The following is a 144,179-nucleotide window of genomic DNA, read 5'->3' as shown; positions in this document are numbered from 1 at the left end:
CAAGTAAAGATGTGTGGGCTAAAGAGTATATTGTGTCTCTCGCTATAGCTTCCATGACAAGATTTTTCCTTTCATTTTTTTTCTTTTCTCTTAAATTTTATGTTATTAGTGTAGGGTAGAGGAGGTTGCAAGGGCAAAGGGCAGATATAAAAGGATGGGAGATGAATGAGATGCATGATGTGAAATATCACAAAGGATAAGTAAAACGTTCAAAAAAGAAAAAGAAAAAAAGGCAGGAATAAAAAGTAAACACTATATGAACACATGTATATGGAATCTTAAGGTGAAAATAGAACATAAAATACAGGATCTAGCTGGGCAGTGGTGCTGCATGCCTTTAATCCTAGCAACTGAGAGGCAGAGGCAAGTGAATCTCTGTGAGTTCAAGGCAAGCCTGGTCTACAAAGCAATTTCCAAGACAGCCAGAGCTTCTACACAGAGAAATCCTTCTCAAAAAGGAAAACCAAAACAAATAAACAACAACAAAAACAGTCTATATCTCTGTATTTATGTGTATAAATAATTTTGCATATATATGTATATGTACATATATATACATATGCATAATTATACATATATGCATTGTATATGCATATGTATATATACATATACATGGGGGTTACATATAGATACACATCAGCATTTATGAAAAGATTTTATTTTCAAATTTTTATGTTTGTGTGTGAGATAGACTTTAGATAGAGAGATGGATAGATACAGAGATAGATGATAGATAGATAGATAGATAGATAGATAGATAGATAGATAGATACTATTCCACAAGTGTGTAGGTGCCTATGGAGGTCGGACTAGGGCACTGGATCCCATGGAGCAGGAATTACAGGCAGTTGTGAGATGCCCATTATGGATTCTGGGAACTGAACTCAGGGTTTCTGGAAGAGCAGCCAGTGCTCTTAACTGCAGAGGATCTCTCCAGTCCACTATTCTGCTTTTAAATATAAGATATCTTATAAAATTTGTCACCACATAAATAAACTCAAAGCAGGTAAGTCAGGAAGAGAGAGGGAATGTAGACAGAAGTTTCTGTACCACTGTACCACAGTTGTTGAGTCCCAAATAAATACACAGAGGCTTATATTAAATATAAACTATTTGGCCAATGACTCAGGCTTCTTACTGGCTAGCTCTTTCTTAATTGTTAACCCATGTCCATTCATCTGTGTATCTCCATGTGTGTTGGCTTACTGGTGATGCCTGGGTTTCTTGCTTCCTGAGAAGCTAAATGGTGTCTCCCTGACTTTGCCTACCACCTTTCTCTGTCCCTTTTGGATTTCCCACCTGGCTAAATCCTGTCTGTCCATTGACCAAAACAGCTTTATTCATCAACCAATAAGAGAAACATATATTCACAGCATACAAAAGGATATACCTCATCAATGTTCAGTTACATGTAGAATCCTATGAATAAAAACTCAAATGCACCAGGTGGTGGTGGCACAAACCTTTAATCCCAGCACTCAGGAAGCAGAGGCAGGCAGATCTTTATGAGTTCAAGACCAGCCTGGTCTACAAGAGCTAGTTCCAGGACAGCCTCCAAAGCCACAAAGAAACCTTGTCTCAGAAAAAAATTAAAAATAAATAAATAAAACTCAAATGCACAGAGGAAAAAATACATAAAACAGTAGTTTCCAGGCAGAGGTGGGAAAGGAGAGGAAATAGAAAGATGAAGGTCAAAGGGCATGGTCATCTATAAATGGCGTAAAGAAGTCTAGAGACCTAACAAACTTGAAGAACAGACTTAATGTTTTGTACCTGGAGATTTCACTAAAAGAATATGTGTTAGGGGAAGGGGAGATGATGGTTGTGCAAAGCACTCCTGCACAAGCATGAGGACCAGACTTCAGATCCCCAACTTCCACACAAAAAACAGTGCCCATGGTGGTTGTCTGACAATAGTGCTCAAGAGGAGGGGAGCAGTTCCACAGAGCTAATTGGGTGGCTGGACAAACCAAACTGGTTAATTGAAGGTTTACCAGTAGACCTTGCCTCCATTAATACAGTGGAGACTGATTTAGGACAACTGATGTCCACCTGTGGCTTATGCGTGTGTGTGTGTGTGTGTGTGTGTGTGTGTGTGTGTGTGTGCGCGCACACACACACACACACACACATATGCATGTTCACACACACTCAAAAGAATACAGTGAGGCACTCTTACCATACACACTTCTAGGGGTGGATAAACTCACCTGATTGGCTGTGATCACCATGTCACTATATGCAGATTAAAAAGACTATGATATATACATTAAGAATGTGCAGAAAGGGGTCAAAGAAAAATAAACAGAACACTCTGGGCAGTTGATATAACTGAACTTAGTTGCTCCAGCATGTCAAAAGTGCTTAGAGGAATACCAGGGAGAAATCCCCAGGGGCTGTTATCTAATGTGCTTGTTAGGTTTCAGGTGTGTGATGATGGATTCTGGGAAATACAGCTAGGATTTTAAACTTGAACTGTTGTCTTCTGCACTTGGTAGTCAGACTAAACAGAGAAACTCTTTTACAAAATAACCATCAAAGCTTGTCCACTTGGATGTTGTTGTTTTGTTTTCCTACATTATGATTACATGCATGTCTTCTTGTCTTAGGGCCTTGATCACAGAGACATGAGTTAATTAAGATTTGGCCTAAGAACAACTTAATTGCTTGTAATTAGAATGTGAGGATCCAGAGACGACATGTAAATGACCAAGTGATTCATGCCTAATACAGTCCTCACACCCCTGGCCATCACAATGAGGGACCAATGGGTGCTATTTAGTCATTTTCTTCTTCATTTTTTTAAAAACCAGTGCCTGGTGCCAAGAATATGGCATTTCAAATACTCATTAGTGCTATCCTTTGGGGTTTACGATAGTAGTTATTAAAGAATGAAGTCTCAGGAGACAGAATGATACCATGGTCGCTAACAATGACAGAAGTTCAGGTGTATCAACCCTCGTCACTTACAGAGGAATTGAATGGCTAAATTAGCTTTCAAAGTCTTAAACTGTACATGGTAAAGCCCACAAATGTCATGTGGTATATTCTCTGCAGGTTAAATTTAGGTTTTCCCTGCTCCTGCTGCCAATTTGAAAGGAAGGAAAATGTCAGCGGGCATGAGTTGAAGCGGAGGGTAGGAGGCTGCCGGCGTGGGACCCACCAACGTTGACATTCAACTGCCAAGGCTTGGAGCAGTGCAGGCTGTCTCCAGATCTTCCTGGGTTGCTCGTTAAGTCTCCAGTTTGCTCCAGCGCAGGATCATTTGCTCCAGGTGACTTGCCTGGCTGGGTGTTTCTAACCACCCATTTGCTTCCATGCTAATTGAGTGTGTTTAGATGCAGCCAGCAGCCTGCAAGGTTGGAATTAGAAAAAGCAAGATGAGTTTGAAATGTTCCTAAGTCTTCCATCTATAAGGGTGGTGTAAAGGAATGTGGGAAGTAACTGACTCCCTGAGGAGAATGGAGGAGAAGAACACACAGAGAGAACATGCTACCTACCAATTACGAAGCCTATGAAATCATTCTCAATAGCAAACTGAGGGGATACCTGAATCTGAGTGATTGATGAAAGAGTATCCCATCTTTCCCATGTCTAGGAATTGGGGGTCTTAGCTGTAGTCCCTACATCAAAAAGAACGGAGTGGTAGATTTTGGCCAATTATTACTATACCTGGTTATATTTAAAAGACAAACAAGAAGTTGGGGATCTTAAAGTTAGGGCCACCCTTCATTTGCCTTTCACATTAGTTCAGTGAACTGCCATGTGTCAGTGGGGAAAATGTTTGCTACCCAAGCATGAGGACCCGAATTCAGATCTCCAGCACCTACAAAAAAGGTGAATGTGGTAGCATACATCTGTAACCTTAGTGCTGGGGAGAAGGGGACAGGTGGGTCCCTGGTGCTCTCACAAGGCAGTCTAGCACACACTGAACTCTAGGTTCAATGAGAGTGCATCTCAAAAAGTAAGGTGGTGAGTGATTAAGGAAGAAAACTGAAGCCAACCTCTGGCCTCCCACGTGCACACACAGATGAACTGTCCTGGGTTAGGAAAGCAAACAATCCGTGTGATGCTGGTTAATACATTTGAGTTCTCTATGGCTCTATTTCCTCAGCTACGAAATTATTCTCTCTGCCTGTCACTACAGGGAAGGGTCTGCCATATAACAAATGTAGAAGCAGAATGTCGGTGAGTAGCCAAGTAGATGCCAGGAACTTATTGACATGTTCACAATTAACACAGGCACTTGTATTCATGTGTTCAATTTATTTGGTGTAAGCATGCATGTGTGTGCATGTGTACATTTGTGTGCTCGTGTGTGTGTGTGTGTGTGTGTGTGTGTGTGTGTGTGTGTGCGCGCGCGCGCGCGCGCGCATGCGCGCGCGCACTTATATGGAGATCAACATCAAGTGTTTTTCACTAGGCACTATCTACCTTACTTACTTTAAAAATATTTTTTAATTTCTATTTTATTTTGTTATCTGTATGATGTTCTGCCTGCTTGCATGTCTGTGCACCATGTGCCTGCAGTGCCCACAGAGGCCAGAAGAAGGTGTCAGATCCCCAGCAACTAGAGGCACAGATTTGTTAGATTCTGTGTGGGTATTGAGAAACAAACCGATGTCCTAATGCAAGGAAAACAAGTGCCCTTAACCACTGAACCATCTCTCCAGCCCACTACCTTAGGTTTAGAGACAGAAATTATCACTGGGACATGGGGCTTATTGATGCAGCTAGCTTCAGGGGCCTGCCTTTCTCTACTCTCCCCAACCCACTCCTACACAGTGCTAGGATTACAAGCCCACACCAGCAAGTTCAGTTATATTTTAGACATTTTTTTTTTGGTTTTTTTTTGTTGTTGTTGTTGTTGTTGTTTGTTTTGTTTTTGGTTTTTTTTTTTTTTTTTTTTTTTTTTTTTTGGTTTTTCGAGACAGGGTTTCTCTGTGTAGCTTTTGGAGCCTATCCTAGCACTCTCTCTGGAGACCAGGCTGGCCTTGAACTCACAGAGATCCGCCTGCCTCTACCTCCTGAGTGCTGGGATTAAAGGCATGCACCACCAACGCCCAGCCAGATGTTTTTTGTTTTTTGTTTTTTGTTTTTGTTTTAAATTACGTGTATATGGGCAGGAGAAATGTGCACCTGAGTTCAGGTGGCTGATGATGGTAGCAGAGGGTGTTAGAGTCTATGGAGCTGGAGTTACAAGAGGTTGGTTTTCACCTAACATGGGCACCGGGAACCGAACTCACTGCTCTTAACTGCTGAGCCATCGCTCTAGCCCCACCAGTCAGGCTTTTTGTATTTTGTTTTTATTTGTTGTTGCTGTTGTTGTTGTTACTGTTGGTTTCTGTGTGGGTGTTAGGGACTGAAGTGAAGTCCTCACGTTTGCACAGCGAGCACTTTATCAGCTGAGCTAACTTCCCAGCCCTGTCGCTCGTATTCTTAAAAACACAAGTTCAAAAACCCTTTGCTACTCAGACAACTATTATTTATATGGTTATTTGTTATGGTGTTAGCTCCTCCCATGTATACAATACTTTAGAACACGTAAATCAGTTTTATGTATAGATTCCAAAGCATCCCAACACTCCCTGGGAGCAACAGTGAGGAGGAGTTGCCATTCTCCCAAATTTACTGGTAATAAAACCGAAGCAGAACAGCTAAGTGGCCATCCAAGCTCACACAAACATGTGACAGTAGCTTCAATATCAGAACCTGTCAGTGGATTTTTTTTTTAATGTAATGAGGAGACAGGGTAGGGGGCTCAGTCAGTAAAGCAATTGCTGTACAAGCTATGGAGACTGGGTTAATTCTCCAGAACTCATGTGTAGCCTATTGTAGATGTTGTCACACCTGTTTGTGATCTCCATGCTGGAGGGAAAGAGGCAGGCAGATCAGATGGCTAACCAGTCAAGCCTATCTGGAGGACTCTAGGCCAGTGAAAGACCCTATCTCATTGAGCAAGATGACAGTGCCTCAGGAAGGACACTCTGTCCTACACACACACACACACACACACACACACACACACACACACACACACACACACACACGTGAACACACATAGGCCAAAATTAAGAAATAAAATGAAAATGATGCTTGCCTGAATGTGGTCTTGAGGTGGGTGGCTGTAGCCTGTAGACTTGACATCAGGACCTGCAGACCCACAGACCTCTGAATCTAGGCCCAACCAAGGTGAAGTCTATTTTATTCCCCATATCTTCGACTGGGATTCCCACCTTGACAGGTATACCACCTTCAGTCTCAGCTAAGCCAGATACCCAGAAGTTAGTCTGATAACCCAGAACCTTTACATGCAGGCCCCACCTACACACATAGTAGTTTTTTGGTTTTTTTTTTTTTTTTTTTTGCTGGTTCTGGGTCTTTACAAAACTCAAAATGTTATAGCCTCAACTTGGCTTTGTGTGATTTTTTAAAAAAATTTTTTTCCTCATTTCAAAATACCATATAATGATCAAGTACGAATTTAATTTTCTCATTCTTCTTGGTGGCTCAAAACTGGTGGAAGCTTTCTGGTGTGACCTCTGCTTGCTGCAGTAGCCCCACCTCTCTTTCTGTCTGCACCCCTGCAATCATTCCAAGGAAAGGTTTGTGTATATATTCTTACACAGTCTTCCTGTGTAAGAAGGAACCTACATTTAAAAACTCCTGTACCTTCCCAGTGGTGCACACATTTCTAATTCCAGCCCTCAGGAGGAAGAGGCAGGCAGATCTCAGTGAGCTCGAGGCCAGCCTGATCTATATAACTAGTTACAGCTAGGGCTGTAACACAGAGAAACCCCACTTAGAAAAACAGAAAAGCAAAACAAAACAAGAAAGTATGTATGTGGATGGGGCTGGATGGCTGTGCACAGGTACCAGGGATGATGGGTTCATGGTTGTACATGGGTACCATGAAAGATGGGTGGATGACTGTGCACAAGTACCATGGATACTAGGTGAATGGCTTTGCATGAGTACCATGGGTGGTGGGTGGATGTAAATAACCTGTGATGTTTGGAAGGGTTTATGGGACCCCTTAGGACAACAACTCAACAAGAGGTAACCAATTGCTAACACTGGAGGTTTTACTTGGTAGCATAAGATGTCTAGTTAGGGTGTTGTCTTCTGATATGGTTATAAATAAAATTATTTTCTTAATTTCATTTTCATTTTGTGTGGTGTTTGTGTGTTGAAATACAACTGATTATTATATATTTTATAGATAAATGTAGTCAGAACAATTTCTGAACTTATTATATCTAGTAGTTTATATTTGTGGTTCTAGGGTACAGATTCATTAGTAATTCCTTTACAAAAGATCAATTCATGTCAGTGAGTGACAGCTCTACTTTTTCTTTTTCTTCCCTAGATGCTTTCTTGGTGTTTCTTGACTTTTGTCCACTAAATAGGTGCTTCATAGAACTGTAATTTGTGAGGGTGTTCTTTGCATGGCAGATGAAGAATTTTTAATCTGGCAAGATGCTGGTAATAGTTACACTTTAGAAAGGTTGTCATTCTTGAGTGAAGAGCAAAGGGGTCCAGACCAGGCTGGTGAAACCCACAGAAACAGCTGAACTGAACATCGGGGAGCTCTTGGTCCCCAGACTGATAGCTGGGAAACCAGCATGGGACTGATCCAGACCTCAGGAACATGGGTTTCAGTGAGGACACCTCAGAAATCTACAGGACCTCCTGTAGTAGTTCAATACTTATCCCTAGCATAGGTGTGGACTTTGGGAGCCCATTCCAAATAGAGGAATACTCCCTGAGCCAAGACACACAGGGGTGGGCCTAGGCCATATCCCAAAGGATACGATAGACTCTGATGACACCATATTAAAGGCTTCACCATCTAGGGGTATCAGAAGTGATAGGTAGGGTTTTAGTTGGTGCGGGGTAGTAGGGGAGGACAGGAGGGAGAGGGAACTGGGATTGTCATGTAAAACAATCTTGTTTCTAATTCAAATAAAACAATCTGAAGAAGAAAAAACAAAACAAAAAAAGGAAGGTTGTCATTCTCTTGGGCTAGAGAGATGATTTAGCTATTAAAGGCAAAGTCTCACAAGTGAAAAGGAGGATTATCATTCCAGTCAGAGATAGTGAAAACTGTGAGGAGGAAACCATGTAATTTGGGAGGAATGTTATGAGGAGGAAAGAAACTTAGTGCCTAGTGACTGAAGTGTAAGACCAGAGAAGAAAAATGGGAGACAGTGGTGACTTTCTTACTTCCTGCACCTCCTGGTGCCATTTGGTGAGATTCCAGTTGGAGACATGGGTTGGGAAGAGGGAACATGATGTCTAGACATGTCACTGTTCAGATGGATAGACTGGTTCCAGGTGAGGTCATCTAAGACAGGCATGCGCAAAGATGAGTCAGGGCAGCTGGCCTGGGGCTTTTCATCTCTAACCAAGCAGCCTTCTCAAGACCCTCTCCTAAGGAGGTCATTGAACTTCAGTGGTCATCAACACAGGGAAACTTTCAAATATGCTCTGTTAATATTTAGGCTCCTGCCAGTCACACTTCAAATATCCACTGGCCTTCTTGCTCTGGCCAGTTGAATATGAGCAAATGTCTGTCAGCCAAGTGCTAAAGCTTCAAATGAAGTAAGTGTGTGTGTGTGTGTGTGTGTGTGTGTGTGTGTGTGTGTGTGTGTGTGTGTGTTACCAGACATCCCTTGCTTCTTTTGATAATCTTTCTCAGTTCTCCAGACAGAAATTGTTATGATACAAGATATTAGCCTAGTTATGAAGTATGAGGTCACCTGTCACACCAGCAATATATAATCTATACTGACTGATGAACATTGTGAGTTAATGAGGAGTCAACGAATTGACATAATGACTATAAAGTAATCTAGCACACAGTAGGTCCTCATAAGTAATTAATTAGCTTCTGGAAGTCAATATCCTCTTTGCTTTTGTTTTCTTATAAAAATATAAAGATCAGGGCATACACATCACACATATATTAAGATATTCTCCAACACACAGTAGGAGCACTACCAACATCAGATGCATGTTCACTTAGCTACCTCAAGAAAACTCCTCTCAGAAAATAATATCTTCCAAGAAAGCACATCTCTCTCCTTTTTTCCAGCTATATATTCCTCTTTTCAGTTGTGAATCACAGTATGTTTCCAGGCCTACTTTATCTCCACTTTCCTGCATAAATAATCACCCCAGATTCAAGGGGCACTGCGTCCCAGGGCTGGTACAGCACTTAGCTCGGTCTTTAACATGCAATGTGGTGAAAGGGAGTGTCAGATTGGGATGGAAACCTCATCTAACACAGTGCAGGCTACTTATATTCATCTGAGGAGAGGAGGGATGCATTTGGACTGTAATTCTGCACCTTATAAATAGACATATATAGCTCTGCATACATTATTAATATGGGCTTTATTGCTACCTTTATTGAATCCATGATGGCACTTCTCTCGGGAAGCCACAAAACACAGGAAGATTGCATAGATGCCTGCATTAACCAGGACCACGATAGACCAGGCAAGTAAGTCTGTGCAAACAGCAATGTTCATGTGAGCTGCAGCCTACAACTCAAACAACATAATAACAAATAATGTGCTCACGAAGGCCCACGGCTGCTATTGAAGTGTTTTCTGTATTTCCTCTCCATGTTGCTTGTGCTAGTATGAGAGCAGTCAGAGAAAATGTGTTTTGAAGAAGATGCTCTGCAGGATTCACAAGAGCCCTTCAGGAAAGCCCCAGCCACAGCCACAGCCACAGTCCACAGCTGTAGCCACAGCCACAGCTGTGCCCTGGAGCCTCACCCCACAGCCATAGCCCTACCTCTGTCCTCTGTCCTCACCTTGTACTTGAGCTATTTTTCGTATTCATTATCATTTATAACCCACTCCATTTAAATGAAAACAAACATTTATAAACACTATTTGGGAATATGGGCATCGTTCTTTCTAAACTGCTTCCTGCTGATTGGGGACGATGTTCATATACCATAGGGATCATGATAAAACATAGAAACCTGATCAAGTCCTTGTTTTTGTAGTCTGTAAGGCTGTATCGTCTCAGCTTCAGGGGGTCTTGCTTGATCAAACCATATTAGTCTGGAAGGAATCAACAGCTTTTGATTTTCTGTGGAAATACAAGCAAAACCTTTATTTCTAAGTAGCCTTTCCTTAGACTTAAATTTTGAAGTCAAAGCATTTTTAAAATGTATAAGTTGGATTAATTTAGCAGCATTTATAATCAAATGTATTTTAGCAGCAGTAATTCTTTCCTTGCAATCAAACAATTTAAAGACAACAATATGGCATAAAGTATCCAGGTTCTCTGTGTGTTTTTCATCTCTAGGTGGCTTTTTTACTATTCTACTTTTACTTCCTTTTGTTTCTTTTTTTTCTGAGACAGGGTTTCTCTGTGGAAATCTTCCTGTCTCTGCTTCCTTCAGCAAATCCTACCAGCGTTGGCCACCACAACAGACTACTCTATTTCCTCCTGTTACTTTTTCTCTCACAAGCCTACATATATTTTTAAATGCAATGTATACCTTTAGAGGTTTCTCTTTATCTGGATCTGTCTTTATCATCTTGGGAGTGCCTGAGTCTAAACTCCAGAAGCATCGGGACGGTGCGAGCATATGGAAGCTGCTCCGATGCCTCTCAGTGGCCCCACAGGGCAGGCTGTGGTGGCAGGTTTACCTCTTTCTCTGGAAACCTTGGGGTATGGAGTCATCCCGCTCACTGACACCAGTACTCTGCTTTAAACAATACAGGCATGTTATGAGTGAGAAATTACTTTCTATCTATAATGCTTTTTTAAAAGAATTTTTTGAGGCAATGACCTCTGTGCAGCCCAGGCTTTCCTGGCACTTAATCCTTCTGCCACCACCTTCTGGAGTTAGGGGCTGTGTCATGACACCCAGCTCTTAGATCAAATGCTACCTCCTCACAAAACCCCTTCGGCCCTCCATCCAAAAGTAACTGTCCTGTCTACCTAACGTTCACCACTTGCTCTGTTCTTAATGACATCTATCTTTATATATTATTTTCTTAATTATGCCTTTGTACTATTACCCTTTGATTGTTCCTATCATCTGCCATTCATTTGGGCCTCCAGTGCAGAGTAGAGCGGTCATAGACTGAACTCATTGTATATGTATTTGCTGAATCATGAATCTCAGAATGCCAGATTCGATGGCCATCCAGCTGCTTCAGGCAAGGAAATATTTTGTCCTGTTTTGGAAAAAAACCAGAAGTGTCTTCAATAAGTGGATCAAGCTTGAACTGAGGAGAGCTCAGATTTGTCCTGGAGATATCATCTAGTCCCAAAATAACAGTGGAAGGCTCCTTAGACAGTTCATCCTATCCTATCTATGTCTTTAAACTCCATCAGCTGTGATGAGGGTGGGAACACATGGAGCTTTGGATGGTGTAGCTTTCTCCATTTTCCTCTAATTCATTAACCTCATCCCATGTGAAAGTAAGCCAAGAAACCCTTCATGTTTTATTGATAACAGTGACTCTCCATTTAAATCCCACATTCCCACCCACTGACACCAAGGTGCTAGAATGAAAAGACAGTGTGGGCTAAGACTGCCACTATTTGAAAATACCCATTAAGGGTACCCACTGTCCTCAACTCTGCTGAAAAATAACCACTATTACACACCAATCAGTATCAAAGGGTTCCCTTCTTCCAGAGACTGGCTGAGCAGAGAGCATGTTATCCAATTCTGGCTAATAAGAAGTGAAAAAAATATCAGTGGAGGCATGCTTCCAGTAACCAGATCCCAGTAGAACAAGAAAAACTACATTTGCAGAAAATTTTCTAGGCCTCCATGCATCCCTCTTGACCCTTCACCAGAAGTAAGTCCAGATCGAGATAGTGTCTTCAATATAGAAATACAGTTCCTTTGTACAGTTGGAAAAGGACATAGGTAGAGAGGTCTGAGCCCTGGACCACATGATGGACAAGTACACAGACATGGGACCAACCCTCTCCTGACCTTCCACTGAAAGAAACAGCAATTCTTTTCTTCTTGGCAATGATACAGAGTTTTTTGTAGTCAAAGGCACCCCCCCTGAAAATTATAAACATTCTAGACCAAATAGTGGGCTAATCTAGGAGGTAGAACATGAATAAGAATCTCCATCCTAAAATGGTCCCAATCCAGCAACATTGGAGTAGATTCACATCACACACCAGACATCTTCTTGATTTCATTCTGCTGTAGAACTGGTGTGGAAAGGTGCAATGGGTACAAAAAACAAAACAAAAACAAAGAAACAAAAAAAGTTGGTGCCTGAGGAAGGCAAAGAACTCTTAGTAGAGGGTTTTATTTTGTTATTTTATTTTTTATTATTAACTATTTTACTTTTTAAGATTATAATATCATTACATCACCATTTCCTTTCTCTTTACTTCCTTGTACTCTCCCATATATCACTCTTTGCTCTCTTTGAAATTCATGGCTTCTTTTACCAACATGAGCTGAGCAAAGACAACAATAGACACACCAAAATGGAGAGGGAAAAGCCCAAGAGGCCTCAACCCTACACAAAAAAGTAAAGGCAACTATAGACTTACCTGGGGAAGAGCACAACAATTGTTCACTCACATAGTTTTCAGACAGTTTGAGGAGTTAGAGAAGCAGGAGAAATTTCATTAAAAATGTAACCTTGCAGATACAGAAGCTGAATAAGACTCCATAGTCTGGGGGATATTAGTTTTGCTGTTGTGTTGACCACATAGCCATCACGTTCCCTTCTCAACAGCTCACCAACTTGACTTGTCAAATTTACCTGAGTGCAATTCTGGTGAGAGCACAGAGAAAGAGGGGATAACTCCTTCCTTTTGGATTCTGTGAAATTTGGAAATGCAGAATAAAAGCTACCCCAACTTTCCTATTAGTGAAAAAGGCTGTTATATGACTTTTCTTTGGGAAATGTGAACAAGTACCCATTCACCCAAGAAAGGACAATAATGACAGACCAAAAGAATGGTGCTACCAATGCCCAGTGAATTTATTGACATTATTTACACAGCACAAATGGTTCAAAGCTGCCACTGAAAAAGTCCTGCCCCAGCATGAGTGACAACTCAGCAGAGCCTGGAGTACCTACACCATTTACAAGAATCTTGGCTACTCAGAGAGAAGTCCTTCACTATTGTCACTGCTTGTATTACCTTGCCAGTGGGGCCTTGTAACCCTACACATTTTGAAGCCACGTGACTTTTTTGCAGATTTTTTTTATTTGAATTAGAAACAAGATTGTTTTACATGACAACCTCAGTTCCCTTCTCCCTCCTGTCCTCTCCCTAACCCCCCCAACTAAAACACTACCTATCACATACCCTTTCTGCTCCCCCTAGATGGTGAGGCCTTCCATAGGGGGTCATCAGGATCTATCATATCCTTTGGGATAGGGCCTAGGCCCACCCCCATGTGTCTTGGCTCAGGGAGTATTTCTCTATTTGGAATGGGCTCCCAAAGTCCACACCTATGCTAGGGATAAGTACTGAACTACTACAGGAGATCCCATAGATTTCCAAGGTTTCCTCACTGAAACCCATGTTCCTGGGGTCTGGATCAGTCCCATGCTGGTATCCAAGCTATCAGACTGGGACCAAGAGTTCCCCGATGTTCAGTTCAGCTGTTCCTGTGGGTTTCACCAGCCTGGTCTGGACCCCTTTACTCTTCACTCATCCTTCTCTGTATCTGGATTCCAGTTCAGCTCAGTGATCAGTTATGGGTGTCTGCTTCTACTTCCACCAGCTGCTGGATGAGGGCTATTGGGTGGCATATAAGTCAGTCATCAATCTCATTATCAGGGTAGGGCATTTAAGGTAGCCTCTCCTCTGTTGTTTAGATTGTTAGCTGGTATCATCTTTGTAGATCTCCAGACATTTCCCTAGTGCCTGATTTCTCTGTAAACCTAAAATGTCCCCCTCTATTATGGTATCTCCATTCTTGTTATCTTCTATTCTTCACCTGACTCAACCTTTCTGCTCCCTCATGTCCTCTGCATCCCTCCTCTTCTCCTCCTCTCATTCTCCTAGCTCCCTCCCCCGCTTCCCATGCTCCCAATTTGCTCAGGGGATCTTGACCCTTTCCCCTCCTCCAGGGGACCATGTATGTCTCTCTTATGGTCCTCCTTGTTTACTAGCTTCTCTGGCAGTGTGGATTGTAGGATGGTAATCCTTTACTCTATGTCTAAAATCCACATATGAGTGAGTACATACCATGTTTCTCTTTTTGTGATTGGGTTACCTCGATCAGAATGGTTTTTTCTAGTTCCATCCATTTTCCTGCCAATTTCAAGATTCCATTGTTTTTTTGTTGTTTTTGTTTTGTTTTTTCTGATGAGTAGTACTCCATTGTGTAAATGTACCACATTTTCTCTATCCATTCTTCGGTTGAGGGGCATCTAGGCTGCATCCAGTTTGCGACTATTACAAATAGTGCTGCTATGAACATTGTTGAACAGATGTCCTTGTTGGAAGCCACGTGACTTTTAAGTTGTGTTTACTTCCTGTGACAATGAATTTTTTCTTCAGAGGAAACAACTATATGACCAGCAGAGAGAACAGACTGTAGAAGGTAGGTTAGGCAGAGCTTTGCTGGGCTCCAGTTTGAGCACAAAGCCAACATGGATGGCTGAAGAATTCCCACCAGCATCTTTCCTCTTCTGAGCCAAAACAAACATCACCTTTTGGATCTCAACTTGTTCTTGGTTCAATTAGACATCAGGACCCAGTTCCCACAAAGAATCTCTTTTAAACATAATGACTGCAAGGAGTAATAAGATCTTTAGATTGAGTCAGTTGGAGCTTCCTATGAAAGTCTCTGTTGCAACAATTTAACATTGTCTTTACAGCACCAAACTAGATGCAGGAAGTACAACTATGGAAATACATATGGGTGTGTGCTAATAAAACTTTATTTACAAACATAAATTGGTTTCAGAGTTGGAGCATTAAATTTAATGAACTGATATGTTTATCAAGATTCTTTACAGGCAAATGGGTGATTCAAACCCAGATCAATGTAGAGCCTGGTGCAACTTGCATATCCTTTTGAGGAGTCTCCTCCATAATCAACCTTTCACCTCCTCTATTCTAATGTTTCTCAAGACCACACATAATAGACTTCTGTTTTCAAATCATACTGCAACTAAACTGTGTACCCTTGGGAGGATTGCTTACCTCCCTGGGCCTCTATTCCTCTTCTGAAACCCACATGGAAAAAACCCATTGTGCAGTCCTGTTGTGGGCAAACAATAAAAGGAATGTTTATAGAACACATCATGCTTCACAGGTGAGGAGTTCAGTTGTTTTTCTGTGCCTGTTCTTATAGCTTTCATTACCTTTATCAAACGAAATGAAAAACAAACCTCACTGAAAATCCAGTAGCACAGATGAGGAAAATGCTCAATGGATATTACTCAAGAAGTGTGATTCTCTGTCTCTCAGTGTCTCTGCCTCTGTCTGTCTCTGTGTCTTGTGTCTGTCTGTCTCTCCCTTCCTATCTCCTCTCTCCTCGCCTCTCTCTCTCTCTCTCTCTCTCTCTCTCTCTCTCTCTCTCTCTCTCCCTCTGTTTCTTTAGCTGTGGCTAAGGCTGCTTCAAATTCCTAAAGGACCTGGTCCATTTAAGTGGATTTGATTGGCATTAATTATTTAAAAATGATCATTTATTAATAAATAAGAACTCTATGAATGCCTTGCACTTATTTGGTGTTTTATAGTTTTCTTTTCTTTTTACTTTATTCTTTTCAAAGGACTTTTAAACTAGGGCACACAGTGTACCAGGAGGCATATGAATATATGTAGGGGGGAGCATCTTTCAATTTGGGGAGGGCAGCATTATTTCATACTAAAGACAACTTGAATATATAATACAGCAGATACAGAATGCATGTGATTTTTTTAAGAGTTAAGTTTGTGACTTCAGAGATATTTCAAGTCAGAGAGTCACCACTTTGGGCTGTGTCCCAGATGGCCATGACAGGAGGCTTGCTTGTGTCTTTTCCCACAGCCCCCTGCAAAGTACTTAAGGAAAGACATTTTTTTAGGAATGCTGCAGATGACAAAATTTTGTAGGAATATGTATGGGTTTGCACAAGGTTGGCTCTACACTGCTAGAGTTGCCTTCAGACCTGGATTTTTAGCTTCCAGGTCTTCCACATGCACATAGGGGAGGAGACTCACCATGAGGCTGAGAAACAGGAAACCTGGGCTGCTAAGTACTGAGAGGATAGGAGGTTATTTAGACAGGGTCCAGAAAAGCATAAAATCCCTTAATCTCAACATGTCTTGACTCCAGAGCCAACTGCATCCCTTCATAACCCAGTCACATCTCCTGTCAGCATTCCCTTCCCCAGAACCAGTCCATGTGACAACATGAAGACACAGCTGTGCTTCGTACAATAAAAGGGATCTGAGCGTACATTTTTATCAACAGCTTAGTGAGCACACACTGTTCATGGTTAGTTTGTTCTGAACTAACACCGCCTCCCCCAGCCCAGATGCCCCTGGAGAAGTACATGGTTGATAGTAGAAGAAACAAACCAAACAGGGTGTTTTAAGGAGTATCTGGGCCCAGACACCAACAGAACAAAAGAATCATGCAAGGGAAAAAAAGAAGAATGACACAGACATGGCAGGACTTACAAATGTGCCTGACCACCTGACCTGAAGATAAGCCTGAGCCCAGAACACTGACTGCTTTTGTCCCCACCTCACTTATCCCTATAAAATTCACTTGCTGGAAATGAGAATGAAGACAGAGTCCCCAGGATATTGGTCCATTGTCTTCCCATATTGTCAGCACTGAATAAGGCACATAGTAAAGATCTGAATCCTTCTCTACATGTTGGCTTTTGTAAGTGACAGGCAGCATGAGCATAATTCCAGTTTCACACATATCTTACTTCCTGCCTCAGTTTCCCCACAGGAAATCAATCTCCCCCATTGGATTTGAACTCTATTAGGACAACTTGCTTCCTTCCTGTATGACTCCTTGAATAAAGAAACAGTGTACAACACAAATCCGGGGAGCCCCATCCTGCCTTTGCTGCCTAGGTCTTTGATTTGTGTCTGTACTCCAGTGGAGTCCGCAACTGTCCTTTTACTACTCTTGATTCTACTGTCATTATTCTCTTTGTAAGACTACTGGTGGTGGCTAATATTGATTGTCAACCTGACGGAGTCTAGAATTACCTAGGGAACAAAGCTTTGGGAGATTTCTAGACAGGCAAAATTGAATTGGGAAGAGACACACTAAATGGGCTGAGGCTCTGTGTCTGAAGAAAAACAAAAACTGAGCTGAACACCAGCATTTCTGTCTCTGCTTCCTATCTGTGGATATACTGTGAGCAGCTGCCCTGGCTTTCCCACTGGGAAAAGTCCATCTCCCCAAACTGTTTGCCAATGTGATACAGTCCTGTCTCCCCAAACTGTGAGCCAATGAGATACAGTCCCACTGTGAAACAGTCCTATCTGCCAAAACTGTGAGCCAATGAGATACAGTCCCACAGTGAAACAGTCCTATCTCCCCAAACTGTGAGCCAAAATAAGCTCTCCCTTATGTTGTTTATTGACAGTTTTTGGATTGTGTCAACATGAATTGTGACAAATACAACCACCAGTAGCAGTATGACCCCCCCCCCTACACTCCCAGATACCACTAGATCCTTTCCAGGTACCTACTAGAGAGCAGACCATTTGAAATCCAAATCCTGGGTGCTAGCTGCATCTGCATGAACTTGGGGATTTCCTCTGCCTTTTGTAGGTATCAGCTGTACCACCAGCAAAGCAGAAATAGGTGCCTTTAAAGGGAGAGCAAAGAGCCGGGCGTTGGTGGCGCATGCCTTTAATCCCAGCACTCAGGAGGCAGTGGCAGGCGGATCTTTGTGAGTTCGAGGTCAGCCTGGTCTCCAGAGCCAGGATAGGCTCCAAAGCTACACAGAGAAACCCTGTCTCAAAAAACCAAAAAAAAAAAGGGGGGGGAGAGCAAAGTAACTTGTGCAAGCTGCCAAGTGAATGGGTCAGCATATAATGGGTTCACTACCTGCCTTACTTCTCCCAAGCCCACTCACTCATTTCAAGTTACCCTCACCAGACATCCTAAAGGATAACAAATTTGACTTCTTGAAAGAGCCAGCACCAGTGGGAAACCCTATCAGTCTTGTGCTTTGGTGACTGGAAGCACTGTTGCCTTTCATTTTTCTTCCAAATAAAACACTACATTGTGTACCTTTGGCCCTGATTTCTGGTTCCAGAGCTTTCTTATGTCTTGCTCTTAAAAGACTACCTATGGTATTCTGCCCTAGTCCTCCGAACACATCTATTTATAGCAGCCATCATTAGTTCTGCAGACCAAGTCAGGGCTGCCTCACCTGTTCCTCCCCATGTCCTCCTGCTGAAGTTTACTTCAAGGGTTTTCTGGGAGTTCTTTGTAATATTAGTTAACATGTACAGGAAAGCCCCAAGGTCATGTTCCACTCTTGGCACCCTTCACTTTAGATTTGAGAAATCCCTTAAAACTCTCATTAGCGCAGGCTGCCTCACACCCATGAAACTTTAAAAATATCCAGCTAATCAGCCACTTTGCACACCTCCGTGCAGGCAGAAAGTGTGTCTGCTCTCTCCACTTCCACTCCTTTGCTTGACATCACATTTGTGCAGATGAGAGCTGTCAAAAATCTGACTTCCTACAGTATTTAAAATATAAGGAAGAGAACTTCTCGTCTGAAACCAGCATTACCACTTAAAGAGAAACTGAAAACCAGGAGGGAGACACAGAAAGTGGAGGCAGGAGGGGAAAGAGTGGAGAATACATCCCTGTTCTGATTCAATTTTACTAAGTCCGATCACTGAAATTTAAAGGGATATTAACCATAATAATAGGAACTTAATTGCCACTTATTGAGATTGAGGCTTGCTATATATGATCTTTCTCTCTGTCTCTCTCCATAGCTACTCAATTATATTTTCTCTGAGTTCCTAAACCTCACCCACAAAATACATACAAGTTTATATCTCAGAGAGTAGATTCCACAAAAGGCCTAAGTGCTCAACTCAAACTATCAGGACAATTTCCTGGTTGAGGCAGCTTCTCTTACCAGTGTGTATCCATTCTCTAAATCTGTGTCTATGCCAGAATGCATGCATGGCACCTCCTGAGTGGTAAATTTCCCAGGTGGATTTTGCACCAATGTAATTATATGGAGCTACTATTGGGAGGGTTAGCTTGCCCATCATCTGTTGAGATAAAGCAATCACTATTGTACACTGACTGACATATGTGAGCTAGTGAGCTACTCAACATCGATGTCGGAATGATCTGAGATTATCCTGGATATTCGCTGTTAAAGTTTCAATGTGAAATGATTGCTTAGAAGGCTCTTGTGTTTGGAGGCTTGGTCACCAGCAGGAGGTGCTATTGAGAGGTGATTAGCTCATGAGGGCTCTAACTTAATCTGCTGATGACTTAAAAGCGGAGTGGGCTGTTAGAAGATGGGGTCTAGGTTAAGGACATGAGTTACTGGGGATGTGCCCTTGAAGGGTATGCCTTGCTCCCTGCCTCTTCCTCCCTCTCATTCTCAGATTACTAGCTTTCATGAGGTGAGAAGCTTTCAACACTCCATTCTCTGCACCTCAATATTTCTGCCTTTCTATAGACCCAGATACCAGTAACCATGGGCTGAGTCCTTCAACACTGTGAGCATTTTCTTCTTGAATCTGACGTGGTCTTTTATTTTGTCACAGTATTTCAAATGATATCATTTTCCCTAACAAGTACTGGATCAGAACCTCTGAGGGTAATAGAGGGCGCCTTCTCATGTGGGGAACCACCCTGACATCTGGGATCCTCTGTAATGGACATAAACTTTTTTTCAGCTTTCCACATACATGGATGATCCCACCACAGGGACCTGAGGGTCCCTTCTCAAATGGTTTACCAAACTGAGGCAGCATCAAGGCAAAGGAAAAGCAAGTTGTCTGTCAGTGAGCAGTCCAACAGTCTGCTCCTAAAGTACTGGATTGCAGACACAAAGGTAAGTCCATCTGATGAGTGGCAAATTTTTAAGACTCACACATTATATGGAGGGCCAGTAACATTAGACACATAGATTCAACATGTCCCAAACAGACCTGCTGAGCATCAACACCCTAGAGCTGATTTGGATATAGAAGACACCATAAAAAGGTTCTTTAACACATCCATTTTGTCTTTCTCTTTCACCAGGACACTCAAAGGTGGTAACTTTCATAAATGTTTATGGTAACTTACATAAACACTTAGTGTAATCCACTCTGCCATTTTTATTAAAAATAGGGAATGGACATTCAGATGGCCATCACTGTTCAAACTTTAACAGAATTTTCCATGAGGTATGAGCTATTTGAAAATTATGGTGGTTTGAAAGAAAATGGCCCCCAAAGGTAGTGGCATTATTAGGAGATGTGGCCTTGTCGGGAGAAGTCTGTCACTGTGAGGTTGGGCTCTGAGGTCTCCTATGCTCAAGCAGTACTCAGTGACACCAACCACTTCCTATTGCCTGAAATCAAGATGTAGGACTCTTCCTCAGCTCCTTCTCCAGCACCATGTCTGCTTGCACAACACCATGCTGCACCATGGTAGTAATGGACTAAATCTCTGAAAATGTAAGCCACCCTAATTAAATGTTTTTTTTTTCTTCATGAGAGTTGCCATGGCCATAGTGTCACTTCACAGCAATAGAAATCCTAACTAAGACAAAGAATATGTAGGAAGAGTTCTTAATCCACCGACACCTAGAAGTCCAGGACCCCACAGCACCTCACAGTATTTGGCATTCATATACATACATGATTTTTCCCTTGGGAAATGAATGCCCTGATTTAAAATTTTGTGTGTCCATGTGTTGGATGTCCATGCCCTTGTGAGTGTTTGCACATGGGTGTGGATCAGACGCATGTGAATGTGTGTGCATGCGTGTACATGCTAAAAGACCAGAAATTAGCATCCAGCTGTCTTTCTCGATGTCTCTCAATGAACTTGGAACTCAGATTCAGCTAGGCTGGCTCCCCAGTGAGCTCCTCAAAACTGGGATTACAAACTGTAACACCTGGCTTTTTTACACAGGTTCTTGGGATCCATCTTAGGTTCCCATGTTTGTACAACAGGCACTTTGACAACTGGTCTATCTCCCCAGTCCCAAGAATATTTTTGATAATATAAATCACATACATCAATATGTATTTACTACCCACACTCACACAAAACATAAAGTCATGAATTTAGGAAGTTGGATTGGAGCAAGATATTTGATGTTGACAGTCAGACAAAGCCTAGATGTGGTTCCTGTTCAATATGAATTATTTCCTTCAGTGCCATGTCTTAAAGGCACCTTATTTGAATCTGGTTTTTTTTTTTCAGTTCTTTTGGGGTTTGTTGGATCTGATGATGAATTATGATGAAGATGAGTACTGGTTAGTATCATGCTATATCCAACTTTCACAGCAACAGATCAGTTTGATAATTGCCCCATAGGGAAGAGGTTGACCAGACAGTGACTATTTGGCAGAATGGCCTAATGGAGCTCCTTCTGTGTAAGAAATAGAATTAAGTTGACATGAATTGCAATGCAAATGTTTGATTTGCATTGGATGGAATAGAAAGGAACCTTTATGTGCACTTAATACCCATGTCCAAGTCGGGGTGGATGGCAGAGACATTTGGCATTTGCCCACTTGATGTTTGGGAAAATGGAGGCATTCCCGTTTTGCAAACAGCCCACAGATACATTAAATAACCCATTTCATGATGGACATCTGGACTACTCAAACCTGCCAAAAGTGGATAGGCTGACGGCTGCCTTCCAACTTTATGGCGGGGAACAGCTCCCTTCAAATGTAAAAACAATCACTCTCCAGCATCCTGGCAGGTTGGAGGCTCATCTGTCCAAGCACGGCACACATTCATTTTGATTTTAGGTGTGTCTTAGCAACTGGCTGCATATTCAATAACCCGAACACCTGAACAGAAAGAGAATATTTGTTAATTAAAAAGGGTGTTCCATAAGGTGGCTTGGCACCTGATTCTTCCATGGTAGCCACTTGAAGAGTGAGTAAATCCATTTGTAAGACACATAGGTAGATAGTATTATCTGGAAAGAGTATTTAATTTAGTAATTTGTACCAAAATAAAAAATAAAAAGGCAGAAAAAGTTTAGCTAAGATAATGAAACTCACACAGTGCAAAGAAAAGAAAAACTAACTTGAATGTAATATAGCTCAGGCATCATTCCTTGCTTTCCCCAAGGAGTCATTGGTCAGACACAGTCAAAATAACTCACCCCAAATGCTTGAGTCTGCACCTAATTTCTTGTTGACCACTTTCTGTATGTGCTTTATAATCCTAGATAGTGTGCTGGCAATAAAAGCCTGGGAGAGTTTGTGTTCGCCACCTACTGGTCAGATAGACAGCTAGTCACAATCTCATTTTGTTGCAGCCAAAACTGGAAGTCAATATGCAAACTTCATACAAGAATCATTATAATAACAAGCTTTCAGTGTCAGTGTCCACTTCAAAAAATTGGCTAAAATGGGAAGATTTAAATATATAAACACATTAAATATATATCCTAGTATATCTATCAGAGACAATCAACGTTGCCTCCTGGGATTCATACAATACCAATAAAAGCAAAATGTGGGCCAGAAAAGGAAAGAAAAATGTTGTTCGCAGAGGTCCTTGCTACAAAGAAAATATAAACATGCATGCATGTATGCATTCAGACTTTTGCAGGTGGGAAACAAATATCAGAAAGGCAAAGACTTGCAATTTGATCTAGGCTCCCCATTTTTCTACCATGAAAATATGTTCTTCAAACTTCTGTGCACAAATTACCTACCACTGTGGTATATACTGCAATAATCATGCCATTATGGTGTGGTACTTTGAATGCTATTGGCCCCAATAAGCTCAGAGGGAGTAGCACTACTGGAAGGTGTGGCTTTGTTAAAGTAGGTGTGACCTTGTTGAAGGAAATGTGTCACTGTGGCAATGGGCTTTGAGGTCTCATATGCTCAAGCCACACCCATTGCCTCAGTTCACCTTATGTTGCCTGCCAATCAAGTAGGACCCTCAGCTCCAGAACCATGTCTGCCTGCATGCTGCCATGCCCCACTGTGATGGTAATGGACTAACCCTCTGAAACTTTAAGCCTCCCCATTAAATGTTTTCTTTTATAAAATTGCCATGGTCATGGTGTCTCTTCACAGCAATCAAAACCCTATCTAATACATATGATAACAAAGATTTTTAAATTATTTTTATTTACTAATATTATAATATAAAAGAAAAACATTGAACATTTAGTATATACCTGGAACTATACTAGGCAATTTTCTGTTACTCACTCAGATGGGTATAACTCAGCCTTTACTAGGGCCTTTGATTTAACCAACTCTTCCTGTCTAAATGATTTGTTAAGATCCAAATAGTAACAGACTTTTTTTAGATTTTTTTTGCACCCATTGACCAAGATGCTTACTATTAAAAGTAATTTGCTATAAAAATGAAATTAAATATCAAACTCACAAGCTCAAAATATTCTAATTATTTTGGTTCAACAAATACAAAATTGTTTATTGGAAAACTTTATACATTTTTGTATTCTTTTTCTTTGCATTCATTGCAAAACTTTGGCCTAATTGCCATGTAAGTGCACAGACTATGTCAAATTAATTTATGGAATCCTTACCAAAGCTTCCCATTGTAGATATTATCTCCTTTGCAAGCAGTCCAGCCATTGTTATACTAGCCTGTATAGCATGTTCTACCACATCTGGTTTATGCAGTGCTGGGGTATGAACCCAGGGCTTCAGGCATGCCAAGCAATGCACCCTGCAAACTGAGCTACAACCTGAACAGATCAAGTGTCTTCTTGTCTCTCCATTTATTTTTCCCAGAGACAGAAACCTAAATCTGTGTTTCTATCTTCAGTGGCCACTGTTCTGCTTCTGAACACTTCAACATGACTCACTTCTCATTTCTACCACAGCCTCTCAGACCTGGGAAGGCAATTGCTTAGTAGTCAAGTTCTAATTTATGCTACTCTGACCTCATATGTTTGGGGTTGTACAATAGCCCACTTAAAGTGGGTTTAGGGCTAGTGTGTCAAGAGATAATTGTGGAAGCTTCCACACCAGTGATTTGCTTTTCAGTCACCTAAGTTTTAATTTATTTGGAAGAGGAAAGAATGATCAGATAGTTCAGGATGCAGAAAATGTTTGGTAGTGTTTGTGGTGTACTGGGTCTTTGTAAAGTTCAATGTTATTCCCACAGAAGTCACTGTTTTGTTGTCAGAAAAATGTTCACCGAGTATTGAAGATGCTTACTCTTTTCTTGCACCAACCCACAGATGGCTGTTTAAGCTCCTCTTCATATGACCGAGCAGATCCATCATCTCAAATTCACATTTGAAGAAATAGATTAAGAACTTGAACTTGCTTAAGCTACAAGTTGAAGCTAGAAGCTCTAACATAGCTCCCCTATAGCAATTTCATGGAAATTTTAGTTATGAATCTTTAGAATTGTAAGTTGATACCTGCATTTTCATTTGCTGCTTCTTGCTATAAGATACTACTCTAGCACTCAATATCCCTGAACCTTGTTTTCTGTGGTGGCTTGAAAGAAAATCGCCACCAGAGAGAGTGGTACTATGAGGAAGTGTGGCCTTTTACAGTAGGTGTAGCCTTGTTGGAAGAAGTGTGTCACTGTGAGGCAGGCTTTGAGGTCTCATATGATCAAGCCACATCCAGTGTCTCAGTTCACTTCCTGTTGCCTACTAATCAAGATGTAGGACCCTGAGCTCCAGAATCATGTCTATCTAAATGTCTCTGTGCACCACCAAGATGATTATGGACTAAACCCCTGAAACTTTAAACTACATCATTAAATGTTTTCCTTTATAAGAGTTGCTGTGGTCATGGTGTCTCTTCACAGCAATAGAAACCCTAAGAAAGAAGTTGATCAGAGGGACTGGGGTATTGCTGTGATAGGGCTGACCATGTTTTGTTTAGAATAATATGGACTTTGGGAGTTTGGGTTAGAAAAGCAGTGGAATGCTTTAAGTGCTGTTTAATGGACCATTTTGGTAGGATCATGGACAACAGTGGTGCTAAGAGTTATTTGAACTGTTGAGGCTCAGTTAAAAGATTTCAGAAGATAAGAATATTAATATGTGAGCTAAAGATAGTTCTTGTGATATTTTGGTGAAGAATATGCTTTTTACCCTTGTCCAAAGAGTTTGATTGAGTCTAAAGGAGAGTTGTCAATTAATTCCATTGGCAAATGAAATCTCAAAACAGCCTCATATAGACTCAGTTGTATCATTATTATTGGCAAATCTAATGTAGATTTAAAATGAAAAGGAACAATCTGAACAAGGTAAATTACAAACTACAAAATTTGAAGACATGAACATAACACCAGTAGCACAGACACTGAGAACGACAATTAATAAATGGGACCTCATGAAACTGAGAAGCTTCTGTCAACAAGACACATGTGGGAGGGCCAAGGCTCTGCTCCAAATGATATGACAGACTTTGAAGGTACCCCATGAAAGGCCTCACCCTCCGTGGGGAGTAGAAAGGGGATGGGATAGGGGGTCAGTGTAGGTTAGGAGAGGAGAGGAGGGAGAAGGAACTGAGATTGACATGTAAAACTAGCTTGTTTCTAATTTAAATTTAAAAAGACAAAAATGCAGTTAACAATAAACACATATAGAATAAAAAAATTGAAGAGAAAAGAGTATCAGAAAGTAGAATGGTGCTAAATACTGTGCTCAGGGAAACAAACAGGTTAAGAAATGGAATAAATGGAGTGGTGACCTCAGGGAAAAATCCCACCCAGCTAAGTTTACAACATGTGAAAAGGAATTAAAGAAAAACTTAGAGCTGGGTATAATGGTACAAACCTTTATTCCTAACACTCCAAAGACAGGCTGGCAGATCTCTGAGTTTGAAGCCAGCATAGTCTACAAGGCAAGTTCCAGGACAGCCAAGCTTAGGCAGTGAAGGAAATCATGAAAAACAGAAAGTTGGTAAAGATACAATTGAACCCTAAGAGGTCATGTTCCAGCCCCATCAAGCAGCAGAACTTGGCAGCTTCAGCCACATGGTTGTGGCTTTAAGGATAGAAAAGGGTGTTATGGAATATTCCTCTCAACTAAAGAATGCCCAGATTATGTTGAAAACCCCAAGGTGTTGGAGATGCTAGAGCTGTGGGATGCCTGCCGAGGAAAACTGCTAACAGAGAGTAGAAACAGCCCAAGAGAGAAAAGTGTGTTGGAGTCAACAAAGCTGAAAGAGTAGGAGATCTGAAGAGTATTTTGATATCAGACATGAAGATACAGAGTTTGGAGTTTGCCCATCTGGTTTTCAGTCTTACTTTGGTCCAATATTTCCTCATTGTGCCCCCTTCCCTATGCTTCAGAACAATAATGTATATCCTGTGCCATTATATGTTGCAAATATGTAATCTGCTTTTTATTTTGATTTTATAGGGGCTTACACTTAAGAGATTACCTGAATCTCAGAAGAAACTGTGAACTTTTAAACATTGTTGATAATGTGATAGATTATGGGAATTTTTGAAGTTTTTTTTTTTTTTTGCATTGTGATATGGCTAAAATTTGTGGGCCATGTAGTGGGATGTGTTTGTTTGGAAGGAAATGGGCCCCAAAGGGAGTGACACTATTAGAAGAAATGGCTTTGTTGGAGTAGGTATGGCCTTATTGGAAGAAGTAAGTGTATCATTGTGGAGGTAGGCTTTGTGATTGCATATATGCTCAAGCCAAACCCAGTGCCTCAGTTTACTTCCTTTTGCCTTCAGGTTAAGATGTAAGTCTCTCAGCTCCTTCTCTATCACCATGTCTGCCACCATGCTGCCATGTCCTACCATGATGATAATGGACTAAACCTCTGAAAGGGTAAGCCACCCAATTAAATGTTTTCCTTTAAGAGTTGCTGTGGTCATGGTGCCTCTTCACAGCAATGGAAACTCTAATTAAGATAGTTTCTTTCTCTGGGGAAAATTAAGCTATGAGAAGATACTTGGCAGGACCAGAGATGCACTTCAGTCAGTAGGTTTCATTATCTGACATGCATGAAGCCTCGCTTTCAAAATCTAGCACCACATAATTCAGATGTGGTAGCTCATGCCTGGAAATCCAGGGTGGGGAGTGAGAGTATGACAAGGACAGGTCCAAGACCAGATCTGGGTTAATAGTGAGGTAGAGGCCAGACTGACAAGAGACCTTGTCTTGGAGGAGAATAAGGTAGAGGAAAAGCAGGAGGAGATGAAGTAAGAAGAATGGTAGGGAGAGGGGATGTAGTAACCTGTCTCTGTGGGGCTTCAGTGGGATCCAACCAACTTGCCCAGTTTATACCTAAGATGGGAGTGTGGATTGAGAAACAGCAGGTAAAGATACTAAGTAAAAGAAAGTGACACAGAATAGAACCAAGAGGGCACTCCAGTGAATAATGAACTCCCCAAGTTTATTCTTCAACATTCTTATATACCCCAACCAAAAGGGGAAGACTTCTTTATCATGATACAAAGAACAAACAGACTTTCCTTAATTCTCCAAACATTTAGTAACCACCATACCTTAGACTAAATCTCTCGTTGTCTGGCCTTGAGGGTTAAGAGTAACCACACCTTAGACCAAGTTTCTTGTTATTTAAATAAGACATCCACACCTAAGAACAAACATTCTATAGTAGCCACCACACCTTAGTCCTTAACCTTGGAAGAGTAAAGATAGTTTTGAACTCCCTGACCTGAAGTCAAGATGAAGCAAAGCCATTTTTATGGACCATAATAAGGGAGAAGAAGGGTAAAGAAGATGAAGAAAGAAGAGGAGAAGGATAAGAATATCTGCTAAGGAGATTACAAAGCATGAATGGCATTTAACAAGATCATGCATGCACACAGAATAGTTCTTCAAACCTTGTAAATAAATGTTGGTCATGATTTTGATATGTGCCTGTTGGCTTATAACATTCTAGGAAGCTTTAAGCTGGGTTCCTGAGTGGGAAGAATTTGGAAATTTGTGGGGTTCCCAATTAAAGACCATGAAAAATCATTACTGCGACACAGGCCTGGAACATCAGAGTATGTAAAGCACAGTTCAGGTATTGTCAGGAGTCAGAGAGGGAAATCCACATTCCCTTTATTCTTGGAAGTCCTTTCCCTTAATTCACACTTGAAATACCATAGTGGTGCCTAGCCTCCTGGTAATTGGTCATTGCTTTGGTGTGTTATCTCATGATAGCATTGTAGCCTGAATTCATTCTTGGTCTTTTCCCCAGACAAAACACCTAAACTACTTTCATTTCTGTTTTACTAAGAACATCCACTCATGATATACTTAGATAATTTTCTTTGGCGAGCTTGGACTAGAAATATATTCCTATTCTACTTTATTTCACATTTGGACTGCTTCTTCCAAATATCATAATTGGTCTCAGGTGGAACTGTCAAAGAATCCAGTGTTTTACACTCCTGATTTTTAAGCACTAAAACTCATTGTTCAACTCTTATTGTATGTGAAATCCTAGAAATTACAGAGGTGGAAGAAGTCATGGCAATAGAAGGTCCTGCTACAGAACATACCCAGAAGCCACTGAAATATATATAGTCCACTACCTGAGAAGCAACAGTATAAACATACTGCTCTAGCCCAATTGTCATTCCAACACAGAATGAGCGTAAGAGCATCTAAGAGCTACCCAAAGTGATACCACCAACCAGTGGCATGGCTGGAGTCTGCTTCATCAATATTAGGAACAATGGAAACTAAAATACTATCTTTGCTTGACCCCAACTCTTAAATGCAGGGATTCATCAGCTTTGCAGATTTATCTTTGAACATGGGGTCAACACAGGACTCTGAAAGGTTAAGCCTTTAATCAAATCATGGAATTGATCCCTTGCAGGTCAAGTGGATTCCTATAAAATGTGCTCACGCATCATTAACCATCTATCCAATTCTGTATATGAGGAACACCAGTCATTTAAATGGGATTTCATGGGGGAAAGCTTCCTGCAAAGCAGAATAGGTTGGTGGAGAACTCAGTGTTTCTTTGTGTTTTATTTCTTATTCATGGAGTTCTTCAGGATTTAGATATTCTACTTTGACACAGTACACCTACTGTTTATCAATGTATTTATCATTACATACTGAAGGCAAGCAACATGAGCTGAGGAGGGTCTGACATTTAGAAACTTAATAGGTTCCAAGCAACTGCCATAAGAGTTTTACGTTAATTCATACAACTCTGACAACCTATCTAGACACCTAAGTAACAATATCTTAACCATTTTATATATTTCATATATACCATATATATGTATACAGAGATCTATTGTTAGCAAGTTATATACACACAACTTATCTATCTGTCCCAGTATAACATTACGTAGGACTCACAAAAACATTTAGAATCTATTTTCATTAACTTTAAAAACATAATAATCAAACTTAGGTTAAAGAAAATATTTAATGGCAAAAGATCAACAGCTATATATGTGTCTATCTATGTCTGTTCACAGGACCAGTCTACTGAGTACAATAGGTATGGTACTTAGGGCTTGTGTTAGTTTTCAAGGCCCATGAAGATAATTTTTTAAAGAAAAAAAAAAAAAAACAAATGGCCATTCATGATGGTTCTTGTCTGAAATCTTAGCATTCAAGTGGCTGAAGCAGAAGAACTACTGAGAACAGAAAGTTATTTCCCAGTGTAGGCTACAGACTCTTTAGACTCTGTCAAACAAGAGGGGGGGAATAGAAAGATTAGATAAATGATAGATAGATAGATAGATACATAGATAGATAGATAGATAGATAGATAGATAGATAGATAGATAGATAGATAGATAGATACATAGATAGATACATAGATAGATACATAGATAGATACATAGATAGATACATAGATAGATACATAGATAGATACATAGATACACAGATACATAGATACATAGATACATAGATAGATACAAAGATAGATACATAGATAGACAGATAGATAGGTATACAGTCAGAACAAATGAACTCTACATAAAAGAAGATCCCTTGAGCTGGGCAGTGGTGTCATACACCTTTAATACCAGCACTGGGAAGGCATAGGCAGGCAGATCTCTGTGAGTTCAAGGCCAGCAAGTTCCAGGAAAGGCTCCAAAGCTACACAGAGAAACCCTGTACAAAAACAAAAAAGAAAGAAAATACCTTAATATAAATACCAATAATACCTTGTCTTATTAAAAAGCAGAATTTAGTATTTATTTCTTATGCAGAGTAGGTATGTGGAAGATGGATATGGTCAATGGTGAAGCTGTTGGCTGCCATATTGCAGAACACTAAGCTGAGGCTAAGAGAAGTGAGTCCACACATTGCAGCCACTTAAGAATGTACCAGACAGTCTGTGTGAACATAGAACTTTGTCTAGCTCCAAAGACAATGGGCACTGCAAAAACCCGTTATTTCTGGATCTCTGTTTTGGGGAGCACAAATAAGCATGCTCACTATAGTTCAAAAACAAAGAATTGTAGGAACCATCTGCATGTGAAATATTGGGGCAAAGAATCAAGTATCCACAGCTATACCTTGACTTCTATAGCACAGGAGAGCAGAAAGAAAATTGTAATCTGGGGAGGCTGTAGTTAGTAAGAATCTTGGAGCTGAGCAAGCATTAACCGTCTTCAGGGTCTTTGTTTTTCTCAAGGAAGAAGGGGAAAAAAGTATTCTCTGCCCACACTCTAGCCCAGCTGTCTACAGTGATAAATGATGGGTCTTTCTTTAAATTTCCTTTCTGCTCAGCGTGAGGACTGGCCGAGCTGGATATGTACTCGACACAGATAAATGGCTTTGGCAAGCCCACCAGATTGTCCACGTGGCAACAGATGGTCTGGCTTGGAGCTTTTGTTGTGCTAATGCTGGAACTTGCTGCTACCTGATGCAACTATCATTTCATAAACAATGATGCTGCTGCCACTGCTCTGTGCATTAATTGTCCTTTATCCTTTACAGGGCCCACCATGGGTACTGACAGCCTCAGGATGGTAAGAAGAGAACTCCAGGCACCCAAGTGTTGTGGCATCTAAGCAGAATGGGCAGAATGTAATAGAAAAAGGGAAAATGGGGACTACCTCATTTGGCTACTATCATGTAATAATATATTATCTTCAAAGGTTTACTTTGGTTGATGAGAAGAGGAATAACTTTCCATTTTATTAAAGGACCAAAAATGAGGCATGAGTGGCTGGAGAGATAATTCCCCAGCTAAGAGTGTTGCTGCTCTTCCAGAGGACCTGAGTTTGGCTCCCAAAGCCCATGCTTGGTGGCTTGCAACTACCTGTAACTACAACTCCAGGGAATCCAGGTGCCATCTTAGAGTCTCCAGGAGCAGCTGCACTCACTTACATATATCCCACCTCCCCTAGACACATACACATAATTTTAAAAATAAAAGTCCTTTAAAGTAAAACGAGACTTGAGGATAACCTATGCCCTTGTAACCCTCACTTTTTCATTGATGCACCTATATTTTCTACAATAATGAATAGATAAGGAAGAAATTAAGATTTTTTTCAAGTACTTACTATGTTCTGGGGCTCCTAATAATGGTCTTCTTATTTACTTATTGTTGTCAGTCACAGGAGTAATTCTGTAGAAGCGCCTGTCCTTTTAAAAGGACTTTCCTCCATACCTGGCTGTTTGCTGAGAAGTTGCATAAATTATCTGATTGTGGCTCTTTAAAGAGACTTAGGAAGAACAGGAGTGTGCTGATAAATGGGCTGGGGATGAAGCCTTGTTTTAGAATGTTTCCTGGTTTCTCTGTTGTCAATATACATAGTAGGGTCAACTTTAAGCTGCCAACAATTTAAGAATAGGCAAAAAAAAGATTCCCCCATATTTCTCATCACCCCTGGTGAACGAGTGCAAGCTTGCTTTAGCACATGACTGAACTCAGGTACAACATGGTTGATTTTCAGGATCATCCTGCTTTCAGGGTAAGGCTGAGATGTCTGCACCCTCCCTTCTTTTACCTGTTCCATGCTACTTCTTTGAGTCGACACACACATGAACTCTTCCCAACCCACAGATGTCTACAAAGCCAGACCACTAATCTTAAAGATCCAACATCAGGTACTTGCTAAGTAATAGAACCAGAATTCAGGCTTGGCCCACCTGGGTCAAGCTTGTTCTGCCTCTCCTTTAGTTCCATTCAACAACAAAATTAATAGTTTTCATATCTTTGTTTTCCATTCATTGAAGAACCTGACAAAGAAAGGCAATGCAAATTCCCAAGAAACACATTTTATTTCTAAATTTCAGGCATTGGTCACTATGGATAACATGTAGCAGAGAAGCCTTACTGGGCTCCTCAAACTAGAACACAGCAACAACAGTAAAGAGAGTCCACCTCCTATTGGATTAGGAATCATCCCACCCTATGCTGATGAGTTTTTTGAAATGCCCAAAGTGCTTCAAAGGAGACTACTAGACAGGAAAGGGTATTTGTAGTAGACCTTAGTAGACTACTGTAGTAGGCAACATATCTGCTCAAGAAAGCTTCAGTAACATCACTAGTGTGTATAATCAGAAAGCTGAGATCCAAAGACATATCCACAGCCCAATCCCAGCCTAGATAGAAGGAATGAAAACTCAGATTGATGAACCCAGGAGGTGTAAAACCTGTCCCCTTGTTAACCTGGTTAATACTGGAGAGATATTGAATAAAAGAAGTAACGAAGCAACTTGTTGTTGCTCAAGCCTGAAATTCTGGCATTTTATGTAGGAAGGTTGACATGAGGTCATGCCAAAAATGGGCAAGCTAGGGATATGGACAGAGACACTGCCTCAAAAAGGAAAAAAGAGAAAGAGACAGACAGACAGACAGACAGACAGACAGACAGACAGACAGACAGACAGAGGGAAATAAGGAAGGGAAGGAGGGAGGAAGGGAGGGAGGAAGGAAAGAAGATAAGAAGGAAAGAAAGAAAGAAAGAGAGAGAGAGAGAGAGAGAGAGAAGGAAAGAAGAAACCCTCTGTGAGAAGGCTTAGTGGGTAAAGATGCTTGATACTGAGCCCAATGACCTGAATTCAATCCCCAGGACCCACGTGACATGGAGGGAGACCACCAAACCCCAAGAGCAATCTTTTGGCCTCCCCAAGCATGCCACAGCATTAGTATGCACACATACATACGTGTTCATACATAATAATTTTTTTGAAAAATGTTACTACAAAATAAGAAAATCACAAGAATGAATGCAGAAAATGGGGTCAATAAAACGCAGGTCAGAAACTGAAGAGCCCAATGCGTTGTCGCATAAGAGGCAAATGCAAGAAATGATTCTCACCTTTTTAGTGAGGGGAGGGAGGGAGGAGAGCAGCACCCATTTCATTATCCATGTCTTGATTTCTTTTCTTACAGTACTAGGGATCAAACCCAGGCCTCGAACAAGCTAATCAACTGCTCTACCTCTGAGCTCTATTGCCATTTCTAATTGTTTCAAGCTGCATATATAACAAAATCCTTTGGCTTATGCTAACCCAATTATGCTGGCACTGGAACAAGATTGCATTTCTTTCTGCCTCTAAAAGACAAATAATTGTATCTGTTTGGTACTCTGTGATCCATTCATAATTTGGATATCTTTGATAAAGGGCTTTAAAAATACTTTTGTTTCATTTATTTACTCAGTGGGGTGTGCACATCAGAGGACAATGGTAGGAGATGGTTCTGTCTTTTGTCCATGTGGGTCCTGGGGATAGAACTTGGGTAATAAGGCTTGCAAGAGCACCTTTCCCCAGTGAGCCCTCTCAAAGGCTCAGACAAAAAGCCTTTAAAGTACTTTTAAAAATACAATTGTTTTCAAAGACAGCACTGACTCTTTATGGGTATTCTAACCTTAAAACTGTAATTTTTTTTCTTTCAAAGCAGAATGAAGCATTTACTCAAACATGGGGTTGACAGTTCGGGTTGTTTTTTGTTCTGTTTCTTCCCTTCCCATTCTAGTCACTACCATGAGAGAGGATTCATCTGCCCATGCCTTACAAGATATGCAGGGGAATACCACCCCCGGGTCCCTGGGCCACAGAGAGAAGAAGGGTGTTAGAAGTGAGGTCGTGCTCAGATACAACTGGGCATGATGTGTGACCACATGGTGCAGGGACTATCAGCAACTCACAGGCTATGTGGCCAGCTGGTGAGCTATTGCTCTGGTCCCCATATCTCTTTTCTGTAGCCTCCTGCGTGCGTAGGTGATAAATCTTAAGGACCCAAAGGAACAGTCCGGCCTCTGACCCCTGCATTGTTGTTTGTTTGTATTTTTCCTGCATCATGTTTGTTTGTTTTTTGTTTTGTTTTGAATTTTAGAACTTGGATGTTTACCTCAGCTCCACACTGTGTTTCCTTCCTCACATTCAATTTTCATAACTGAGTATGCTTTTAAAGCCCATCTCAATGGAAAATGAGAGTACAGAAACTTTCAGCAGGAGGCAAGAGAAATGAGCCAATACAGGCACTCACTCTCTGCAAATAGCCTCATGGAAATCCAGGGGAATCACAAATGGAAGAAGCAAAGAGGAGTGGAACCATGTCTGCAAGAAAATACCACAGGGCTGGGGGCATGGCGAGGTGAGCTGAGTGCTTGCCTGTGCTGGAAGCCCCAGAGCTCCAGCCTCAGTAGTTCATGAGCCCTGTGTGGTAGTAAATGCCTATAATCCAGCACTGGTGAAATGGAAGCAGGGCAATTGAAGTTCATCTATATTCTCAGCTACATAATGAGTTGGAGGACAGTCTAGACTAGAGATAGTACCTAAAAGAAAGGGGCAGGGGAGGGAAGAAGGAAAGACAGACCTGGTGTGTCTGTCTGTACTTAAACTTTTTAAGCTCTGCCAAACTTCCCCCATGTTGTAGAAATACATAGAGATTTCTTTTTCTTTTCCATTGTTCAGGGCCAAATAAGGCCATTTTCATGAAAGTACATAATATACTTGGAACACACTCCCCCATAACGTGCTACTCCCCCTAACCCTCCTCTCCCTCCCATTAATTCCCTTCTGCTCACATCTGCTTTCTGAGACCTAGTTTGCTCATTATGTTGATCTCTAGTTGCATCTATTTTCCTAGCAAACAATATAATGCCATTCTTCCTTATGGCTGAAAAACATTCCATTGTGTCTATACACCACAGCTTCTTTATCTGTTCCTCTGTTTTTGAACAACTAGGTTGTTCTAGAACTTAGCTGCTGTGAATAGCTCTGTGGTAAACATGGATGCATGAGTGCCTCTGGAATATGCCTACTTGGCCTATTTTGAGTAAATACTGAGAATCAGTATAACTAGATAATATGATGGGTCTACTTCTAGTTTTTTGAGGAGCCACTGTACTAATTTCCGTAGAGGCTGAATTAGTTTATGTTCCCACCTGTGAGACAGAAGGGTTTGGTTTCATCCACATCCTCACCAGTATATGCTTTTATTTTTTTTTCTTGACTGCCAATGACATATAAATAACTTAGAATAAGTAGAGATCTTGGAACATGCTAGCAAACAATATTAGTTATTGTGAATTAAATTCACTAAGTAGATAGCACTACAGTGCTGGCTTCCAGCCTCAGTTTCTTCCCTATGTAGGAACTCACAGTCAGAGCATGAAGGTAACATGGGTGTGCCTAGAGGCTTTGCTACAAGAGAACATGCCCAGAGAGAATGCTTTGTTTTCATACCTAGACACATATCCACCACCAACCACTCAGTGCTGACTCAAGAACTGAATGTGTTGTCTGTTTAAAATTAATAATCTTGTTTATAAGGTCCCCTTAAAGATTCATTGAAGAAATTTGGGGAAATGTGACAAGCTTGAACAGAATTGTGACTTATGCACTCTTGTTTTGCACTTCCTTTCTTTTGTTTATGAAATGAAAATAACACTCCATGTCTCATTTTGCAGCCTGAGATATTCCACTTAGCATTCCATCAGTATGAAACTCTGTGCTTCCAAGAGCCTTCAAAACTTGATTCCTATACACTGTATGGGGCTTCATTGTGTACTGATAGCACACAGTAGGTATTTTCCCATAGATAAATATTTCACCAACAGTCTATCACTAGCAGGATAATAGGTATAGCTTTAGAATACAGAATTTATATAGGTCAACATAAATTGGATCCAAATGGAATTGTTTCATGAAAGTTTTGTGTGTGATACGTGTGTATTCATATGTGTGCATGTGCATATGTATACGCATAAATGTGAATGCTGGAAACTGACATTGTATGTCTTCATCCACTCTCTGCTTAATTTTTTGTGACAGACTCTGCAGTTTCCTGTGTTGGCTAGACTTTGTGACCAGTGTGCTCCAGAAACCAGCCTCCCTCCTCCCTGCTCTATCTCATGTGCTAGGATTAAGATTGCACACTGCCTGGCTTTTACATAGGCATCAGGAATCTAAACTCAGACGCACTTCCGTACACAGCAAGGACTTTACCAAGTCAACTGGGAAGCCAAAGGTGGCTTGTTTTGTTTTGTTTTTAATAGTCTTTTACAAAGTACTACTTTATCAAGTGAGCTGCTGCCACTGCTGCTATATGTGTGCATATGTGTACATGCAAGTGTGAGCATGAGTATATGTGTGCTAAGTGCATGAATGTGTGTAAGTTGTGTATTTGTGTGTGTTGTATGTATATATTTCATATTTGTTTTGCTTTTGTGTTTACATGCTTGAGAATTTTTATTAATTTTTATTTAAGTTAAAACAATCTTATTTTACATAACAACCCTAGTTCCCTCTCCCTCATTCCCCCCACCATCTCCCCATCCCAACCCCCATCCACTCCTCAGAGAGGGTGAGGCCTCCCATGGCGGAATCATCAAACTCTGTCACATCATTTGGGGCAGGACTGAAACCCACCCCCATATCTACTCTGAGAGAGTATCCCTCCATGTCCTAAACATGCTTGAGAATTTTACTTAACCCAGTGTAGCACAGGTTTCTGGTTATATTCATCTTTAACACGAGCTTTGTGTTCATCACAAGTCTTACCTCTGTTTACCCTTCTGCATTCACTGGTAAAATTGTTTCATTAATGTTTCTCCTCTCACTCCATAAAGGTGAGAATTGCACCAATTCATTTTTATGGATTCTAGCATGCAACCATAGGCTAGCTACATAAGCGCTCAGATCTCTCTAAAAGCATGAGCAAATAAGTGTCACCACCAGGTTTAAACCGTGCTCACTCCCCCATCAGAACATAAAAGTCTATGTTTATTTCTCAGCCTTTAACCTTCATCAGCCCAACTTGCTCCATTATGTGTACATCAATGTGCCCAGAAAAATACTTGTTGCTTTGAACTGTGAAAATTACAGCCCTGTTATTTCATTCGACATTTATATTTTCCAAAGTGATAGAAGAATTCAACTTTTCTTTCCTTATTAATATTTGTACTGGATATTAACTTTTTTTGGTAAACACTAACTCAGATTCTTTGAATTGTTTCCATTCTTTGCAAGTTTGTCCCACAGTGACCAAGCATCAGTTTTTGATCCCCAAGCCTTTTCTGATGCCTTTATTGGCCTCTAATAAAATTCTCTCTGGAGCCCCTCTCCTCACCAGGCATGGAATAGAGACACATGACTGACTATTCATGCTGTTACCATGGGGAAAATTGTCAATTTTTTTAAATGTGCTGTCCATTTCTTGGTGATGGAGAATCTGGAGAAGACCCTTAGGTGGTGTCTTGTAAGCTTGTGTTTGTTTAGCTCTTAGAATGAAGACAGATAAAAGAATTCTGGGAAAAGCAGGTTAGCTAAATCTAGCTGTGTGGGCTTCAGATCCCAACTACCCACAATCAAGAATCTTAGTCAACCTAGCATTTATTATCTTCATGTGAAAGTGAGGATTTATTGTGGGGATTTAGTGAGACAAGGTAGGAAAGGGGGAAGGGTAGAGAGGAACAGGGGAAGGAAGAAAGGAAAAAGAAAAAGGAGAAAAGAATTGAAAAGAGGGGAAGAAAAGATGGGATAAGAAAAAGGAGGGGAGAGAACAAGAAAGGAGAGGATGGAAGAGGAGAGGAGAGGAAGAAACGTGGAAAGGAAAGAAAGACAAGAACAAAGAATAAAGGAACGATTACTTGGCCATCGTCCATGGTACTTCCGCACTGCTTGTTCACCACACTGCTCCATCCTCCCTTCCAAGACAGTCTATAATCCATCACTGTTGTCTTCCTTTGGAAGCTGTTATGAAGAGTTTTAGCAGTTTGGCTCTCTGTTTGATGGAAGCAGATGGAAGAATTCTCTTTATCTCCAATATTAGAACTTGTAGAAAATCAATACAAGGGTCTAACATCCTTCACCATCATACTTGATAATAACACCTAACCAGAAAATGCACAGAGACTTTCCACTACCAGTGCAACTGGCCTGAATGAGAAGCGATTCCCCCATTGATCCAGACAGATAAAGGAGAAAGTGTACATATCTGCCCTCATTAAAAATGGAAGGCTTGTCTGAAGCTTCTAACTTGAAAAACTAACCATACAGGGGGTGAGAGTACAGCATATGCCTGAATCTTGTGTCTGGTTTTCCTTGCTTCTCATATCTTCAAGAAACCCCTATAAAGACAGCCCTCTTAATGTCAATAGAAGGCTGTACAGTTCTGAGCCTTTTATAAATGACATTTGTCCAATACTGCGATTTACTAAGCATGATTGAAAACAACAATCAGGCCACAAGTGATACCCAGGAAAAAAATTCAACAACAAAAGCATTAAGAAACGAGACAGCTTTCCAAGGCCATGAAAACTTATCCAAAAGGAAATATATCACTCAGATATTTACAAAATTGCTGGTGCAATTCAGGCTTTCTCAGTAGCAACGAGTTTTATGTCCTAAAGAGAGTTTGTATCTAGAGGTAATTGTGTTCTGCAGCAGTTCGTAAGCCTGGGCATTTACACTGGCAATTCCAGATTTATAGGAATAGAAGAAATTTCCGTGCATGATATACTGTACAAATTGTATGTAATAACCACAATAAAAAATTTCATTAGGCCTGCTATCACCAACCACCAATTCCCTCGGGAGAATTTATGTGCAAACTTCAGTTCCGTTTACCATCTGGGATATTCTTTGGAGGATGAGTAGCCCCGGGTTCCTTAGAAAAGGCAAAGGGATATATAGACATATACATTCTTTAGGACTAGAATTCCACAAACAGAAAGGCTTTGTGCCTGAAGAGCAAGAATCCACACATGTTCCTCAGCGGTTTGGCCTCCATCTCACACCTACCCTGTGATCACTTCAGCAGCTGTCCTCAAATTTTGCAGCTCTCAAATCAGAACTCCAAGTCCGTTGCATATTTTATGCAACCCATCACTGCGATATGGATGCAGATTTCCATAGTTATAGGAAAGGAAGCAGGAACGAGAAAGACAAATTGGGTCATCTTACAGTTTGCAGCTGTGAAATCCATTTCAAAATTGCAGCCTTGCAGGCCTGAGAGGTTTCCCTGGACTCAATGGAGATATTATCATGACGTCGCCAAGGAATAGCATTCAGGCCAGGCTGTGCTTCCAGGCGAGCAACATATGTCCCCATAAAAAAGCCTCTTTATGACCAGAGTTTCTGTGCATATGTTATAAACAGTGACAACCTGCAACTCATCTTTGGTGAGGAACCAAGAAATTAAAACCCCTCAGCATCATTTCCCTGAATGGAAGGTGGGATTTAATAGGAAGGATAACACTTTAACCCTACAGCATCCTTCCCCATGCCCCTGTCACCACCCCTGTGGATGGCACATGTCTGTGACTGACATTGTCTCAATGCTGCTGTTCCCACAGAGTGGAGCAGAAATATCTCCAGCTTCATGCTTGATAGATTAAAAAGTGCAAGATTAAGAGTGAGGAAGTCAGGATGTGAGGAGCATTGGGGGCCCTTCTTTTAGACTGTGTTGTTGCTCATTGCTTCAATCTAATTTGTTAAAATTTATTCACCATATGTGAGCCCTTGCACTTACCACTGCTCACATAAACCTTCATTTCTCCCCAAGAACCCCCAAATCAACTCACTTTGGAAATAATAATTACCAAGTTTAAGAAGCTAAAAACATTTTCTATTAATTGCTGAATGTGGGGGCAGGGTATAACTCAGGTAGAGTGCTTGGTCTGCCCTGTGCACACAAAGCTATGAGTATAATTTGCAGCACAGTATAGAATGGGTGTGGTGGTGCATGTCTATAATCCCAGAACTCAGGAGAGGTGAAAGACAGTTGATCAGAAGTTCAAGGTCATCCTCAACTACACAGTGAATTTAAGAGCAGCTTGTTATACATGAGACTCTATTTTCAAAATAACTAATGAGCATATACCAGGCACTATGCTACAAGAGTGTTAAAAAAAGATGAGACAGGGTCCCTAATGCATACCAGCTATGACTGGTGGTATAGATACAGCATCCCTAAGATTATAAAGTATTCATTACTACTCATAGCTCCTGTTTACAGGGCAGGTTGCTCCTGGCAGTGTATGGGAAGCTTTCCACCCATCTTCATTTCTAATCCTCACAACTCTATGCAGTGGTTCTTGTATTTTGTTCTCCATTTTGTAAATGAACAGCTGGGACTGTGCATGCTCCTGAGGCTTCACAAAGGTCACATTGCTACAACGGGACAATGGCACAATTCAAGGCTCATTTCTGCAGAGGGCCAGCTCCTCCTGGAACACATCATGTCACTTTCTTGCCTTAGCATTTCAAGCTTCACTATTGATCAAGATGGATCAAAAATATTTCAGAACTGTGTAAATACAATCTCTTTATATAGAGAAACATCAATTCTTCCATGTTGAAGACATGTGAGGCAAACACAGCCAAAGTTCCAAAATCAAATGGTCTGAGTTTGTATCTGAGTCCCACTGGGTGACAGTCACAGAAACTTCTCTGGGTTTTATTTTATGTTTGTAAAATGAAGCAAAGTGTCTGTGACTGCAGCCAGTATTCACTGAACACTTCAAACAGCACAGTATACATTTTACTATTTCTTAGAGCATTGAGTGTGCATATATGTGCATTTATATGTGTGTGTGTGTGTGTGTGTGTGTGTGTGTGTATTTATGTGCAAACCTGTGTCTCTGTGTCTCTGTGTGTGATGTGCATGCATGTGGAAGCTAGAGTCAGCATCAAGTGTCTTTCTTAATCCCTCTCCACCTTATTTTTTGACAAAGGCATGTCAGTGAACCTGGGGCACAACAGTTTGGATAGACTGACTAACCAGTAAGTTCCAGAGATCCCCCTGTTACCATCTTCCCAATGATGGGGATACAGGTGTGCATTGCCATGCCCTGATTGTTTTATGTGAATCTGGGGAATTGAACTCAGGTCTTTGTATTTGGGTGGCACTCACTTTACCAACTGAGCCATCTCTTAAGCTCCTGATGAAAGCTCATCTAATTTTAGTTATTCAAGAATATTTTGCCTCCTGGAAAGGGAGCCAGTATTTTTAAACATCATATTTGTATTGATTCTTTGGGAATTTCACTTCTTGCACCCCAATCCTGCTCATTTCCCAGTCTCTCTATATTTACCACTTACCCTTGTAGTTTCCCCCACAAAAGAAAATTTTAAAATATTAATTGGAAACAAACCAAAAGACCACTTTTCTCCTCCACCTCTCCAACACATCTTCATTTGTCTTAGTAGCACTGGAAGCTACAGTGTGTCAAGTAGTATACCCTTTTGTCCACTAAGCTTTACTTGCAAATGTTCATTGCAATGAGTTGTTGCACTGGTTCAAGGCCTCTGGTTACTGGTGCACCATCAATACCGGATTCTAACCAAACTCCTCTCCAATATCCTGCTATTGTCCCAAGTCATAGAAATCCTGCAGCTGTGGTTCCAAAGGACAGTTCCATCACATACTCTGGCAGATGATAGATGGGGTAGATGTTGAGGTATACCAATTCAAAGCCCTGGATGTGGATCTGGGTGATAGCTGATTTGGTCAGTCTGGGCCATGGGGACCAACCACCTTCATCAGGCAAGGAGTGGAACCAGCTCTCCCACACCTACAGTGAAGGGTGGGGCCATCTCTCCAAAGTGTGGGCCCAGGTCTCCTATGAGAAGCTGGACCAGCTCTTTTGATAGAGTGGCCAGCAAAGGGCAACGCCAGATCTCCCAAGACCAGCTCAGCACAGCCCTCAGATTTCAACAGGCATGGTTCCTCTGCCCCCCCTTGGTAACGTGGGGCATGGAGATCAACATGGACTCCAGCTACAAGTGATGGGGGAATGTCCTTTTGTATATATATTTCTCTTATTCGTTGATAAATAAAACATCGATTGTCCAGTAGAGGCAGAAAGATAGGCAAGACTAGGAGATGAGGAGAATTCTGGGGATTGGAGGCAGAGAGAAACTGCCAGGAAGGGATGCCATGAAGATAGGATGTACCAGGCATTCTCTGGTAAGATAAGGCCATGTAGAAATACATAGATTAGTAGTTATGGGTTAATAATTAAGACAGTTAGCCACTAAGAAACCCTAGCCATCAACCAACAGTTTATAAATTAATATGTCTTTGTGTTTATTTGGGCTAATTAGCTGCAGACCAGCCTGTAAAGAAATTCCAGCTACAACCAAGGACCCAGACATGACCCTAAGCAGCAACTCAAGCCCAGACATCACCATGGCCCCAGTGGCAGCACAGAACACTTAGCTCAGCATGGCCCTGGTGGCAGCACAGTCCTGAGACACCAACATGGCCAGGGTTAGTGGCCCAGACTCCAGGGCATCCATGTGGTCTTTGGTGGCAATAAGGGCCATGGTCATCAACCCAGACATCACCAAGGCCCATGCAGCAGCACAGACCACTCAGATCATTATATCATGTCTTCAGTCAGCACAGGCCGTGAGGACCCAGGCAGGCCTGTGGATGTCTTCCATCAGGCTGAGCCATTGGAAACCAGTATTTGAAGTTCTAAGCTAAACAAAAAAAAAAAAAAAAAAAAAAACACATTTTCAGTAGAATATGATAAGAGACCTAGAGTCAAAGTAGCTTTCAAACCAGGGATCTCAGCATGTACAGTGTATGCATAATGAACATTTCTCAGAAGGCAGAATTTGCTTGGTTCTACAATTGTTTACTTAGTACAAACTGTACAAGAATCAGTGTTGGGCACTATGAGAAAAGTGAAACAAGATACCAAATTCACAGTCAACTGCAGAGGACTGATACAAGAATGAGTCGTCAGAGACCCAGGCAGTGTGCATGTGGCTGAAGGAAGATCCAAGCTTTCCTTAAAGAAAAGTGAATTATGTCACAAATAATTATGTAATACAGATGGAAATAAACTGAGGAACTGAAGGCATTTTGGGATTGAGAGAAAGTGGAGGGTGCAGAGAATGACTATGATCAAGGCCATGAAATGTGTGAAAGTATCTTTATGGAACCAATTGTTATGTACAATGGATATACAACAACAGGAATATAAAAACCAAACATATGAGTGTTTTAAGAAAGAGGAGCATGTAACTGAAGGTATCAATGGAATACAGAGAAGGGGAGAAGTAGAGGAAGTTACTCAGGGGTAAAGTAGAGAATGCATATTGAATAGAATCCAAGAGACACTGAAGGCCATGCTGACAGATCTCAGCTTTAATCTGTGGATAGATACAAATGAAGATCTGACTGTGTACAGGAGGTGTGTTATTTAAGCTTTCTCTATTACAAATAATGAGAAACTTGGAAATAAAGAAGGTGGTAGATGAAGAGGTGAAGAAAAGGAGAAAGAAGGGTGCAGAGAAAGGAGAAGAAAAAGAAGTATAGCAGAAGGGGGAGGAAGAAATGCTGTTATTTGTTGATATCAATGGAAGCAAGCATGTTCTAAATTATTAATTATTGATCCTTACCCCTCTATACTGGTTAACTTTAACTATCAACTTGACACAACTGATAATCATCTGGATAGAGGGCCTTATTGTTTATATCAGGTTAGACTGTGACCCTGACTGTGGGTAATTGTCTTGGTTGTTCATTGTAGGAAGGCCCAGTCCATTTTGTAGGCAGCACTATACTCTAGGCAGGAGGTCCTGAATATAACAAGAAAGGAGAAAACAAGTTGAGAGCAAGAAAGAAAGCTAACAAGCAGGCATGCATTTGTTTCTTTCCTCTCTTGACTGTGTACGCAATGTCACCTGCTTCAGGTTCCTCTTTTGACTCCCCACAATGATAGGCTGTAACCTGAAGACTTAAACAAAATAAAGCCCTTTCACCTTTAGGTTTCTTGTTTTCAGAGTATCTTATCACAGCAATGGAAATGAAATTAGAATACTCACCATATGCCTGCTCTTGTTTCCATAGTAGCTTTATTCCCTGAGGCGATGTTTCCAAGAAGAGATAAAAACGGACACCAGAACTTCTAGATAAAAATGGTCACCAGTACTTTGAGGCTTATATGCTACCTACTTAAATAGTATTTCAAGAGAGGTGTTGTTTCTTAACTAGGTACCAGTTCTCTTTCCCTGGATTTTGCTGACTTTTGAACTAGGAGGAGAAGATGAGAATATGTGATAGTTGGGTCAGCATACAGCCAGGTAGTCACTTTTGAAATGAATAAAAAAAACACAGCATGACTTGCTGTTTACCAGACCACATGGAGAACAGAGAATTTCTGGTCTGTTGATGGAGAATACTAGACATATATTAATCAGATAATGGGTTATGTGTCAAACAGTTAACCTCCGAAGCCAAGTGATTAGAAAGCACACAGGTCTATTTCTCCTCATACTCCACATATGACTGTGGTTAGGAGGGACATAGGATGGGTTCCTTCCATCACCTTTTCTCAAGTTGTCTGGGAAAATGGAACATGGTTGCTGACCTAGGAAAAGTAAGTATGATGAATTTCTCACACCGACAATTAAAAGTTTCTATTTAGAAGCTCTGCATGCTTCTTGTCAGCTGGACTTCACCATAAGACCTGTAGATACACCTAACATTGTAGGGTAGCAAATTTCATCATATGATGCTCCTGAAAGTGAGGAAGACTGGGAATATTTTTAACACCATCAAAATGAACATAGGTAAAAATAAATCACACTTATCCTCTGAAAGAAGATTGATGGGCTATATCCACATGAACCTTGGACTTCTAAAAGTAATTAATGCCATATACATATTTATGTTAGAGACAGATGTATCATGATAGTCCTAGATATTCAAATTTGTGTTGCTGTGAATCATTCCTCATTGAGATAATTCTGTCTTCCCTGTCAGTTATTTGTGTTCCAACAGTGTGCTTTTATCAACAGTGTACAAGTCTGTCAAGCAATTAGAACTTTTTTGACAAACTTTATTTCAGAGACACAATATTGTAGCAATGTCTTATTACAACAAAGCAATTAGTGAGAAAAATAATAACATGAATAACAGCAACAATGACTCATTCAACTTTTTAAAAATAATGTAACTTACCAGAATAAATGAAAAGAACAAAAGTCATTTGACATTTGACTTGTTTTGAAAAAAAGCTCTTCTCATTCCACTTCAAACCAATTAAGTCCCAGAACTGCCTGCTGCTCTTATCCCACCAAACATGGTCAAGGCAAGAGGTGTTACTAACCTCCCTTTGAAGGTTAGTAAGTTCTATTACATAACAAACCTTATTTGTTTTGTTTGGATTTTAATGTGTGTGTGTGTGTGTGTGAGAGAGAGAGAGAGAGAGAGAGAGAGACAGAGACAGAGACAGAGACAGAGACAGAGACAGAGACAGACAGACAGAGAGACAGAGAGAGAGAGACAGAGACAGAGACAGAGAGAGCGAGAGAGAATATGTATGCTATAGTATGCATATCAAAAGACAGCCTAGTCTTTTGAGTGCTGGTCTTTCCTTCCACTTTGAGATAGGGCATCATTTTTGTTATCCCCTGCTACATCCACCAGGATAGATGGCCTATGAGGTTGCATTCTTCAAATCCCAGCTTATGTCAATGCTAAGGATTTTAAGTTAGGTCTCCATGCTTGTTTTGAAAGCACTTAATTCACTGTCATGGTTTCATTTTTATTGTTGTGATAAAATACCCTGGCCAAAAGTAACTCATGGGAGGAAAGAGTTTGTTTAATTGTTTGTTTGTTTGTTTGTTTGTTCATTTTATAATTCCAAAATATTTTGGAGAAGTTAAAATAAGAGCTCAAGGAAGCTGGCCATACCACACCCTCTGTCAAGAACAAAAAGTAAGTAAATACATTCCTGTCAGTTTTCTACATTCTTATACAGTTCAGGACCGAACCTAGGGAATAGTGCCACTCACAATGGACTGGTTCTCCCTACATCAATTAACAATCAAGAAAATATCCCATCATCCAACCTTCTCGGAGGATTCTAGGTTGTTCTAAAATGACATTTAAAACTAACCATCGCAGTTGCCGAGTCAATAAGGGTCCTCATTTAACTTACTAGGGACTCATTTAACTAATCATTATCCTTATTCTCAATACCTTAGCCGGATGCATCAGGGCTCACCCAGGCAGGCTCTTTTTCCTGTCCAAGTCTGGCTACTTCCTATAGGATGCTGCACTAGTCTTGGAAGAGTCCTCAAGAGGTCCTGTGGCCTCCTGCAAAATTCAAAATGGTGCCTCCATCCATAGACTACTTACTAGCAACACCTGGAAATTCACTATGATAACCATACAACTATATTTAAGGATTCCAACCAGAAACATGTTGTCTTAGGGCCACCTTGAGTCATTTCTAGTGGAATAGGCAAGGTGGCTTCCCAATTATTCCATGGAGAGAACTGTGTTTCTATTGTGCTATAGCACAGCCATCAAGAGCTACAGGCCATCTGATACCACATCATTGATGTCTAACTCATCACCCAATGTTGACTTTGATGTCAAAGCCTATTGCTCTGTGGAGTCTCCTCAGATTTGAAGTCCCAGAAGATGTTTACTCTGTCCTTGTTACTGATGGAATGAGTAATTTAGACAGTGGATGCTATATTGAGTAAGGGAATGAACTGGATGGAGAGTATGTGGATATGGGGTGAGTGAGCAGACATGCTGGTTGAACAAATCCAAAACTCCTCAAACATTCCAGATTCATTTTCTGGCCATTTGCTTCTGCCTCAGTTCTGTTATTTCTATCTTGGCATCCACTTCCTATAAACCCATTTCTATGATTCCTTAACTAGCTCTTTTGAGGGCAAAGTATGCTCCCTGAACTCCTGAGCTGTCTCAGATTGCATACTGCCAATCTCTGGAAGAAGCCGGCACTTTAGGGTCTCTCCAACTTTACCTATTAATGTTGATCACTGCTTAGGAGTAAAGAGTCCTCAAGTGTCTCTGGTACAGGTGACCAAGACTTTCAAGATGAAAACAATGCTTAGGAAAACAAAGTAGCTGTGTATCCCTGAGGAACTGCATACAGGAAATGAATAAAAACCATAAAAGCAAGCACTTATTGACCTCAAGGCCTTTCAACAAGCCAAGAAACAATTATTGTTCCTTATCCAAGTGGAAGTATAGCAAAATAAATAATCTAAACAAGTTATCTGACTCATGCCTTTAAAAGCTGACAACATTGGATCTGGGCTCCACAACTCTGTATCTTGATTGTCGAGGGTTTTCTATAATGGTCTCTGTCTGTTACAAAGAAAGGTTTCCTTAATGCAGGGTGAGGTCTATATTTATCTGTGTGTAAAGGACAAATGTTTAAAATGCAATCTACAAATTCAATTTAATGATTGTTCTGGCTTATTGAAGTGTAGGCTATATAGTACCAGGCATGATTTCCCTCTTGTAGAGCAGGTCTTCTAAGAACCAGAAGGACAAGAGTATGCTGTGGGATTGTGTTTCCTAGCAATGTCAGAAGCCACACCCATAAAGTTCCACCAAGATGACTGCCTAAACATGAGCTGAACAAGACAACACAATAAATGTGCTAATATGGAAGTGGAAAAGCCATGAGGCCTCAATCCTACACAAAGAACTACAGGCAACTAAGGATGCTGAGAGTGAGAGAAATAGTCTTCCCCAGGGAAGAGCATACCAATTGGTCATCCAATACCAAGTGGTCAGTCCTGAAACTATATATATCATAAACATATCATTATATAGACTGAAGTATATAAATGTGTGCACAATTAATGGGGTAAAGGGCTATGAGTTTGAAAAAGAGCCAAGAGGGTTTACTGGGAAGAAAGGGATGAGGGAAATGATGTAATTATGTTACAATCTCAAAAATTTTATAAAACTTATTCTCAAACTTAAACCAGCTTTATCTGTCCCAAAACTTAGTCTCAATGACATAGTTATGGAAAGTGAGACATTTAAAGGGATATGAAGTCACATGGTACCACCCATGTATTTTTTTTAAACTTGTATTGAAAATAGGATTAACCACTTTAAAAGTTCTATTGTCCTAGCATTAAAAAGACTAAAACACTGTATTTCCACCCACAAAGATAAGCTGTATATTTGCACATAAAGAAGCTATCTGGTGAAAACTGAAGTTAAGGGTAAACCTGTAAGCCCTCTGATTAAGGACACTGTGCTTAGAAATCCCACTTTCTAGAGGGCACTAAGTCTCTATTCCTTTGTTGCTGAAGAAGAGGTAAACTCCTTGCTTCCTAATAACATGAATAAAAGTTATGTTTTAAATTATTATTTTAAAAAAGTTATTCTTTGAGAATTGTATACTTATATGCAATAGAACATGACCATTTCCACCCTTCATTTCTCCTCCAACAATCCCTGCATCTCCCTGCTTGCCTCAGCCCAATTTTATGCCCTTTTCTTTTTTAAAAAAAATAACACAGCACTAAGTCCAGACAGTGCTGTCCATGTGTGCATTGCTATGGGGCATGGGGCAGGGAAAAACTACCAGTGGCCACATCCTTATAAAAAATAATAATAATTCTTCCTCCCTTAGCAGCTAGCAACTGGCAACAATTGAGGTTAAGGTCTTGAGAACTTAAGTTAATGGTGGGGTCTTGAGAGGTCTTCTCCCCTTTTGTCATCTTCCAAACTGGAAAACATCTTTCTATAATAGAGCCCCAAATGATTACCTTCATAAAACAGAAGTGATGTCTACATTCATGGTATCAAGCAAGCATCTTCTATGGCATGGAGACCTGGGCCAGATTCTTCTGAGTTCTAAGGATCTGGCTTTAGGCAAGACAAGGGAAAAGAAGTAGGAAATCTGCAAAATAAACTGGAATTTGGTCTTGCTATATAACAAGTGAATACTTAGGGGGCAGTAGCTGGGCCAACACATGCTGAGGAGGTGCAATTGTGATTAGATAGTGAGCATCTTTTTACTGAGTCGAGTCCAGTTTGGCTTCCTGTTCCAGCATGAGTCTGGCCAACTTAAGGCTCTGGTTTTAAGAACCTGTGCAGTGACCTTCTCTGCCTGTGTATTTTAATAGGAAATGTAAAAAGTGATGAGCAGATGATTTATAGCCCAGGACTTATGTGTCTGGGGTGTTTTGGATCCTCTTCCACTATCTCCAAACACTATGTCCCTTTTTATAGGCTGCCCTGATAGATGGTCCATTGATTCACTACCCTGGACTACCCCTGATTGTTACTCATTTGGGACTTGTTTCTTATCATGAGCATCCAATATAGAGACCACCTAGGAAATTAAAGACAGAAATCACGGGGCCTTCTGGTCTTGTTTCATTTGTTCTTGGTGATGGACCCAGATTTGCAGGCATGTGAGAAGTGATCAGAATGCAAGCAAAGCCCCTACATTCCAGCATCTCAGAAAGATTCAAAAGGAGGTTGTCTGACCCAATTAGATGGCCCTTTGCCTTTGGCCGGGGGTGAGGAGTAAGGGGTGGGGGCGGATAGGTGCTTGCTTTTGGTTTGTTTACAGAGATACTAGACTTCAATTGCACCCAGGCCTTTACTGTCCCTGTCAAGAGGGGCGAACAAGACACTTGCTGGATTTCTTTCCTAAACAAAATTCACAACAGATTTGGGACTTCCCATTTTCTGGATCTAATTCTTTGAAAAATCTGTCTTTCTTCTATTATATTGAATGAAGAGGGGAAAGAAGAGAAAGAAGAAATCAGAGAACGAGAAAAATATTATTCCTTATATCCAGTTGTCCCCCATGGAAGAAACAAACACAATCCCTATCCACTCTGCCTAAGACTCAGTTCCAGTCTTACTCCATTCCTTAGCTTTTTCTCTTCCCTACTCTAAGTGTCTTTGGTACCGTAAACAATGAAAACAAATGGACAAACAAAATCCTTGCTCAGTACTTTGTAAATGGCTTAAATTTTACTTACTTATTTTCATTAAAATATCAAATTCAAATTTTAGCTTTTCCATTTACAAACTGTGAGTCTTTGGACAAAATGAAAAACATCTTTGAATTTTCCTCTAAACCTGGGATAAACTGCAGTGCTGTGAGCATTGAAACCCCAGATGTTGCAAAGTATCCAGACTTATGCTACATCAATAATTGGTAGCTAAATTAGTCAAGCTTGGCTAACTGCCGTTACAAAACAATCCTAAAATGTCAGTGGCTTAACACAATTAAAGTCTAATGCTTCTCTGCATAGCAGCCCAACTGCTTCTGACCAGGCAGACCCCTCCATGTAGGGACTCAGGCTCTTAGGCTCCCTCTGTCTCTTTATTCCACAGTCCTTTAGGTCACTAGTTTCCTTCATTAGATTTTCAAATACAAAAAGAAGATCAAACACATAAGGTTGGAAGCACATATGGAGCATCAGAGTGACTACGTGACTTCCATTCTTGCTGTATTGGTCAGGATGTCCTGACCTGAGGTCTTACCCGCTTACACTTGAGACTAGAAAAAAGTGTCTGCTGTGTATCCATGACACAAGATGTGGCTGGTTCTTGATAAGGGGCTGTCTCTTGAGCTTAGTCCCCTGTGTTTAACTAAGTCCTTGCCTTATCCAATATAGATACCCCACCCTGTCTTCACTAAACCAACTCACAAAAGGATGGAATGACCCTTATAAGAGCTTATAAGAGCCATTCCTATCCATATGAACTTTATATATGTCAGCTCCTGTAGGCACCTGATGCATGGTGGACTCATGACAAGGCTAGGACAAGATTTGATTCCTGATTAATTTAAAAGGGGAACAAGGCCATTCACCCCAAACTGTTGCCTGAGGATGAGGATGAGTTATAGCTATGGTTGCTATACTCAGAGAAAGAATGGTGTGAGGAGATAGTTATAGTTAAAACAAAATAAAAGCTCACAGTGATTTCTCTGGCTGCAGATGCTCTTTATTACATAATGGCGATCATAAAATGACTTAATAGGCATGATTCTCAGTTTCTACTCCCACTCAGCAGCAAGGGTGGGGAGGTCTTTGCATGCCAATTAGCAGGTAATTGGAGCCACGGGGAAGGAATGAGGTACAGTGACTCCTGGCTCAACTCTCAGAAAGGGAGAAACAAACCCAGAGCATGTTCTAGAAATGTCTAGAACCCTTTTGGCTGAAAAATGTAAGTCCACAAAAGTAGAGAATAAAAAAAAAAACAGGATTTTATGAGCCTATGCATTATCTCTTTATCACCAACCAGCCATTCTTTCCATATGTTCATTCAGTTACTAATTCAACAACCTCCATGGGTCTCTGCAGTGTTATTGGTGCTGATGCATAAGACAAATGAGATGGAATTGACACTACTCTCTTCCTACTGCTTTCTGCCCTACTCTTTTTTTTCTAGAAATCGTGATAAAAGTACCAACTTTACTGGGCAAGTATCAGAATTGGATGAAGTCATCTACACAGATCATGTAGTGGGCGTTTCACCATGCTTGCTACTGTGATTATGATCATTATGATTATTTAGTCATATCCATAGTAGAGGCAGGGTACACCATAATATCCTAGCTAGAACTTCAATGCATGGGTCTCTGGGATTTTCTAGGTAAAACTGTCATTTATTGAGCAACTGTTATCTGTCTGTCTACCTGGGAAGGAGAGACTTTGGAATCCCCCTAGGTAGCATCTTACTATTACACTCATTTAATAAATGAGGAGACTGAGGCACAATTTGGTTGCAACTTGGACCTAGGAGGTCCACTGTTTTCTTTCCACTGAAGTGTAAAAAGAAGATTCATTGGTGAAGTTTGCCTGACTCTACATTTGTGTGCTTTCTCCCTCTACTTAGCATATTTTTTCGCCTTTTCTACTTGAGATGAGATGTCCTCTCTGCCTCTACCCTTTCAAATATAGCCCTGTAGTCTATGAATATGTATATACTTTCTTTTTTGTTTAATGATAACAATTGTGTAAATTCTGTACTAACTGTATGTTTACATTAGGAAGGTCAAGAGAGATGTCTCCTTGAAGTAGACATTTAATATCTTTAGATTAGTAGCAATCCCCTAACATAAACTACAAGTAGTATCCAAGTTCCAGAAGGGGCTTTTAGGCTTTTACACTTAGAAAAGCTAAACAGTATCTCCAAAGGTTAGAGTGTGCTACTTGCTGTAGAGGTCAAGCTGCAAGCCATGGCTGACTTTGAGGATGCTGGGCTCCTGACCACATTCACTCCAATAGAACTTCCACTTGGTGTTCGATGGAGACACATAATGGCTCAGAAAACCCCTTCTCTTTGTAATTTTTATTTATTGTTCTCTCATAAAATACAACCTGACCACAGTTTCCCCTTCTTCCACTCCTCCTAGCTCTCCTTCCCAATCTCACCTCGATCCACTCTTCACCCCATTTGGTCTCCCCGCAGAAAACAGCAGGCCTCCCAGGGACATCAGTCTTCACATCAAGGCTGAGCGAGGCAACCCAGTAGGAGGAAAAGGGTCCTAAGAGCAGGCAAAAGAGTCAGAGACACGGCTATTCCCACTGTCAGGAGCACTCCCCCAAACACTGAGCCAATAACCATTACATGTATGCAGAGACATAGCACAGACCCATGCAGGCTCTGTGATTGAGGCTTCCGTCTCCGTGAGACCCCATGAACCCTTTTTTGTTGATTCTGTGCCTGTGCTCTCCTGGTGTCCTCCACCCATCTGGCTACCTCAATTCCCCTTCCCTCTCTTCCATGGGGTTCCTCAACCTCTGAGCCCTAAGGGGAAGGACCAGATGGAGACCTTCCAACTTGGAGGTCTTCTCTCCACCTAATGTTTGGCTGTGGGTTTCAGAATATGTTTCCAACAGCTTCCAGAGACAGCCTCGCCTCTCTGATGACTAATGGGCTAGGCACAAATCTGTGAGTATAGCAGAACATCATTGGAATCATTTCATTGTTTTTTTTGCCAGTCATAATTGGTTTTATCCTAGGTCTCTGGGCTAGCCAACCTCTGGTTCCCAGTCAAGCAGGCAGTGTCAGGCATGGGCCCGCTCTTGTGGCATAGGCCTCAAATTAGACCAGTCACTGGTTGACCACTCCCACAAGTTCTGCACCACTATTGCCCCAGCACATCTTGCAGGCAGGGCAGATTGTAGGTAGAAGGTTTGTGGCTGGATTGCTGTTCTACTACTGATAGTCTTGCCTGGTTACAGAAGATGGATGGTTCAGGCTCCATATCTTCTATTACTAGAAGTCTTCACTAGAGTCACTCTCATAGATTCCAGGGAGTTTCCACTGCACTAGGTTTTCTGATCACAGTCTAAATGCCCTCCAATTACAGTCATCTCTCCCCATACTCTCCCTTTCTTCACCCCCCAAAACACACTTGATCCCTCCTATTTCTATCTCCAATCACCTCCAGCCCTTCCTCAAAATTTGTTCTATTGTCCCTTTCCAAGGAGTTGCAGCATCCTGCCTAGAGCCCTTCTTGTTACTTAGCCTTTCTGAAGACCCCCTTCTTTATCTGTCATCTTGTAGTCTGTAGTATGACATAATATCTGAGATCTGAGTAACGTCATATCGTAATAGTAAGTAGAACTGGATTTTTTGTTTTTAGGTTTTTGGTGTTGTTTATTTTTGAGGCAGGGTTTCACTATGTAGCCTTGGATGTCCTGGAACTTGCTATGTAAATCAGACTGGCCTAAAACTCAAAGAAATCTACCTACCTCTGCATCTGGAGTTCTGGAACTAAAGGCATCCACCACCATACACAACTCATTTGGATTTTAATAAGAGGTGACTCGCCTAACATGAGCAGAATGGAACTAACAATAGGCAAAAATGTTCCCTTCACTCTAGCTCATAATGCCCATGGCTTGAGGGCTATTCTCACATGAATATCACCCAGATAAATCAAACTTGTCCCATACCACATATCTGGCTGTCACTTCAACCTCCTGTACTCTTTCTTCCACAAAGGCTTACAACATCTGTCCTGAATCCTTGAGTGAAGATCTGGATAAACTGTCTCAGTTACTGTTGCTCTATTGCTGAGTAGACACCATAGAGAAAAGCATTGAACTTGTGGGCTTTCTTATATCTTGATCCAAATGCAGTAGGCAGAAAGAGAGGAAGAGATATTGGGCTTGGCATGGGCTTTTGGAACCCCAAACCCAACCCAGTGACACACTTCCTTCAACAAAGCCCTAACTCCTAATCCTTACCAAACAGTTCCATTAACTGGGGACCAAACATTCAAACATATAAGCCTATGGGCGGGGGCAGGTATTCTCATTCAAATTACTACATTCCACTTACTAGCATCCATAGGATTATAACCATATCATAAAGCAAAATTAATTCAGCCCAATTTCAAAAGTCCCCAAACTCTTTTACAGTCACACTATTTAATAGTCCAAAGTCTCTTCTGAGACTCATGGCAATCTCTTAATATATCTCCATGTAAAGTCAAATTTGTAAAAAGAATGGATCACATACTTCCAACATACAAAGGCACAGAATATATATTGCCATTACCAAAGGGAAGGAATGGGGTATAGTTAGGAGATACTGAACCAAAGCAAGAGCAAAAGCCAGGTCAAACTCCAAATCTCATATCTCTACATCCAACAGCAATGGATTAAATGGCTCTTCACTTCCAACTTTGCTGACTGCAACACTTCTCTCTCTCTCTCTCTCTCTCTCTCTCTCTCTCTCTCTCTCTCTCTCTCTCTCTCTCTCCTCCCTCCCTTCCTCCCTCCATCCCTCCCTTCCTCCCTCCCTCTCTCCCTCTTCCCCATCTCTCTGACTCCATTCCTTGTCTACAGCTCTTCTTCACAGGTATCCCAGGGTTCTGGCATCTCCAACATCTTGGGTTCTCCAATGCAACCCAAGCTTTACTTCTACAGTATCAAGCAATGGCCTCTCTGGGGCTCGAAGGAGAGAGTCCCTGCCACATGTCTGGCCTAGGTGGGTTTTTAACAGTTGAGGAAGATTCCAGTGCCCTTCTTAACTCTACATCCACAACCACATGGCCAAAGCTGCCAGGTCCTTCTGCTGTCTGGAACATGGCCCCTCTTTGAATTATATTTGCACAAATTGTGCAATATTGTTGAAGCCTAGGAGATCCTTCAGTCATACCTTTCACAGATCCCAGGATTAGCTGTGTGGGGTTTTGCCCTGAGGTCATCACTTCCTTTATTGCATTTAGAATTGTCTTTTTCTTTAAACTTCTCATCTCCCTGAGCACAAGATTGACTCCAGCATAATATTTCCCAGTGCTCCTTTCTCCTCAAATTGCACATTTTGAATTCCTTTAATTACATTTGCATCTTCTCTCTGTTATTGATGGTTTCCTTCACTGCTTAAGCTTTTCTTTAATTCCTCTTTGCAGGTTGGAAGATTAGCTGGGTGGAATCTTGCCCTGAGTCACCACCCCCTTTATTTCATCTGCATCTACCTATTCTTTAAATGTTTTGTCTCCTTGAACACCAGACTTAGCTCCATTATACTTCCTAGTGCTCCTTTTCTCTTCAAACTGTATATTTTTTTTTGTTCAGCTTGCTCATTTTCATTATAGATCTGTATGAAAGTAATTACTAGTAACCACACAACACAGTCAGTTCTAGGTAGTCTTGAAATCTCCTCTGCCAATGCCATTAATCTGACTCTTCAGTTTAGACTCAGGAAGATTTTTTAGCACAAGGGCAGAAAGCAGCCATATTTTTTCCCAAAATATTGCAAGAATGGGCTCCACACCACTTACTAATATTCTTACTCTCTGAAACTCCTTGAGCCCATCCTCTGTAATTCAATGCCCTACAGTACTACTCTCTTTATTGCTTCTACTAGGATGACCTGTTAATCCTGGCTGAATGCATTCCTAATCCAAAGTATACATTCCTCTAAACAACAGCATGGTCAGACCTGTTACAGCAATATCCCAATCCTTGGTACCAACTTCTGTTTTAGTTACTGCTCTACAGCTGTGAGGCAACACCATTACTAAGACAGCATCACCTAATGTGATTAAAAGAAAATCACTTAATGTGACTTATTTATAGTTCCAGAGTGGTGGTTCCATGACCATTATGTGTGGGAGCATGGCTGCAGGCAGGCATGATTCTGGAGAAGTAGCTGAAAGTTTACATCCTTATCCAAAGGCAACAGGCAGAGGGAAACACTGGGTATGACCTAGACTTTTAGAACCTCAAAGCCCACTACAGTGACACACTTCCTAATCCTTCCCAAACAGTTCCATTAACTAAGGACCAAGCATTCAAATATACCTGACCATGGGGCCCATTCTAACACAAACCACCACAACATCTATTTCTTCCTCTGCTTAGTCACCCCAAACCCTGGTCCACACAAATTTCATAATGAATAATTGCTAAGACCTAGTATATATGTTTAAGATCCTGGGGAGTGTAAATGAACAAGAAAGTTGCCAAGTTCAAAACTCAGCCATGAGAACAGTTTCTCTTTCCCAATGTACCACTCTCATGAAAGACTCAAAGAGTAGTGCTGCTGAAGTTTGGACAGCAACTTCCTGTGAGCCAAGCAACCATTTTCTCTTTGCAAGGGAATTGCCTCAGATATTCCATGACAGTACTATGAATCTGGCTAGGACACCAGTCCTTAAAAATGTGGTGTTACATGATAGTGTGTGTGTGTGTGGCGGGGGTCAGACATATCTTATGTGGCATGGCATGTGTAGTGACCATAAATTTTTGGCTTTAGGCATCAATGGAAATGCCATAGTTTGATCTAGAACATTCTTCTGCATTCCCACAGTCCAGGGGCTTGTCCTGTACAGAACTCTTAAATGGTAGGGAATTTTAAGTATCATCTGGCTTTCTCAGAGTGACTAAAAAATGGGAGCTGAACCTCATGTCTCCCTGCATCAGGCAGTTGCAGCACAACTTTGAATGCTTACTCACTTAATGGGTACATTCATGTCTCATTGCTGCCATATTAAATTGCTGTATACTGGAAAGCTTAACACATGGAAAGTTATTCTTTCTCAGCCCCAGAGGCTATTGTTTGAAATCAAGACATTCTCTGGGCCATGTTTTTTCAGAATTATACAGTGAAGACCCCTTCCTTTCTTCTCCCAGCATTTGGTGGCTCTTCACATTCTTTAGCTATGGGTTCATCTTGTCAGTCTGTCTTCCCATGGCATTCTTCCATTTAGGCTTTCATGTATGTCTACAGCCTCTTCTAAGAAAACCATCTGTTGCCATTGATTGATTTTGAGCCCACCATAAATCTAGTACCTCTTAAGGTCTCTAAGTAGCTACATCTGGAGAAACCTTATTTCCAATTAAGATTACACTCCTCTGGGGTGTGAACAAATTGTGGAGGATGCTAGCAAACACGCGCACAGTAAGTGTACAAGGAATAGCAGCTAGCATAATCACTCCAAGTCTAGACATACTCTTTCATCATCTATTCCCATTGTTCCCTGATCCTTTCTTTGGGAGCATTTATTTTGATATGTAATCAGTATTAACAACTTGCCAATCCTCAGATGTCTCTATTAGACCACAATAAGTTTCGTGTGAGTAAGAACCATGCTAGACTTCAATCATCATTTTATCTTGAGCACTTATCACAGTTCCTCTTATATGGGACTAAATGAACAACTGTTGAATTAATAGAGAAATGACTGAATTAACAAGTGCATCAAGAAACAATACATGACAGAAACATGCTGGCCTTCCTGCCCAAAGCCTGGAGGTCAGACCCACAGACAAACCAGCTTTGTCTGCAGAGATAGGCTCCACCCTTGGTTTTGCTGGCTCTCTTAAATCGGGCTGAGTTTGTATAATCACATTATACAGTGTGCATGTTTTACATGATCAGTATATGTCACCCTAAGTGAACATGTCACCTTGCCTAATGGCTTCTATGGGCATCATTTATTAGAGTTGGCATTCTTCTTTTAGATGCTTGCTCCAATGAGGGTGACAACCCTGGGCCCAGGACCCTCAATGCCATTTTCCTCCCACCTGCACTTTTTGCAGAATTAAATATGACAAGAGAGTAGCTTTTGGAAATTGTAATAATTGGCAGTAGAAAGTCTATGATTATGTCATTAACTCCTTCTGGGTAGCACTTATGATTGTGACCATATTTTTCTGCTTTGGAGACCATTAGAATTGCATGGCAAGAAGAAATAATATACAAGCATTTCTCAATCTATGTCTCCCCATCATACAATACCTTTTCTCCTCCCCACAATATGTTTAAAAAGTAGATCCTTCAGGAAAAAGACCTGGTTGTTTGTCCTAACATGACCATTCCACAGTGTGCAGCCATTGGTAAAGATCTCTGGCCATCAGATCTTGAAATGGAATGACTGAAGGAATTGTTAGAATCCATTTACTGGGATTTGAGTATGCTGCTGTGTGAATTAATACTATCACAGCATTTATAGTATTTAAGGTAGCTATGCTCAAAGGAATGAGAGCCTAATATTTACAATGAGCCTATCTGGAAATTACCCAATTATTACATTCTTAGATACTTATAAGAAACAGAAAAGATAACATGGTCAAAGGATGATAAAATGGGCCTGAGAATTCCTTTTACTGGAGAGATACAGTCATAATGGCAACCTTTTGGCTCCCATAGGCTCATATATTTGAATGCTTAGTCATTAGGGAGTAACACTACTTGAGAAGGATTAGGAAGTGTGTCTTTGTTGGGGCTTCAAAAACCCTTGCTTGGCCCAGTCTCTCTCTCTCTCTCCCTCTCTCTCTCTCTCTCTCTCTCTCTCTCTCTCTCTCTCTCTGCATGTATGTGTGTCTTTCTGTGTCTATATCACTGTCTTTCTATTTCTCGCTCTCTCTCTGTCTCTGTCTCTGTCTCTCTCTCTCCCCCTGTCTGTCTCTGGAGTCTGCAGGTACTGTTACAGTGCCATGCTTGCCACCATGCTCCCTGCCATGATAATAAATAATTAAATCTCTGAAACTACAAGAAAGCCCCCAATTAAATTCTAGTGTCTCTTCACAGCAATAGACCCACTGACTAAGACACCTACTCAAGCAAGATGTTCTCTAAAGCATGTAAACTCTGAATACCAGTGCAGGGAAGAGGACAGGCATCAGCTAAGAAGGGAGAGTGGCTGTGCATCACTAGTCATTCCCATGTCTCCCCACACTGGGACTTTTGTAGGCATGGGAGTGATCTCCTCTTCCTTTCCAATGGGGATCTGCATTGGTTTATGCCACAGGAAATGTGTGGCATTCCTCTCATAGTAGAGATAAGGGGGAGCACTGGGTTACAAACATCCACAGGACAAATGTCCCATCGTGGCTGACAATGAGTAACCATATGGTGTCATTGAATGCATAATCAGGAAGCAGAAGTGTACTGACTCTCAGAAGCATCTGAGAACCACCTGCCCACACCACATATGATCTCCCATCAGGAGTCCAGGGATCCACAGCCAAGCTTGAAAAACAGACTCTAAAACACAAACCTTTTTGCTCTTAATTTAATGTTCTAATTTTACAGATCAATAAACATAATTCCAGAGGAGAAATGGAAAAGATAGAAAACCATACCAAACATCAGAAAGTTAGAACTCTGGTGTGCAGCATTCTGGGTCTGATCTGTTCAGTGTCTCTCCAGAGGCTACATGGGAAGGCCATGTGAATCTGCAGTTGTTCAGACAAAGGAAGACAGCACTGCTGACAGATGCCCAACATTTCTTCATGAGTTTAATATTAACACAACTTTCTGGGGCTGTACTATTATCACACCATAAGAAATTAGAGAAGAAAACAAAGGTTTTTCATATAAGACTTTGCATAGCTTTCCTGAGGTTACAAGGGAACATTTACTTCAAAACTCAGACTCTTGTTAGTTTTTAAAAATTTATTTATTATGTATACAGTGTTCTTCATGCATGTATGCCTTCATGCCACAAGAGGGCAACAGATCTCATTATAGATGGTTGTGGGCTATGAGGTGGTTGCTAGAAATTGAACTCAGGACCTCTGGAAGAACAGCCAGTACTCTAAGAACTCTGAGCCATCTCTCCAGCCTCCCCCCCCCCAACTTAGACTTTTAACTATATACTATCACCAGCTCTTATATGTTCTCTCATGATTCCTACCTCCCTGTAGCTATGATGTGGATGATGAGTGATACCCAAGCATACGTATTTAAAACTTGGTCCTCCAGCATGAAAGGAGGAGGCAGAAGCTAATGGGAGATGTGTGCCTTTCAAAGGTAATGCTTGTGGGACTGCTTGGTAGTTTGGATGAAAGGATTGACATGACAAACCACAACTTGTCCCTTCCCATGATCTACATCCAGATGTGTCAGTTTGTTCCTAAACATGTTCCTGCCATGAAATGCTACCCTCTGCTTCTCTCCCCAGAACAGAGCCCAGGACCATCTCCACTCTTAGGTAACACTTTGTCACTTTATCTTTGGTGCTATGCTGGTTAGTTTATGTCAAACTGACACAATCACAGGAAGAGGGAACCTCAACTGTGAAATTGCCTACATCAAATTGATCTATAAGCGTATGTATGGGGCATTTTCTTGTTTAATGTATGATGCAGGAAGAACCACTTCCTTGTGAGCATTGTCACCCCTGGGTGGGTGGTCCTGATTTGTATAAGAAAGCAGGTTGAGCTATCCATAAGGAAAAGCAAGCCAGTAAGCATCATTCTTCTATGGCCTCTACTTCAGTTCTTGCCTCCAGGTTCCCAACTTGAGCTACTGCCTGGCTTTCCTTGATGATAAACTTCAATATGGAAGTGTAAGCCAAATAAACCCTTTCCTCCTCAAGCTGCTATGGGTCAAGGTATTTTTATCACAGCAACATAAAGCAAACTAGAACAGATTCCTTAAATACCACAGAAAGACAACAAATGTGATGTACACAACTGTCTTGTGCAATCTCTTCCTCTTAAATATAGAATGAATTAAATACCTAAGTAGAGCATGACAGAGATGCTGAGATGGCATCTCTATATTTAAGTCATTAAAGACTGGTTTTATTTTGCCTGTGTCCTCTCCTGTCTTTTCCCTTGATTATTCTAGTAAAGGCAGCCACCATGATTCCAGACTATCTATGAAGTAGTCTCATGGCCAGAAACTGAGAGAGATTTTTGGCCAGCACTCTTGAGGACATTGGAGCTTAATCCAATATCCAAAAGGAACTGACTGCCAGTAACTTTGTTAATTAGATAAGAGTAAATTGTCTCCACTCTGATGAATGCAGATTCAGTCAATCCTTGGATTCCAGCCTTAGCATAACTAAAACCATTAGATAAGATGACAAATGGTACTGTTCAAGTTGCTATATATCAAGGTAATCTGTTAGCTAAAACTAGAAAAAAATTAGAGTAGTTGACTCAAGAGGTTGACCTGGGTCATCAAGTGTCTTTACTACACTAAAACTGATCCTTTTTTTTTTTTTATTTAAAACTCTGTGGAACCTGCTGTGTAGGTGCAGCATCATTGGGAACCAGGATGACTTAATGCAAAGATAGAAAACAAACACATCAAAAATAGGTCTGTATCTTCTGTTCTATACTATTGATCTGTAGGTCTGTCTCTGGGCAAACAGTTTGCTTTTTTTGTTATTATGGCTCTGGATGATTTGATCACTTGAAGTCAGATAAAGCCATATCCCTAGTATTGTTCTCTTGTTCAGGATTGCTCTGACTTTGTCTTTTGTGCTTCTATATGCATCTTTTATTTTATTATTTCTTTGAGAATTTCACTCGAGTTTTGACCATATTCACTCCTTCCAGATCTAAATCCTCTTTACTACCCACCCAACATCATCTTCTCTTTTATATTTTTCACACATCAAGTACAATTTGTGATGCTCAAATATTCATGGATATGTGGTCTTCCAGAGGAGTGTGTTCAACCTACCAAGGGCAATGCTCTTAAACAAAAATGAAATTCCCTCTTCCAGCAGTTATGAACTCTTAAGAGTTCCTCAGCTGTGGATCATATTTTATGTCCATTTCCCTTATCCATGATAGAATTGTTCTGCCTTGAGTTTTGGTGGGGGCTCACCAATGCTGTCATTTCTGCTATGAGTTCATACACACAGTCTCCATGTTGTGTCCAATGGATAGTGTTTCTTGTATTTGTTCACTTCTCTGACTCTTACAATTTGTCTGTCCCCTCTTTCATGATGATCCCTGAGCCTTTGGAGAATACAATGCAGTATAGATACTCCATTTAGAGCTGAGACTCTCACACTCTCTTGTTCTCTGCATCTTGGCCAGCTACAGGCTTCTGTGTTATCACCATCTACTGCAAACAGAAGATCCTCTTAAAACAATAAGCCTTACAAGTTGGTTTAATATTACATGCATTTGGTAGAATAATAGTAGAGGGTTATTTCTAGGGCCCATGATTTGTCTTGACACAGGTTCTTGACCTAGCAATGGTGCTAGATTCAGTGTGAATCTAAATATTTGTTTTTGTTGTTGCTTGTTTGTTTGTTTGTTTACTTCTGGAATTTTAAAGTCCATTTCATGCACTGTGGCTACTCTTAGTATTATAACCATTTTTTGAAAACTTAATTCTCTTGTTCCATGAACATGAGAATTCACAGTACTATTCACAATGCTAAGTTAAGGAACCAGATTAATTGTCTGTCCACAGAGAAACAAATAAAGAAAACATGGTACATGTATGCATTGGAATAATATTCATCCTTGAAGAACAAAATTATGTTCTAAGTGAATTGAGCAAAACTCACAAAGACAAATATTGTATGTTTTCCCCACTTATGGATCCTAGATATTACACAGAGCTAGAAAAATCATGTACATGAAAGTAGAACCAAAATATCTGAGGAAAAAAAGGTAATTTGTGGAAGGGGAGAAGGTAAGAAAGAGTGTGCAGTGAAAAAGATAGAAGTACATTATATATTTCTATAAAATGTCCTTATGAAACCATGTAAGGTGAATATATACAAAGAAAAACTATTCCTAGAAACCAACTTTGTCTAATCCCAAACCTTTGGATTTTTTAACTCCATTGTAGTATATAAACAGGACAGAAAAGTTAGAGTAGACATGAGGGAAGAAGAGCCAGGAGATGAGTAGACGGCTGACAGGATTTAAACCAGAGTCCCAACTCTCCTTTGTGTGAAGCCATCAGAAGGATATATGGTTTATCCACAATGCCTTCAAAGACAGTCATGTTTACTCAGCACAAAAATCTCAGCAGACTGTGTGCCACTCCTTGGAAAATAAAACTAGATGACAAGTGGATATAACTATACATCCTACATAACCATGGGGTATAATTACTGGCCACATTCATTCCCCAATCACAGAAAGCATGAGAATTTTATCCAATGATGTTTGTATGAAAGTTCAATTGCTCGTGTGTGTGTGTGTGTGTGTGTGTGTGTGTGTGTGTGTGTGTGTGTGTGTGTGTAGGCAGTCTGGCCAAAGATCCCCAAAAATCTGCCTTTCTCTGACCTACTGGCACAGGAATTGCAAGAGAGTATCAACCATGAGTGAAGATGGGTTAAAGGAAGTCCACGAACGCCTGAATAAAGAATTAACAGATATTTATTTGGGGAGCACTCACATAATGATGGTAAATAATTGCCATTGTCTTCTGCTCCTAGAGGCACAGCATATGTCCTGCAGGATGCTCTGCCCACAACCTAAGAAATCTCGAGCAAGCCAACACACCGAAGCCATACCGTGAGGCTATTACCTCGTCTATTAGCAGAACAAGATGCCACTACACATGTCTTAATTTTTTGTAGGTTCTGGGGTACAAACTGAGGTCTTCATTGTTGCAAGGCAAGTAATTTATTAGTTGAGCCAGGCACAAAAACCAAGCTACCTGAGGTCAAAGGACAGTTTCAGGGGTTGGTCCTACTACTTTGTGTGATCTAGGGATTGTACCCTAGGTGGTCAGGTAAGTATGCAAGTGTCTCTAACCACTGAATACCTTTCCATGGCACACCTCTCATTTTTGTTTGCTAATGATTGGCAACTTAACTTGGAAAATACCTAGAAATACAGACATCACTTAATCAATATATCTCAGCTGAAACAAAATCAAAATAACTGATATATTCAAAGGAGAAAATAAGGTTTGTCCACAGATCTCTTGTTTCCGAGAATGCAACAGTGAATGAACTTGAGAGTGGGCTGAGTTTAAACTTGCACGTAAAGCTTACAACTGATGTGTCCCTGGACAAATAACTCAAACTGTTCAGGCCCTAGGCTGTCTATCTGAACAAAAAGCTATAACCTTCCCTAACTTTGCAGTGGTTTTGAAAATAACATGAGTTCATGTATGCAAGGTGTTTAGAACACGGAATGGCACCCAGCAGGGTGCTCAATGAGTGATCCTTCTGTTGCATCTCTTTATTATTTTAACAAAATGAAAAACATGGAAAAAAACTCTTAAGGTCAATGTCTCAATATTCTGTGCTTTACAGAAAAAAAATTAACTGACATTAAACAAGATGGAGAGAAACAAAGGAGCGGGGCTGTATAATGAATTGTTTAGAAGGAGATGACAATTTAGTAGAAAGTTTTAATTTTTTATTTATTTAAGAATTTCAAACATATTTACAATGTATATGCCCCCATTTCCCTCCCAACTCCTACTAGTACATCCTTCCCTCAATCCCCTCTCTTTTGTTTTTTGCTTCATATCTCACTGTGTCAAATTAGTTCTGCATGTATGCATGAGCATAAAGTCATCAACTGCAGTGTAGGCACACCCTTGAATGACACTGACTCTCCCTTTCCCAGCAGCCATCAACCTCTGGGTGGGGTCTCAGGAGAACTCTCCCCAACTCTTACTGGAATTTTGACTGGTTTAATCATATGCAGGCAACCACAGCTGTTGTCTGCTCATGCAGTGAATGGCCCCATCAAGTGCAGAAGACCCTGTTTCACAGAGGTCCTCCTTGAGGTTTGGCTCTTACTATCCATTTTCCCATCTTCTGCTTTGTTCCCTGAGCCTTGTGAGAAGAGGACATGGCATAGATGTCACATGTAGGGTTAATCACTCTGCCATTTTCTTCTCATAGTAGACAGAAGTTAGTATATAGGAACAAATTGTTTAAATACTACATTCCACTAAAAGACTTTTTAGTTCTTTTAACATACAAACGTGCATGATTTTGTAAGGAAAGAGAATGCATGGGAATTCCTCCATAATTTTTTTTCATCACAGAAACTGCTTTAGGGGACTTATATATTTGAGACCATTGCTGTGGAGTTGTCACAGACCTCTCAGACATTTTTCTCCAGAAATTTTGCTCACCTGGGACAATATTTCGCAATTGGAGTTGTAAGTGGCACTTACTCTGTGCTTTGTTAAGTCTCTTTCTCTGCTCCTTTCAGTCCTGACAAACCATCTAAAATTTTAAAACCCCACATAGCCTATTTTTACTATATGTTCCCCAAGATCTATTGTAGAAAACGAATTTTTCACTTTGATCTTTGGATTATTTTTGTCTATGGTCTTTCAGCCACTCCCCACCTCTGCACACTGCCTCACACCCTACCAAGGTTGTTGGTGTTAAATGGGAACTTTGCTGTGGATTATGTGTTAACTATTTGGAATGTTTGCCTTCCTTGTCTCTATTTTTGTGTAGTGCAAAGAAATTTTAGACTGCTGAGTCCACAAGACTTTGTTCTTGCTGGACATCAATGCAGAAGAGTCTCCAGTTCAGCACCCTGAATAGCAGCATTTGCTGCATTGTGGTGTAAGACCCTCAGAAAGCTGAGGCTTCCAGAATCTTAGCCCAGGACGGCGGCCACCCCAAACACAGAATGGAGGCGAAAGCTTGATGCAAACTGCATGAGGCTTTATTGTAATTTAACGAGCTAACCCCATGTTAGCTCGGGTCTTTCACCCACCCGCCATGGCGGACGGCTAGAAAAGACGGCTTGAAGCTGCTGCGCATAGATCTTTATAGGGCAGCATAAGGGGAGTATCTAGGGGTACGCACAGGCTCATGATTGGTGTGCCTCCAGGCTTGGAGGGCTTGCCCTGTGTTGATTGGTCAACTGGTTGTTATGGCCCATAGGCCCTCCCAGGGTGGTTGCTGTACTCTCTACGTCATTGTTGTGCGCTTGTCTGTAAAGCACACCCAGGGTCGTAAAGCATAGCGCCACCAGCTAACTTCTGATTGGTTCCTTGTCACAAGACAGGCATCTGACCTCTAAGTGACTAAGGTTCCTTGTCACGAGACAGGCATCTGACCTCTAAGTGACCAAGGCAGGTTTATGGCAAGCATGTGTTCGGCTGTTAGGGCTGCCAAAAGGGAAGCCGGTTCCTTCAGTGGTAATTTTTGCTTGAAGATGGGGACCATTCACTCTCTGGTTCTAGATATGTGCCTCACCCCCTATATACCTAGACTTTCCAATAAGTCAACCACCAAAATAACAGCTGGTGAGAGCTAAAACTAACCCTGTGTGGAACTGAGCCATAGCTGACCCAGGAAATGTCCCTGCCTAAGCCTTGGATTCTCTTTTATTTCATTCAAAGCTTTCATCTCCCTGCATTCTCAGTTAAACTGAGCTATTTCCTCATGTCTTTTCTCTGGTGACTGTCAGTGGCTAATCCCCGAAAGTGTTAAGCTGCTCACTTGAGTGTAAACTGATTTGAAAAAAAAAAAAAAAGATGCCAGCTAAACAGACAAAACATTATCAGTGAATTGTGTGCTTTAGATAGGGCACTCTAAGACTGATAAGCCATAAACCTCCAAATAAAGCCATAATTGTGGCATAGAAGAAAGAGAGGGAAGAGCTGAGAGCTGAAATAGTGGTTCTGCCAATTTATTCATTCTTGTGTGCACTTGCTAACCAAATATGAACTGAGTGCCCGCAGCACCAGGCTCTGTGCTGGGTGAATAGAGTAGTGAATAAAACATGCAGCCAATAATCCTGAAAGGTGGACATTATCAAGCTAAGGAATTATAGTGAGGTTATAAATTATAATAAAGCTATGATTTTAGAAAGGGAACAGGACAGTATAATTGAGAATATGAAGACTGTCCTAGTGCAGATGGGAGGGTCAGGACATTTCCTCTGAGGAACATTGAAGCTGAGGCTTCAAAAAATGAGAAATGGGGCTGGGGGTGCTGCTCAGTCGGCAGAGTGCTTGCTTAGCATGCACGGAGCCTTGAGTTTGATCCTCAACACATAAACCAGAAATAATGGCATCAGTCTGAAATTTCACAGACCAGAAATCCCAGGTTATCCTCAGCTATAAACATAGTCAAGACTAACCTGGGCTACAGTAGGCCTTGTGTCAAAATAAAATAAAGATAAGAAATTAAGATCCATGAAGTGAGAAGAGCCCATTCCAGGAAAAGAGATGTTCTAAATAGAGAAATAGCTTGGCTTTTTAAACAACGAAGTAAAATATGTGTGGACATGGCACACTTAGTGAGGGAGAAGTACCACAAGATGAATTTAGTGTATTAACTAGCACTATCATGCTGTATAACAAACAAGACAGATAATGGCATATGACACTGTGCTTTCTGTCCATGTATGTGGTCAACTTGGAATCCATTCTTAGTTGAGTCCCTCTCAGCTCCTAACAGCAAGCTAGTCCACTGATGCTGTCAAAGCAGTACCAAAGGCACAAAACACGCAATGTTCCGTGCGATTTGGGCACAGAAGTACAATGCCATCATTCTGTCAGTCAAAGCAAGTAACACACTGAGCTAAGAGTCCATGGGAAGGTGCTGTGTACTCACAAGCCAAAAATCTCCATACCAATCAGGAATGAAAACCTGATACTCATCCTTTTGAACGTGTGTATCCTCATCTATGCAGCATGTGTGTACTAGAGACTAGAGAGAGCTTGATTTTGTATGAGAAACTAACTCCTTGGCTTGGGGAAATGGCTCCATGAGGAAGGTGATTGACACACGAGAATGAGAACTGAGTTTGACTCTTTAGAACTCATGTTTTTAGAAAGCAAGGTATGGTAACACATGACTAGAATCCTAGCATTGTGGAAGCAGAGACCGGATGATTCCTGAGACTTGCTGGTCCCAGTCTAGCCAAATTGATAAGCTCCAGCTTTGGTGAGAGACTTAAAAAAACAAGGAAGGGAATGACTGAGCAAGTCACTTGACATCATCTTCTGGCCTCCACATGTACACATATGTTCACACACACAAACATTCATGCATTGCCACAAAAAAATGAACTCTTAGAATCTAGTGCCATTTTGTACAAAAAATAAATGCATTATGTATATGAATATACATGATGCTACATTTATACATGATTGGGTCATTGTGAGAATTCACTGAAGAAGAACATGAAAATGTTTTCTAAATTGTGAAATGCTGGAGAGCATCATTTTTAGGGAAATTCTGCAGTGTTGATTAGCAGGATTATTATTTCATAAACTGAAAAGCTGGAATGTGGAGATATTAAATAGTGTTTTATAACACAGTGAAGAAAGAGAGGAGGAGCTAGGGTTGAGAACCTCATCCATCTGATGCCAGGGCTCGAGCCTTCAATTAACTATAAATTAAATAAGTTGCTTCCCCAGATGAGGAATTGGTGGTGGTAGTGCTTTTAACAGAGATTACTGGCTTTGATAGGAAGTGATGGGTGTGATTTAGACCTTCTCCAGCTGCTGCTGAGTTAGCAATCGTTCCTTATCCTAGGCAGGCCAGTGGCCAGCAGCTAATTCACCAGGGGCCATCCCCACTGATTTGTTCATCAATAACCCATTATCTCTGCCATTGTAAATATCTCAGAAAGAATGTGACTTTCTGGAAAGAATACCGAAGCACACCCAGACAGTTTCCTGACCATGCCCTGGATTTCTAAAGAAGAAGAGAACATATCCTTGCTGGCATCCCATGACAAAAGGTCACAGACATCTATTTCCCACAGTCCTTGGCAGGGGGTACACAGTGGGATGGTTAGAAGATAGGGTCTTTCTATAAGGTCATGTCACAGCTAGCATTCATATGGCACTGGGGAAAAGCATAGTGTAAATGATGCGTCTGCCTCCAGGAACACAGATCAGTACAGGATGCACACACACACACACACACACACACACACACACACACACACACACACACACACCAACAGTAAGCTTGTCTGCAGATTCCGGTCTCAGAACCAGGAGTCTGGTTTAATAGATTTGGATTCAAGCCTAGAAATGTGGGTTTCATTTTAACCCAGCGGTTCTGGAGTTCTGATGAGAGCTGAGAATGGGGAACATTGATGAATGAGATGTTTTCATTTAAGAATCAAAGGTGAACCACAGCCTCATGTAGAATGCTAAGATATGGCAAAAAGGCACACAGCCTCTGACCTCAAGGTTCTCACAGATTAGTTGTGAAACAAATACAGTGACACATGAGAACTTGTGACAAGAAGTCACCTGAGCTGCATCAGGTTTTTTTTAATCCAGCAAGATGCTCCTGGCTGTAAGAGAAGCCTTGGGAGTTAGTTTCACCCACATAATCTCCAATCCATTCACACTGCAAAGGCATTATTTGTTCCCTCCTTTACAACTTCACCCCCCACTCCCAACCCCAACTTCTGTGGTTCTGACAACAGGTTTTTGTTTGTTTGTTTTTTGTTTTATATTCTTTTATTTTAAAGCAAGCAGAAATTTCTACTCTGGCCTTACTCTGAATAGCTGAGATAGACACTGTGCTCAGCCACAATAGATATAGTGGAGTGTTCCTGACTGCTATCTCTGCTGAGTATGTCCCAGGATACCCTGGTATGGGAATAAATGTCACAGAAGCACCATAAAGGAGGTGACTTATTCTGCCTGTATAGTGTTCTTAGAAATTCCCTCAACAAACAGGAGCTTGATGACCAGAGCAAAATTACACCAACAAGGCTGAAAGGGGTGGGGACGAGTCCTTTTATTAAGTACAAAGAACCTCTTCTATGTCTCAACTAAAGAAGAATTTGGGAGATAGGGTTCATTTTTTAAATTGTTCTTTATTTTTGAGAATATCATACATGTACATAATAAAATATGATCACATATGCCTCTAATTTCCCCTTACTCACCACAGCCTATGCCCCCTCCCAATTGCATGTCTTTTCTTTGACAATTCCCTAGTTCAATCAGTCCTGCCATATGTGCATGAGTGTGGGACCATCCACTGGAGCAAAGAAAACGTACTAGTGGTCACATGCTCAATAAGGAATGGCTGTCCCTCCTGAGCAGCTATCTATTGCCACTAGCTCCCCAGTAAGAGGTGTGTCTTGGAGAGGTCTACCTACCTATGCAGAGATCTTTCTGACCATATCTTGTGAAAGGCTTGTGCAAGTAGTCACAGCTATTGCAAATTTGTGAGTGAAACGGTCATGTCATGTCCAGAAGATAGCATCTCACACCATTCCTTCACACCCTCTAGATTATCTTCTTTGGAATGAAATGAACTTCCATTCAGGGCTTTCGGGATTCTCAGAACCATATATCTTTTCAATTAAATACAGAAGCTGCCCACAAGGATCACCAGACATTAGAAGGAAATCTTTAATGTGAAAGAATAAAACCTTAAAAGGAGAGAGAGAGAGAGAGAGAGAGAGAGAGAGAGAGAGAGAGAGAGAAACTATTTGGGGAGAAGAATATTACAAATAAATAATTTCTTTTTTGCTTTTCTAGGTTTTTTTGTTGTTTTGTTTGTTTTGTTTTGTTTTTTGAGCCAGGGTTTCTCTGTGGCTTTGGAGACTATCCTGCAACTAGCTCTTGAAGACCAGGCTGGTCTCAGACTCACAGAGATCCGCCTGCCTCTGCCTCCTGAGTGCTGGGATTAAAGGCGTGGGCCACCAATGCCCAGCCAAATAAATAATTTCTAAGAGTTGAGTAGAAAAATAGAGAAAAATAAAAGAAAAATGGAGAAGCAAAATTGAAGGAAAAAGCTGAAAATACCTTACTATGTGAAAATTATATAGAAATCAAGAGTACTTAGAAAACAAATTTAAACAAATTCTCAGAATATAAAGCAAAATGACAGATAAATTAAAAGTCTGAGTTAAGTATATTTAAAAAGTAAGTATCTACCGGGCGTTGGTGGTGCACGCCTTTAATCCCAGCACTCGGGAGGCAGAGGCAGGTGGATCTCTGTGAGTTCGAGACCAGCCTGGTCTACAAGAGCTAGTTCCAGGACAGCCTCCAAAGCCACAGAGAAACCCTGTCTCAAAAAACCAAATAAATAAATAAATAAATAAACAAACAAACAAACAAATAAATAAATAAATAAATAAAATGAAAAGTAAGTATCAAAATAACATGTTTTAAAAATAAGGAAAAGAAAATAAAAATGAGAAGAAATTATCCAAAAATAATAAAAGTCATTCTATAATTGAAAGATGTGTTTGGTATTGATTGTCCATGTTAAGCTACTAGACAAAAGAAGGAAAGGGAGAAGGAGGTGGGTGCAAAGAGAGGGAAAAGGCAGGATTCTACCCAGGTGTCACCACCATGCAAGTCCACAACTTTTAAGTCACAGGGCAACTAGGATGCATCATAAGAAGAGGCTAAAAGTGGGCCAGAAACAGCATGTAGCACACAAGGGAATGGGGTTACATTATTATCAAACATCTCAGCCTCGCATAGGAGGAAATTGTAGCCATGCCAACATTAAAAAAAAAAAAAAGAGTTAAAACTTAGCTTTCTATCTCTAGTCAGTCAATCAAGTGAAAAGGCTTTTTTTTTTTTTAATTCAGGCATGTAGGATTTTAACAGCAAAACAAACAAACAAACAAACAAAATGCTTCTATGCACCTTTATTGAGAAAACTATCCCAAACTGAGTTTTAATAAAATGGAATTGTGAATCAAGTGAGAGAAATCTATGCTGTGCACCTTAAACCTCAGTGCTGTAGAGGACGGGGCAGTGGGACCTGGAGTTCAAGCTCAACTGAACTACACGGCATGAAACACACATGAGGGAGAAAAGGATCCAGAAGAGAGTAGAGGGCAAGAACCTGGAAAGATGTGAGGAAACGAGACTCAACACAAGACTGGAGAAGAGAAATGATGAAGATGAATGACATATCTAGACCTAGAAGCCAAACACATGGAGAAAGCAGTTAATAGACTGATCCTTTAGGTGTTTTTTATTTGTAATTGTTGTTACCTTACCAGAGGAAAATGTTTGGATGGTTTATTTTTTTAATCACATTTTAAAGATGGAGCATAAATGCAAAGTACTAAGTCAACATGAACTTTGTGTTGAAAGCCAGGACTAAGGTAACAGCTGAGGATGGTTCACCAACAGGAGCTTGTCATGAATGACAGAGGAGAGAAATTGACTTCTTTTTTTTTTAACTTAGAGGCACTCATATTGAGAAATTGACTTCTAATGTGGCTCTCCAATCAAACACCATTGACTCAATCCTAGAAATGGATCCAATAGCTGTACTAGGCAGCTCTGCCCACGTTCTGGAAAAACTGCAGTGACTAATTGTGTAGTAAAGGCTCAATTGCTGGTGCTCCCCAGCAAAACTAGATGACTCTGTCCAGCAGGAACTCACATGACAGGGACAAACGCACCAACCAAAATAGAAGACCCACAACAGCAGAATGGAAGTAGCATGTAACCTTTTAAAAAAATGAAACTTTCTTGGTTTTGGTTTTGTTTTCATCTATCTGTGGTGGTTTGAATGAGATGCCCCCACCCCATAGTCTCAGGCACTTGAATACTACCCTATTCAGTTATGTTGAGTACATTTATGAGATCTGGCCTTGCTAGAAGAAGTATGTCCCTGGATGTCCTTTTTGGTTTCAAAAGTCAAATACCATTCCCAGTTTGCGCTCCTTGCTTCCTGCTTGTGGTTTGAGATGTGAGCTCTCATCTCTTAGCTTCCAGCTCCAGCCACTGTGTCTGCTATCTGTTGTTATGCTGTCCCTGTCATTATGAGACCCTCACCCTCTGGAAACATAAGGGCAAATAAACACTTTCTTCTATAAGTTGCCTGATCATGATATTTTCATCACAGCAATAGAAAAGTAACTAATACAATATTCAGTCAAATCTTGCAAGATTTTTCACAAGCTTATCATGAGAAAACATCTATAATAGAAACCAATTGCTGTAATATACACTTATACAAATTCCTTTTCCTTGTGTGCTCACAATTCGGGCTTCATCAGGTGAGAAACACTACATAAAATGAGAGCGAATTGTATTGTTATTATATTTAGACTTGTTTGCACTACAAGTATGCTAACCTGGATTTGATCCTCAACACCTACATTAAAAGGCCAAATGTATAGCCGGGCGTTGGTGGCGAATGCCTTTAATCCTAGCACTTGGGAGGCAGAGGCAGGCAGATCTCTGTGAGTTCAAGGCCAACCTGGTCTCCAGAGCAAATGCCAGGATAGGCACCAAAGCTACACAGAGAAACCCTGTCTCGAAAAACCAAAACTAAATAAACAAATAAACAAACAAACAAACAAATAAATAAATAAAAGGCCAAGTATACTGATGTACATTTAATTCCAGTGCTGCAGAGGCAGGCCAGGAATGTCCCTGGGGGCTTCCTGGCCAGCCAGCCTGCCCTACATGGTAAGGTTCAGGCCAGTGAGAGACCCAGTCTAATAATAATAGTAATAAATAGTAATAATAATAATAACAATAAGGTTAAAAGGACCTAAACAACAAAAACTTAGTTTGACTCTGGCACTTATGAACACACCCCTACATACACACACACACACACACACACACAACCCCACATGCACGAATACCTGTACACATAAAAGGTGCATTGACAGGACAGGGCAAGGAAGAGAGGGGATGACATTTGTTGGCAGATTGGAAACTATCCTGACTTCCCAGGTTTCCCAAAGGCAGTTGCTGATGTTTGCTCCAATGTTACAAAGTAGCAGTCACTATACTGAGGTCCTGAATTATTTTCTTCAATGCTCACTCAAACTTGAGTATTTAGGACCTCCTTACAGATGAGAAGCCATGTGCAAAGACAACAAATACATATTCTGTAAGGGATATGGTGGGAAGAGCAGTCCCTGTGTGCAGGACATGACTCTGGAGAGCCATACATACCTGCAGTTTGGAAATGGTGTTTGAGATGGGTGAATTTAGCCCTGCCACCACTCTTAGAAGCAGAAAGCAGGCATGCGCTGTCCTGCATGGCATTTCACAAGCCTGGTACTTGTTAATTAGTGTGTAAGTTAATGTCATCTTATTCCCTGACACAGGGGAAAGATGGGAAACAGACATGGCTCTCAGTTTCACAAGCATCAACTGGATCTGGGCTTTCCAGCAGTCTGTATGCTGGGAGAAGCAGAGTGGATAGATTGACTTTCTGAGCTGTGAAAACTGGAGAAAGTTCAATACGTCAGCTGTCAGCATAGGGCCCCTTGCAGGCTCGGGAATTTCAATTTCAAAGTACAAGAGACTGAGATCTGGAAACACAAGATCATCAAACGCTAATGATTCCTGAAGCCTGCTAGGGGCGTGGAAGCAGGTGGGGAGTGATGGCTTGGGGAAGATGTGCCTGGGCTAAGAGTGCTTCTTGCACTGGATTAATTCTGTGGGCGTTTGAAGGAGAGGAGGCAGCCTGAATGGGAAGGAGTGGCCCCCTGAGATATTTCAAAGGCCTAGGAAGGGTTGCTTATTCATGCCTGCTCTGGTCTCTGCTGCTCCCTGGTGAATAGATGAAGTTCCAGGAAGGCAGAATTTCTGAAAAAAAAAAAAAAAAAAAAGGCTGGTGACCTTCAATGGACAGACATAAAGCTCAAGTCATCTGTTAGAGAACAAAAACCAGCTTCATCAAATGGGTTTTACATACACATTGTGCATCTGTATTGTTGAGGGTTTTGTTTGTTTTTGGTGTGTGTGTGTGTGTGTGTGTGTGTGTGTGTGTGTGTGTGTGTGTGTGTGTGTGCTCATGCACATATGTGTGTGTACATTATGTACTTGTGTGTAGATCAGAAGACAACTTCAGATGTTACAGGGCTCCTAGGTGTCCAAATTCTGTTCCCTGGGTTTATGTGGCAAGTGCCTTGCTTGATAGAGCCATCCATCCCCAGCCAGGTTACTTTTATTAAAGTAAAAGTTCTATAGGGCAGAAGCAGAGATTGCAATTGCACATTCTGTGCATGTGGCCACTGATGTAACTTTCCCCCTTCTGTTCTTGGCCTAGGACTTCACTTAGGGTTAAGTGAAGAAAGCTGTCAAGTAAGCTCCAGTATCTGCTTGTCTCTGCCTCTCATCTCACTAGAGCTGGGGTTACAAACGCATGCCCCATGCTCGCCTTTTACCTGGGCATCTGACTCAGGCCATGCCTCCAAGTTGAATGCTTTATCAGCTTAGCCATCTCCCCAGTCTATGGTTGAGTTTTTAATTCTCCAAAGGAAATATGAGCATTCATCCTGATTCTGGAACATTCCCCTTTTAAACCAGCTGTGCCCGCAGATGTCAGTTCTATGCCTTTTGTTCTCAAATGGACTCTAGTTTGTTTTGCTAATTATGTTTTATCTCAAATTCTTGGGTATTGTTGAAAGTAGCTCATCTTGCTATTTTGGAATTGACAGCCAAAAGCACACATTGCAAGATTTCATTTAGGAGAAAGTCATGAGCAGGCAGCATTGTTATAGAGTGACAGAAATCAGAAAAGTGTTTCCATCCATAGGGCCAGGGACTGTGGCTGGTGACCAGAAAGGGCTGTGACAGGAGAACTGACAACTGTTTCTGCATTGATCTTGATGGAAGTTACATCAGTGGTCACATGCCCAAAGATGCATCAAGATACCCTACAGACATTGTACCTAATAAAGATTACCCTGGTTGGGGATGGCTCTGCCACCAAAGGGCTTGCCACATGAGCATCCGAATTTGGATTCCTAGAATCTGCATAACAATTCAGGAATGGTGGCACACCTGCAGCACCAGTGTTAGGGAGTAGGAGACAAGAAGATTGGCCAATCAGCCTAGCTAGTCAGTGAGCTCTAGTTTCATTGACAGACTCTGTCTCAAAAATAATGTGAAGAGCAACTGAGGAAGATATAAACACTAACCTATGGCACACATGTATGTATGCACAAACACTGTGTGTCTTGGTTTGCATGATAACACAACACTTTATTTAATGGGAACTCTTTTTCATCAGAAACCTGTGCAGGCATGTGCTTCCTACCTGTTTCTTTAGCCTCCTTTATAATTTATGCACTACATAGGGCTTCCAGAGTCTCTACACAGGGACTTCAGTTCCAGTTTGGCAGAAGAACATTCCCTGACTTTGTAATCTCTCACCTACACATGAGACCTACTGATTGACAAAATCTTGTAGATAAGATTTTTATTACTTTCTCTAGAACAAAGCATCAGGTGACATAACCCTATTCATTTGAATATCCTAATCTCAAATTCTAAGAAGATTCTACCCAGAGCCAAGTGAACCCAGGGTTCTGGGCTGACCATGGAAGACCATCAGGGTTCCACACTGAGATTAACTGTGTCAAAAATGCCATCAAATATCCATTACTAGGAAGAGATAATATCCAAGATTATCATCAGAGCTGGCTGTGGAAGTGGGCAGAGCAATGAGTTTTAGTGGATATTGAAGTCACTTCAGGGTTAAACAAAAATGCCAGTCTTTCCATTTTTCCATCAGACTTTATGCAAATGGCAAATGGCATCCTCCCTACAAGTCTGGAAAATGCAGAGACTTAGATGCATGCCCACCCACACCATCAGTGAGGGAGAGGGACCCCTGGATCCCAGGGTGCTGAAACTTTTTGCTCCTGAGCAGCCAGAAAAGGGAAGAGATGGGGGACTTTTCAATTCACAACAAAGGAGGTGGATAAGAACCACAGAAGAAAGTCAGGAATGGTGGGGGCAGAGGAGGGAAGGGCAGAAGAGAAGCTTGTCAAACAGGAGGGAGGCTGGGTGAGAACAGGAGATTCAAAGCCAGCCAGGATGTCTGCATCCATTCAAGGGCCGGGAGTGTGCTAAGTTAGTTAAAGAAAGCCGTCCTCGGGCATTGGAAAATTCAATTTTCATCACAGCCCTGATGACATTTCCTTTAAGCACAAGATTGAGCAGAGAGATACACCTTCAGGGGAAGTTTTTTCTCTCTACAGTCAGAAGGCCAGATAAGGAAACCAGTTAAATGTTCTCTTTTCTGCTATGCAAATGTCCTTCCACAACACTAACAAGATAAATATATTTCTGTGAGATACCAAGTTTTCAGAGTCATGAGTTTATTTGTGAAGGCTTCTAGCCATGCTTTGCCTTGTAGCTAAAAAAATTTTAAATAACTTTTATTTATTCTTTGACAATTTCATACATATACAGTGTATCTTCATCATATCCACCCCCAGCTCCCACCTTTCACTCAAGTCCCCCAGATACTCCCCACAAGATGCCCCTTCCCTTTATTTCTGCTGTGTGTGTGTGTGTGTGTGTGTGTGTGTGTGTGTGTGTGTGTGTGTGTGTCCCACAGAGCTGAATTAGCACTATCTGCTGGAATGCTGGCTGATCTCACTGGCTTGAGCCTGTGTGCTCTTGATTGAGTAGGTGACCAGGTGACCACAGCTTTAGTGAGTCATGAGTACAATGGCCAGAACATGTCCAGAAGACAGAATTTCGCAGCTTTCCCACCATCCTCTGGCTCCTGTATCTTTCTGTCCTCTCTTCCACAATGTCCCCTGAGCCTTGGAGGGGTGCTGATATAAGTGTCCCATTTAGGGCTCAGGACACGAGAGTCACTTAAGTCTCAGCACTTTGGCCAGTTATGAGTATCTGCATTGTTAAAATTTTAAACCATATTTCCAATGAAAGTTCTATGCTCAATGCACAAGGCTTAGAGATGGAGACGTGGCTAGGTACTTAGCCATAGGCACTAGAAATACCGTAGAGATGGCTAATAAAGGTGCCTGGGTGAATAAACATCACTTTGACTGCCCCTTCTGCTCAGGCAGAGAAAGTGGCTAGAGCAACAGCTGTAAAGAACTAGTCAAAGGTCACTTGGTTGGGGACTATATCTATCTACATCTGAGTACTTCTGCTATGCCTTGAATCAGTGTCTAACTAAGGAAATACTAGGAGAGCACCCTGAACAAATGTCAAACTAATCAGGATGAGGCATGCTATTACAATGCAGCCTTGTAAAAACTTAAACTCTGGAGCTGGGGAGTAGCTCAGCTGGTAACACATTTACAATAGAAGCATGGGTTCAAATCCCCAGAACCATGTACATAAGCCAGGCACGGTAGCATGTAGTTATAATCTTAGCACTAGGCAGGGGAAGGCAGGCACATCCTGGGGCTTGCTGGCCTAGTGAGCTGAGGCTAAGAAGAGTTCTCTCTTTTCAAAACCTGGTGGATGTTATCTAAGAATGACAGCTGATGCTGTCTTCTGGTCTCCACAGACAAGTGTGTACACATATATATCTGCACACACACACACACACACACACACACACACACACACACACACACACACTCACACACACACAAGAATATAAACTCTGGAGTCAAACAGACCCAGGTAGAACCCCAAATCTTCATAAATCTTCATTTTACTCCGAGCATAAAGAGGAGAGAGAGTGTGTGACCCCATCCTCTTCATGTGACTGTGCAGAAATCATATGCTGCAGATGCAGAACTTAGCACAGCATGGGAAAGAAGAGAAGAGCTTGTTTTGTTTCCTGTTATATGACCTTCCTATAGCTGCTGTAACAAATCACAAGAAGTTTGGAGGTTTAAAACAGCACAGATTCAGCATCTGACAGATCTGGAATTCAAAAGTGTGCAGTGGTTCCAATTGGCTATAATCAAAGCACCACCAGCAGGGCTGTGCTGCTGAGATAGGCTTCAGGGGAGAGTCCATTAGTTTGCTTTTTACTGGAGCCACCTGAATTCCTTGGTTCAAGCCCTCACTTCTCTCCATTTTCAGAACAATTGCACAGGAACATAGCATTTTAACACACAAATTCTCTCTCTCTCTCTCTCTCTCTCTCTCTCTCTCTCTCTCTCTCACACACACACACACACACACACACACACACACACACACACACAAATAAAACCTCTTTTACCATGTCTCTATCCCTCTTACTTCCTTCAATAAGGCTTGATAATCCAACTCATCTCACCATTTTATTTATGTATATATAGGGGGGGGAAAGACAGTCCATGATGCCCCTGTGGAGACCCAAGGACAACTTACAGGAGTCTATCCTCCCACCGTGTTGATCGCAGAGATCCAATTCAGGTTGTCAGTCTTGATAGCAAGTTCTTTACCCACTAAGCCATCTCATTGGCCTAGGAGCTAATTATTCAGTGATATTGACTCTACCCAAGTAGTGCTACTCAAGAAGTCTATATCAAATATGCAAGAATCCTTTTCCAAACTTCTTTGATTGTTAGATTTTGTCTCTATTTACTTATCTATTATTTTTAGTGTATTTTTAGTATACCACCCATTCCAGAAGCTCTCTATGCATGCTGTAGTGGCAACTGTCCATATTAGCTGTTAATAGTCACAGCAGAAGGATACATCTACAGCCCAGAACCCTCCACATTCTGACTTTGTCTTATAGGAGTTAGTGGAATTTAACAAAGCCCTTGTGAAAAAATGGAAATAAAATAGATCAAGGCAGAAAGAGCAACCGAGAAAGGGGACCAGCTATCACACATCCAAGAGAGAATTCTTGTCAAAAGCCAGTAATTTGGTCACAAATTCTATAAGGGGTGCCCCTTCACCTAACTGCATAGTTGTCTTTCCAAAGTTCCCACCAGACGGTCACGATTGCCCTCACTGCCCCCTTCTCAGCAGTGAGCTGAGGGAGAGAGGGAAATCAGCTCGGCCAGCACACTGAAATGCTCCCTGCTCTACCATGAACCGCGGTCTCTTCCACAGGTAATTTCTCCAGGACAGGTTCAGATTAGGAGAAAGTGATTGCATTTGCTGGAGTCTGTTTCCCCTTGTGGATATGCACTCGCTCTCTCTTATTCATACTTGTGTGCAGAGCCATCCAGCTCTTCAGCGAGAAAAATAACCCCTATAGCATGAACAAAATCAAACTAGAAGGCATGGCTAAGTGTTGGAGTGGGTGAGCAAATGGGTTTTGTTCCAAAAGTATTTGTTACATTTACTCAGTACATGCCTATGTGGCATGTGTGAATGTGGAGGACAGAGGTCAACTTTCAAAGTCAGATCTCTCCTTCCAACACAGGGTCTCAGGGATCAAAGTCAGCTCTTCAGGCAAGAGCCTTTACAAGCACAGGTAATATAGAGATTTGACCTAATCATGCCTACTTTCAATTTGGTCTTTTCTCTTCTCCTCTATTATTTAGAAGTGGGAAATGGAAGCAGAGAAGAGGGGGAAAGCAAGCTAATGAGAACTCATAAAGGAATCTCTGAAGAGCTATGGAAAGTGAATAGAGACTGAAGATACCCTCCATTCTTTGCTTCCACACTCGGGGCAGGCCCTGGGGAGTCAGGTAGAGCAAGAACATGCCTCCTGCAATAGCTCAGCTCCCTGCCTCACACTGTACATCCAGAGACCCTTGGAACGGAGTAAAGACTTGTATTCATTTCCACTTCAAGGTACCACTGGGCCATAGTATGGCCATCTCAAGGAATGAAGGCCTCAATTCTCAAAATCACTTTCATGAGCAACTGGAGTATACCATGGGAGAAGATGAGACAGAAAGGGGATGAAGGACCCTCAGAATGTAGCTGCTTACACTACCACATAACCCATTCCTTCAACAAGAGACCCCAGTTATACCACCAACTCAGGCCTAATCATGTTTCTTAATCATGACTCATTTCTCCAAATAACTATTCCATAAAATCAATGCAGCTAGTTAGTTAGTGCAAGACAAGCTCTCACTCTTAAATTCAAACTCATCTGAACCTCACTGCATAGCCCAAACTGGCTTCAAAATTAAAATCTTACCTCAGCTTCCAGATTGCTGGACTCACATAAATGTGCAACCCCACCTGGCTACTCATTGCAATCCCAGCTATGACACACAGAGAAAGAGTGTGCAAAGCCAGAGACTCAATTGCTAGTAACAGAAAAATAAATAGTAAGTCAATAACAAAACAAATTTTAAATGGTTCAGTAGGAAATGGAATTTGCTGCCAAAGCTGATGACCTGAGTTCAATTCCTGGGACCCACATAGTGGGAAGAGAACAGACTCCCATAAGTTGTCCTCTGCCCTCTACATGCACATAGTGACACAGTTGTGCCCCAACTCACACAGAGACACTGTTAATAAAGACTGTAAAATAAATTATCTGAAAAATGAAAAACTGAGTCACTCTAACTTTGATACTTAAGGAAGTAACAATGAAGCACACTAAAACAAAATCATCAGAGTAAGAGAAGCAGGAGTCCATCCCACTGGGCAATTAGGGAGGGCTGGGGATGCTCAGCAGCACGAGTCCATGTCACTGGGTACCAACGTGCAGGAAGTGCCCATCTTGTTGCTTGTTGCACAAGTAAGTGCTTGTTACACAAATAAGGGGACTAGAGTTCAGATTCCTAGAATACAAGGACAAGCCAGTGGGTGTTGTGGCTTGCCTGTAACGCAGAAATGGGATCCAGAGCAAGCTGGGTAGCTGAACTACCCAAAACAGAAGGTTCAGGGCCAGCAACAGATGCTGTCCGAGGTGCTGAGCAATCCAGGGTGGTATCCCACGTCAACCTCTGGATGCATATGCATGTATATATGTGCACACGCACACACACACAGTTCCACATTCATGGAAATGCATGCATACATACATGCATACATACATACTTACATACATACATACATACTGAAAACAAGAAGGAAAAAAATGAATTAATATTATCTCAGACTATTACTATTTTTCTTAAATCTAAGATTCTACTAATTACAAGACTCATGTGATTTTACAGACCATAGCAAGAGAAAAATATCATGATAGTACATGGCCAATAACCTGCATTCTGGTTTCAGAGATGGGAAAATGTGGGGACATAAAGTACAATTTAAAATCAATGACTTAGAGTAAAAGTGATGTGAAAGGCAAATAAAATTAGATCCCTAATTCCCACCCTATAAAAAATTATATTCTGAATGGATTAAAGGCCTTTCCGCAGAAAAGAAAAATCTTTAAAATATTTTGTATGACAAAAAAAAATAATAAAATACCAGAGAAAAGTCAAAAGGCAAACCACAGCTGGGAGAAGAAATTTGCAACATAAAACAAAGAATGGATTCGTCCTCAGAATATAAAGGAATCTTACAGATCAATAAGAAAAGAGGAACAGCCCAGTGTGAGGAGGCAATGCAGAGGAAGGCCAGAAAGGGCCTGCAAATGTGTGGAAAGAAGCAGGCCCTGCTTTGTAAGCAGAAAGGTGCAAACTGAAGCAGTATCCTTGCACCCACCAGAATGACCTGCAAAAGAGCATCAAGAAAGAACGTGTGGGGATCCAACCTGCAGGTTATGGGAACAAAAACCACAATGCCTTTACACAGGACTATGGTGATTCCTGGAATATTTGAAGATAGTCATTTCTTCCGTGCCTATGTGTCTGTATATGTGTGGCACACAAGTGAATGTTGGTGTGTAGACACGTGTGCATGTGGTATAAATTGAGAATCCCTGCACATGTTCATGAGGAGGTCAAGGTCAGTGTCGGAGAGCCTTCCTAGTCAGGGTTTCTCACTCAACCTGGAGCTCACTGTCTCAGCATGTAGAGCCTCTCTGGAGGAAGAAGGTTACTGAGGGGGCCTTGAGGTTTGTAGCTTGGCCTCACTTTCTGCCCACTCTGCTTCCTGTTCTACTATGGTATAAGGAAGTGAGAAGGCACAGCTACTCATGCAAACCATGATGGATCTGCCTGCTGCCATGCCTTCCTCTCCATGAAGGACTGTGTCCCATAAACTGTGAGCTGAATTAAACGGTTCTTTCCAAATGCTGTTTCTTTTCATGTAAATGGCCAAAGCTATGGGAAAAGTAACTAATACATACTGACATTGGTTTATTGGTTTTGTTTGTATTTTTAATTCATTTTAACAATACATCACAGTAATTAGGGTCTTAACCCTGTGGAGGCTCCATGAAGACTTCGTGTATTATCTTCTCAACTTTCCTGCAAATTCAAAACAGAAAGTTACTTTAATTTAAAAGACATGAACAGGCCTGGAAGGGAGTTTAGCAATAGTTCACTTGCCTAGCATACACAAAGGCCAGGGTTCAATTCCCAGTACCTACCCCATTACTCATAGAAATGAGATAATGAGATAATAGAAATGAGATAAACATGAATTAAGATGATTATCTCCACACCTTCCAAAATTCCTGAAAGGACTTAAGGATAACCTGAAGTCATTTGGGCAGCTAAGGAGAGTGTTTGTTCTTGCAGAGGAGCCAGTTTCAGTTTCCAGCATCCACACCAAGTATCTCACAACCACCTGCAATCCACTCCAGGGGTTCTGGCACCCTCTCCTGGCTTCTCTGGCCATCTGTATATAGGTGGCATACATTCACAGCTGCAGATACGTGCACATAAATAAAAATAAATCCAAAAGTATGATAGAAATGAGCTGAAGAGGAATGCATACATAATGAGCCCATGTGTGCAAACAACTCAAAAGAAATACCCTTCGTTGTTAATGATACATGGTCAAATATGAAGAGTATAAAGGTAGGAAAAGCAGGCAAGGAAACAGCAGCAAAGTGACTCCAGGACATTGGCCATCTCTACAGCTGAGGGAATTAAAATGGGGATGTGTCGTGGTTTCCTTTTTGTTGCTCTGATAAAATACTCTGATCAAAAGAAACTGGGGAAAGAAAAGGTTTATTTGGCTCACAATTCCAGGTTGTAGTCCATAATAGCAGGGCAGTCACTGAGACAGGAGCTTGACACAACTGGTCACATCACATGCACAGCTAAGAGCCAGAGAAACAGATGTACACATGCTCACTTGGCTGTTTGTTTTTCTCGGCTCCATTTCCTTGCTCATACAGTTCAGGGTTCCCTGCCTAGGGAATGGGGCTGCCGATAGTGGTTTGTGTCCTCTCACATAAATTAATTTAATAAGGCAGTTCCCACGGTCCAGCCCAATATAGATGATCCCTCATTGAGACTTTCTTCCCAGGTAAATGGAGTTGACAATCAAGGCTAAGCATCACAGGATATAGAAGTACCTTTTCTTAAGTGTGATGACACTTGTCAAATTAGTTTGGTGACTGTGGTTGTTAGTCATGGTTGTCAACTTGACTGGATCTAGAATTAACTAAGTGATAAGCTGCTGGGCAAAATTGCAAGGGAATTTCTTGGTCAAGTTAAATCAGGTGGAAAACACCCTCCCTAGATGTGGGTGACACTGTCCGGTGGTCAGATTTTAAAGTCTGTTTGCCTTCCAATCTCCCTGCCATATTCATCTGTCCTCTTCTCCAGCTCATCTATGCTGCTGCTGCTGCTGCTGATGATGATGATGATGATGATGCCACCATGGCCACCAATGTCGCTACATTTCCTCATTGACATCAGAATCCAGCTTCTTCAGGCTTCCAACACACATATAAGAGTTTCTTCAGAAATCCTCCAGTCTTCAGTATCAGTAGGACTGGTGAGGCATCCAGCCTCATGGGCTAATCAGCTACCAGATTCCCAGGCTCTCCTGAATGCATACAGTCCACCATTGTTGTGCTATCCAGACAGTGTTTAGAAGCCAACCTAACAAATTCTTTTGGTTCTGTTCTTTTAGAGAACCCTGGCTGATACAGTGAGTGTATAGACATGTGTGATTCACTATATGTGTCTAACTATACTATATCCCAAATTAAAAATACCTTGAAAAAGCCAAAGGAGCATAAGAATGGAACTTTAGGACTAGATTGAGTGGCTTGAATTTGAACCTGTTACACTGTCACTTATTGAGCATCTGTTCCTCATCAGCTAAAAGGAGGAGGCAATAGTTGTCACATGGAAGTATACCTACAGGGACTCAATAATGTGGGGCAGGTGATAATAATATAGGCAGAGCATAATAATACCAATGTGTAAACATGATCCTTTTAATCTCCAACCTTTTCTCCCTTCTCCTTTGCAATATTCATCCTTCACATGCCTACACGTGCGCGCGCGCGCGCACACACACACACACACACACACACACACACACACACACACACATATCAGTCTCTGTGGCTGCATTTATATATATATATATATATATATATATATATATATATATATAGTATCTATGAACTATATATAAATAAACATATAATGCAATTTTATAAATTTACCAGTTGCTTCTAAGTGAAAGACAATGTTCTGGGTTTAGTGGGTACACAGATATCACAACAAAGCCATGATAATATGAATATATTCACTGTGAAGTAGAGAATATGGAGCTTGATGGAACCACAGGGGAGGTTCACACAAACTTGCTACTGCACAAGACAGTGGCCCCACTGTCCACCAATGTTCCACCAATGAGAAGTAGAAAGTATCTGCTGAAAAGAACAACTGGCTATGGTTTTGTCATTGCTGAACTGTTGAATGCCACAATGAGGAATGGAAGGTGTCACAGGAATCATAGGGAATAAAAATGGAATTTAAACTAAAGCCACATCAAAAGAAATTGAAAGATCAGTGATGGGGGAAGTACTTCTGTGTATGTTTATCTTTTTCATTGTTAAATAAAATACTGTCTGGCCAATGAGACAGCAAGTAGACGGGACTAGGAGTCAAAGAGGATTCTGGGAAATGTAGTAGAGAAGTGCTGATCCAGGCAGGAAGTGACATAGCAAGGAGACTCATATTTAAGCTAAGGAGAAACAGGAAGGGCCCTCTTTTCCCCTCCACTCCTGCTCCAGCAGCACAATGTGATCCACAGCAAGGAGGGGTGCCAATAAGGCATCCGATAAGATAAGCTTATAACATATATAGATTTATGATAATTAAGACTGAGCTAGCAGATGAGAATCCTAGTCATTGGCCAAGCAGCTTTGCACCTAATACAAGTTTCTGTGTATTCATTTGGGCCCTAGCTCGGGCAGGCGGCTGTCATAAAGCATACACCTGGCGGTGGGGCAAGGCAGCTTTTGGCAGAAAGATTTATCATAACAGATGAGTCTAAAACACATCCTATCTTAATCCTAAGGGAAGGGGAGGTTCTGAGGAATGGAAATGAAAGACAGACCAGGACAGAGTGGGAATGGTTTGGAGTGTGGCAACGATGCTTAGGGCACCAAGGGGTTATTTTGATAGATTCACAATAAGGAACAAATGAATGAAATGTTTTGTTTTGTTCTTTTCTGTTTGCCTAGTATCCCTTCCCCATACCACTCCCAGGGCAGGAGAACTTTGGCAGCTGGGTATTGATATTAACCTTAACAACTCTGTATTGACCACTGCACAAGAGTTCAAATCTCAGTGGTTAAACAGGACTAGAGAGACGGCTCAGCAGTTAAGACACTGGCTGTTCTTCCAGTGGAACCACGTTCAATTGCCAGGACACACATGGCAGCTCATCATCATATATCTTCAGTTCCAAGAGATCAATGCCCCCTTCGGATTCTGGGGGGTACATACACAAGATGCACAGACATACATGCAGGCAAACCATCCATACACAGAAAAGTAGTAATTTACATCTTTTAATCTCAATAATAAAGTTAAAGCATGAGATTTGTGGTGATATATTATTTATGGTTTATTAAAGCTTGCCTGAGGATTCAGAAAACAAAGTCAGCCACAAGCAATAGAGGTCAGATGGTAGTGACAAACACCTTTAATCCTAGAACTCTGGATTAAGAGGTACACATATCTTTGTAAGTTCAAGGCCACCCAGATCTACACAAGATTGATCCACTCCCAAAGAAAAACAGCTCAAACAAAGATGATCTCAGCACCTGGGATCACACACCTTTCATTCCAGCACTAGAGGAATACTTCAGTAGTCAGTATCAGGGATTCATTCTCCAGCCACATTGAGGACAGGAAGACATTGAAGTCTCAGGATTCTCCAGCCACTCTGAGGAGAGGCAGCACTCTGAAGTTTGGTGGAGCCAGGATTGCCTTTCAGTCTGAGGTAGAGCTAAGAGCTAGTGACAGGCTCCTTTGCTTTTCTGACCGTCAGCTTGAATTTTGAACCCCAATATCAATCTCTGGTTCTTTTATTTTTTGTGATACACATGAGGCTGCTGTTCCAACTACAACTACTTTGTCATACTCTCCCTGGCCTCAAGGACTCAGGAAAAAGGAAATATAATATAGTATGGAAGCCATCCCCATAGACTGGACACTGTAGCATGGAAGGGGAGAGGCTGCTGCCTAGACACATGGACACTAATGGAATGGAATTGTTCAGATTCCTGTAATTTAACCAAACTTCCTTCCTTCCTTCCTTCCTTCCTTCCTTCCTTCCTTCCTTCCTTCCTTCCTTCCTTTCCTTCTCTTTCTTCCTTTCTTTCTTTCTTTCTTTCTTTCTTTCTTTCTTTCTTTCTTTCTTTCTTGACTCAAAAGTATGAGCAGAGACAGCAGGGCTAGACAAATGTAGGATTGTTGTGTAGGGAAGTGCTTCCATTCCTGGTCCTATTAAATAAAACTGACTGTAGAAGTGCTAAGGTTGGGAAACATGAAGGCTGCTTCTTACTGAGACCAAAGACTTTCCCTGACTCCTACTCACCCAATTCCCACAGTCCTACAGAACTCGTGTGTAGGCATGAATACCAGAAACCAGCAAGAGGAAGAGCCGGACAAGAGGCAGGACAGGGCTCACAGCTTCCATGAGCAATGCAAAAATCATCTGTTTTCAGTCAAATGGGGGTGGATGTCACAACAGAAAGCCCCCAGTATAGGAAGAGATTTCCAAGTGAAATATTGCTGCACCCTCCCTGATCGAAGACTCTCTGCCATTTCACCAAATACGACCCACCTGCTTTTTCCTACAGCCAGCACTAGACCCACTTGGTTCTCCCCAAGCCCACTCCGCACCTTTGTTTTTACATCTTTTTTAAACTACTCTTTGATTATGGTTATTTTATCTGGGGTCAGTGCTCAGTCAACTGTTAAATAAATTGCAAATTCTACAAAACACAGCCAGCAGAGCCATTTCTAACTGTAATGCCACAACTTCGAGCAAAATTACATCTGGCTACAATACCATTCATATGCATAAATTATACCGCCTCTGATTATCTTAAGGAAAATTCAGCCATTAAACTTATTTTATAGGCACAGAACCAGGGGGAGTGCCAGAAAGAATGTGTATATTCTTTAAAAAAAAAAATCATGGGGAAGCAGAAAGAAACAAAACATAATTGGCAAACCTTATCCTCCTGCAGTTCTGTCTAATGGGCTCTGTCTCTCCTGATTTTCCATGGCCACCCACCACTGACATACACACCACAGCAGGGGAAAAGGGGGCTAGGGAGCTGGCTGCATGTGGTTAGGACAGATTGAGGATATATCCTCACTCTGCACGTGTCCCCAGAGGGGAAAGCTCTCTGGGTGCACATCAATAGAAACTCAGATTTAGCACAGGCATAAATCCAAACTCTGCCCAGGAGGACAGGCAGGATGGTTTCTGAGGCTGGTGTATCATCTCTTTGCAAGTAGAGCTCAAAATGTTTCGAAGCTTAGTCCACAGACCTGCCTCTCTTGGGTGTATGGGTCCAATACAAATGGAGAAAATACAAGGAATAATGAATTGCTTTTTTATATATACTGAGTAGCTATCATTTCTCTCCCATTTAACCAAGTAGGAATTTCTGCATGCCTTATACATGAGGAGAATTGGAACAGGAAGCTGGACAGGCTGCTTGGAAAGCTTGTGAACTTCACCTGCCATTGTCCAGAGCTGCACCATGGCTCCTAAAGTGTCAAAACTCTGAGTCAGCACCAGAAACCACAAACCTCCATCTTCACTATTTTTCTGGAATCTGAGATCAGCTTAGAGGTAGACCACCTCCTAAGTCAATGAGATTGCTACTCCTTGCGATGCAGAATAAGACAACTTGACCTAATTAGTAAGCAATGGGTACAGCTTTGGAAGGAGTATAATGGGTTACAGCATGGGAGCAGAAATGGAAACGGTTTATCTTCAAAGAAAGGAAAATAAAGCAAAACATTATGTAAAATAATGATTGAGATGGGGAGAAGCAGAGAGAAGGGGGTGGAGGGAGGGAGGAAGGGACAAGCCTGAGGGAGGGATGATACATGGTAAAATATGGGAGCACTTCCCAGTCTTCTAATCTGTCCATGGAAGACCCCTGCGCCTAACACTTTGTAAGAATGCTTTGTGTAATGAGGTCCATCCAGTGGCTGCTGTTTGTTGTTGCTGTTGTTGTTTACAACCAGACCAAGGCGAAATTAATACCACTGAACTGTGAAGCACTGTGCTGTATAGTTGATGGCATTAGTCCACGAGCAACCTTCAGACACCCCACAAAGGTCTGCCCACTCATTGTCCCCATTTCCAAGGTGAAGAAGTTCAGAGAGATGAAGCAACTCCCATAAAAACATGTGGCAGTGAAGCCTGCATTTAAACCCAAACAAGCAGGCAGAGAAGCCTGAACCTAGGACTCTGCTTCTCTATAGTGACCCCTTTCCTCCTCCCTGGCCTCTGTGGTGCAGAAAGAAGGGCAGTCCTTATCTCACACCTGTCAGTCGTCCTTACTCACTGCTCGCCTCTGCCCCTGCCATGCACCTCTCTTGCACTGTCTCTCTCCCATTCTCCAACAATATTAAAGATGATAAATCTAAGTTGAAAACGTGCACTGTTTTTTTCTGAGAGACAGTAGACTTTATGCGTTTTTGTAGAGACAGACACGACAATGTATGAGCCCTGACGGAGCTCTGATGGAATAGAATGAGGACTTTTCAACCTACCTTCTGGTGGACAGCTTATCACCCCTTCTTCTGACCTCTGGTATGTGATTTACCAGGAAATTGGGTCAGGAGGGGGAACCCTCTGGTGGGTGATTAGAAAAAAACTCTCTCAAACTCTGTAAGCAGAGGATTAGATTGTATCAGCCTTCATCCCCCCTCCCCATACTTCACACCAGGGAGTGCGTCCTGGGTGAGGGAAGGCAAAGACTGTCAATTTGTTAGTTGAAAACAGTTTTAAAATCCATTTCTCCCTGTGAAATGTGTCAGCCACAGAGAAGTTTCTCTCTGATTTGACTCTGTTGTGTGTATGTGATTTAGGATAACAATGAAAGATGCTCCTGAAGTGGGGATTGGGGATTCTTCCAAAGGGCTGATGCAAATGGTAAGAGCTAACTGCTTCCTGCTTTCCACTTTACTGCCCTCCCTATCTGGCAACAGAACTTGCTTTGCAGAATGTGTTTCTAAAAATAATCTGTCCTGTCTATTTGCTTTCCTGTAAGCAACCCTAATGCCCTTCTTCAGGAAGTGTGGATCTCTAAAGTTACCCTATGGTGGCTGCTGTGGTTTACTAACACTCATGTTGATGCTCAGTCCCCAGGAGGGTTAGCTTTAATTGTCAACTTGACACAAGCTAGACTCACCTGTAGAGTGAGTCTCAATGGGGGATTGCCTACATTGGGTTGGCTAATAGACATGTCTGTGTGGGGCTGTCTTACATTGACGGATGTGAGAAGATCAAGCCTGCAGTGGGTGGAACCTAGGGAAGGGGGTCCTGTATTGAATGAGAGTGGAAAAATGGAACTGAGCACAAGCAAGCAAGCATGCACTATAGATATGATATGGCCAGATGTCTCAAACTCTTGCCACTGTGGCTTCCCTGAAATAATGGGCTGTAACATGGAATTGTGAGCTAAAATGAACCCTTTCTCCACTAAATTGCTTTCTGTCATGGTGTTTTTTTTTTTTTTTTTTCCCCACAGTAATAGAAACTAAGCTAGGACAGTCCTCAATGGTGTAGTGTTGGGAGGTGTTGAGAGACACTGTGGGCCTTTAAGGGGGCGTGAAGATAGCTAGGGAGAAGTCTCAGTAAGTAAAGTGATTGTCTTACAAGTAGGAGCACCTGAGTTTGATTCCCTGAACCCAAGTGAAATAGCTGGGCTTGGTGATACACATTTATAATTCCAGCACTGGGAGACAGGTGGAGACATGGAGCACACTAGTAAGCCAGCCAGGTCTACTCAGGGACCTCTATACCAGTGAGAGAACCTTTTCAAAAAGCAAGGTGCATAGCTCCTGAGGAACAACCCCTAAGACTTGACTCCGTGCCTCACCATGGTACTTACATACACACACACACACACACACACACACACACACACACACACACACACACAGAGAGAGAGAGAGAGAGAGAGAGAGAGAGAGAGAGAGAGAGAGAGAGCTAATAATTTTCTCAGAAAGTCACTTCTTGTTCTCAAGAGACTGGGTTGGTGTGGTAGTTTGAAAGAAAATGGTCCCCAATAGGGGCACTATTAGGAGGTGTGGTCTTGTTGGAGGAAGTGTGTCATAGTGGAGGTAGGCTTTGAGGTCTCTTTTGTGACTGTTGCCTGCAAGATGTAGCCTTCTCAGCTCCAGCACCATATCTGCACACAGCAATGCTCTCCACCATGATGATAATGAACTGAAATTCTGAAACTGTAAACCAGTCCCAATTAAATGTGTTCTTTATGAGAGTTGCAGTGGTCAACTCTTCACAGCAATAAAAACCCTAAGACAATTGGTTATCTCAAAAGTAGTTTGTGATAAAAGAAGTCTCCCTCCCTTTACTCTCTTTTGCACAACCACCTCTGCTGTAATTTGTCTGCCATGTTGTGACCTAAACCTTTATTTATTTTATGAGGGATGGGACATAGGACTACTGAACCTCTCATGTATGGCCAGTGCCAAGCTGTCTCTTCTGTGTTCTCAGTGCATCTCAAACACATTTCTGTTCTGGAATTCATTTGCTCACTATTCACTCAAAAGATACTCAAGATCAATGTTCTGTGGCTGCCTGATCCTTCTAGTAGCTGTGATGATTAGGAATTTTCTAAAGTATTCATTGTCTTCCTGATTGTAGGTACAGCATGTATGGTGAGTAAGCAGGCCTGCAACTAGGGTGCTGCACTATGGGTTACAGTGGTGGGTTCCAATACTCCCCCTGTTTCTGTGTGTTTTTGTGTGAGAGTGCTTCTACATGTGTGCACAATACACACGTGTGCTTGGCTATGTAGGTGCATGTGGAGTGCAGAGATTTGAGTTGGGATATCTTCTTCAATCACTTCTATGCTTAATTTTCTTTTCATTTTAGACGAAGATGCAGGGATAATCATTAAACTTGGGCCTCACCATTTTAACAGATCACTGGGCCAGTGAGCCAGACCCTAGTTATAGGTATGCTTGAAGCCATGTCCAGCTTTTTGCATGGATGCTAAAGATCCAAGTCAGGTCCTCATGCCTATACAGTAAGCACTTCACCCACTGGGCCTTCTCCCCTTCTCCCCATTGATGGGGAATGCACTGTGTATGTTTATCTTATTGATAGTTAAATAAAATACTGTTTGGCCAATGAGACAGGAAGTTAGACAGGACTAGGAGTCAAAGAGGATTCTGGGAAATGTAGTAGAGAAATGCTGATCCAGACAGGAAGTGACATAGCAAGGAGACTCATATTTAAACAAAGGAAAAACAGAAAGGGCTCTCTTTTCCCCTCCACTCCTGCTCCAGCGGCACAATATGATCCACCAGCAAGGAGGGACACCAATAAGGCCTCCGATAAGATAAGTCTTATAAAATATATAGATTTATGATAATTAAGACTGAGCTAACAGATGAGAAGTCCTAGTCATTGACCAAGCAACATTGTACCTAATACAAGTTTCTGTGTATTCATTTGGGCCCTAACTTGGGTGGGCGGCTGGCGTAAAGCACACACGTGGTGGTGGGGCTCAGGCTGCTTTTGGCAGAAAGATTTATCATAACACCCCATCCTCCTGCTATTCATTTTAACTCCAGTACCTTAAACAACATCTATAAGCAATTTGGGCCTCAGTTTTCTCACCTACAGAAGAGGGGGATACAGACAGACTTTCTCATAAACAATAAAAAGGATCTGTAATTCTTTGAGGAAAGAAAAGGAAAAGGCAAGATTATTATCAGGCTAATCATAGCAACATTAATGTGCTAAGCAGAGTTCTTGAGCACTGTGAGGAAGAGTGAGACACTGGAGCCTGAGCTAACAGCACAGGTAAGGATGGCCTCATTGACAACAGGTGGAGCCCATGCTGATCAATGTCTGGATATAGGCAGTGGGGGGAAGTTGGGCCTCATGATATGCTGATTCCACTAGCCTCCCCTACTGTTGTAGCCCGGATGAGTGACCAGGAGCTCAGAATCCTGCTGTCCTCCCAGGCTCAAATATCTTCTTTCCGCCTGCATTATTTACTTTGTTTTACTGTGCCAAATATGCAAAAGAAGCAACTTAAAGATGAGAGGATTTGCCTTGACTTACAGTTTTAGAGGATCTGGCCCATGGTTGCTTATACCCTGCACTTGAGCAGTGCCCCGGCCAGCGGGGCTCTGGTAATTCGTGGGTTCGAGGTGGACCAAGCCTGAAAATAATGGGCGAGAAAGAAAGAGGAGGACCAAGCAGTGTTCTTGTCAAGGTCTAATTTTTATTGATAATAAGGGGGCTTTTAAAGAGAAAGAGGAAGTGGGGGAGGAATGAATGTTAATTGCTCTCAGGCCAGGGCAGGTGTCTTGAACCTCCTGTGGTTATCTCAAACACTAACCTAAGGGGTGGGGTGCTTGACTAATTGGCAGTTTAGCATGAAGGTGGCCAGCCTCTGTAAAGAACGACTTTTTATATCTGACCGGAGCTGGCTTCTGACAGAGTAGAGCGTTACAGTGGCAGGAACACTTGAGGAGGGCTGGTGTTTGTCTCTTGTGTCAAGGGTTAGAGAGACTGTTCTGAGAGTAAGTCCCTGTTGTATCCTAAGGGGGACATCTGTAGCCTCCTCCACTGCTTGAGGAATATCACAAGAGAGGGATGAAAGACTGTAAGAGGGAAAGAATGAGAGAAACTGATGTGGAATGCTCAGACAGAACTTGCCCGTTACACTCATGACCTGACAGAAGCTATGATTACCTCAACAAGATGGGGCCTATCAGCATTCAGTCACGAGTAGAAGAAGGGCTCATAGGAATTATTTGGTGAAGAGTTATTTGCAGCTAATGGCCAAGAACAGGGTCATTTTTCTTTAGCGATGTAGGATGTATACACTGTTCAATTGCCTTTGCTCCAATAAATAATCCCATCCATGCTCACAAAATGACTTGGCTAAATCAGAGAGATAGGTAGTAGTAGAGAGACTCACTGGGAAAAAGGGAGCCCAGAAATGGAAAAGGGGGATGAAAGAGAGTAAGGGGGGTGAGTATGACCAAAACCCAGTGAGTTTCCATGAGTCACTCCTACATCTGTAAGTAACTCCAGTAAACTCACTGATTTACCAAGCTATACTTGTGTAGAATTGTATCTTTTTTCTGTCCCTATTACAAGGAGGATACATTGTGGTGACCCCAAACCATAAAATTATTTCCATTGCTATTTCATAACTGTAATTTTGCTACAGCTAAGAATTGCAATGTGAATATCTGTGCTTTCCAATGGTCTTAGATGATTCCTGTGAAGGAGTCTTTCAATCCCTGAAGGTTTCATGACCCTTAAGTTGAGAACCACTGCTTTAGTTTTTCATTTCTCCATAGCAAAAGTCACACCACGCCCAATGGTTAGGTCAGAGCCATCAGGACCTTACTGTCTGTGGAAGCATCATCACCACAGAGAGAGAGATGTGATTTACTAGTATCCTAAGCAATTCTCAAGCTTGTGAAGTTGACAATCAAAATTAACTGTTACATTGCCACTCTGAACACAGCAAGTAAGCACCAAAGGCCAAAATCCTACCCTGCTTCTTTTACTCCTTGGATTTTATTGTCCATTCCTCCTATGGCTGGTTATGATCACAGTGTGCTTCTCTGAACCACACCAACAGCATTCAAAAAGGCCTTCCTCTTTCCAGATATCCTCCCCAAAGAACTTACCACAGCGAAACCAGAAAACTAGAGCCCTTTAACATCACTTTGTTCCTTTTCTTCCCAGTACTTCAGTCTTCATTTCACCTCCAACCTCTGCTTTCTACCTTCCTGAAGTTTAAACTCCAGGCTCAACTTAGCTACACTGAATTATCCTTTCTTCCCTCAGGAGCCATCGAGCACATTTTCTGACTTCTTCTCTGTGGTGTATCTTAGCCCACACATGTCCCACTCATCCTTATGGTGTTGGCAGATAGAAGTCACTAAATTTCATTCCTATCACAAGTCAAGGGCACCTGCACCTTCTCAGAGCTCCCAGGTTCCCTTGTACTTATTTCAGTTAAAGTGTTCAACATGCAGCAAAGTCATAGAGTATCCACCAAGCAAAGGACAGGGACCAGGTGCTGCTCACTGTCTCACTCATTCATGGTCACTCATTCATGCCACAACCTATTCGAGGTGCATAGAAATATGAAAGAAAGATAGAAAAGACTTAGTTGGATATTTAATGGTACAATTGTTGAATAGATAAACCTCTATATTCCATTGAGGGTTATAGAAAGTTTGCAATCTACCCATCATGTCCCATTGTTCATATGTGAAAGGAGCTCAGCAAACAGAAGCCACAAGTTCAGGTTCACAGAGTACGCCTACCCTAGAACTCAGGCTCAAAGCTGTAGCACAGCTTCAGGCTCATCCATAGCTGTCTCCAAGGACCAGTTCAAAACAGGAAGAGGTGGAGTGTGGCTGCGTTGACCTGATGTGATTGCTCCACTGATTGTTCTAAACATCACAGGCTCTGTGTTTCCACATCAGTGGCTGGATGAGCGACCCTGAGCAAATTGCTTACCCCTGCTGTGTCCAGTGTTTTCATCAGAGAGCAAGTTTTATGTGAAGATTAAAGAACACCATGTCTAGAAAAGCTACGGAAGAGTGAAAGGGATTTGTATTTTCAGAAACCTGTTTGGGCAGCCCAGGCTGACTTACAGGAGGGTTATGCAATACTCCCATTATGCAAGCCCTGAACCTCTAAGTGGTTTCCTCACACTGCCTGTCATCATTGCAGAGTAGGTCTGAAATAATGGTTAAGAGTCTGAGCTTGGAGACCTATCACAAAGTTCAAATTTTGCTTCTGCATAGATATATGACTTCCTCATGCTATTTCACCTCCCTAAGTGACAATTTTGTCATGACAAAATCTAGATGGTGATACTTGTACCTAGGGGACTACATGTGTAAAGAATTCAGCATTCAAGTGTGATGGCAGACACCAACACTTGGTTGGCTGAAACAGGAAGATCATCAAAATTTCAAGGCCAGCCTGAACTCCATGAGACCCTGTTTCAAAAATCAGCAAACAATAATAATTCAATGTAATGCCTGATGTTATGAAACACCCAATTCATCTTAACTGTCTGTCCACTTGATCATCTGTTATTTTACTTTTATTTTTTACAAAACAGTTGCTTTGTAACAGAAGGAGCTCCAGGTACACAGAATACAGGTCTAAGAAAGGCAGACAAGGTCTTATTTCTTAAGCTACATATGTGGCCAGGTAAATAAATACCACAACAGTTGTAATTCTGGCAGATGATGAAAAAACAAAAAGAACTACAACAATGAGGAAGCTACAGAATCAGATATGCTACAGACTTTGGGAAACTGAAAGGAAAAACCAAGTTCATCTTCCTGCAAGTACAGACATGCACATTCATACAGGAAGTTCATACAGACAGGTAGATCTGACCTACAGGATAACTAAAAAAGAAATCAGGCCAGGAGGTACTTGAATCCCAGCACTCGGGAAGAAGAGGCAGAAGGATCTCTGTAAGTTCGAGGCCAGCCTGGTCTGCAAAGTGAGTTCCAGGACAGCCAGGGCTGTTACACAGAGAAACTCTGTCTCAAAAAAAAAAAAAAAGAAAGAAAGAAAGAAAGAAAGAAAGAAAGAAAGAAAGAAAGAAAAAACAAGAAAAAAAAATCAGTGTCTCTAAATATTTTTCCCATGGTCATTCGTCCCTGTATAAAACAGAAAAACAGAGGTGACTGAATCACAATTAGGACCTATGACTGTTGTTTTTAAATACCTTGCTATATTCCAGTTTTTGAAATCAGGAACATATAAAACATACTTGAATTAAAATTAAGACCATTCTGAACAGACTTATAGAGGGCACTCATAGGTAATTGGGGAGAGAAGGTTTGCAATCCTATGAAAGGCAGGCCAAGGTTTTGGGTCTGCCTTACATGTATTAATGATTGAGAACTGCTAAAATTTCAACATCCAATGCCACCCATTCCACATCACAGAAATTACTACAAAGATGCCAGACAACTGTCTGATAGAACTCAGCATTATCCCCATAGCAAACACAGAACCAGCTACATAAGAAAGCGAGAGCAGCTGCTTGTGCGGCAAGAATTCTATAACAACATTATGTTCTGTCTTTAATGCAGGATACTGAGCTCAGCCATTTTCCCTGAGATGAGGTGCCTCCCACCAATGAGGTCATTTAGACAATGGAAAATGAGCTTTGCACAGAGTATCTGAAAGCCTGATTATTAGGCATTGAATACCAGGCTTTGCTAGCCTCCCTGACCAGTTATACATCACCATGGTAGACACAGAGGTTGCCTAAGGCTCAGCATGCTGGATCTGTGTGTCAGAAATGCTTTGGCACAATATATATGACTTTTAATTTGCAGGAGGTAAGAGTGTGTATATGCGCATGTGTAATGTGTTGGGGAAGGATTTATGGTTCAGAATTCCAGGCTGAGGAACAGTGTGAATTTGTATGCATAAATCTACTCAGCTGTTTCAGGGGAGCAGATTTTGGTGGGACAGATAGGATAGGTGATTTTACTATGGTTTTGTTCCAATTATCAGCCACAAGTTAGTGCCCCAAAAAGAACAGAGATGGGAAGAAAGCACTCAGTAAGAATCAGCTATGTAAATAGTTTTCCCTTTTGGTATTTTGCATGTTTTTCAATTAAGCAAACCCTGTTTAGGTGTGAGTCTTTTTTCACAGACAAAGGCTGTTTTCTAGGATTCTAGGAAAGAGTGTCTAGCTTTATCACCTTTGGGTGTGAACAACAGTAGACTGCCTCAGTCCACATATGGCCATAAATGGTGCTTAGGATGGACTGAGATGAATAAAGTAGGAGAATCAAGATTACTCATGCCAACGGTCAGTATCACCCAGCGTATAGCCCAATGCTCCCCTAGACTCCCGGGCAAATTAAATGATAAGCATGCTCACTGTTTTCGTTACCTATAATGCTAAACATCCATCTAACAAAAAAATGAGAGACATGAAATTACCAGGGCAATTTGACCTTCAACAAGACCAGAAGTTCTGAACCTTAATGCTATTGGCATTGTGGGTTAATAATTTATATGCTAATTATTATGCATTACAGCATATTTAACTGCATCTTTGGTCTCTACTCACTCAAGACTAGTGACATCCCTTCCCCTTGATGCAAGAACCACCTATCTCTGTGTGTCTCTACAGGCTAAAAGTCTACCCATAGAGAGCCATTAAAGATCCATTTCTAGTCTTCCATCAGTCATATCACTTTACAACCATGATATTCGTGTGTCTGTGTGTGTGTGTGTGTGTGTGTGTGTGTGTGTGTGTGTGTGTGTGTGTCTGTGTGTGTCTGTGTCTGTGTCTGTGTTTGTGTGTGTCTGTGTGTGATATGTCTGTGTGTGGGGGAGGGTTCACATGTGAATGACAATGTAGGCATGCCAATGAGCACATCTGGAAGTCAAAGAACAACCCTGAGTGTCACTCCACTCCTTCCAGTTTGTTGAGACACTACCTTTGTTTTTCTTCTGCATACATCATGATCACTCAGGGATCTTTCTGATTCTGCCCTCCCCTATCTTACTGTAGGAAGATTAATGTGTGTTACTATGGCCAATGTTATGGGGATCCAAACTCAGATACTCACTCTTACACAAGTTCTTTACCCACTAAGCCATCTCACCAGCCCTATAGACCTATAATATTCTTAATCAGGCAAGAAGTATCTAAACTACAGGAAAACACTCAGTCTGTTCCATGCCCATGATCCTTCTAATCACCAAGGAAATATGCAGTTATGTCACTGGACTCTGCTAACCCTGTATGGTTATTGGTTTTTGCTTTGGGAACATTTCACAATTTACAATGTACTTGGTAAGCTACAAAGTATTTTACAGTCTTAATGAGGCCTTATAAAATGCCAAATACTTTTTTTTCCATTTTTATTAATTTTATTTTTTCTTTTTTTAATTTGAATTAGATACAAGATTGTTTTACATATCAATCCCAGTTCCCACTCCCTCCCCTCCTCCCTTACCACCCCCCCTAACTAAAACCCTACCTCTCACATATCCTTTCTACTCCCCAGGGAGGGTGAGGCCTTCCATAGGGGGTCATAAGAGTCTATCCTATCCTTTGGGATAGGGCCTAGGCCCACCCCTGTGTGTCTAGGCTCAGGGAGTATCCCTCTATGTGGATTGGGCTCCCAAAATCCACACCTATGCTAAGGATAAGTACTGAACTACTACAGGAGGTCCCACAGATTCCCAAGGTATCCTCACTGAAACCCATGTTCCTGGGGTCTGGATCAGTCCCATGCTGGTATACCAGCTATCAGTCTGGGGACCAAGAGTTCCCCAATGTTCAGGTCAGCTGTTTCTGTGGGTTTCACCAGCCAACAGAGAAGAAGCCAAATAATTTTAAGATGATAAAATAGCTTTGACAAAGAAAGGCACAAACCACAAAAGCATTTTGTAAACTATTATGCACCCTGGAAGAGATACAGCGATGGCTAAACTGTGACATCTATTGTAAACTGTAAAGGGTTTTGTGGGGTGGATATAAACTACAAACATTTAAAAAGAATTAGTATGAAATAGTTCCAGTTGGTGTTACTCAGGTAAAATTTGACCAAGGCATTTAAAAAAGGATTTCTTACTCAAATCTTAGGTGCCCCCTTTTTTACTAACAAGAAAGAGCCCCTCTTTCACCACCCCCAATTTAATCAGGCAAAATTTACCTTGCTCAAAGCAGTTAGCTAGCTGATGAGTAAGGTTTGTTAGAGATGAGTCATTAGTCACACTCAGCTACTACTGAATGCTTCGGTGTAGTTTTTGTATTGGTTGCTTTGGAAAAGAACCTACATTTTGGCTGGATTTTGCTGGGATATGAGCTCAACAAACAGGAATAATAAGGCCCTTAGCAGATGCTGCATACTTCTTTCACTCCAAATTCAGAAGATAAATATGTGGCTAATTCTCGATGGTCTTTTGAAATAGCTCTTATGACTCTCTTGCTTCATCTCAGCCCAAGAGGTGACCCACCTCTGGTGAACCCCAACAGTGGCAGCTTTGGGATTTAATGGAAAGATTTATCCATTTCCATGGTGGAGTAAAAGAACATCAGACTACCCCAGAGCCACAGCTCATTGTTTCAGAAGTTGGCAGCTACAGAACCTTGGAGTATTCAAACTGGAAGACTCCTTAGTGTCTGGTTTATACAGTGAGACTACACCCTACTCAGTCAGAACGGCTGTCCTCAAGAAAACAATACGTTGTGAGGGTGTTGGAAAAGGTCACCTCTTTAACATGCTGATGGGAATTATAAACTAGTGTAGCTACAGCCACCAAGGAAATCGGTGTGGGGGTGGGGTACTGTAAGACCCAGCCGCACCACTCCAACACACCTCAGAGACACTTGCATATCCATGTTTACTATGACACTATTCACAAATGGAACCAGCCAAGATGCCATGAACAAATGAATGAATAAAGAAATTGTGGACTGTGTACACAACTGAGTTTTATTCAACCATAAAGAAGAATGAATTATTCCACCAGTTAGATGGAACTGGTGATTATCATATTAAGTAAAATCAACCAGATTCAGGAAAACTGTCATTGTCTTTATTCATATGTAAAATCTAGACTAAAAAAGGACATAAAAGTGTAAGAGGAACTATTTGGGAAAGACTAGGCAGAGGGTGGAAGTGGAAGAGGAAAGGACAACAGTACAGGTGTGCAAATATGATCTGAATACATTAGATTCATGTGTGAAAAATTCTATAAGGAATCCCACTATTTTGTATAATAATATACGCTAACAAAATTAAAAGCAAAATTAAAAAGAATATGCATACAACTACTTTAACAGATAAGTGTTTTATTTTTAAGCAGACATTATTTAATTATACATAATAAGCCAATAAATCCTATGTGTAGTAATCGGAATGTGTTCCCTGAGGCCCTGGGCTCTTCAGAGTGAGCTAGAAGTGGAGAAGTGTGTGAGAGGCCAAGTGCTGAGCTTCTCCTACTCATGCTGTGAATGCTACTGTGCACAGAGCGTGTCAAAATGAAGAGGTTTTACAGAAATAAATATGGGAAAGCTTGCTTATCTACATCAGCTCTGTTTTGCTGAAGCTTATAACGTCTTTGCTGTTAAAGACGTGAGGCTCAGCTGACAGGGCACTTGCCCAGCACACAGAGAGCCCTGGGTTCAGGCCCAGCACTGCAGAAACCAAGAGTGGTGGTGCATGCCTGAAATCATAGCACTCCAGAGGTGAAGGAGGACCATGACTTCTAGGTCACCCTTGCCTACAAAGCAAGTTCAAGGCCAGCTTGGACTACATGAGACTATATCGCAAAGAAGTTAAACTGCAGCCAACATCCCTGCCTTGCCTCCCTATCATATGTTCACTCCCAAACTCTTACCACTTTAATGCTGCGCAAGCGCTCTGTGGAAGCATAAAATCACCAAACATCCCCGGTTACATGAGTTACTGCTCTCCTCCCTCTGACCTCACAGAAGCAGCTTCAGGGAGAAGGATGTTGTTTTGGCTTCTGCCTTTGGGGAACACAATGATGGGGAGGCACGGCTTCAACCTTAAGGTAGAAGCATGGGGTCTTGCTTCCTCACATCTGAGTGCATGGGAAGACAGGATGCTTGGAGGTGGGACCAGAAGTGGAAATCATCTTCAAAGACATGCACCCTACAGCCAACATTTGTTGGCTGAGCCCTACATCACAAAGGTTAGAACAACCTCCCCAAACAATGCCACCTCCTAGAGACTAGGTGTCCAAACAATGAGAATGTAAACATTGCAAGTGGCATTGTGGCTGCCATCATTGTTCTCACCTTCTGTTATGCTTCCATGCTAGAGGGTAAATTGTCCACAATATTGACAAGAATCCATAGGAATATTAGGAGTCAGCAAAAGATAAGCGTCCATTTTGCAAGGTCCTTCCTCATCCATAGAAGTCAGAAGAGAGAGACGCTTGTCACGACCCGAGAAGGAACAACAAAATTGCTGGGTTTATTCAGCCTGGTGGGGGTCCACGCCTGCCCCCATTCACCAGGGGTTTTCATCTTGCCTCTATGGCATTCTGTCAGCCAGCTAGGAGATGTTTTAAATGGGACTGCTGTCTTCCCACCCATCCAGTGACAGATATGAGCGAATAATATAAATTCTCTAGCCATTCCTTGGCATTTATTTCAATGTAAGTGTATTTTTCCCCAAGTATAAAGCCCAATAGTAATTTATCAAGAGACAAATCATTTTTTCTTGGCAGTGAAGTCTGCAGAATTCCCATTTTTAAGACCTTAAATCTCCCTATTTTGACAGGAGTAAGAAAGCATTAGAAGCTTTGATTTAGCAGGATCATACAAAATAGTTCCTCATAATTATCCTTTCGGATGATATATGCATGTCTTTTCCCCCTTCTTATTAAACCCGAGGTCTCCATTTTTCACCCGGCTGTATTACTAAATTAAATTGCCTTTTGTTGTATTCAAGTTAAGCACTTTGCCGAAAGCTTTTCTTGTTTCGGGAAAATAACATTTACCCAATATGTGCCCCGTGTTTTACCGTTTGGATTTACTGTTCACAATTGTTTCGTTTGCCGGGTAATTTGAGGATATTGTTTGTTTTAATAGCAATAATGAATCACTGTAATTTAGTATGATATCTTGAAGTACTGTATCAAGGAGGTACGAGAGGGAATATTGAAGACCCATCACAGGGAGAAAATGATTTTTCCCACTGCAAAAACAGATGGGGAAAAGGTTAGGAAAAGTTACTGGGAGATATAAACAGCTGTGGGGATGCTGGCAATCTTGCCTGGTGTGTGTGCATGCATGAGTGTGTGTGTGTGTGTGTGTGTGTGTGTGTGTGTGTGTGTGTGTGTGTGTATTACAAGCCTAGAGCAGGGTATGTTAGTGCTGAAGCTGCCTGCTTCAATCATGGTCAAATTTTCAGACATCTTAGCAGAATGTCTCCTTAGCCCACTTCCACTGAACAAAGCATGCCTTGTACTAAAGTCTCCATGAGCATGTGCACAGGTGTCCTGCAACTGAGTGCAGGTGAGGTGGTTCCCTTAGCACCTTTATGTCTCCATCACAAATTAGGGGTAAAGTGTTTTTTCTACCCATCCCATAAGGTTCTTATAGTAAACAAATTGTCAAGTGGCAAATTTAACTAATAATGAAAAATTAAATGTAAATTTAAGTAAGTAGAATCTAGGCAAATGATAAGACATAAGTCACAATGTTACTTATGAAAGAAAATGTAAATAAATAAAATGTAAATAAATAAAATGTAAAAACAGGTTCGAGGGCTAGAGAAATAGTGTGGCAAAGCCCCTGTTGATCTTCTAGCTCAATTAGCACTCACCTCAGGCTACTCACAACTACCTGTGGTTCTAGGTCCAGAGCATCCAACACAAGTTACCTGCTGAGGGCACCTACACTCATATGTATAAACCCACATAAATGAATCTCGCACATGCGTGTACACACACACACACACACACACACACACACACACACACACACACTTCAAAATAATTAAAATAAACTTTAAAAAGTAAAAAACAAAACTTAACAAATATGTAACGATGTCTGTCCTTCTGAGAAAGCCACCTGAGTTAGTATTTATTAGCCTCTGAATCAAAGCTCCATGGGAAGGAGTTTCCTGGGAGCCTTGGTTCCCTTGTTTATAAATAGAAGAAGGCAGTGCTGGGAAAATGGCCCAGTACAGACAGTGGTCACCTTCTAAGCATGAGGATCTAAGTTTGATCCCCAGGATCCTTCCCCAAAAGCTCAAACAGTGACAAATACTGTAATCCCAGCACTGGGGCGACCGAGACAGGAAGATTATGAGGGCTTTCTGGCCATCAAACCTAGCAAGCAAGTTCTGGGCCAATGAGAAATGCTGGCTCATGAAAAGGGGATGAAGAATGCCTCAGAAGGAAAAACATCCAAGGCTATTCTCTGACTTCCACATGCATGCATATGCACATGTTGGCTTAAGCACCCATGCACACAAGAACACACACATATACACTTGCACACACAAAGAAAAGAGGCTCAACTTTTCTTCCAGGTCTTATGTGCTCTGTGCATATGTCCCCAGGAAATTGTTTGGAAGATCGACCTTCTTTGTCATGCCTGCAGTTCAATACGAGAACCAGTGTCCACACTAACCAAGATATTAGACATTGGTCACTGACCCTCCATGGTGCTCCATTTGAACACAGAGGAAATCAAATACTTTGGATGTCTTTCAACACAAAGGTTTTGAGGTCAAGCCCACATTAAATTGCTTGGATCTATGTCTAGTAGAAGTTGTCGACAAGATATGAAATGCCATCAAGAAAGGCATGACAAGATTAGGACATCAGGGAAGTCTTTTAGATGTGGCAGGCATAAAACATATTGGCAATATCACAATAATTAATAAGGTTTCTAATTTTTGAATCCTAGGTTCATCATATTCAGTGTGGTCAAAATCCTTAACTTTTTAACACCATTGTTTCAAGTTATTTAGAAATAGTGGCTAAACTCACAGATCACTGTGGAGACTAAAAAAACACAGTGTCTGTGATTTACCTGGTTGGGTGTACTGCTTGTCAGAAACTCAATATACATTCATGATGGGCCACATTTGGTGGCTGTCTTACTTAGGATTCCTGTTGCTGTGAATAGACACCATGACTCAGCATCTCTTACAAAGGAACACATTTAAGTGGGGTGGGAGGCTTACGGTTTCAGAGGTTTAGTCCATTATCATCATGGTGGGAAGCATGGCAGTGTACAGACAGACCATGGTGCTCGAGAAGAAACTAAGAGTCTTACATTTTGACCAAAAGGGAAAAAGAAGTGAACTGAGACACTAGGTGTTACTTGAGCATATATGAGACCTCCCAGCCCATTTCCACAATGATACTTCCTCCAAAAAGGCCACATCTACTCCAACAAAGGCCACACCTCCTAATATTGCCAATCCCTTTGAGGTACATTTTCCTTCAAACCACCACATTCTACTCCCCAAACCCCAAAGACTTAGACATATCTAACACAAAAGTTCTTATAGTCTATCACAGTCTCAACAATGTTTAAAAGTCCAAACTTCAAAATCTCTTCTGAGATTCATGCAATTTCTTAACTTTAACCCCCTATAAAATGAAAATCAAAAAGCTGATAACATTCTACACACACACACACACACACACACACACACACACACGCGGCACAGGATATACATTACTGTTCTGAAACACAGGGAAGGGAGCATAGGGAGGAAACACTGGACCAAAGCAAGATTAAAAACCAGCTGGGCAAACTCCAAACTCTACATCTCCATGTCTGATGTCAATATGCTCTTCAGCTCTTCAACTCCTTTCAGCTTTATTGACTGCAACACACTTCTCTCTCTTGAACTGGTTCCACTTCCTGTTAGCAACTCTCCTTGGCAGTTATCCCATGACTCTGGCTTCTCTAACATCTTGGGGTCTCCAAAGCAATCCAGGCTTCAACTTCACAGCTTCACACAATGACATCTCTAGGCCTCCATGCAGAGACACCTCAACATATTCCTGGACCCAGTGGCTTACCTTAGTCACAGAGGGAGATTCCATAATGCCTTTCTTCTTTCCTTGACTCTAAAGCCAGGACCATGTGGCCAAAGCTGCCAAGTTCTGCTGCTTGCTGGGGCTGAAACATGCCCTTGCTCACTTATAGCTTCATGAGTTTTCTGTTTTCCATGGTTTCCTTCACTGCCTAAACTTGGCTGTCCTGGAACTTGCTCTGTAGACTAGGCTGGCCTCAAACTCAGAGATCCTCCAGCCTCTGCTTTCCCAGTGCTGGGATTAAAGGCATGTACTACCACACCTGGCTCTAAGCTTTTGATTCCCTTTTCAAATTGCCCTGAGGTCATCATTCCTTTAATTCCATTTCTTAATCTGTTTATCTCCTTGAACACAAGACTTATCCCCATCCTACTTTCTAGTGTTCCTTTTTTCCTCAAATTGTATGTTTTGTATTTTTACTTTCTCAGATTGCTGCTTTTCATTGTAAATCTTAATTAGAGTAAACACTAATCACCATACAAAAGAGCCTAAACTAAGCTGTTTTGAGATTTCCTCTGCCAATGGAATTAATCCAAATTCTTCAACTTAGCCTCAGGTGGACTTTTTGGATGATAGTAAAAGGCAGCCTCATTCTTTACCAAAATACCATAAGAATGATCTCTAAACAATATACTAACATTCTTCTCCTCTAAAACTCCTGATCAGGCCCTCACAGTTCATTAAATCACACTCAGCACCACTGACTTCCATGCCCCTACTAATATGGCCCTTTAAACAGCACTTAAAGTGTTCAACTGCTTTTCTAATCCACAGTCCCTAGGCCCCTATTCATTCAAACAAAAGCATAGTCAGGCCTATCACAATGTTATTCCAGTCCCCGGTACCAACTTCTGTCTTAGTTAGGGTTTCTATTGCTTTGAAAATATACCATACCAATAGCAACTCTTATAAAGGAAAACATTTATTGATGTGGTTTACAGTTTCAAAGGTTTAGTACATTTTTATTCATGGCAGGGCATGACAGGATGCAGGCAGACATGTGCTAGAGAAGGACCTGAAAGTTCTATATCTTGATCCATCTATAATAGGAAGTGAACTGTGACACTGGGCATAGCTTGAGCATAGGAGACCTCAAAACCCATCTCCACAGTGACACACTTCCTCCAACAAGGCCACACACAGTCCAACAAGGTCACACCTCTGAATAGTGCCATTCCCTTTGGGGCCATTTTTTTCAAGCCATCACAGTGTTGCAGGTTTTAATCCCAACTACTCAGGAGGTTGAACTGAGAGAATCATGAGTTCAAGGACACCCTGTGCAACACAGTGACACTGTCTCAAAATTTAAAATATAAAGAAAAGGAGAAAGAGTTTGGGGGATATAGTTCAGTGATATCTATTGTATATAGTTCAGTGATATCTAATGTATATAAAACCCTATGTTCAGTCTCTAGTACTGAAAGAAATACATGGATATGGAAAATAGACACATAGCAATTGACATAGAACTTTTTAGGCATGTAGTACTAAATCTTAATAAAAGCCATTGTAGTTGTTTGGGAGGTGTGACCTTGTTGGAGTAGGTATGGATTTGTTGGAGGAAGTGTGTCACTGGGGATGGGCTTTGAGGTTTCAGTTGCTCAAGCCAGGCCCAGTATCTCTTCTTGCTGACTGCCCTTTCCAGATGTAGAACTCTCAGTTACCACTCTAGCACCATGTCTGCCTACATGCTGCCATGCTTCCTGCCATGACAATGATGAACTAAACCTCTGAACTGTACTCTAGCCCCAATTAAATGTTTTTCTTGTAAGAGTTGCTGTGGTTATGGTGTCTGTTTACAGCAATAGAAACTAAGACAGCATGCATGATCCTTAGACCAATACTGTGTATTGTTCCATCTTAAGATGTACAAAGGGCTAGGGAGATGGCTCAGTGGGTAAGAGCATTTACTACTCAAGCATGCAGACCTGAGGCCAAGTCCCCAATACCTATAGCCAAATGTGATCACACACATTCAAACTTCAGTACTATGGAAAGTGGATAAAGTAGGATCACTGGGGCTTACTGGCTGCCAGTCTAGTTCCAGATTCAGTGAGAGATGCTGCCTCAGGTGAGCAAGGTAGGGAAGAAAACCTGGCCAGCCAGCCAAAGTCCTCTTCTGGCCTCCCCATGCACCCATGCGTGTACACACCTGCATAAACATGTACATACACCACACACACACACACACACACACACACACACACACACACACACACAGGCCACACTACACCAGTGCAAAAAAAATGATAAAACAGACATTTTAAAGATAATTGCTTGTTGTGTGGATTATTAAGACTGAACATGGCAGCATAAAATAAATACATACTATGTGTTCAGAACAAAGGTTCTCTTATGTCTGTTCCTGCTCAGGAGCTGAAGGAAGTTAATGATGCCACAAGAAAAGCATAGAGACTGAGATCTCATGTCCATTGCAGAATGAGATCTGAGGACAAAGGCAGGGTCATTTCCTAAGAAAACACCCAGCACAGTCCTAGCATATTACAAGAAAGGCAGAAAAATCAATGGACTTACCCAGAAAAGCAGGAGGAAAACAAGGAGGAAGCTAAGTACAAATTAAGCAGAGGAAAGGAAGGAAGGAATAGCCGGAAACTAGACATCAAAAAATAGAAAATGTAAGAATTTTAACACAGCCCCAAATCAATTTTGCAAAAAACAAAATCTTGATAAGTCTATGTCAAGATCAACGGAAAAATTAAAAAGAAAACACAAATTATCGATGTGAGGAAAACTAATGGGGAAATGAAATGAAAACTGAAAAATGGGAATCCAGAACCAAACATGAGAATCCAAAATATGGCAAAATATGAAAAACACACCTATTTATTTTTTAAAGAAATAAATGCCCTTTGAAATAGTGAGTGACTTAAATAAATGTGATTCTTATTAAAAAGACAAATCCATGCCATTAAATTGTTTCATATTATACAAAATGATGGGCAGGAGATGGCTTGGTTGGTAAATGCCTTCCATGTAAGCAGGAGGAAACTGGACTTGATCCCCTGAAACCCATGTTTAAAAACCCATACACATGAAAACAGAAGCATTGGATCCCTAGCCCATCAGTCACACAGCCTAGCCAAATTGGAGAGCCTCAGTTTCCAGATCTACCATCTAAAAATAAGAAAATCAAGGTGGAGAGAGACTGAGAAGATAGGCAGCATTGACCTCTGGTTTCCATTTTCACCCTCACATCACACAGCTGAATGAACATGAACACATGCATCTACATACAGATAGATAGACATACAGAAAATGGTGTTCTAAATTATTTACTTGAATTATTTAATCTCCAAGTACAATTGCTTTAGGAGTATTGCTGTTCCTCTCCAGCCCAGGAAATCCAGCACCCTCCCTCCGAGGACACACAGACAAGACATCATCAGGATAATAGATTTGGCTGACAGTACTGGGGAATTCTAGTCACTCAAGCCCTGCTAGGTTCTTACAAATTCCTAAATCCTGATCTCTATACCATGTATTATATTTCAAGAGCACAGCTTCATCTACAGGTCCCACCTAATAGAGTAACATGGAAGCCCTTGTTTCTACTGGAATGTAACTCCAAGAATAATATACCAAAGCTAGCCCTTCCAGCCAGGAAAAAAATGTATAATAGAACAATAACCCAGGATTAAAGGGACAATATACCCTGCTGCCTCTTATCAACATTAGACTGCAGCTGGGCAAACCTGTCTTCCATTTCTCTCCAACAGGATGTGGTATGGCTGGAAAAAGGTGTTTGATGAATGATTCTGTGTTCAGTTCTGTGAGCAAGTGTGAGGTTCTTGTTGGCCATGTATAATGGAGGACTCTGTGGGTATACTTTGTGCATCCATACATGCCACGTATATATTCTCATGTGGGTACATTCCATGTTTGTGTGTGCATAGAAACTGCTTATGCTCATGAGACAGACACTCAAGCTTTGAGCAGCACACGCCTGGTGACTCTGGATGGATGATGAATGACACCATTGCTAAAAGGTGCCTGCCTTCCCTTCATTGCCATCCATCTCCCAGAGATCTCTCAGGGATTGTGGCTCTCCCCAAGTTCTGTTACTCACAGATAGGTCCCCCAAGAACATTTTTTACAAACCTCCATGGAGCCAGTGGATGAATCAGCAGCAAACAGCAGAGAGAAAAGGCTCGTCCCTGGGTGTCGGTGGTTTCTATCAGCTGATGAACTGACACTACTCGGGGGTGTTGTCTTAAAGCTCAGCACATTTTTATATTTCGAGATGTGTTTGGGCTTCATCAATGTCTCCTCAGACCTTTGTTCTTGATGTTTCATTACGCTGGCGATCAGTTCTGACAGCCTAAACAGAGCTTGATCCGGACAGCTTATTCTTTAAATGAATGATCCTTACATCTTCTGACACCACTTACATCCCCCTGAAATGTGCTCTTCAACATCTGGCAGAGCCAGTTGTAGCTGCCAGAACTTTCTTAATCCAATAATCAAAACAGGTGCCAGAGAAGTAAATCTACAACCGTTAATTTTCCAAGCCCTTCTCTTCCTTTTCCCAAACCTATATTATTTGGAAATGAATGTCAGCTTGCTGCTCAGCCCATTAGAGGAAGATTCAAGAAAAAAATAAAAGTGGAGGGACCTTGCAACCTGACAGTCGGACAGAATATTTTAAAACTTCTTGCAGAAAAGAAGCTGGGCTTTATTTTGTTCTTTGTTCAGAAGAGTCCAAGAGGAAGTCCTTTTATATTTTACTCTAAGACTGACTCTCAGGTGTTCTGATCATTTTTATTGGCATCTTGATACAACCTACAGTCACCTTGGAAGACAGACCTCAGTTAAGAAATTACCTCTATTAGAATGCCCTGTGGGTCATTGCCTTGGTTGGCAATTGATATACTCAAGCCCAGCTCACCATTGGTAGTGCCATCCCTAGGCAAGTAGACCTAGGCTGTGTAAGAAAGCTAGTTAGACATCGTCCTGAAAGTGAGCCAGAGAGCTATCCAGCAAGCTGAGGCTCTCCATGGTTGCCTTAGGGTTCTATTGCTGAGGAGAAACACCAGAACCACTGCAACTCTTACAAAGAAAATCATTTAATTGGGGCTGGCTTACAATTCAGATGCTTAATTCATCATCAACATGGTAGGAAGCATGGCAGCATGCAGGCAGACACGGTGCTGGAGGAGAAGCTGAGAGTTTTCTACATCTGGATCTTCAGGCAACAGGAAATGACACACTAGGCCCAGCTTGAGCATATGAGACTTCAAAGTCTGCCCCCACACTGACACGCTTCCTCTAACGAGGCCACACCTACTCCAGAGAGGCCACACCTCCTACTAGTGCCACTCCCTATTGACCAAGCATTAAACACATGAGTCTATGGGGGCCATTCCTATTCAAACCTCCACAATGGTTCTTGCCTTTGGGCTTCTGTCTTGACTTCCCTCAGTGATGGATAGTGGCATGGAAATAAAAGCCAAGTAAATTCTTTCTTTCCCAAGTTGTATTTGGTCAGAGTGTCTTATTGTAGCAACAGAAATTTGGAAATTTCTCTTGTATCAAACCTCAAGAATGTCCATTAAGTTATATAAATCAGTGTATCTCCAACATGAGATACTGATTCTCAACTTCATATGGGAGATTGAAAACATACATTTTACCAGGCCCTTGGGTGATAGGAGACCTGGTAGTTTGAGGTCATTTAATTTAAAGATTTTATACCAAAGAAACAAAAGAAAACTAACAGGGGTCACTTACAAAAGGCAATTCATTTAGTCTCTTCTCCCAATTTGAGGAATGTAAAACACCCAAGTGACTTGCCTTAGGATTGAAGGCCATAAAATGTTATTCAGCAAAGAAAATAAATTCTGAAAATTAAACTCCAGTTCTATTTTTTTGTCCAGTTATGATGTGAGTAAAAAAAAAAAATGGAAGGGAAATGGGAGGAGAGAAAACAGAAAGCAAGAATTAACCTTTCTGACTAAACTCTATGCAACAGGCTATGTCCTAGACATGCTTTATAGGACATTGTATTTTATCCTAAGACAGACAAAACAGAATAACAAGATTAAGAATGAGAAGGAGAAAGGGAAGAAGGGAGGGAGAGAGAGAGATGGACAGAGAGATAGAGAGACAGAGAGATAGGTACAGAGTCAGAAAAACATTGCTAATGTGTAAAAAGGTCTAAAAAGACACCAACAATCATAAATATTCAGAGAAGATTGGAAATGCTAACTTTGTTCTCTAGGGTATTATAACAAAGGTTGACAGATTGGATGACTTAAACACAGATGTATTCTTTGAAGTTTTCGTGATCAGAAGGTATGGACAGGACTGACATCTTCAGGCAACTAGAAGGGAAGGGTCTATCCTAGGTTTCCCTCATTGGCTTATACATAGCTCTCTTCTCCCTATTGCATTCCCCACAACAGCCTCATGCAGACTTGCTTGGGCCCCTTTGCTTCTCGTTTGCCTCCTTCATCAATGATTTGTGTTCTTTGTGTCCTCTGGAAGTGACTAGACACTCATTGTGATCCCCCTCTGGTCTGCATTCGTGTTGGAATTTAATTAAATCTCTCTCTCTCTCTCTCTCTCTCTCTCTCTTTCTCTCTCTCTCCACTAGATCAGTGGAATCAGTGGCTTTCTTCTAGTAAACACCACTGCATGAATATCAACTGTCATCCAAATTATAGATTACTAAATAATGTATGAGAAATTTGAGAGCATTCTTATCACCCTATGTTCATGTACTTAATAGAAAAAAGTTATAGTAAAATAGGTTATACTAAAATAGGTTGGCAGAATCTCATTCAATCTCCCATCAACTATGAGGAAATAGTCTATATTACTCTTTTCATTACTTTCAGTAGCTCTAGACACTGCCAATTTTATTACAATCACTATTGCTGCAACCATAATAATAACTATTACTATTAATCATCACCAACATTTCAAAAACAATAGTGAACATTAATATAGCCTTCCTACACTCCAGGCACTGTGTTAATTACAATGACTGCTGAATTTTCAAAGTTAAACTAGGAATGACTTAACCCGTAACTCTATCCACTGGTGAGATATGAAGGCTGAGAGGAGACGAATAGCCCCACCACTAGGCATATACATGGTGCTAGGAAGTGCTGTGATTGTAAGTGGGGTGTGCCTTAGCTCAAGTGCACTAGACCCTAAAGACCATAAGACCTAGGCTGTGCAACTGGAGATGGCTTAGCAGTTAAGAGGACCAAAGTTCACATCCCAGAACCCACATGGAGCAGCTCACAACCACCTATAACTCCAAATCCAGGGATTCCAGTGTCCTCTTTTGGCATCATAGGCACCTGCACATGTGTGCAAGCTCTCTCTCTCTCTCTCTCTCTCTCTCTCTCTCTCTCTCTCTCTCTCACACACACACACACACACACACACACACAGACACATTAATAAAAATTTAAATGTTTATTGTTTAACAATTTCATAAATGTATATAATGCGTTTCAATCAAATCTATCCTCCATCCTTTCCAATCCTCCCATACCCTCTTACCATTTTCCCTCATAACTTCATTATATCTCTTTTAAATTAGTTCACTTAGTGCAATCAGCATGTACATGGATGTAGGGCTATCCAATGGATCAAGAATGGCATCACTGAAGAAAACTAATATTCTCCCTAACCCAGAACTTACCATTTTCCAATAACTCTTCAGCTGAAGTAAGAGTTCATGAACTCTTCCTCCATCCAACCTGGGATTTAGGCTAGCTTGATCTTGTGCAGGTCTTGTGCATGCGGTCACAGATGCTGTGAGTTCCTGTGTACAACATCTCTAGGCCAGAAAAAGCACCTTTCTTTCACCCCTTCATTCACAATAATTATACAGCCAACCTTCATACAGAGGTGACTGTACATTCGTCATGGACGGAAAAAAGTAATGGTCCTAGGAGGCTACTGCAAATCCTTCAAATATTTATATGACTTTGTCTTCTGAAACTCACAGTGATACCTGCACACTTTCCTAGCATTGTTCCTGGAAGTAAGTCAACACTGAAGTCATGATGACTGGTGGCAGTGGAATACAGAGAGCTGCTTCAATGATTCCAGTGTTATACAAGATCTGCTGCCTTCATCTTGAAGAAAACAGAGGATTCAATAATAAGGGATGATATTTATTAACTAATTTGTTTATTTGGTATTTTATGAAAATATAGTTGACAGTGAAAACATGCATTTATTTAAAGTGTGCAATATGATATTTTTCACATGCTCACACACTGAAATAAGTGCACAATGAAGCTAATTGAACACTCCCATCATCTCATATAGCTACAATTTTGCATTTGTGTGTTTGTATATGTGTGTGGTAAGAATATTTAAGCTCCAATATCGTGTGTGTGTGTGTGTGTGTGTGTGTGTGTGTGTGTGTGTGTGTGTGTGTGTTTTACATTTCATTGCTATAAAAAATCAACTTAAGGGTTTGTTTTGGATCACAATTTGAGGGTACAATCTCTTATGTGGTGGTGGTCATGGTAGCAGGATCGGAGATAAACCCAGTTGCAGAGAAGGAGGAGTAATGAGCAAAGGGGTCCAGACCAGGCTGGTGAAACCCACAGAAACAGCTGACTTGAACATGGGGGAGCTCTAAGTCCCCAGACTGAAAGCTGGGAAGCCAGCATGAGACTGATCCAGACCCCAGGAATGTGGGTGTCAGTGAGGAGACCTTGGAAATCCATGGGGCCTCCTGTAGTAGATCAGTACTTACCCTAGCATAGGTGTGGACTTTGGGAGCCCATTCCACATAGGGGATACTCCCTGAGCCAAGACACACGGGGATGGGCCTAGGCCCTGTCCCAAAGTACAGGACAGACTCTGAAGACCCCCTATAGAAGGCCTCCCCCTCCTTGGGGAGCAGAAAGGGTATGTGATAGGTAGGGTTTTAGTTTCAGGGTGGGAGGAGAGGAGGGGAAGGAGAGGGAACTGGGATTGACATGTAAAACAATCTTGTTTCTAACTCAAATAAAAATGAAAAAATAAAATAAAATAAATGGCAGTGTTCAGCTAGCTTTCTCCTTTTTGTTCAGTCTAGGACCCCAGGCCATGGAATGGTGCTGCCCACATTCAACTGAGTTGTCTTCTGACCTCAATTAGTCCAATTCAGAAACTCCCTTAAGAGAAGCCTAGAGATTTGTCTCTTAGGTGAATCTAGGTCCTGTCAGATTGAAAATTAGCAATAGCCATCACAGCATTCATGGCTGTTCCTAATTCAGTGATTTTTTTCTAGGATATCATAACTGTTTACAAATTTAGCTCATATCTCAATATGTGTCCAATGGTGTTTCCATAGAATCAGTAAGAGCCAGAGACACTATTGTCCCCTTAGGAATATCTTTGCCATGTTGGTCATTGCTGTAGTTCTTTGTAGACACAGCTGGTTTGGAATACTGACTGCTTTCCTCCCTTGGTAGCTTACACAGTTCTTTCTGGCCCTGTGAAAGCTAGACCACAGGAAGGAAGCTTTCAGGTTAGATTCAACTTGAATCTTTCAAGTCCCGTGTCTGAAGTGTTTGATAGCCTCAGTATAGAGATTACTTTCAACCTCTGAAAGGCAACCAAGTACAACAGCAATGACCTATATTGTTTTGGGAGTCAGTTGGACTACAATGACCAATAACAACAAAAAAAATGTTTTTCATACCAAGTAATGGAGTTTTTGTTAAATAGTCTATGGATCCTCTGTGGAGCATTGTCAACCCAAGTGCTATAACTTTGTGTGTGTGTGTGTGTGTGTGTGTGTGTGTGTGTGTGTGTGTGTGTGTGTGTGTTTAGTAAAATTCCTTAAGTCTTTATCAAACTTCATTGATGTTATTTGAGCATCCTTCCTCCCCCTCCTTCTTGTTTGTCTTCTCCCTCCCCAATTTCAGCTCTCCTCCTTGTTTTTCCCATTTTCCCCCTCATAACACCTGTATTCTGTCATTCCCCTTTCTGTCTCCCTCAATGTTCCATTTTGTTTCTGTGATTACTCTTAAGTTGCATACTCACATTTGAAGATATTGAGCTAGGAACTACAGATGATATAGAACATGGGACATGGGCCAGTTACCTTTCTGTGTCTTGGTTATCTTATTCAATATAATCTTCTCTATTTCCATCCATTTACCTGAAAAAATCATTCATTATTTCATTTTCCTTTATAGCTGAGTAGTGCTGCATGTCTACAGTAGCACTCATATTTAGTGGAAATTAGCAACCACTCAATAGGAGAGAAACTATGTACAGAATTAGAAACCTAACCAATTACATGGAACTAGTGAGTTCCTGGATCTTAGAAAATAGCATACTACCACCACTTTACTAAAGCAGTATAATTTCTAACTGCATTCTAGAATTTATTCTTAAATCCCCAAATAAGTATAACTCATTCTTCATCAGAGAAACAGCTTAGAGAGAGTATGGGAAGACTGTAAGAGCCAAAGGACCATGAGGGCTGCTGTGAGATTGCATCTCCTAGAAATAACATGGAAGCTATGCCCATAATAACAGCAATATGGCTACCTAAAGAACACCTGAAAATAATCTCAATAGATATGCTGACTTTGGTAGGGAAAAGCTCACAGGGCCTCACCCCTTGCCAAAGAACTACAGGGGCATAATAACCCCTGAGAGGGGAAGAATTAGCCTCTCCCAGAGATGAGTCCTACAATTGGTTATCTAATACAAAATGGTCAGTCCTGAAATCAAATACACACAAACCATAGTAAATGGATTCAAGAGCTTATATTTATATATTTATTCATTTTTATATTTGTTACAATAATAATCAAAAAGAGACCATCAGCTAGAGAGGAAGGAGAGACATGGAAATAGAGGGAAGACAGTAAGAGTGGGCAAGTGACATATCCTAATTTAAATTTTATAAATGAATAAATAAAAAGCTGAGTCAGTAAACTATAGCCCAAACCCCAAGGCCAGCAAGCCCAAGCTGGCCTTAAACTTGCTGTGCATCCAAGTATATTGAACTTCAGATGTTCTTGATTAAACCTTCTCAGTGCAGGGATTTCAGGTGTGTACCCTACCCTAGTTTATGTGGTGTTGTGTATCAAAGCCAGAGTCTTGTGCATGTTAGCCAAGCATCAACTTGTGGTGGTTTAAATAAAACATGGCAACACAGGCTTATATATTTGACTACTTACTCACAAGGGAGTATAACTATTCAAAAGGATTAGAAGGATTTAGAAGGATTAGGAGATGTGGTCTTGTTGGAGGGAGTGTGTCACTGAGAGTGGGGGCTGTGAGATCTCAAAACTTTATGCCAAGCCAAGTCTCTCTCTCTCTCTCTCTCTCTCTCTCTCTCTCTCTCTCTCTCTCTGTGACTGAAGATAGGGGTGTATCTCTCAACTACTTCTCCAAGACCATGCCTGCCATGCCTGCTCCTATGATCCCTACATTGATGATAATGGACTAAGCCTCTGAAACTGTAAGCAAGACCCCAATTAAATGTTTTCTCTTATAAGAGTTGCTGTGTTCATGGTGTCACTTCACAGCAATAAAAGAGTGACCAGGACACAACTGAAAGACATCTTCAACCTCCTATACTATGATATAACACTCTGTGCATCATCCAGTCTCCGAGAAAACATACTCAAGCATGATAATGCTGTAACGCATGGAATACTTGCAATAGAAAGATAGCCAAGACTTCTATAAGAGTTATGATGGAAGAAGACAGGAAAAGAATTGAAGAAACATGTCTGAGAATAGAAATGGGGAGGTTCTCATGTTTCCAGAATCCTACCCACAAAATTTTTCAGTGTCATGAAAGCTAGAAGCCCCTCTCAAAGAAGCCACCGCTCCTTTCTCTATATATGTATCACTGTTTATTTCTTTAACATCATTATTAAGGAACCTGTATATGGTCTTCCCATTGTACTACATAAAGCAACCACCACCGATGTTTAAATAATGAAAGTAGGAAAAATACTGACATGCCCTATATTCCTACAATATCAAGATAAAGACAGTCTTAAGAAGATAGGATAAGAAAAGAGTCCTTGATTTAGAAACAAGATCTTAGTAAAGATTCCCTCTAGACCCATCACTCAGCTATGTAACCCTGAATGAGTCATTCCACCTCTCTGATATTTTCCATCTGTTTTCTCTCTGCCTGGAATGTTCTGGCTGGGACAATTTCGCTCTTTATAGCTCTCCATGGCTCGCTACTCATCGTCATTCAGGTATCAGCTCAAGTGTCACTTCATAAGAGCAGTCATCCTCACCCTCCCTTCTGTAATCTCCACAGTTCTACTCAAAAAGTGGATTTCATGGCCTCTTGAGAGTTACTTTATTTAACTTGTCTTTGTGTTTTCATTGTCTACCATCCTTCTAGTTGGAATTTGTTCCTCAAAGACATGGACTTTCCTAGTGCATGAACCCTAAAGCCAGAACTTAACAATACATTTGACTTGTGGTGGGAACTCAACAGACATTTGTGGAAGGACTAAGAAGTGATTGTGTGCATTAATGAGTGACCTATATCATACAGTCAAGACTCTCCATTTGACAGTAATTTGATAGCATTAGACAGATATAATTAAAATTGTGATTTGTTCCCCAATCCTCATTGGAGAATTGAATATTCCTATCCAAGCAAAAGATAGTATAAGCCTAAATAAAACAGGAGGCCTTAAAGATGACAATACAAATCTGCTTATCTGGTCCCTTCCAATGCTACAGAAAATTCTCAGAGTATAATTTAAGAGGACACATACTCGTAGACATGTTATCACACATATAGGCAAACATCCCCAAATATTCCCCCAGCTTTAGCCCCTACTGATATTCTAATTTATCCCCATGTTATCTCCAAGCATGGATGAGTGAAGTAAGGGCAGGCGTCTTTCCGTATCTTAAACACAAATGTGTTTGTCCTTCCACATAATCTTATTTGTAGAGTAGAAGGAGATGAACATGAACTTAAGACAAGCTTTGTGTTTCCATGTTTGTTTTAATGTCCCCAACCTCTCTTTTCCTCTGTCTGCAGAGCTTCTCCTTACTCCCTTTCCTGTCACATAGCTCTCTCTTGTCACACTTCAGCTACAAATCCAAGCTTCCAAAAGCCTTTTCTACCCTCAACTCCATACCCAGACAGTGCTTTATTATATACAATTAGTCTGCATTAATCAGCATTCTCCAGAGAAACATACAAAGTAGGATAAATGGGAATTGGCTTACCCAATTAGAGAATTCAGAAGTCCCAAAATGTGTCACATACACAGTACTCAGGCCACATGTGTAGATCTAAGAGAAAGGATTTCTGATGTCCAAGGTCAATGGAAGATCAACGCATCAGCTGGAAAGGAAATAAAATTCACCCTTCCTTCACTTTTCTGTCCACATCCAGCTTCAACCAGTTGCTGAAAGCCATTGCATGAATGAGGGTGATCTTTATTTGGTCAACTGATACAAATGGTAATCACTTCTGGAAACATTCAAGGACACTCCTAGAAATAAAGTTTCATCTTCTCTCTGGGTATCTTACCCAGTCAAGTTTACACATAGAATAAGCCACTGTACCTGTTTGGCATGGTTCAAAATAATGATGAATTTAATAACTTATATTAGATTAAGGCTTTCTCCACTATTGGGAATTTATTTAAATTTGGAATGATCATCAATGCTACTACCCATGATAGCCAAATGTGATTTCCAAAAATTATAGTTAATTTTTAATGCTTTACTATGTTTCTTTCACAGAGAAAATTCAAGAATTCCAAGTGAATATTCTGTACCCTAGCTGCACATATCATAGCCAGGCTCCTGGAAACTTGATGGCTTTCCCTGGGCAGATGAGAACAAAAATCTGTTCATCCAAGATAGGACAGCTACAACAAACTAGAGTGGACCAGCTTAGTAAACAAATGAGTTTGTTGAGTTGGTACTTGCAGGAGCATGCTGACACATACACACACACACACACACACAAAAAAAAAAAAAAAAAAAAAAAAAAAAAAAAAAAAGCTGGCTCACCAAAAAGTTCCACCCCATCATAGGTGACAGACGGCCTTTCAAAAGCTGCATTGTTGGAGTCCTACCTTCCATTTAACCTTCTACCTCTTGGACAGTCTATCACTTCCCGAGATTGTAAGCAGGCTGGGAGCAGAAAGGAGTAATGACTGGAATCAGAAGTGAGTCCGTGATGTATGATGGGGTAGTCATGTTATGCCCTTAAGAAAAGCCTACGCCACTTGGAGGACATGAGAGGAGGTTTGCTCAATACTCACTCTGTTGAAGGTAGTGAGTCTCTTTTCATGGACATCTTGTATTTACCCTGACCTCTTGACAGGAACAAAAATTCTTCCTATATAGAAAAAACTGTTCTTTAAACTCTTGGGTCTTTTAGATGAATTACACAAATTCATCTAATTTTTTTCTAATTAATATTTGTGTCAAAAACTCCTTTCAACTTTGCCTTACCTCAGGCTCCTGATTATCCTAGCAAAAAAGTGATGGAGGGGCCAGGGATGGTTTATTAGGAAACAGTGCTTGCTTCACCAGCATGATGACCTAAGTTTGCATGCCCAGCACCCACATAAAAATGCAGGTGTGGCCATGCATGCATTCATCACTGCAGTGTTGGAGGAGGTGAGACAGGAGCATCACTGGAGCTTGCTGGCTAGAGAGCCTACCATAATAACGGTGGGCTACAGGCTCAGCAACACATCCTGTCTAAGAATAAGGTATAAAAAGGCAAAGCAAGATGCTTGCTGTCCTCCTCTGACCTTTGCACATGTGCACATGGGCACGTACATTTGCACATATGCACAATACATACACAAACAAGAGCAAAGGGAGAACATTCCTATATGATTGTGAGAGAGATGTATTTGTCAAGAGTGGCTGGTAAAAGACCCCTTGCCTTCCAACTCTTGTGTCAGTACTAAGTGCCTGAAGTTATTACCCCATCGCCCAGGTCAGCATTGCAGATACACGGGGTAGTAGGTTAAGCACCCCCTCTTAGCCTTACTCCCCTCATTTGTCATGAGGGAACAGGGGTGCCAACCTTATGAGAATTACAATCCATCCCATTTTCCCAGAGAACTCATTTTGTTCTTCACTAAAAGACAGATGCTCAGAATGTGCACTTGGAAATGGTCCCCAAGTGCTATGCAAGGTCATGTGCTAAGCTGGACCTGATTTTTCTTTGCAAATGCCTTTGACTTGGTGGGACAAAGTGCACCAGCTCACAGCCCAGGAACCCAAGGGGAAGGATATTGGAAAAAAATGATTATCTTAGGGGTGCTAACCCTTAGAAGAAAGAGATTATCACATCAAGGAAACGCCTGTGTCCCTCTTCTCTCCTCTGGCATATGACTCAGCAGCAGTGCAAGCTGCTTCTTCTCCATTAGGACTAGTTCACCCATCACTAACTCTAAAAAGGACATCTTTAACCTCCTGTTTTAGGTAGCAGCATGGCCCTCGCTCACAGAATAAAACTTGCTGCTGTTTTGAAAAGAACCAAATAGTGACTTGCTAACTGGGGTTATGGCCCCTCCAACCCTCTTAGAGAGCCCTGAAAGATCATGTATTTCTGGTCCACGCCCCAGCAACCTTCCAAACATCAGCATCTAGAGGATTTGAGCACCGTTGCCGTCCCGCAGGAAACAGTCTTTTCAGCCTCAAGCATGATTTATTAATTTTGCTGCTTTGGCGGGGTCATTTATCAAAATTCCCTCAACAGTTCAATTAGGAACGGCCTGCCTCCCAAATTGGGGTTGGTTTTCTCATCTTCCCAAGCCAGCTTGTGGTCTGCATCACTGCCTTGACCACCCTTGGTTTGGGGAGTACCGGATGAAATCAATCACACCTCCCACTTATCGACTTCACAATTTTCGCTGCACGAAGACACCACTGAGGAGATGGAGCAGATAAATGTTTGCCCTTTTCTCTGGCACCTGATTGCTGCTCCCGCAGAACTGAAGGATGGAACTTCATCCCTCCACCTACTGATGTCCTAGCAGCTCTGCATCCTAGGTCCACACCCACATGGGGAAATAAGAATGCATGAATCCTTCCTCCTGAAGCCCTCATCATCTCTCACACTGTTACTTCTGAGTGTGCCCCCATCTTTTCTCTTCTAATTCATTCTCCATATGACATCCAGAAGAATAATTGAAAAATACAAATATGATATCACTACTTTCTTATTTAAAACCATCAGTGACTCCATATTGCTCCAATGAAAAAGTCAAGCACATTGTTGTAGTATGCATGTACAAGAATGTGTGTGTATGTGTGTGCTCACATGCATGTGCAGGTGTGCATGAATGAATGTGGAGGCCAGAGGTCAGCCTCAGCTGTCATGAGCCGTCCACTCTGGCTTTTGACCCAGGGATTCTTAGGGACCTTGAACGTATTAAGTTGCCCAGGCTGATTGTGAAGCAAGCCCCACAGGTCTGCCCATCTCTACCTCCTCAAACTGTGATACTACCCACAGGCCAGTCACATAGGGATTCATGGACTTGATGTGGATTCTGAGGATTAAAACCAGGTCTTTGTGCTTGCAAGGCAAGCACTTTTTCAGACTGAGCACTTTCTTCCTGAGGTCAGAAAGCTCAAGCTCTTTAACATGGATGGGGTGAATCCATCTTGGACTCTAAGCACCATAGTATCCCTGATCCTAGAAAGGTACACAGCCAGTAGGTCTGGATCCTCTTCTTGCCTCAGACTCAGCTCCAGTCTGCTTCCTATGTTATTCTGAGCAACATCAAATATTTTCCTTCCTCCCCCTGCCACACTGAGTCTCACTCGCCCACTCTTGCTCTTTCTCTGTGCCTCCATTGTGTTGAGACACATATAAGACAAAACTGGCCGTCTCAGCCACAGCTACACACACAGTTCAGCAACTGAGTACATCTTTAATGTTGTAGACCTCAAAACCAACTACCCTTCGATAGTCTTCACATGTGGTAAACCAAAGCTGAGGGCTGAGAAAACAGCTTGGTATGTAGAGTGCTGGCCATGTGAGCATGGGAGCCTGTGTTCAATCCCCAGAACCCACATAAAAATCTAGCTACAGTGACACCAGCTTGAAATCCAGGGGCTGGGGAAGTGGAGGAGGGAGGGTTAGGAATTCAAAGTCATCTTCAGCTGTATAGTGAGATCAAGGCTGATTAGAGCTCGCCAAGACCCTGTCTCAAAACAAAACAAAAATAAAATGAAACAAACAACAACAAAAAAAAAAACAGGCCTTCTGTGTTGTGGTTAACAGATTTAAAAGTCTTAGTCTGAAAGTATTTCTCAGCTAATTTCATTCTGACTCTTTGAACCTGTTAGGCAATTGGACTTCTTTAACTTGTGAGTAACTCAGCTGGAATCACCATATAAGAATTCTAGTTCTGTCAATTCTGGTTAATTTCCCTTCTCTATTTAGGCCAAATTCTAAAACTCAGCTTCACCCTTCATCTTGATGACACTACTAAGAAGAGACTAAGTCTCTAAGGAGGCATCATGCAAGCTGATCATTCTTATATTACAAGTCGTGCATTTAATATTTAAATCTTGGTGTTCTGTCCTTAGAATATGGCAGTGTCTCTCTGCCTGTCTCTGAAGCCCGGAATTGTGCAAAGTAGGTCTTCAGCAAAGCTTTGGCCTCTAATAATCACGCAAAGGAATGAATGGATAAACCTATGTCCCACCATTCCAGCTTGCCTCTGACATATTCTTAGCTGAGTTTACTCCATTTTGATCCTGACAGCCAAGATCCCCACAACTTATTCATTACACAGCAAGTGACAGGCTTGTGCAAGTGACAGCGACCTGTTTGTTGGCAGTGCCACTGCACTTTGATGGACTTCCAGAGTAATTCAACATTATTATGTGTCAGATATAATTTATGGTTTAATACAATGCCAGCTTTATAACTGTATTATTGCCATATATTTACATTTGGAAAAAAATAAATCATAGTGAAATTTTCCACTTTGAAAGACTTCATGTGAGATTAAGTGCTGAGCCAAGCAAGGTTGTTTGCTCAAGCTGTAGCAGAGGACAGCACCAGGCAGTGAAAACAGGGCTAATTGGTTAATTGCTTTCCTATTTTATCAATGCCCCCATACTCTCTCTCCCTTCCACACATCCCATGAAAATTATTTACCACTTTCATCTTACATTTCTTGAATATGCACTGTGTATTTAAGAAATTCTGCCCTTGTGAATTTAAGAAACTTGGGAAGCATATGACATCACCAACAGCCTCCAGCCCTCCAGACATCTCTTGGATATGGTGAGGCACAATGTTATGTCATGCACAATGTCACACTGCCACAATGCAATTATCTGGGGTCTGTTTCCTCATATTAGGAATATCTTACATAATAGTAAACACAGATCACTATCATCCGCACAGGCAGCATCCTTCTTACCTACAGACTATATCATAATTAGCCCCCTTTCATCATGGACACATTGTGTGTGTGTGTGTGTGTGTGTGTGTGTGTGTGTGTGTGTGTGTGTGTGTGCATGTGCGCGCGCACGCGCGCATATGGATGGCAGTTGGTGTCGAATGCCTTCTTTAATTTTGATTCAACTTTTTTTTGAAACAGGCTCTCTCACTGAACCTAGAACTCACTGATTCATCTTGGTTGGATAGCCAGCAAGCCCAAAGATCCTCCTGTCTCTGTCTTCTCTGAGCTGGGACTACAGGGACAAGTAACTGCATCTGGCTTTTATGGATCCAAACTCACTTTGTCACATGAGCCATATTCCAGGTCCTGAAGAAAATCTTTAGGCAACCATTTGCAGTTCTACAATTTTGATTCAATTGAGGACAATTCCAAAGAGGATTTCCTGATCAAGGGGTAAAAAATTTTAAATCATAATGCAGCCTTCCCCAGCTTTAACTGACATGAAATCTTGAATTCAACCACTAATGTCCCCTCATGTGTCACCACCTCTATAAAGTCCTTCTAGACTTACCAGAACTGTGCCTCATCTACTTGTTTTTCACATAAGCACCATGTACCCCAATATAATAATTTGCACATGTCTCTATGGTACTGGACTAAAAACATCTACAGGGAGCAACATGTTCTCAACATCTGATACATAGCAGGTATTGCATATATATGCACTAGTTCTAAATATTCAGGAAGTTACTGGGAAAAGTACAAAAACTTGTGATTGAAGCAAGAAATAACATCTTCAATTTACTGTCTCATCAGCTAAATGAAAAGCCTGTATGAAGGAAGTCACTAGAGGTGGAAAGTGCACTCATACACATATGTGTGTATGGGTGTGTGTCCTCTGGGGATGAAACAACCACTCCCCAAAGAGGAGGACAAGTTCTCATGGTAACCCTAGACTAAAGTGTTCCTTGGAAGGGATAAAATTTCACAGGGCTGCCTCCAGTAGAGAAGAGACTGGGGACCCCTCCAAGACTTGCAGGTTTTAAGCATAAACCAGGGAGAATGCACACCTGGACTTCAGATGGAATACAATATTGGATTTTGACACCCTTTTCTCCTCCTGAATCCCTTCCCCATATCCAATCTATCACCAAGAGCTACTTGTTTGATCCTAAATTGCCCAAATCCAGCCACTTCTCTTCTACTCCATGATTACCTTTCCAGTTGAAATTGCCCTCAGCTTTCTCCTGATTGTCTGCATAGGCTCTTATTGGATCTGCCTTCTTCTTCTCCACACAGTAATGTCTCATAAAAGAAAGAGAAAAGAATAGAGGAAGGAAGGAGAGGAAAGAAGTGAGGAAAAAAGAAAACAGATTGAATGGGGAGATGGAGTAGAGGAGAGAATCAAAGAGAGGTGGGGAAAGGGAGTAAGAGGGAAAGGGAGAGAGAGGGCTTGATAAGAAAGGAGAAGGAAAGAAAGGAAAGGAGATGGGAGGAGAGGGCCAGAGACAGGAAAGAAGGGGGTGGGAAGAGGAAGTTAAATGGCAACTTGTGAGGTTAGAACTGAGAGATGGTTCACTGGGTAATAGGACTTGCTAAGCAAGCAAACAGGACTGAGTTCAGATTTTCAGCATCCACATAAAAGTTGGCATGGGCCAATTTTTAATCCCAGCAATGGGGAAGCAAAAGCAAGTGGATTTCTGCCAGTTTAAGGCCAGCCTGGTCTACATAATGAGTTCTAGGACAATCAGGTTGATAAAGAGAGACCCTGGCTCAAAAACCATTAATAATAATAATAATAATAATAATAATAATAATAATAATAATAAAGCAAAACCATTGCACTTGACCTATATATAGTATTGAAGGGTGAAAGGGAACAACAGGACATGGAAAATTTACTAGCAAACCAGTCTACTAGAAATGGTTTCTGGCTCAGTAGGAAGTGGAAAGCAATTTAGAAAAATACCCAACATCCTCCACTGGCCTGCACATTCATGGGACTGTGTATATGCAATACACACACACATACACACACACACACACACACACACACACACACACACACACACCACCTGTGGGTTTAAGTAGCTCCCCTTCAAAATGCTTAGAACCAGAAGTGTTTTGAACTTCAAATATTTTGAAATAATTGCATAATTAGTTATTTTTGTTGGTAAAATCCAACTCTGGTCACAAAACTTACTGGTTGAACACTTTATCTATGTAGTCTGCAGATGACACTACACAGCATGGGTACCACTCCAGTATTCTGATTGTGACCCATCAAGTGAGATCAGGAATTTTCCACATGCTGCATCATGTTGCTGTTTAGTTTGAGTCATTTAAGACTCTACACTTTTAGATGTGGGATATGAAGGTCTGTAAAAGGTATATGAAGACATCTTTCATCACTATCCAAAATCCTCTATGCTATTATTTAAGCATGCTTTATTACAATCACAAACCAAATGGAATTCAATAACATCACTTTATTTGGGGCTATGTAAAAATATAATCTACCGTTGAAAAAATTTAGAGTTTGATCATTTTAGTGGTGCATTTTCTTCAATGTCACAAATAAAATTTTACTTAGAATGCTGGAATTTGAGAGATGGGAATGACTTAGAAAGCTACCTAAGATACCATGATAACCCTTTTGAAATGAGAAAAATCAGATCAGAGAGTAAGAGAAAATGGACTAAAGACATACCACATCAGTACAACAGAGACCCTAAATTCAGTGTCCCTGAAAATCCACCACCATACCCTCTCCCCTTAGTCTTTCTCTTTTACAGACATGTAATTGCCACCACTAAGTGGATGTAGTGGAAGTCTCATTTCGTGATGAAAAGGGACAGGAAGGGTTTCATTGGTGTTGTACAATTTATGATTCATTACTCGAAGATCAGTGGATATAATTAGTGACCCAAATTCAAGTAGATAAAACGGTTTGGCCCTTGTTTAAAATCTTGTCTTAAAAATTGAGGAATCTCCCTTCCTCTCAACACAGTGCCTCCGAGGGTCATATTTAATGATCATGTATCCCGGTGTGCAGTGACCCCAGGAGAACATGAGAGGACCTTGTAAAATTGCACTCTGACTAATTTGCCTATTCGCTGGCATTTCCTTACCCACCTTGCATGTGATTTCATGAACACTTAATAATGAGTCTCATATTTATACAGTACTTCCTTACACAAGATGCTTTTGAGACATAACCCATGTCTGGAACACAATCAATAATTTTGTGTTAAAATTATTTTAATGAGACTATTTGATAGACATCTCATTTCTCAGCATCACTGGGTGGTAAAGTCAAGGCATTTCACATAGCATCACAGATTGGAGAGTTGGATTCTGCAACCTCAATTTAGATTTTAATTCTAACTTCTTGTCTTTTCTCTATCTATCTCGGTTATAAGGTTGAGTTCAGACTATTCAATTTTAGGGGGAAAAAAGATGTGAAACAGTTCTTTCTCCAAAGAAAGAGATATAACCCCTTCTTCAAAATAGAAAGTAATTTCCAGGGTCAAGCCTCCTTTAAGGGAAAGGCCTAGCATGATGTCTCCCTCAAGACAATCTATAAGCAAGATGGAAAACAAATTTCTGAGAGGAGAGGAGAAGACCTCAGGGGCAGTTGTGGGTTCATAACAGTTTAAAACAGGGAGAGAACTGGAGGTCTGGCTATAGTGACAGGGAACTCCCAGGTTCCCTGGAGTTGACTGAGCCAAAGCTGCAATGAGTAAACCATCAGAATTGGACCAGAGTGTGAGAGGTACTTTCTGTAGTATACCACCCCTCCTTCCCAGAAGACCAACCTAATCAAGGCTTTCAGTCTTGGTTCTATTGACATGTAGGTCCTAAAAGTCTATGCTGTGGGTCTCTGTGCTGTGCATTGTACGGTGATTAGCAGCATTTCTGGGCTCTACACACTAAATGCCAATAGACCTACCACCACTCCAGTTTTTGCTTGTTTATTTTGGTTTGTGCTCGGTTTAACATAAAGGACAGAGGCATTTATTCATCTTTCAATCCCATGTTACAACCCCTCACTGAGAGGAAGTCAACACACAAACTCATCCATAATGCAGCTTACTTTTCTTCTGCTCAGCTTGATTCTCTCGTTCTTTTACAATTCGGGATCCTCTGCCTAAGGAATGGTGCTGCCCACACTCAGGGTGGGTCTTACCTCATTAATCAATAATCTAGACAACTCCTACATTTTACTGTTATCAACAATCTCCTAAGTCAACTAGTGCTGCCAAGAAGCACCCAAGCAACGTGGCAATCCACTGGGACATGAGCAACCTAGTAAAGCCATGTCATCTGTATAGGGTAACTCTTCCTCCTACAGCAGCTGTCAACTGTCAATAGCTCTTCAGCTAGGGATGGTACACCAGGGGCCCCTGCATGATGTATGCTGGAAGTTTTACTGACTTGATCTTGTGCAAGTCTAATTCGGGTGGCCACAGCCATTGTAAATTGGAATATGTAACAGCCATGTCATGCCAGAAGTCAACAGTCATAGCTCCCCTTCTCATCGTTCCTTCTCCTCTTCTGCAAATTTCCCTGAACCTTGGATAGTGGGAGGTTGCAGAAACTAAGTTGTGAGGAAGACAGAGTGAGAAACACTAGGGCGAGTTGGAAGTAGTAGTGAAAGGATGTGATCAATATACATTGTATAAAACGCAGGAAAGATTAGCAGCAATTTTTTAAAAAAATGTATTTTAAATGTAAAAGATGAATAACTAAGAAAGACAGATGGTACCTCATAGACATGTCCACAGGCCAACCTGATCCAGGCAGCTCTTTAATTGAGACACTTCCCATGTTATTCTATTGTAGCAAATCCACAGATAAAGCTAACAAGCATTGCTGGGTTCGAATTTTTATCTCAGACTGGCCTGGTCCTTGCAGTTCATCCTCTCATCTCTACTTTGGAGCATGTTTCACCACATTCAACCCCAGTTTTGACTCTGGACATTGTCTTGTGTTTCTTGAGCCAAGCACACTCAGCCTCACTCTAGATAAGTATCCACCAAAGCTCACATGTTAGAAAACTTGGTCCAACTCATGCCACTGCTGGGAGATGATAGAATGTGAAGGAGTTGTGGCCTGGTTAGAGGAAGTTCATTCATTAGAGGCATGCTAGGAAAGGGATATTGAGTGTCCGGCCACCAGGAGGTTCCCAGGCTTCCTCCCCTCACACTAACTGTCATGACATCTTGATCATCTGCCCTACCACAGTCCCAAAGAAAGAGGGCCAGGCAACCATGGACTAAAAGCTCTAAAATCCTGAGGCAACAGAAATTTTTTCTCTGGTTAAGTTGATTGCTCCAGGTATCATTATATCAATATGAAGCTAACTAAGATGAAGACTACAAACAATGAGGCCCATTTCAGAAGCCAATACAGGCGAATCAGTGGGAACACAGCACTGACTACTAACATAGTGTCCACAAGTACATCCTCACCACTCTAGTGTAGGTAACCACAGGCAGGATTTAGCCCCATGCAAATACACTGCAGAACATAACACAGCAACAACCCAAGTCCTTGAGTAAACAGGTACATAAACTAAACCCTCTTGGGCTCCCATTTGCAGCAGCAATTGTAGACAGTGTCCCAATTACCAGATGAGTAAACAAGAAAGGAAAGAAGTCTGGGACTGGATTCAGTCTCTATGTACTTAACCTCACAGCTCTAGCTTGAATATTTCTGACTGTGTTATGTGAAATTGCTGCTGTGTGCTTCGTCTGGCTGTCCTTAACTAGAGGATAGAACTTACAGTCCATCCTCTACCCTCTGCACACCCTGAGATGGAAAATATGGCAGCTACCCAGCACACAGTGAGGTGTGCAAATAGAAGGATTCCGTGTTTTCACATGCCTGGTCATCTTAATTGGGTCCAGGTTGGTTTGCAGGAATATGGTGTTTATGGCAGTCCTTATTTTGTTTCTGTTTATGGGATGCCAGTCTAGAGTGTTTCTGATACCGGTCCTTGGGAAAATGAAGTTCTTCATAAGGGCTTGTTCCCTCAAAGGAACTCTCTTAACAATGAGACTCCAAGTCCTTGCCTGGACAAGATGTTGGACACATATCAAATCTTCATTTACATCAAGGGAATGTGGTGAATGATGAGAATTCCTATCTAATAATGCCCTCTGGAGTCTTGTCCAACTGAGAGCATTTGGACCAGGATGTCCAGGAAGAATAAGCTACACAGTATGATGGCCCTAGAGCTGTTTGGATTCTGAGTCTTCTAGTAACAAGTGGCATTCCAGGACAAGCAACTATTCAAACCTCAGTTTCTTATGTGAAAGTTGTAGTCATCCCAGCACTGAGCACACAGCAAGGGCTGGCCTACCAGCTTCATTTTGTACTAGAGGAGATGTCACTGTCAAACCCTGGGCCTTCTGGCACCATCTGAAAGGAGAAGCACATATGGTTGCCAGTCATGACTCACAGCATGAAGTGAAGAAAGTGCTGGAAAGAATGGCTAACCAGGCAGGATCTTTATGGGGAAGTGTCTCAGCAAGAATAGCACTTCTCCTTGACCCACAGCCATGGTGAAACCCAGTTCCTGTCCTTCCTTGCCCCTATTGTCTCCAGTGCTCTCACTTTAAAACCAAGGAGAGAACCCAAGGTGAGGAATGACATGGAGATATGAATGCCAGAAGGTTGAGACCATATGAGGTACATTTTATGGCTACCTACCACTATAGCAGGGAGTGGGGAAAAGCTTCTGATGCTCCGCCAATCCATTTGGGCCACCTGGACAGAGAAGACCACTAATCCTTTTGTACCCTACCATTTTAATTATTTATTTGTTCTGTGCCCCAAGAAGTCTATTTCCCCGGGGCTTTGAGGTAGTGTGGGTTGGGAGTGTATAGAGCAGTCACTGAGTTTTGGATGATGAACAAGGGACAGGTAAACATGGGTTATTCCTCTAATGCTCAGGTATTCCACATTGCTCAGTCTGTGCACACATAGCTGCAAAGATGGAGTCAAGATCTTGAAATTTTAAATTTTATAGAAAACCTACATATGACTCCACTTTCCTCTTCCCCTAGAAGCAAAGGAAAAGAAGATCTTTGACTTGTCAAAACCGTTGATTATTTTTAGACAAAGTCTCATTTTTGGAAAAGTTCCAAAATTTATGATCTTAGAAAGCAGCCCAAATGAGGTCAAAATTTTGGAGAAATAAATGATAAGATATCCAAGAGACTCATTCAAGGTGGAAATAGAGACACACAGACAGGTAAGGTAAGCCAAATGACAAGATGATATGCTTTCCAGAAATTAAGGGCAGACACTGCTTGGAGAGAATTCTACCCCTGGTGAAGAGAGGGTTTGATATCCAGACCCCGCTGTCAGACCATTCAATGGATTCCTCCATACCTTTATTGAAATGCTCATAAAGTAAAGGTTAGTCTCATCCTTAGGATATCTTCCACCTTTTCTAAACCATGCTATTAAGCTGTATTAGCTCCTTGGGGTGAGGCCACCATAACAGGAAGGATGTGTGCTAATGTGACTCGCCTGGAGGTAAGCTCATTTAAAATCTGGATTACTGTGGAGAAAGTTCCCCAGGCTAAGATAAGGTTAACGAATCTAAATCTCAGCAATGAACTCACCACCAAGCTTCAGAAATAATTAGCTCCAGGAAGCACATCATTTGTTCACTCAACACATTAGCTCTAGCCCCTCCTCATCTCAGTAATTTGGTTGCTTGGGGACTGATGACAGAGTGAGGAATTTGCATGAACTTCCTCAGCTCTGTACAGTTGAAAGTTGGGGTCTATACACACCCTGAAGTTTTTGTACAAGTGTATTTCCCAAGACAAAAGGTAGAAATTTATCTTTAGACTTATGAACAATGCTCTTATTGGCCCAGCATCACTTCTTCCTCTTGCTCGCAGTGTCCAACTCTTCTTTTAGAACCATACTTTATACATTTGGCATTGCCTCTTGTGAGGCTATTAATTATTGTCTCCTTTATCCAGACAGAGTTTGGATCTTTGTTAATGGTTTGAGTCTTACATGTCCCCAAAAGCTCGTGTTTTGAAAGTTTGGTCTCCAAAGCCTCTGTGTTCAAAGGTGAGAATTTTTTAGAGGTGATTAGATCAGTGGGACTCTGGCCTCATAAATCCATTTAGAATTAGTAGTTTAATGAGCTCTAGAGCAATGGCTTTGTGATAAAAGTAAGTTGGTAGGGCCAGGAAGACAACTTAGCAGGTAAAGTGCTTGGTGAGCAAACGTAAGAATTTGAATTTGATCCCCATGTAAAAACTGGCTACAGTGGCAATTAGCCTAATTTGTAGGATTGAGATAAGTGAGAGACCCAGTTTTAAAGCAAAAGTAGATGGCCCAGAGCAACAACACCTGGGATTGTCTTTAGACCTTGAAACAACACATACATGTTCACAGATGTACACCTACACGTGCACTCACGTACAAAAAGTAAGGTTGCACTTTGCTTGCTGGCCAGTGTGAGATGAGAAGCTTCATTCACTATGAGCTTCTGCTATGATATATTGCTTTAGGGGTTCAGGGAGTGGAATGTGGCTGTTTCAAAGAAAATGGCCACCCAAAGAGTGGCACTATCCGGAGGTGTGGCCATGTTAGAGTAGGCCTTGTTGGAGGAAGTGTGTCACTGTGGATGTGGGCTTTGAAGTCTCATATATGCTCAAGCCATGCCCAGTGAGATAGATGACTTCCTGTTGCCTTCTGATCAAGATGTAGCCACCACCATGTCTGCCTGCATACTGCCATATTGATAAAATCAGGAAAATAATGGACCAAACTTCTAAACTGCAAGCTTCCATCTCAATTATTTTATTTTCCTTTGTAAAAGTTGCCATGGTCACGGTGTCTCTTCACAGCAACAGAAACCCTAACTAAGACAGTAACTAACTTCTTGCTTCAATATCAAGAGAAAATAAGATCCAGGAAACAAAATCCACTTGCTCTGTGCCATAAAACTTGTTGGTGGCCACAACACAGACTTCTAAGTCCCAGTTAATTTCTACTCCTGTCTCTAGCATCCTGACAACATGGTCTTTCTTGTTAATCTTGTAGACATTTACACAAGACTAATGGTAGTAGTCCAATCTTTTCATCTCTTGTTATCTGCTGGTTATTGCTATATAGCACATTTCCTTAAAACATAGAACTGAAGTCAAGAAACATTGATTATCTCATGTTCTCCATGGGTTAGACTCCAGCTGTACCTTGTTACCTGACCTCATCCTGTGGTTTCTCAAGCAATTTCCTGTCAACTATTACATATCACTATAATCATATGAAGGTTTGAATAAGGCCAGAATCTATGTTCAAGTTCATTCATACCACCATTGGCCAGAGATTCTAATTCCTTGCCATAGGAGGATGCTCAAAATATAGAAGCCAGTTTCTCCTTGACTGAAAGATCCAACGTCAGACCCTGCGGCCAAGATGGAAGTATCTGAGTCTTTTATAACTTTACATTGAAAGCCACAGTCACTTCATTGGTCACATTTATCAAGTCTAGTGTAACATGGAAGGAGACTCTTCAAGGGTATAAATACCGAGAGGTGCCATCTCCGGAGACCATATCAGCAGCCAGCTCTGCATTTCTTTTTATTGCCTAAATGGCCACATTGCAGAGTCTGAAATGAAGGTTTGCCAGTGGAGAGGTAGATGACTTTGTCCCAGCCCTTGTAGTTAATAGAAACAGGAGAGTGTGACTGCAGCATTCCTGCCAAATACCAACTGAAAATGACATTTGAAAACTGAAATTATTACTCCTTTCAGCAGGAAGGTCTGTTCTGCTTAATGATCTACATATCAGTGCATTCCAAGTGCAAGTAGCAAATGCCTAAGAATATGCAGACACTCAGAAAGCATTATAGTCATATCCTCTTCAAAATGTATCAGCAAAACGATCATGGCTCGAATTGGCTGTAAGCAAAGCTTCAGAAGGTCCAAGTGGCCTTGAAATGTAGAGTCACGTAGACGTAGAAGGATTGTGTTTCCAAAAGAATCTACCCCTTATGATTACCAAGCTCCAGGCAGTCTGGCCTTCAATGTGACTCTCTAGGCCCCTGGAACATTGAACTCCAGCTCTCTCTCTCTCTCTCTCTCTCTCTCTCTCTCTCTCTCTCTCTCTCTCTCTGTCCCTCCCTCTCTCTCTCTCTCTCTCTCTCTCTCTCTCTCTCTCTCTGTGTGTGTGTGTGTGTGTGTGTGTGTGTGTGTGTGTGTGTGTGCGCGCGAGAGAGAGAGAGAGAGAGAGCATGCATGCACGAGCACATACATGGGTGTTCACACATGTGTGTACGCAAGCATTGGTACATCCATACATTTGGAAGAAAGAGGCTGCCATTAGGTTTCTTTCTCAGTCACTTTGCAGCTGATCTTTAAGAGAGTCTCACATTGAGCTATTAGCTTACTAATTAGGATACATGTATACCCAAGGAACTACTTGAGTCCACTTCCACAGCACTGGTATTAATGGAATGAACACATAGCCACAATCAGTGCTAAGGATCCAAACTCAGGTCCTCATGATTGCAAGGCATTTATTTTAATGATGAGCCATCTCCCCAACCCCTTGAGCCCTATTAAGAAGCTATCACTATCAAGAGGGGTTCACTGTGAGTGGGTAGCTTTGGCCCCTGTGTGGTGACCTCAGGCATGAACATTTAATCAAGTACCTGACATTGTGGGTGAGGATGGAACAAAGGAAATGCAGGCTGAGAGTCTGTGTTGTGGCAAAGTTGATAAAATACTGTTGGAACTATCTGTTCAGTCTTTCTTGATTTATTGTTGCCCACCATCTATTCCCCAAACTGTAGGGAGATAAATTTTCTGAATCCTAAATCTCCTTGTGTTGCTCTCTGCTGCTTTAAAACACTGTGGACACTTCCCATTGCTTCTGGGGAAAGAAATAAAATACTTAGAAATACCAAAAGGGACCTGATGCCTGCCTCACTCTCCTTCTCTGAATGACAGCAAGCTCTTGATTTACCAAGTTCCTCTCACTCAGGATGGGCCCCTTGCTGCTCCTTCTGCTTGATGGCCCTCCCTTTCCCACCCCACCTCTTCACCATCTCCATGGTACACATCAATCATACCTTGCCTTTATCCTTCAGAGAACCTATAATAAAAGTAATTATACATATAACTGCATGCAAAGTTGGTTGTCTGATTCTTCCTAATAAACCAGAGGATATATCAATACAAGAATTCCAATACTCTGTGTCCTGTACCACATGCAGTGTTTGGCATGTAGAGATGCTTGTAATTATTTACTGAATGGATACATTTATAATAATGGTCTATGTTGGGCATTGTACACTACAGCCTGTGAAAATGAATTAAATCCAGTCTACAGTTTGTTTCAGTCATTAAAGTTATATTAGACATGGCCACACCCAATTGTGTTCACCTGGTGCCCATTCTGCTTTGCTACAGTAGCAGAGCTGAGCAACTACTATGAGACCTTCTACACTTCAAAGACTACAATATTTGCTACCAGGCCCTTTGAGGAAAGTTTGCTGACTCCTAGACTAGATCTCCCAGTATCTCAAGAAATACTCTAAGCATCATGAAAACAGGAAGTTCCTATGAAATTATTTTGTAGTTACATCTGCCAAATTGAAACATTTCCCTTGGAGAGGGGAAGAAAATTCCTAAGGCTCAGGAAGTAAACAGAAAGTACAGGTCTTAGAAAGCTAAATCTCAAGATTCACAAGCAGTTACCTTGAGGTTCTGTAGGCAGTGACAATCACTGGGGACAAGAGTCTTTAGTGGCCTAACCTGTCCAAGGAGCTCTAGAAATGCAGTTTTGTGAGTCACACCCATGATAGTGTGGGCTTATCTTGATACAGCTGCCTTTAAGTCACCCAAGTTCCCGTAAGCTAGCCCAACAAACTAATCTGTCTACAAAATCTATGTAATCTATGCTGTGACCTTTTTGTTGTTGCTGCTTTAATGTTCTATCTGACCATGAAAAGCCATATAACAGAACCATAGCTATGATTCCTCCTCTTCTTCAATGCATCTTGTGACTGATGTGGAAGAAGGCTGGGCTTTAAAAACTGGGAAGACTGTGGGAATCAAAAGGGGATTTCTGAGGAGATCTGGGGAGGCACTGTGGAGTAAGCTACACACACTGATCATGAGCCACTGATAAGGAATAAGGGACTGAGAGCAGGTAGGTGATAGCCAGAAGCAACCATGTCCTTAGGCAAAGTCAGAGGCTAACCTCTACCTTATCTCGGGAGTTGCAAACAGACAAGGCCTTGGCTCCTTGTCATTCGTGGTCTTAATCAGCCATAATGGATCGGCTGCCTTCCAGGGCTAGGTGGACCCATGGAGCACTTGATTGATTGTTGGTGTCATCTCAGGATTTCTCAGCAACATCAGCCCATTTGTTTTGCACTAAATGGACAAGTGCTCATTGACATCCAGGAATGAATTCATTGATGTGCAGAGCAAAGTGCCAACCCAATGGGGGCAAAGTGGACCAGGAGGCCACTGGGTTTGAGAGCTCAGCTAAGCATCATGGTCTAGAGAAAAAGCTCTGAATCTTCAGCTGGGGCTAGAAACCTGGCTGAGTCTTTGCCACACTGTGGAAAGCAGAGTATGTGAGGTAGCACGTTAGTACTGGGGTTTGGGGCTAGACTCTGAACCCAGAGATAGAGGCCTCCAAAATTAAGTTCTAAAAACTACCATCCCTGAAAGTTCTTGAATTGCTGGTGTAAGACCTCTGGAAAGCTCAGGCTTCCAGGATCTTATAGCCCAGGACTGCAGCCACCCCAATCACCGGGCAGAGGCAAAAGCTTGATGCAAACTGCATGAGGCTTTATTGTAGTTTAAGGAGCTAACCCCATGTTAGCTCGGGTCTTTCATCCACCCACCATGGTGGATGGCTAGAAAGACAGTTCAAAGCGGCTGCATACAGATCTTATAGGGCAGCATTAGGGAAGTGTCTGGGGTATGTACAGGCTCAGGATTGGTGTGCCTCCAGGCTTGGAGGGCTTGCCCTGTGTTGATTGGGAGTCATTGCTGTGCGCTTGTCCGTAAAGCACACCCAGAGCCATAAAGCACAGCACCACCAGGTAACTTCTGATTGGTTCCTTGCCACGAGGCAGGCATCTGACCTCTAAGTGACCAAGGCAAGGTCATAGCAAGCACGTGTTACTGTCATGGCTGCTGAAATGGGGAGCTGATCCCTTCACTGGAGCCCTTCCATAGCCACTAAACAGAATCTGTAGACCTTTATTTTAAACAAAATCTGTCCCAGTTCAGAACATGAAGTATGGGTGGATATGGGATGAGCTGGGGATGAATATGATCAAAATACGCTTTGTAAAATTCTCAAAGAATCCATTAAAATATTGTTTAAATTGTTTTTGTTTAATTAATTTTAAAACTCTTGGAAATCACACAAACTTTTGTGCTCTTAAGATTTTGAAAGTTCTCAAACTGAGACTATACTATTTCAGTATACTACTTACAGCCACATATATCAAGGAGGAAGGACAAGAACTTGGGCAAATATTTACCTTGAAACGAAGGGGAGCAGAATAGTATTAACTTAGACTAACACTAGCAAGCACAGGTTTTTCTTAGAGACTTCACTTGAAAGACTGTGGTGTGCTCAAAAGGGTATACAGCAGGGCAAACCAAAAGCACGAACTTAAATATTGCAACAGTCTTGAGTTCAAAATTAGCAGGAAGTTGATGTTCAAATATACAAGTCACATATCCATTATTGAGCAGCTGCAAAAGAAAAGAGCTGGAGTTCAAGTGTGGGATTCTCAGCAATGAGCTGCAGGCTCTGTGCACTTTCCTGGCTTTCTGGAGAAAAGGGGAAAAGAAAGAAAAAAAAGACCCTTACCCTTCTCTTTGTCCCTCCCTCCTTTTCTGTTTTATGCCCTTCTGACTTCTCTCCCTTGCTTCTTCTGTCTCCTTTCCTCTATCAGAATAAGTCTTGTATCTATTCTCCTGACCATAAACTTTGAACAAAGAATTCAAGTACAAATGATCCCTAGGGAAGGGGGAGGAGAAATCAGTAAGGAAGCAGGAAACTTAGAATGGGGAAGGAGAACAAACAGCCAAGGGGCAGCTACAAGCAATAGTCCAACCTCAACCTCATTTTGTTGCTGCCTGAGTCAAACACTGTCCACAGCCTTTAAAACCTTAAAGCAAAGACTTTTGTCCTCATTTAGTAGTCATTGTAGTGGCTCCTAGAGTCAGGGGTGAAACTCCCAGATACTTCTGGCTTTTAAAATGGAATCTTGAAGAATGTCAGTCCTTGAAGGTACCCATTGACAGTAAAAACAGTTTAGAAACCTTCCCCAATTCCCAGCCTGCTGCTCCTGAACTCATATCGGAGCCTTGGGCTCCCGGAATGTTGACATATTTATAAGACATAAGACTATAATAAAATAAAGAAAACTCATGGACCACCAAGGACATCTTGTATTACCCCATACCCTTCCTGTTCTCTTTACTGAAGCTGTGAGGCTTGCCTTAAAGCAGCATGCTTTGAATGCCCATTCATTTGCATATAAATTTTCCTTTTGTTCCTTAGTCTAGCTCTAGCTAAATTTTAGGACATTCCTGCTGATTCCTCATAACCCCCCCCCCTCTCTCTCTCTGTCCTGTCCTTTATGGCCTTGACAGGAAACCTGAATTTCCCTTTGGTCTGGAAAAAATTATCCAACCTGGTATTATCAAAGACAATATACACCAGACAATTAAGGAACTGATTTTATTCAGGTTACTGCAATCTAGAGAACATCCATTAGTGGGAATGTCTCCAGTAAAGAAAGGAGACCTGGAGTGTTATAGAGGCGGGTAGGCAAGAAGGTCATTCATAGGTCCATGGAAACCATGGGAGGAGTCTCATGGAGCCCTGAGGACACATGCAGTGGTACTCTGGAGAAGTATGCAAGGTCAGGCAAGGTGGTCCTCTGTGGTCAGAGATTCCTATGGAAAACAAAGGGATGAAGGTATTTGTTATTATTTTATATGTTGTTTATTTATGTAGTGTGTGCACACCACATGCATGTATAAACATGTATGAGTGTATGTGTAATACAGCACATGTGTGGAGGTAAGAGGACAACCAGGTGAACTGGGTTGTCTCCTTCTAACATGTGGGTCCCAGGAATCAAAGTCAGGCTAGCAGGCTTGGTGGCAAGCACCTTTAGTCTCTGAGCCATCTCACCAATGATGCAGGTGTTTTTAGTCATTACTGTTCCCCAGAGAGTATGGACTCAGATACTACAGTATTGCCAAGGTTTTTTTATAAGTATAATGCAGAATTTAACCCGAAGTTGGGAAATGATTACAAAGAAAATGAGAGGGGCCCTTTTGACATACTTATCAATCCAGAAAGTGCTGGCATTGACACATTTAAAACACTGATGTCCACTGATGGGCATTTTCCATGATCCAAACAGACCTGCACAAAAATTTCTCCTTTGAGAAAAATGTAAGTTTTTGCTTATCTTGGTACCAAGACATGACAGAGGCCATCTTGAGTTGCAGCTTCCATGTTGCTCCTGGATAATACTTGTCTGTTTTCATAAACAGTATTTCTGCATATTACAGATAAATGAAACCACAGAAATCATGATATGTAGGCTAATGACCAGAATGTATCCATCTTGGTTATCTTCACTGCCACTGTGAGTGGATTTGGAATCATATGAGATACACATCTGGCTTGCTATGAGAGTACTTCTAAAAGGCTTAAGAAAAGCACCCTGAACTCCTAGATGCAGGGCTGGTGCCCAAACTGAAAAAGAAGGGGAAATGGGTAGAAAAGGCAGTGAGCACCCCTATTCATTGTTGCCTGCATTCTGTTCCTGCTGCCTTGACTGTCCCACCATGATGGACTGTATCTCTCTAACTGTAAGCCAAATTAAACAGTTCCTTCCTTCCCTAATTGCTTTCATCAGGTATTTTGTTGCAGCAATAAGAAAAGCAAATATAATGCAGTGTCAGATGCCCTTCTGATAGCTTGAAACCAAGTATTTCTAAGTTTGGTGAAAATCACTTTTGTCTTGTTTTCTACATAAGATTCCTTTCTCTGGCACATAGCTCAAAGGTTCTATAATTGTTCTTGCTTCCTCCGTTGCCTATGCTTCTATTAGTGTGTCTCCAACAAACTGCATTCTGCAGTCTAGGATAAGTCTGCTTGTTTAGATTTTTCTCCCTAAGATGAGGTCTCACTACATAGCCTAGGCTCATGACTGTCCTACTTAGTGCTGGGGTAACAGAGGTCCACTACCACACTCAAGTTGTATGCCTCTTTCTTTGATCTCACAGCATCTGGCTGTCAGTTTCCCCCCTAGAGACTTATTAAAGACAATGAAATGTCAGTGTAGCTTTGAGGTTTAACTGGGAACCATAGCTGATCATGGATTAAAAAAAAAAAAAAAAAGAAATCCAGAACAGCAAATCAAGAAGGTGTAAGAAGAGCCATCATGCAGAATACACCTTGAAGTTGGGTTATCAGATCTTGACTTTGGTCTTCTCTGAGAGGATGCCTTGGCCTTAGGTTGAGAGGAGATCAGTCATCCTTTCTAACTAGTCAACATCCAAGATAGGAGATCCCTCTATTACCAGAAAATGGGAGTTGGTCAACATGATTCCCCAAGTTGAGTTTTTGGTTATGTGTTGTTTTCTTGATGTTGGTTATTGTTTATTTGCAATATTTGAAATAGAACCCAAGCCCTTGCATGTGCTAGGCAAGCTTTCTACCACTGAGCCATGGCCCCAGTACAGCCCTTCTGAGTTTTGTCTGTTCTTCACCACTCCCTATTTATTACATGTAGCTCCTTGTCTTATTTCTACAAGATCACAAAGTCAGCCTCATGGTCACAGTAGCATCTAGCTTTATGATATCAAGAGCTTTTCACCTCAACATCTTATCACCCTTGACCCTTGGAATTGGAGCAGGAATTGCTTTTCTGTGATGCCTGCTTTTAAGGAAACTGGAAAATGAATTGCCCCTCTGTGCACCTCAGTTAGCTGTCAGACAAATCCAAGGCCACTGAGTGCCTTGCCGCATCTCAATCTTGCTCTCCTCTTGATGTGCCTGGATTAGTAAGAAGGACTTAAAGTTAGACACACTTCTCTCCCACAGAGGAGACTCCAGCAACTCTGTAGAACCTATCTGTGGTACTTGGCTTCTTTAGCTCTGGAGACAAGGCCCACATCTATGAATGGTGCCCTTAGCTGGAAAAGATGCTTTTCACAAAGATAGCTTCTACCTCCCCTAAAGATTAAAGGCAGAGGGAAGAAAGGAGAGAGAAGATAAAGGGGGAGGAGGAATGGGGAAGGGGAGAGAAGAAATTTTCAATCCTGTTTTCATTCAAATAGCCATGAGAACTGGGAGCCTATGATCACCAATCTGTTATTTGCTAGTGGAATTTTCCTGGGAAGGAAAAAGTGCACTTAGACTCAAAATGTATACATTTCTTCCAAAATGTCATTCAACATCTATCTCTTTCCCAGATAGTGACAAACGCTCCTTGTTCCTGTCAAAACGCTGGCTTTCAGCACCAGCCTTAATAATAAAAGCCAGATCCAAAAAAAAAAAAAAAAAATCCAGCAAAAGAATTGCTGTATTGCCATGGAAAAGTGAAGAGTTTATCATCCTGCTTTATTTTAAGATGCCAGGCCCCCAATGTTTTATTTCTTTACTGTTCTCTCTTAATTAAAAAAAAAAATCAATTCCTTCTATTTGATTGAAATTTCCCTTAAAAAGCTTTCACTTACATACTTTTTTCCTTCCTTTAAATATGATTTAGAATGCTTCAATAATAATTTCATAGGAAGAATAACCACACTCTTCACTTATTCTATTGTGACTGACACTGTCAGTGGTTATGTGGTTAGTACTAAATAACAATAAAACAAAATAATAATGATGATGATGATAGAATTGAAGTTATTTCCTTTTTGCTTTTGAAACAGAAATTCTCTTTTTGTTTTCAGCTTTTTCCTGTACTTTATCTTTTCCCCTCCAAATGCTTTCCCCCTCAATGAGAAAGTAGGAACATAAGCCTAATAATATGACCAAAGTAGTCTGTGAGCAGATCTCAGTGTTAGAGAAATAAAGATTTGTCTTGTATTGGTATCTCCCTAAGGAAACTAAAGACCCAAGTCAGCAAAAGAGATGCAAGAATTCAAGATTTGATGGCTATATAAACTGGGAACTATAGGAGGACAGAAATACAAAGGAAAGAAAGAGGCAAAGGAGATAGCATAGAGTGTTAGGGGAGAGTTTCTACATGCTATCCAGTGTCCTGAGAACTTCACACTAAATATTCCATGTCACATCCTCAAAATATTGTGTATTAATGGCATCTATTCTTTACAGGTGGGAAAACTGAGGCTAATAGAAGTAACATCCCAAGGCCACCCAGCACAAGGGGCAAAGCCAGAAACTGAACCTATGTCATCTAGCTCCAGCACACAATCCAAGAAAGACCCAGAACATTCCTTACTCATGTTGTATACTTACTCAGAAACTTTTGTTCTCCTTTACTATCCTGGCAGTCTTCCCAGGCCTCACAAGGGTTCCAGGATGGCCATACCACAGTAGAGGATGCCCAGCTCTTTTCCTTCCTCTTTCCTGCAGCCAGCAAGAGTCCCCAAGAATACACAGACTGCCTCTTTTCCTGTGGCTTCTTCTGTAGAAACAGAGCTACTGCTTGCTTCTTGGCAATTCCATACCTTCATGCCATCCAAGTTTTAATTGCTTAACACCAGAAATCTTACAGCTGTTGCCATGGCACCTTTCAACCTCCCTGGACCTTTCCCATAGTTACCCAAAGCCTACATGATAATTCCAGCTTCCAGAAATATCCCACATAGGCCAGCCCACGATGCCTTTGGCTCAGCTTTAAAGTTGCTCTTCAGCTTCAGCCTACTGAACTTGGTGCAGCATTTTCTAATACCAAAAACACCAACCACATGCTTATGATGACTGGCCAGCCCGTGCACTTGACCTCCTTCAATCCTCTCTATCATCCTTGTGTGAGGGCTGTTATCTTCCTGAACAGACAGGGAACCATGCCACAGGACAACAGACAGAACCAGGGGATCATATGCCCTAGGGATCCAGTATCTTCACCTCCTGAGAGCAAGCTACCACATCCATTCAGGATTTACATGGGTGCTGCAGATTTGAACTCTGGTCCTCACACCCCAGAATTATTTTCTTAACATTATCTTGGGAGTATTAGGAATAATAATTAACTTTGATGTTCTTTGGAAAACATAAAATCTGTTAAGTCTCTACTAGCCAGTCAGCACCAAGATGGAATAGATCTTGGTCCAGTAGCTCACTGACCTGTTTCAGGTATCGTGAGCAAGTCTGAACAAAATAGATTCTCAATAAACAAGTTAGGGTTTAGGGCCAATGAGGTGGCTCTGCAGTTAAAGGAACTTGTCCCCTTGTCCCAAAGCCCAACAACCTGAGTTCCATTGCCAGAAGCCACATGGTGGAAGGAGAAAACCAACTTTGACAAGTTG

Source organism: Cricetulus griseus, chromosome 7 (assembly GCF_003668045.3).
Source record: "Cricetulus griseus strain 17A/GY chromosome 7, alternate assembly CriGri-PICRH-1.0, whole genome shotgun sequence".
NCBI lineage: Eukaryota > Metazoa > Chordata > Mammalia > Rodentia > Cricetidae > Cricetulus > Cricetulus griseus.
The sequence above is the reverse complement of the archived record's forward strand: the minus strand, read 5'-3'. Positions refer to the sequence as shown.